We start from the raw sequence: 144,179 nt of genomic DNA on the forward strand, positions 1-144,179 counted from the left end.
AAGAGGCAAGTGAGAAAAGTACTTTAAAGGACTAGTTCAGGATATATTAAGTACTTATCCATAATCAGTGTATTACTAACAGTAGACGGTGGTCAGTGCACCCCTACTTTGGAGAAGCACAGAGGAGTCCCAGCAGGGGAGCAGAGCAATGCACTGCTGTGGAAAAATAATTTTGACTGCTTTACCTGGCCATCAGACAGCCCTTTTCCTTGGCACTAACCATAGAAGTCACATATTCCTGTGCATAACTGTGCCGCGCACAGTGTTACACAGCAGATTGACGTCTACTGTAGGTAGTAATACACTTCAAAATAACCAAACTACCCCTTTAACAGTGTCTTGCTATCTGATATATGGATAACTCTGTGTTTGCGCACAGTTGTACAGAGTTCAGTAAATATTATACATACACTTGTAGCAAATTTCACACAACATGAAGAGGTCACAGTAATTAATAATTCAAATTGGTTAATCCATGACGGACTGATATTTGTGAATAGTTTTTGGCTTGTGGGTAACTATAATCCTGTTAAATAAATTGCATAACCCATGTAAAAAAAAAACTTACACACTTTTAATGTCTCAAGCCAAATAAAACATAAATATGGGCCAAATCTGCTTCGGGAAAGCTTAGATGAACATTGATACTGACAAACCCAAGTTAGTCAAAATCCTCTTCAAGTTTTCAAAAAAGGGAAAATGTAATGTCATGTTGGATTGGCACTGTGGATGAAAGGCCCTATTTGGAGCGTGTCCTTGGTGAGATGAATTAGGATGCTTACTTTGCTGAATTTTAATTCGACAGCAGCAAGTGAATGGACCAAGTGAACCATCTAACGAGTAGTGTCTTGAGGGTGAGTATCTCTACACAGAATGAGTCAAAAGATATTTTTGAAATTTTTTAAGTCTTCAGTACGGCAAGAAAATTCAGCATTTAAAATAAATTTGAAAATCAGAGAATCTTTTTTTGTGTGTGCAAGGAACAAAAGTGTTTGTCAATACAACGCTGGCGATGCAACCCACTTCTCCTGTCACCAGCTGAAACATCGTCATCGGAAATCTAGGCTACCCTTACTTACAAAAAAGGATCTTGACTTGTCCTCCCCCCCAGTTAGCTTTATTGGGCATGAAGCATATAAGTGAATTGCTCTGGGAGACATCAGCAATGCACCACAACACTTTTTTTGCATTTCATGCAAGTTATAATGCTTTCTGAAACTGTGGTTACAAAAGAAGGACAAAAATACTAAATGAATCTCACTAAAACACAACTGCTTATCCAACTGCTCGCTGTTTTATACAACATGGACGGTTCTGTCACACCCAGTGGTGGGTAAGTACATGTACTCCAGTGCTGAACTCCACTGATTTTACACATAAAGATTTGTTTATTGGTCATGAGTAATTATAATTAATAAGTGATTATATAATGTTGTCTGTGGCTCTGGAGGAGCTTTTAGGAGTTTGAAAGTGAAGTGACATCACCTCGGTATCTTGCTTGGGCTTGGGGACTACACAATGTGAACCTGGGCTACAAACTGGGGGTGTGGGCTTTTAAAAATGTGGGAGGCATATATGGTCTAATGACAAGACACAGTTGCATTTTGAGAAAAACAGGATCCAAGGATTTTGGAACTTGATCCATAGAGGGACTTAAACACATCTCTAAATTTTATGTATAGGTTTTTTACTTGAGTTTTAAGCAAAATTAAGTTTGTAATAAAATATTTCTGTTATCAGCTGAAAATCTCCAAAATGCCAAATTTTATGTACATGTTAACATTTTAGACATTATCTAAACTATTTAAAGGTATAGTTTGACATTTTGGGAAATAAGCTTAATTACTTTTTTGACGACAGTAATAGAGAAGGTCAGTACCACTTTCACGTATAAGTTTAGTAAGGAGCCAGGAGGTGATCAGCTTAGCTTAGCATAAAGACTGGAAGCAGGAGGAAACAGCTGGTAGTAGATTTTTGAACTTCGGAAAGAACCAGGCTAGCTGTTTCCAACTGTCTGAAGCAGAGGGAATCAGCTAAGCTAGAGTTATGCTAAGCTAAGCTAATTGCCTGTTGACTCTAGGTCGATACTTAAAGGTGCCCTCAGTTTTTCTGACCTAAACTCATTTTGAATTTTTATTCTTTTGCGTTGTTTACACATTGGCATACAGGTGATCTTTCCAACAAAACATTGTGTGTAAAAAGGCCTCACCAATAACTGCTATATTCAGAGCTTAACAAAATATTTAGGGGGGATATGGCTATGTAATGACACTTCCCCACACTGGAGAGCGTCTCATGGTAGAACTGCTAGCCAGCTACAACACAAAAACCCAGATACCCGCACAGTGACTCTCTCAAGGGGCCATAAATGTGGCTGTCAAAGCTCTAACAGACACCCTGTCTTTCCAGCAAAGAAATGAAGAGTCTGACAGTAGCTTCTCATGGCTGGTTAGCTCTGACTACCAACTCTACATCACTGTCCATGCAAAGCTTAGTGGTTAGTCAGTCCCCCCCGTGTCCCCACACCCTCTACTCAGCCACAAGGCCTCGTCTCCTACAGCCGTTGGTACCACAGGTTTCTCTAATAATTGGTGATATGGTTTCCCTTTAAGGTCTAACAAATGTATTGAGTGCATTTTCATTCTCATAAAACATTTGGAACATTTAAATTTTTTTTATTTGATTTGATTACATCCGTTTTATTTCCTAGCAGTCTTCTTCTTCACTGCCTTTGTTGGTACATTTGTTGGCGTGTTACCAGACTGTAAAAAGAGGAGGCCAGGAACAGTGACTGCAGGGCTGTGTATCATGTTCATGCGAATACAAACACAGTGGGGATCCTCTTGTAAAAACACTGCTTCATAGCTGCTGTAGCTCTACTACAGGTCAGAAACTCCTCAGGGTACCTTTAACACATGAGACATGAGAGTGGTATTGAATTTTTTGTCGGTTAATTAAGAGATGTTCTCAAACAGAGAGAACTCTTCAAGTGATCTATAAGCAAAAAACCCTATGATTCAGTGTAGGGATTTTGTACACACAGTGTCACTCGTCTCTTAGCATAATGCGCATGAAGGCAATGACACAGACCTACAGTACAATAAGCCTGGACCAGGGGCTTTCCAGGTGAAATAACACTTTAGATTCATAACAGTGGTGTAATTCAGGTACAATCCTATTCCATCCTGAACTGACAGACTAAAAATCACAACTTGAGTACAACACCAGCAAGGGTCATTACTCCTTATCTTTAAACTGCTGGGGTACAAGTGGCTTAGGGGCCTGATGGGGTGCGGCCTCTATCAAGACGGTGCGAAGAGAACATGTCCTAACAGGGTCTTTTCATTATCCTTCCATCTCCTATCTCTCCTGTGTGATTTTAACCAAGGGCAGGTGAGTTTGGTATGTCTCCATGGTTACATCATCTGTCTCCCCAACCTCATTTTCCTCCCTTTGTGGCACCTCAAATCTCTCGCTCACTCTCACACTCACACAGACGGACGGGAGCACTCTGTGTAGTTTCAAGCACTCATACTGTGGTGCAAACTTAAACACTAACAGATGCTGGGAGAGTGAGTCACACTCTTTATACTGAGAGATTTCAATTGTTTAATTTAAAACTTTGAGATATAATTCTGTTGTTGAACTTTCAAAATTACACGTGATATTTACAGAAATGCACATAACGCAGTCATGACGCGAGGCAGCTTATTAAAGAGCACTCCCGGCCAGCAGAATGAAAGATTTCAGTCCTGTACCCGGTGGGGCAAGTGAAAAGGGCAGCCAAACAACTCCTGGTACTACTGCTGCTCACTGTGGAATAGAACCTACATTAAGTCTAGTTTTGAAGTGCTGTGGTTGAGAGCTGCCCTTTCTAGATGTCGTCTTATCAAAGCAGTCTGACGCAGAGCAGAAAGGAGCCTCTAGCTTGCCCCGGTGCCAGAGTTTGGAACACAAAGTAGTTGTTAGGCTCATCACAACAGGCGCTACCAAAATATCTGCATTTTTATGTGTGTATGCTGCCTGTCTCCCCCCATCACTGCCTGGCCAAGTACAAAAAGAGGCGTCCCCAGGCACAAGCAATAACCCCCCTGCTTTATTCTCCACATGGCATTTACAATGACACCTCCAGCGGGGATGGAGTGTAGAAGAGATATGAGGAAAGAAAGAGAAGGAAAAAAAAAAAGAAGAAAAGAAGCAGGAAACGGAATTAAGAATAAGGGCTAGGGAAGATAAAAGAGGACAGAAAGGGTTCTTTGCTCATTTTCAGAGTTTTGATTTCTCTCTGAGCCCTGGGGGTTGTCTTTGTGAAATAACCTTCTTTTAAAAATGGGAATTAGACTCGCTGTCTCTATCAAAGATTGCGGCCTAATGTGGGCCAGCCTGTAAAGGAGGCGGCTTGATAAATCATGATGATAAGAGTAATACTGGGAAACATTCTCACAACCATATTAATACATATTAAAATCAACCCGCTAAAAAGAGGGCCCTATGTCTCACTGCAACACACACACACATATGATAGGCCAAGCGGCATTAATAATGTACAGCGTAAATGAGAGAACACTGTGGAAAGGTCGAGGCTGGCTGAGAGGAGAACAACACTTATGAGTTATTAGGGCAGCGGTTACACTGGTTATCTTCTCTTTGACTGGGTGAACGTATCTAACCTTCTCCTGTTTTAATATCCGATGAGGCCTAGCGTCCAGGAGATCAAATTTCGAAGGGGAGCAGTAACATTTCCAGTCTAAATTCTTATTAAAAACAAGACTCATTGCATTTAATTTTAAAACAAGGACAAAAGCTGAACAAGCAGCGCGGGAGTACTGGAGATTGTTGACCCTGAAACTCTGCAGCTCCGCTGCTTTCATCAAGAGCGTCAGAGGAGTGTGTATGTGTGGAGAAACTTAGGGCCAGATGTAGAAAAACAGGGGACGGGATGTGAAGCATGAAGAAAATAATGCTTAGAAAGACAAATGAATTACTGGAGAAAGAGAAGTAGAGGATGGAAAAAGCTTTGAGCAAAATGACTATATTTTGCCATTTAGTCATCCTCAAACTATCTCACCTTTCTAAATTACCACACAAGGTGACACTGCACTAGCTCGAAATATACAAACACACACCACCTTGCATTCCTGCACACGCGCTCCCAGATTGAAGGAGGCTAAGACGAGAGATCAAGGCAGTGCAAATTAAAAGTGCTCTAATTAGCCAAACTGTCACTCTCCTGTTCTGGCAGCCATATTGGAGTCTGCCTGAAGACCTGCCTGCCTGCACATTTCCACTGGCCCTCTTAACAGCCATATATACTGTATGGGAGTGAGGATTAGAGGCTGCGGCTGTTAAGAATTACACTTGCCAGACGTTAAGCACTGCAACTGCTCCAAAATGTTATAATGAATGGCGAGAGATGTGCTAATGAAGCCGCTGTGTGGAGGTCCATCATCAGAGGTATAAACTTTGCCCTCTTACAACTGCTTCCAAATTTGTTCACTTGGTCTGGCACCAATTCTGAGTGCATCATTGCACCATCAGCCTTGGGTAATTGTTATGCCAGAGGATGATCATGGGGCAACCCCCTGGCAATGGCCACATTTTACCTGTATGTTTAAGAGTGCATTTTTAAAGGACATATCAGGGCTTTTGCATGTTTTGGCTCATAAACAAACCATCTCAGTATTAAGCTGAATGTGTGCTGCTTAATGCCACTGTGTGTACATTTGTTTGCCATTTAAACATGTTTCAATTTACTTTTGTATATATTTTTTTGTGAAAAATAAATAAGAATCCAATAGACTAGAGCAGTCTCTGTGTTGCTTGCTGCCCTTAGAGTACATGTTGCCACATTAAGGTTTTACCTCGCAGGTTCATCAGATGCTGATCCACTGAGTGAATTGAAAACCATCTACATTATAATTAACATTATTATGGTAGAGTTTGATTTTCCATAACAACCAACAGTTCCTTACTTTGACGTTTTGTCAAAATTATTGTCATGGGAAAGGGACCAGAAAGTGTTTTCAGTATTCTCCCGGTTGGTTCTTTCAAGCTCAAACTAACAATTGACATTTCAGAGTCAGAGATAGAAAAGCAACTTGCATTATGCTTTACACAGTGTGTTTGCTAGTTAGTAATCTTCTTTCAACATACTGTAGCTCTTCAACGTAATGCTTTTCGTGAGCCAACAATTAAATCTTAGATGTCAGAACTTCGTTGGTCACTTTTTTCAAAGAAGTCTTTGCTCAGAGCTGCACATAATGACAAAAGCATAAACAAACAAACAAAAGTGTTCAATGTAATGGATTACCAATTTCAAGTTTTATATCTCTGCACACTCACTGCAAACTGGCAAATGCTAGAACACAATGGATGCCTGGAAGGTAGGAAATCAATCTGGAAAACTCAAAAAGCTCAAAAAAGAAAAATGCTTTGGAAAATGTTCAGCATAAATGTTAAGTGAACACACAGTGTGTAGTCAGTGAATGAGCTATCCCAGAGGTTTCCATGATAAATCTGTGAAGTCAGAAGACATTTAAAGGTATGATTACACATACTTGTACGTTGTTTTGTGATTTCAGAGTGAAATAATGGATATTCTTACCTTTACAGGGCCCCATAGCCTGTGTCAAAGATTGAGGAATTTAAAGGATAATTCCAGTTACAAGGGAACTCCTCCCTTGACTTCAGTAGTATTATTGTATATGTTAAAAAAGATGTATAAAGGCCTTTGTGGATTCAGAGGGAGCTGTGTGAAATCTGATTAATAGCCTTAGGTGAACTTGGCAAGCAGCGTCAGTTGGGTTGAAACAACATGTTTGAAAATGAAAAATAAAATCTTGGGGTGTGGAGTTAGAAAGAAGTGAGCTTGCCAGACCTCTGTAGCCCATTCCTCGTCTCTGCTTGAAGCTCAAAGCTACATTATTCTTTGCTAGCATAACACACCCGAATCTCCGATATCCCTGGTTCTGCAACATCAATTATGACCTTTATTTATAAATTCTGCTTGACAAATCAGTGTTGTAGATCAGAATGGAGTACTCCTTTAGTTACAACTGAGATCTTTTATAGTTAACAGTTCACTCATCAACGTTTTTGCAGAGATCTAGGAACAATGAAACACGATGGGGCAAGAAATCAGCAGTCAGATGTTCAGACAGGTTGTAAAGAAGCCAACAGTTAGGTTGGACCAAGGAAACTGCTTGTTTTGGAGGTTGAGGTTATTAGCATTTCTAATAAGGTTTTGCCTTATTAGAAATGTTGGTAGCCAAAAAAACGAAACAGTGTGCACAAGACTATTAGAAGTAAGGTAGGTTTGTTTAAAACCGGTTTGATCATCTAAACTTGGCGCATACAACTTTATTGTTTTCCTTGCCGTTATCTTCCCAGATCCAAACAATTAACTTGGAGCATAAAATGTTATTACCAACAGGAATACACCTTAAATGTCGATAATAATGCTTCATTGCTTATGAAAACTGCATAAAAATCTATGGCACAGTAGGTCTGAGTTGAACCACTTCAGTTGGTGGGTGTAACCTTTATGATCATCTTAACTTGCCACATACAATTTTATTATTACAGTTAGAAATAATAGCCAAAACTATGAAAATAAGACCCAGGTTGCAATAAATAGGAATAACCCTTTAAAACATGAGGACAAGCTACAATCCCTAATGCAATTTCAAGTAAATGCTGGACTGAATATAGGTGTGAAAAAAGGTCTTATAGTGAAGCGTTTTACTGCTGTCCCATCCGTCCACCGTATGTACACACAAATGATTTGACACACTCTCTCTCACACACACCTTTCACTTTGAGTACAGTATCATGCTGCTTCTTCTCTAAGGGGATCCCAAGGAAAAGAAAGTCAGATCTGAACTAAAGCATGACAGTTGCTCTGTCTCTCTCTGTTGGGATTTCAGCGAGGGAGAAAGCGGGAGACTAGAGGAAGAGGTGGGAGAAAGACTCTTCAGAGAAAAAGATACTGAGCTTCCTGTGCGACTGGAAATAGATGGAGAGTTTAGCGAGGAAGGTACAGACAGGAAGAGGAGAGGGATGAGAGATGAAAGAAAGAAGTGACAGGTCCTCTCTCTCCTCTCTCTGTCCCATACGTTTCTCTGGTTTCCAGCTGAGACTCTTCTGTAGTGATGATGTCTCTTCTCAACAGGTCACACATATCAATATTTCTCTGTGGTTGAAAGAAAAAAATAAAAATAAAATGCTGAAAGAAGTTGAAATGCCATTTCTTTACTTTTTCATGAATTAAACATGCATGAGAATTGCTTTTACAGATTTAGTCCTGCCTTGAAATGATTTCTGGTGCATATTTTTGAAACACGGCTTTCAAAATTGATTTTTCACTGCTCAATGCGGATTGGTATGTGTTTGTGTGTTTGGCGCAGACTTATAAAGCTCAACGTTGGCATTTTCGACTTCAGTCTAACGCCTCATTAATAGCTAATGATATATCAGGGGGTGTACTAATTGTTTTCGACTGGGAGATGATGGGCTGATGAAATAAAGATAAAGGAATGAAAAAAGTTGTAAGAAGCGGGAAGAGCAGAGATCATGAAGGGAAGGAAGAAAATTAGGGTTTAATTCTAGACAAGTAATTTGAGATAATTGCAAAAAAGGTAAACTTGATTGTTAAAGCACAACCTTGAGGTCAATCAGTCTCATTTGTGCCTGAGTAAGTATTGGGTGTAATTTTACCCACCTGACAATTTTTCTGTTTCCAGGTCTTACCGAGAAAAATAATAAGAAACACAGAGGCAACCTTCCACTCAAAAAGACCTCATGAAAATGGACCACATGCATGAATTGCCACATTTTTGTCAAGTAGAACTTGGGCACCTAAGGATTTGAAAGCTGCACCCTTGTATCCCCAGAGAAGGTGACATACTGATTGAACTACCGAGAAGGGAGAGATTGGGGTATTATTGTCCATTTAAACTTAAACGCAACAGTCCAAATGTTGGTGATAAAATTCTGACAAAAATCACATCATTCTGTTGGTTTTGGCTGTATTCTCAAATACTTTGAGGAAGTTTGATGAAACTTGATTTGATTAAATAAAAAAAGTTGTGAATACAGTACTCAGGCATGTGATTGGCAAAGGGCAAAAATGCAGGAAAATATACTGAGATCCCCCCACATCCCAATAATACTGGCGGCAGCTCTATTATAATACGGATGGTAAAGCAGGACCCATGACAATAACTTGTCATGGGTTAATAACTTGTCAGTGGTAACTCCACTGCGCCATCGCAACCTCTCAAATAATTATTTTGTATTAATTTTTACTGAACTTCAACAGCTAAATGTGCAACATGAAATTATTGAGTCTATAACTAAACAATAATTTCTAACTTTCAAAATAGTTCAGTAAAAGTTAATAGGTTAACAGCAGCAAAGGTTGTCGCCTGTTGGTAAGACCTGTTGGCCTAACTGTTAAAGAAACAGTTATATTATTCAGTTGTTTTGGAAATAGTAATCCTTTACATTACTCCTTACTGGGAAAAGTAGGCCTAATATTGCAGTATTACTGCCCAACACCTGATACGCGAGAGCGAGTGTGGTGCACACTACACAGACACATACGCCAGCCTATAGATGTCCTCAATTCCTTTCCATTTCACTCAGCCAGCTCCTGTACCCCACCACCCCCTCTTGGGGTCAAGATGTAGAAGGTTTGTTGCCTAAAAAGTTTGGGAACTGCTGAGAATGTCTGTCATTACAAGAACTAAACTTTTCACATTTGAACAGATAAAGCGCAATGCGTTTTAATACGTAAGCTCAGTGAAAACTCCTGAATGGGTCAAATTTCAGGTTTACATCTCAACACGTTCATGAGATATTGCAAATGTTTGAAAATTACCTATTTTTATAGAAATGTATTGATTGTATAGACTGACATATTGAATCTTATTTAGCAACTTAAGAGAAGTTGTCCGTAGATGATCCTGCCTAAATTTTGACTGATTGGCCCCGCAGTTTCTGACGAGATATAAGATTTTGAGAAAATGTAGAAAAAGTCGCAAAATTTGACATTTTTAGAGCAGAAGACAAGTGGGGCAAAGATCAATTAAATTAAAACGATGTGACTTGTCAATTTGGTGACTTCTTATGCTTTTCGCAACATGAACACATTTATTGGAGAAAAATAAGAATGACAAAACAATAATGAGAACATAAACAACAGGCCTCCAGTAGTGAGCTTTGCTGTTTGGACTAAAAAGAAGCATTCCTTCCACCAACAAACAATATCTCTGTATGAGGTCAGCTAATCTCCTGATGAGAAAGGCCTAGGCAAAACAATGCCTCCTCAGTTTGTGTCGACTATCAGTTTATCAGATAAGCCCCATTTCTGGCCTCCTGATACCTGTCTACATACTACACCTGAGAACTCTTCTTCAGCTTGACAGCTTTCTAGTATTATTGTGTTGCCATCAAAACATACACCTACAATGTTCTGGCCACAACTTAATCCACCAGAAACTTTCCCCCTGGGCAACTCCAAAAAAAGAAAGTGTGCAGCCACTATCTGGGAGTTTGGTTCCACATCACGTGCTATGAGTAGAGGCGATGATAATGGTATGTAGTTGGTAATGCTCCACCTTCCATAAGCTCTGGTTAGTGGAAAAGAAGTGACATTTCACATCCAAGAGCCAGTTTTTGTCGCTAGGGGTCGGCATAAAATGGTACTTGCCATCCAACTGGCAATGCGCTAGACCTGTGGACTTCTTCAGGTTGAGGCTGATGGAAACAGGCTCAGCCACCAGACGCTCGCCTACAAGCTGGGACTCCCAGGGGGGGGCCCAGAATACTAGTCTGGGCATATAGTGATCTTAGTGGGCGTTCAGACAGAAAACAGCCTTGCATTTAAAAAAAGAAAAGAAAGGGCTTGCGTTGGGTGAGGTGTACTTCAGGTACTTGTGAGACTGGTGAAGTATGACCAATGAAGGTTGGAACAATAGAGCCATGACCTTAAAGGTTAATCAGATGCTAAAACACAGCACAGTAGTTTATATTATGAGCAAGGATTTTACAGCTCTGGATAGTTATTCCAGTGGCAATCGTTGTTACTAGGTAAACATTAGAAATATATTTTAGGGAGTACTAATGTAAGTATGAACAAGGCCCATGAGTACAGGCCCAGAACCTAGTGTTGATGTTACACCTGAAAACATGGCACCCAGAGTCTCAGGGGCATGCAGAATTAGCAACAAGGCGGTAAGAATTTTCACTACATCTTCCAGTTTCTTACAGCCTCTGGATATGGTCTTTAGGTGGTCAGAGGTGCAGTAGGTGAGTTACTATAGTTCCTGCAAAAATAATATTCATGTAGTCAAATTTTCAACAGTCACACACATGCTTTATTGATTACATTTGCATTTAAAATTTAAAATATACAGTCACAAGCCACATAACATCACACGTTGCTGAAGGACATTGTATGTTACAGTACTATTTGTTTTCCACAGCTTATATGAAAACTACTAAAACATCACCTCTAAATGAGAGCTGTGGGGTGTGCACAAGATGTTCTGTGTTGTGAAAATGAATGAGGGTGTGGAAAAAGATAAAAAACAAAACAAAGCAAGGACAGAGTGTGGCATGTACTGTACAGGAGAGTATGTTTTCTCACGAGACATATGGCTGCACCAGCTGGAGTTCTTATATCCTTGCTGTGATAAGTGGCTTTAGTCTCAGTTCACTTCCTTTTGTTTCTCAGTTTCATTGGATTGCTCCCATGCTTCCTCTTCACCCCATGTGCATTTCAGCCATTGCTCTTTTTTGCTGCCTAAAAATGTTCCTTGTCTTACACACACACACACACACACACACACACACACACACACACACACACCCCCTTCATAATTATTGTTCACCAAAATCTAATTCATACCCAAAGATGTATTTGTGTCACAAATGTTACACAGTAAGCAAGTACAGCAAGTACAGTAAGCAAAAATGCATTGTTTTGATATTACATACCAGTGTCTATTCATGTGTATGATCAGGTGAGAAAACAACTGATGTGTATGCTGTATAAAACCCTGGGGGGGGGGGGGGGGGGGACAAAACATGTTTTCTGTGATAGGGCTGACAATCAAAAAAAAAAAGAAAAAAACAATCAAAAGAAAAACAGTTAAATTAAATAAGAACTAAAATTGTCTAAATTAATTCAAATGCAACCCACACAATATAATGTTGTTCTGGTAATGTTAGTGTATGTCAATTGCATTTATAAAAGGCAGCAGATAGCCTTACCTTTATGCAGGAGCATTCCATCTATGTCCGATTTAATATCCAAAATGACTCCACACATGTACTTCTCAAATGGTTTCCTGGCATTTTTATTGGTTTTCTCCATTTTACGTTAATGAAGAAAACCACCATAGACTCGGTTACTGAGGGCATCAGGCCATGCAATAGATCCACACTTAAGGACAATGCCTGTTGCGCTTATACCCTGTGAATTTCAAATTTAGTGCGGCTATTACAGATCAAATATTGAATTTTTTCCTCAAGGTCAACCCGCAGTGCTAATTTTTAATGTATTGAGAGGGAGGCGAGTTTGGCTCTTAACCTCTCTTGCTTAATGCCTCTCCTAATGGAAAGGACCAGAGAAAGACAACTGTAGGAAACCTGAGTTTAAACTTTATCAAAAATTGAAGAAAATAATCATGAACTAAAATGATATTTAACTAAAAATGTATTTAAAAAAATGTCATAGCTATGGCATAACAAATCTGATGAAAACTAACTTCATATTTTGACACATCTCAGGAAAAAAGTAGAATCGACATATCTTGTGTTGAAAGGGATTTCTTTAACATTATCTTTGGACTGGCTGTGACCAACTATAACCACAAAACATCTCTGTGAAGCCTTTTATACAAGACCCCAAGAGAGAGGGGACAAAAGGCAGAATAGAAAGAGTCAACAAAGACTCAGCCTTGGTAAACAACGCAAAACACAACTACTGGAGTTCCAGAGGACCACACAAATCTTTCTTTTGTTCCACACACTGTGTATGAAACTCAGTGGGAAAGGTATTCCAAATCAGTGGCTTTTGAGTGTCATGACAACTTTGTTCTGTTGTGTTTCTCAAAGGTTCCTTGATGAAATATTCAGCGTACAAATAGCAATACCAAGTTGCTTTCTTAGCCTTTTGAATATAAGCTGGAGGTATTCCATCAAACAAGGTGTTCATCCTCCAAAACACAGCACTATTCATATGTCAGAGCTGTTGAGAAATGGTTTCAGAATTTGAACACACTGAATATCATATGAGACAGAAAAAAAGAAAAGGGAGAGAGCCAAAACTGGAAATTAAAAACAAAACTAATCCCATCCTGATTTTTACAGCCCTGTGTCTGAGATGGTGTCAAATTACTTCAGATAGTGGTTTGTCGGCTGAAGAGGTCGAGGGTCACTGCAGAAAGGAACGCTGGGATGCTCTTCTGGTGATGCAGATGAAGGGCCACCATCTCGTCAAGAGTTTTGGAGAACTCTGTCTCCATGAGCTGCATGCTTCCATTGGAGCCCTGCACACACACACACGCACACACAGGCATCAAGAGACAATACACAATAACAAACAATAAGATCTGGGTTTTCCGCTACATCCATCTCTAGAGAAAAACTTTCAAAGTGAAGCAAGATCACTTAAAGTGGCTGTCTACAGGGGATTGTCAAGTGTGTATGTGAGTGTGTGCTGTGTGTACGCATTCACAGCAGGGTGAAGGTGTCTAAATCTGTGTGGATTAATTAAAAGGAATGAGGAGCAGCTCGGGGCGATGGAGTGAAGGAGAAAGGGATGAGGAGAGAAACGAGGGATAAAGTAATTAAAGCATTGCAGGGAGGGAGGATGTCGAGAAGCAGAGTCCCATCACATGCTTGGAAGATATCGGGATGTTTGAGAATTGTGTCACTGTGTGTAAAAGACAAAGATTTTTATTTAAGCATAATGAGAAGGCCAACTCAGTAAATGTTCACCCACCGAGTGTGACTTGGAGCTAAATAACTTTTCTGAGATAAAAAAAAATGATCCTCTGTAAACTCAGCATCATTTTAAAATTGAACAGACGTTAGCAAAATGAAATTGGAAAGTAGTGTTGCTCAAAATAAAAAAAGGAAATCCTACTTGATAAACCAATTAGTGTGCTTCCTCACACACAAAAGGCTGAGGTGAACTCAGCTGTTCATTCTGTGTGAACAGTCACAAATCTCTAATGGGTGAGAGGAGAGGATAACTGAACTAATGACATTTGCTAGCTGACTGCACAGTGCTAAACCAAGGCTAAACGCAGTATGGAGAGTGCTTGACAGACAGATAGAATGACTTGCTTGTTTTGATGTTGTTCTTTAGCAGAATGTACACAAATTTGCTTATATTCAATACTGACTACAAGTTGCTAAGACATGTTTTAAGGTTCATTGCTTTTTAGCAGTAAGAGTAAATTTTTTGTAAATATTCACTTCAAAGACAATCTGGTTTATCTGGTCACATTTCCATTAATTAACAGCTTAGTACAGGGATTTTTAAAGTCCGAGACTGAGGGCCTCCCCTCAGACAAAGCTTGGGAAACGCTCCCCCTCATCCCCCTTAAATTACTTTCATAGTTTCCCCATAGAGTGTAGAAAAGAAATAGATGTAGCCAAAATGAACATCATGCTGTATTGACTTGAAACTAGGGCTGCAACGATTAGTCAACGTAATTAACGACGTCAAATTTCATTGTCGACGAAACGTTACATACAGTGGGGAGAACAAGTATTTGATACACTGCTGATTTTGCAGGTTTTCCTACTTACAAAGCATGTAGAGGTCTGTAATTTTTATCATAGGTACACTTCAACTGAGAGAGACTGAATCTAAAACAAAAATCCAGAAAATCACATTGTATGATTTTTAAATAATTAATTTGCATTTTAATGCATGATATAAATGACTGATACATCAGAAAAGCAGAACTTAATATTTGGTACAGAAACCTTTGTTTGCAATTACAGAGACCAGACATTTCCTGTAGTTCTTGACCAGGTTTGCACACTGCAGCACGGATTTTGGCCCACTCCTCCATGCAGACCTTCTCCAGATCCTTCAGGTTTCGGGGCTGTCGCTGGGCAATACGGACTCTCAGCTCCCTCCAAAGATTTTCTATTGGGTTCAGGTCTGGAGACTGGCTAGGCCACTCCAGGACCTTGAGATGCTTCTTACGGGTCGTTGTCATGCTGGAAGACCCAGCCACAACCCATATTCAATGCTCTTACTGAGGGAAGGAGGTTGTTACCAAGATCTCGCGACACATGGCCCCATCCATCCTCCCCTCAATACAGTGCAGTTGTCCTGTCCCCTTTGCAGAAAAGCATCCCCAAAGAATGATGTTTCCACCTCCAGGCTTCACAGTTGGGATGGTGTTCTTGGGGTTGTACTCATCCTTCTTCCTCCAAACACAGCAAGTGGAGTTTAGACCCTAAAGCTCTATTTTTGTCTCATCAGACCACCTGACCTTCTCCCATTCCTCCTCTGGATCATCCAGATGGTCATTGTCAAACTTCAGACCTGGACATGCGCTGGCTTCAGCAGGGGGCCCTTGCGTGCGCTGCAGGATTTTAATCCATGACGGCGTAGTGTGTTACTAATGGATTTCTTTATTATTATTCTTATTGAACTGTTGAAATTGTATTCATCCACCACATGATTACACACTCGTTCTGATGACAAAATGTGCTTAAATTGTTGCAGAGAATTATCCTGAAAAATTTAAACAGATATCATGGAATTTGGGAAAAAAGACGACGGAATCTGGAAAACATTTCCATAGACTTCATAGGGCCCTACATATGTGAGGGTGCTGTGTTCAAGCTATGTGAATGAAGGTATTAAGTTGTTCTTTAATAACATTACTTTTCTTCATACTCGCTAATAAATCTTATGACCCTACTGGAATTTTCTTTCTTTTTTCTTTTAGTATTTTTTGGTATTTGGCCTTTTTGAGAGTATACAGTCAAGAGGCTAGAAACAGGAAATTAGGGAGAGAGGGAGGATGACATGCAACAAAGGCCTCTAGCCGGATTTGTTGCGGTTACGTGGTAAGCGTCTTAGACTACTAGGCCACCGTGACACCCTGCCATAGAGGCATTTTCAAGATTAAATGTGTACTCCTGTCTATAATTGGGTCATTATCAAAAAGTTATTAAAAGAAGTTGCTTTCTTGTTAGCCGTGTGAATAGACGGTGAGTTGGTAAAAAAAAAAATCCTTCTCATCTGAGGCTAACTTTATGTTTTGGAAATTAAGTGAGTGTTTTTTGTGTAAAGGGGAATTGACTCCAAGTCAATAATCTCTTTAAGGTTTGAGTATGACTACTGTGACTTCAGTAGTGACTTTCTCAATACATCTCTTTACGTAACAGAGCAACTTTAACAGAGGCAAACAAAATGCATTCAGTACTGAGGACCATTTCACAGAGACCCATTAAGATGACTAATGCCATGGCGGCAGGAAACATTTGGTTCCTATTAGCAGACAGCTGTATGTAAAACATTTTATATAAGGACACCTCACATCAACATGACTTTGGTTACCTCTTCAAGTGTGACTCTTACCATGTGGCATTACTTTCATTCTAAACTGGATGAGTGCTAATCTCCGCCAGGTGTGTCTGGGGACATGTGGGTGGGGAACAGGGAGCGCAGGGCACACCGTGTGTCCAGTGTGTATGCATGAGAGTAGTGGAATGAAGGGGAGAAAGTACTTTTGTATAGTATAGTCTCAGTCTTGTTTAAGATGCATAGAATAGTTTCATGGTATTGAAACCAGGGATTCTCGGATCACCTCACTGTATAAACTCTTTTACCATGACAAAACAATAAACAGGATGATAAGTCCAAACTTCTGAATGTAAACGGTGTTATTATTTAAATGTTTTGTAGCAACACACCACACAAAATAAAACCCCTTCAAACAAAGCAGAGTTCAATCTTGCTCAATTGTCCCTCCCAGCTACCTTACAGTCAAGATGGCAGTTCTAGGTCAGACATGTTCTAGTTTCATGATGAGACCAAACTCTGCAGTGGAAGTCAGTTTTGAGCCATGACAAATACCAAAATGTGGCCTGCATCTGGCAGGTAAGTGTTGTTCCTAGTCTAGCCAATTGTATTGCATATTGTAAAATGGCGATTACAGCTGAGAAGAAAAAAAAGTTGGGTTTTTTTGTTTGTTTTTTTTACAGCCAAGTTTTATAATAATAGGTACAGTCAGTCCGTTTTTCAAAAAATGTCCTTGAGTATTCAATCATAAATATGCACAAAAAAATATTAGGCTCATGGGTCCAGTAGTATGTGAGATTATCTGTGGACAGATATACACACGCGCACTCACTCACTCTCTCTCTCTCTCTCACACACACACGATCCCCTCCAGGCTTATGCCCGGCGGAGATAATAATCTTGTGAGGCACTGTGAGTAAGGCAAACTAAAGGCTTTTCTAATCACACCAGATTTCTCATGACTACTGTCCATCGCTCTATTTAACTGCCTCACTCTGTGGCTTTATTTCCCTGACAGTCCCTGGTGTTTTCTTTCCCTGCGCGGCTGTCTGAAAACTATGCCATATCCTCAGGCTGCAACTGTCATCACAGGCATGCGTGCACACACACACACACACACACACACACACACACACACACACACAGAGCGGGGCTCTGCTGCTCTGGAAACATGGAGCACATACATCAAAAAATAAATAAATAAAATACTGCAAACAGTTACCATGGAGATCTTAGTGTCTGAAACACCTTCTGCTGAAGTTTATCCTCACAGCAGACTGTGTGTGAGAGTGGGTGGGTGTGTGTGAGACGTTGTGGACGACTTGATGGAGGCCTATGGGAGCCAAGGACATTGAGGACTTCCTCAGTCGGAAAGGGGAACTAAGACAACAGCCTCATTGTATGGAGAAACACTAGCACCCCCATTTAACATTTGGATTTCGAGTGGCAAAATGTGCGAGCACACACACCCATAAGCACATATACAGCCTATACAGATTTACACAGATTACAAAAAGTTATACACACAAAACTGAAGCGGCGGTGCTCTGTGTCTGAAATGGAAGGACCATTAATCAATATAAGGAATTTTGACACATTATTAGTAACAGTTATGATTAGGGATGGGTATCGAGTATACCTATTGAGTAGTATCGAATCATCTCCAGTCAAACGAGTACTTCATTCGATACTTCAGATCGCGGCAAAAAATTACTATATGTATGGTTTTGGTTGCAGCCAAACACGCAAACAACACACCGAAAGAAAGAGAAGTGCACAGCTCTTTTTTTCTCTGATGTGCCTGCACCATAAACTGTATAAAAAAAAAAAGAAAAAAGGCCTGCACCCGCTTGTAAGTCCATGCGACATTTTAACAGCCCCTTCACCTGACCTGGTCTCAGGCACGTTCGTCACTGTTGCAAGTTTATCACCACATGCTTGGCTTTCCGTTGGTTTCATCTTCTGGTATCATTTAACACTAGTCTGAACATTTTTATTTGCTATTCACATCACTTGTCACCAATCGCTCACTGTGTTCCACCATATCAATGACAGCTTTTACGGCGCAGCAGTGATCAGCTGATTTTACTCAGAGCCTCTGACTGCAGCTATGGCTGATGTCAAATGTGGTCTGTGTGATCAATTAGATGTGCAAACTCTCTGACTCTGTATGCTTCTTTAGACTCTTAAGTGTAGTTTAGTGACTTGTTTAAACAGACTCCTTACTCGTTTTCTATTTCTTACTGTCGTCTTTTTTCGAGGAGGTTTGCAACTCACCACCAAAGGAAATAGCACTTAGAGATCTTTCAATTCAGTTTATTAATCGGAAGTGGTGACTTTCAACAAATGTATGAAAAATGTAACTTCGGCTATGTTTAAACTGCAGGCCATATTTACCCAAATCTGATTTTTTCCATATGTGACTCATATTTGATCTTTTGTGTGAACAGGCCAAGTCACAAGGAATCTGATCTTTTCCCGTTCGGATTTGGGCCACTTTCATATGTGGTTCAAATCCGATACAGATCGGATCTTTTTAAAAGCCACACTCAGGTTGGAATTGATGCAACTTGGACGTCACTCCAGAGCAGCTGTTGTCACAGTTCTGCTGTAGACAGAGCGCTATGAACGAAAAAGCACAACAAAAACGTGTGTGTGTGAGAGTGAGTGAGTGAGAGTGTAGTGGACCAGAAACCATAATGAAAAGAACAGAAAATTGTGAACACGTCATAAAATGTGACCCGTGAAAGGACAATGGAAAAACGGGAGTCTCCCGTGAAAATTGGGAGGGTTTACAAGTAGGCGCTAAACGGAGCTAACATCTGTGGCTCTGTTTAGTTCTGTACAACAATGTGTTGCGTATTCTTCTATGCATGTGGGGCACTTTCAGGCTGTGGACAGTACACAATGTAGTCTGATATGGGCCACATTTAAGCAATAATGTGAACTGTCAAACAAAAAAAAAAACGGATCTGGGAAAAAAAAAAAATCTAAATTGAGCATTAAGGCCTGCACTCTGAACGTAGCCTAAAATTTGTTTTCCACAACTCATGTGGTCACTAAACTTTTTCACTCCCCCTCCCCCTCTCATTCAAATACAAAAAAACTCCCAAGCTGTCGCCCTTCCTCTGAGAATGACCTAATTAGGATGAGGAGCGATCTGATACAACTTCCCAATATCGGGTTTTTGAAAAAATTAAAAAAATCTCCTTTCTTGTCCTTAACAACAAAAGAAAAAAAGCAAAGTATCGAATTAAGTACTCTATTGGTATCACTTTAAAGGAACTGGTTTTGGCACTGGTATCATAAAATTAAACAATACTCAACCCTAGTTATGATATATTTATTTTAAAGATTTGATGCATGTGTCTCACAGTCAATAGACTGCGCACCAGACTAACCCCACATCATGTCAACATGTTGCAATTTCTGAATAAAAACCAGCTGACAAGCTGTTCACTATGCTGAGAACTGTTTGGCCTGTTTTGTCAATCTGTTGGCTTTTCGACCATTAATTAGCTGAGAGCATATGAGCTTTTGGTTCCAGTGATACGCTGAAGGATTCAATATGTGATTTCATTTAGTTAAACAGTTTTTCTACAGTAAGGCAACTATTTGCTATTTATTTTAAGAAGTTACACAATATTTTCCTACACGTCAGATCTAGGCTATTATGCTGATTACACAGCGCACCCGCTGCTAGAGGATTCAATGTGCTCACACGGACAATGCCATGACATTATTGTGGTGACTGTGATGCTACCTGTTAATTGGCACTAAACACAGAGGCTGGGAATGTTATTAGTTTAGCATTAAGTATTTGGTCACACTGAAACTTCAGCTATGTTCAAACTGTAGGCCAAAATGAGAGTTTCCTCTACCATTAAACGACCCCCACCTCCCCGTGAAAGAATGACCATTTTTTGTGTACCAAAAAATAAAATAAAAAAAGAACTGGTCGTGAGAGATCTAGCCCTTTTGAAACACACAGGGAATTCACTTCTACGTTCGTTTGCTCAAAAGTTCAATGAATTTGAACTTTAGTCACGCAACACTGTTCTGGTGTTTACCGGAGCTGCTTCTGTCCTCTCTGTTGGTGTTTCAGTGCGGCGGGGCTACTTAGCGGTTCCTCCACACAGACACAAATACGCACTAGCAAGAGCTAACTTAATAATAATAACAATAATAAAGTGAATTTGTATAGCGCTTTTCACAAACTCAAAGTCGCTTTACAGAGCAGATAAAGAAACATAACCAAATAAACCTGCTACGGATAGGCAGAGGTGAAGAGATGGGTCTGGAAAATGGTGAGGGACTCAGAGGTGCAGATTTCATGAGCCTGGGAGCTGCCCTGGAAAAGGCTCTGTCCCCAAAACTGCGGAGCTTGGACTTGGGGACGTAGAGGAGACCGGCTGAGGTGGATCTGAGGGACCGTGAGGGTCGGTAGGGTGAGAGAAGGACAGTGAGGTATGAAGGGGCCAGGTGGTGAATGGCTTTGTAAGTAAGGACCAGGATTTTTTATATTTTTTATGTGATCCGGTGAGAAATGGGAAGTCAGTGTAGTTGTTTTAGGACTGAAGTGATGTGCCAGGATTTGGAGCGGGTGATGAGTTCTGGACCAGTTGGAGTCTTTTTATGTAGGTTGAGCTGATACCAAGGAGTAGTGAGTTGCAATAGTCCAGCCGTGAGGAGATGAAGGCGTGAATGAGTCCTTTCAGCAGCAGAGGGTGTGAATGAGGGTCTGGATTTTGGCAATGTTGCGAAGGAAGGAAACTTGATGTAAAACCACATCGACCAAAAGTGTTGGAACGGTAAGGCAAATTCCTTTGTTTTTGTTGTTCCCTGAAGACATTTGGGTTTAAGATCAAAAGATGAGACAATAGTTCAGAATTTCAGCTTTTATTTCCTGGTATTCACATCTAGATGTGTTAAACAACTCAGGACATACCAACCTTTGTTTGAACCCACCCATTTTTGCAAAACTATTGGAACATGTGACTGACAGATGTTTCTTGCTGCCCAGGTGTTGCCTTTTAGGTTGATAGTCCAAACATTAAATAGCTCTGCATGACTAGTCTAAGTTTTCATCCTTGGTTCAAACCTATAAAGACTGCATTTCCTGTTAAGAGGATAAACCAACATGAAGACCAGAGAGCTGTCTATGGGAGAAAAGCAAGCCATTGTCAAGCTGAGAAAAGAACGAAGGACAAACATTGGACATAGCAAGCACAACAATTTGTAACGTCCTGAAAAAGAAAGAAACTACTGGTGTACTGAGCAACAGACGTCCAACAGGTCGGCCAAGGAAAACAACAGTAGTTGATGACAGAAATATGGTGAGAGCTGTGAAGAAAACCCCCGAAACATCAGTGAGTGACATCAGCAACGACCTCCACAGTGCAGGGGTGAAGGTATCACAATCCACTGTTGGAAGAAGAGTCAGAGCAGAAATATAGAGGCCGCACCACAAGATGCAGACTCAGCAGGAAGAATCGGAAGGCCAGATTGAAATTTTGCAAAGAAGTACAGAGACGAGCCACAAAACAATTGAACACAATCTTATGGACTGATGAGACCAAGATTAATCTCTAGCAAAGTGATGGAAAGGCCAAAGTGTGGAGAAAGAAAGGAACTGCTTATGATCCGAAGCACATAAGCTCATCTGTGAAGCATGGTGGAGGTGATGTCATGGCTTGGGCGTGCACGGCTGCTTCTGGAACATTAATATTTATTGATGATGTAACTGATGAAGGTAGCAGCAGAATGAATTCAGAAGTGGACAGAAACACTTTGTCTGCCAATTTATGGAGAAATGCATTGAAACTAATGGGGAGGAAGTTTATCATGCAGCAGGACAATGAGCCAAAGCACACTGCCAACAAAACAAAGGACTTCATCAGGGGAAAAAGTGGAAGGTTTCAGACTGGCCAAGTCAATCACCTGACCTGAACCCAACAGAGCTGCATTTCACCTCCTTAAGAGGAAACTGAAGGGAGAAACACCCTGAAACAAACAAGAACTGAAAGAAGCTGCCGTAAAAGCCTGGAATAGCATCACAAAGGAAGAATGCAGAAACAGCTTGGTGATGTCGATGGGTCGCAGGCTTGAGGCAGTTATTGCAAGCAAGAGTTATGCCACCAAATATTAAATGTTATTTACTTGAAGATTATTTGTTCCATTACTGTTGCTCACCTAAGAATGCTGTGGTCTAATACAAAGGGTGGTATGTCCTGAGTTGTTTAACACATCTCGATGAGAATACCAGGAAATAAAAGCTGATTCTGAACTATTGTCTCATACTTATCTTTTGATCTTAAACCCCAATGTCTTCAGTCAACAACAAAAACAAAGGAATTTGCCTTACCGTTCCAATACTTTTGGAGGGGACTGTATAAGATGCCAGTCCAGCTCGTTGTAGATTTTGTGGCTGTGGTGGCGGAGTCAGATTATCTTTTAAAAATTAAAAACATACATTTTGTCAAGCTTGGGCACTGCCAATGTGAGAGTAACGTCATCAGACCCACTTATTCCATGTGTTCAGCAGCATGGAGGCTGTCAAGTAACCTGTTTGATAGGGGACGACGTATTCATTTATGAATTTTCCTTATTAAATAGTATTATAATAGCCTGTTTTAACATCCAACTGTTGCAGTAGCCTAAATTTAGTGTGAACTGTCCCCATAAATAATTGCACATGCATTTGAATATATAGTATTTTCATGACACAATTTGTAATATTTTCCTATTTTATTCACTGCCACATGATTACACACTCTTTCTGATAATAAAAAGGTGCTTAAATTGTAAAATGTTTTTGAGACCTTTCAGGGCGGATGAAAGTGGTGGGCCAACTGACGGAGACAGTCATCCCTAGAGCGATGCCATTGGTGTGACATGTGTTAAAAATAGAGTAAAGGTAGTTGTTTGCAAAGATACCTGCACACTGGAATCAGAACTTGCTTTAAGACATTTCTACCAAGGCTAGGGAAGGGCAAAGTCAAGTGAAAGGGAGTGAGAGCAGTATATAGTATACCAGAATAAAAAAGGAAAACATAACTTAACAATTTGTGACCCCTGATGTGCACAGCCTTCACACAAACATCTCACATAGTGAAGGTTTTGACTCAGCTCGTAATGTTTTCAACCACCGCCCTTTTTTTCTTAAAATGTGTGTTTTTCTTCAGTCTACTTTTTGAAAACCATAATATAGATGTGAATGTTATAGATTTTTTTGGACAACAGGCAAATTTTGTGTCTTCTTTTCTCTTATAATGTAGAGGTACGTCAACATTATAGTGTCAACTGCTTCAGGCTAACCCTGGCAAGATTCTAGTGAAGGAAAAATATCCTTGCTGTACTTGGCACTAATATGTGATTCTGTTCACGTATGGTAAAACATCTTGCACTTCAGTACAGATGGAGTGGTTGAGTCATTTCTGGTTGTTACCACTGTTCATGCCAGACTTACTAACCCATTAACAGTTTCTGATTAAAATTAAACATGTATTATAAGAGGGTTCTTCTAATAGGTGCAATCGCATGGGAAAACATTTTTTATGATGGTTTAAACAGAAGCAGATTTTAAAACAAATGAGACCCAGAGGGCCACACAACACACTCTGCAACACTTGTTAGATTTATTCTCACGTTTTGCTTTCCTTATGCAGGGAAAAATTCAAAAGAAGTTAATAAAAGGTCAGGGGAAGTTTTTTGAAATCAGCTTAATTCAAATACTGACATTATCAATGCTTATTTGCATATTCACACTTCCCTAAAAAGTGTTTTAAACAATATCTGACCTTTATAAAAACAAGAAGGTTCTGTTTATATTTCAAAACAACTGGATTTCCCTCATTCAGCAGAGGGACAGAGGTGCATAAAACTGCAATGTGAGGTTGAGGAAAATACCAGTATCACAGGTTCCTCCTAAAGGGTGACACCAACCTCATCTAGGATAAAAACAGAAAGAGATGAAAGAAAACTCATTTCCCCAAGATCAGGAATAAGAATCTAACAAGACAAACTTGCCCACAAAATCTAAGAAGGACATACCTCAACAATGGAGAGGAGGAGCGCTATCCCATTTATCCCCTCTTTTCATTTGTCTATCCAATTAAAGGAAATCAATACTTCCTGGCTTGAGATGCAGGGCGGGGCTTTATAGTGACCTCCTCCAACCAAGGAGCTGCATGCTGCCTGAATTACAATCATGCTCCTCTCCCAAAGCAGACAGGGTCAGAGTAAAGGTTCAAACCCACGCCCTTAGACAGTTAGACACATGAAAGACAAGAAACTATAAAGCAATGACTGAGGCCTGTGTTTTCCTGCCAATGCAAAGATAAGAGGCAATGCTAGGTTTTGCCATTTTCCTGACCTTGAAATGAGAATTCCCTCTACATTTTGTATTTTCTTATTTATTCTTAATTTTATATAATTACTTTTTTTCCCCTCTGCACAGCACACGTGGCACAAAAGTAGGAAGTTTGTGCACATGACATGGCTCTTGGAGAACCGCTGGTAATAGGGCTACAACTAATGATTATTTTCATTAATCTGTGAAATGTATAAAAAATAGCATCATAGTTTGCTTAAGCCATAAGTGACCTCTTAAAATGTCTTGATTTATCTGACCAAAAGCAAAAAAATTCAATTACTGCCATACAGGACAAGGAAAAGCAGCAAATCCTTTTCACTTTAGAGAAGCTTGTACCAGCAACTGAAATGATCACTTGATTATCAACATAGATTATTTTCAATTTGATCAACTAATTCAATAATTGACCAATACTTTCAGCTTAGTGTTTTGTTGAAAATTGTGTATATGAACTGACACTGAGACAAGACGTCACCCGTCTGAGCATTTGGTGATTCTGACAAGCGCAAACTAAATACACGGTGGAGATGTGCAGCAATTACAGATTTATGACAGATACGCTTTAAAAATTAAGGCCTGCTGATATTCTAAATTTGTCATTGTCAACAAATCTTATGAAAACACCAAAAATAACAATAAACTTATCTTATTAATAACAGTTGGAAAGTCAGAAGTTTTGCTAAATGGACCATGCATTGTCAGTTTTGGTTTTTGAATAGGACTTGTTGACAAAAATATAGAATATCACCAGTCTCATCTTTTAAGATGTCTGCCGCTAGCAGATGCATTTACAGAGACAACAAAAATACTAACTTAATGCAACTATAGCAGTCTATATTGAGCTAAAGGTTAACAGCTGATTCTTACCAGTATCTGTCATGCTCACATGTATTTATACTGAAAGCAGGGCATATGTGTGTTAACGTATGTGGCATCGAATTTGAAAAAAACAAGGCCCACACAAAAGCCTAGTGCCATTATGCATATGATCCGCTGTGTTTACAGTGATTACATCATCACAAAAAATAACACCAGATTGTTGCAAAATAACCACACAAATCAGACCGCCTCAACAAATTCAACTTTCAATATCTTTTCTATTAATCCACTCGTCAGTCTTCTCCCACTCTTGCTGTCTCTCACCTCCGTCGGCCGCCCTCTGTGCATCCAAAAATGGGATCACAGAGTTACCAGGGGCAACAACCGCCTCTGTCATGGCCCTCTTTTCAATTTGTTTGGCTAAAGTAGTGTGTAATGTTTAATTCTCCCTTAAAATACATTTTAATTGTGTAATGATGTGATACGGCCAAATTGTGATTCTAAGTGTTTCAATTTAACATCTTTTTTTTCCGTCAGTATAATGTTGTCAACTGCAATTACACTATTGATTGACGCATGCAACTGCATAAATCATGTCAGTTTAACAAACTGTTATTGTATTTATTCGATCTAATTTATTTTATTTTAATTTGGACTGTGTCGCAAAAAAGAAAAACCTCATATCATCCACAGAAAACAAATAGTACGTTTTTTCTACTTGGAAAAGCGCTCTGCATTCTCATTTTCATTTGATGAGCGGTTGTGTGATTGACAAGACAAGTAATGCGATGGAAAACAATGATTAATCACCACTCCCCTACAATTTATATTACAATTCACCTAGCCATTTATGTTTATAAATGCTTAAAGACAGTTTCACTGTCCTTACTGACATGACATACTGCTTTGCTCTGGTGTTCGAGAATGCACTGTTAAAATGGAGGCCACAGACTGCGTGGATGTGACAGATGGCTCTATATTGAGGTGGTGACATGCAGTTCACAGATCAGTTGACCTCGGTCTTCGCTCGCCATCGCTAATGAGGGGACTTTTCTTCTGCCTTATCCTTCCTGCCTCTGCTGCATGTCTCTCCAATTCAAGTTGACTCAATTCTCACTTCCAACTTCACCCACCTCTGCTCAGCCATTCCACACACGCATATACCAGTACTCACACATTCACACACAAACCACTGTCCCACCAACAGGAGCTTCGTCAATGATAAACAATTCCACTGCATGGCATAGCAGCTGATTGGTGGGGGTGAAAAACAGAAGGCAAACTAATTGAATAATCAAAAATATGCAGATGAATAGCTTTCAATTTAAATGCAGATTTTGGCATTTTTCTGCAGTCAGGAAGAGGATGTCAGAGAAAGAGAGAGATGGAGTAGAGCTCCCAACAAAAATAATTAAATCAACAGCAATTTCATCCATATTTATATTTCAATCAGATTTTTATTTACTGTTTAAAGTGTTGCTCATGTGTCTGAGCATAAAATAACTAATGACTACATACATCTAAAACTTTGTGACAGTGGTATGATTACATACGAATGATCAACTTGAATCTCACTAGCATAAATACATAAAAGAATGAATTACATTACAGTTGTCAATTACAAGACACCTTAAAAATTAACATGAGCCTAGATGTTTTTGAACTCACAATTCTGAGTTGTTTTGTTTCTTTTGGATTTCTTTTCTCTTTGCTTTAATGTCATTTTCTCAGCACTGTAAAGCAAGAGGAAACTCAAAATGTGTGCATTTATAACTTAATACGTGTTAACTGTGACGATGGCGTATGCTCCCAGAAATGCCATCAATAACTTCCCTGTTTGTTTTTCTGAAATTTGCTCTGCCCTTAGTAGGTGGTACATGAAACTGCTCTGCACTGGGAGTCATCTTTGAAGTATGATGGACAGGTCATTAATCAGCAGATTAGAGCTGAGAGAATGACAGTGTGCTGACCTCTTGTAGTGTTAAACAAAGCCAGGGCTATTAGAAGAAACCCGGCCATTGGGATGGATTTTTTTATAATTAAAATTCCAAGCAATACTTTCCAAGGAAGGAAGAAAAGGCGTATTTCTATGCTGTGTGAATTTCAGCCAGATCTCAATAAAAAACATTATATGCAGTGTGCATTTCAGACAGGACTCATAACAAAACAAACTGGGCTGATAAACAAGATTTAGCCGTTGGAATATTGAGAAGCTCAGCAACAGGTGAGTTTTTCCAGATTAACTGTGAATTTGCAGTCACATTGTCTTTGTTACCTACACATATTTACTATTACAGATGCAGTTTTGGGCTGACTTGTAAAGCAATTTGTTAGAATTGCTATGCTAATGAATACTTCTCTTTGCCTCTCATACATAAACAGTGAAGTCCTGTCCAGACCTTGTTTGGCCATTTTGTTACTGATTTGGTTTATGTCACATAAACCTGTCTTATATCTCAGGTGTACAGGTAACATTTAGTTTAAAGGAACTTTCTATTTGTGTACTTCTTGGGTTTAACTCAGTGAGGTTACACTTGTGTTTTTCATTATTGCTCTGGCTCCATCGTGTAAATCATGATGCAGGTTAGGACTGAATTAATCATATGTTTATTGAAAAAGCAATTTGAAAGAGTGCAATTTACAAATTTAATTATAAGTTACATTATTAACAATATCTGACTACATTAGGGGGGCATACTAAGCGTTTTGTAGTAAGCCCAGGCCACATAATTAAAGTTAAACAGACCCAGCATTTATGAGGACAGTTTTTTATTATAGGTGGCAAAGCTGAAGATCACAGAGCAAACAATGTTTATAGCTTATTAAATATGGGATAAACTGGACATTGTTACTGCAGAAAAATACCCAAGTTTATTTGCAATTAAACTTTTCTCCAACTGTTAGTACAGAAAAATCCTGGAAGGACGAGAATAACTAACAGAACAGTTTGACATTAGTAAAATCATCGTTTAATGCCAGTTATAAGTCAGAAAAACTGCAATTAATAATTTTCCACAGTATTCTTGTCTGGGTTCTTGAAATTGTTTGCATGGATACATGACCTCCTGATTTAATTTGCATATAACAAAAAAACCCTGCTTATCTTGATTTTTTTTTTGAGAAAATTCTGGGGGAATAACAGTTCATCACTTGTCAGTATGTATTGCTACTTGACCAATAGTCTTCTATCAACCCTGTCTGTGTGTCAAAGTGATGTTTTTTGGGTGATGAGATCAGGTGGCTAATTACAAGCCTTGGTAGCACAAATACTCAGAGGAAGCTCATAAGACAGGTGACCTTTTACTGTGATCCAGCAGCACAGAGAATATTTACAGCATGAAACATTTTAGCTAATATGACAGTAAAGTGCACCCTAAGCGTTTATACCCATCAGCCATAACATTATGATAACCTGCCTAATATTGTGTAGATCCCCTTTTGCTGCCAAAACAGCCCTGACCTGTTGAGGCATGGGCTCCACTAGACCCCTGAAGGTGTGCAATGGTGGTATCTGGAACCAAGACATTAGCAGCAGATCTTTTAAGCCCTGTGTAAAATGCGAGGTGGGGCCCCCATGGATCAGACTTGTTTGTCCAGCACATCCCACAGATGTTCGATTGGATTGAGATCTGGGGAATTTGGAGGTCAAGTCAACCTTGAACTCGTTGAGTTCCTCCAACCATTCCTGATCGATTTTTGGTTTTGTGGCAGGGTGCATTATCTTGCTGAAAGAGGCTACTGCCAGGGAATACTGTTTCCATGCAAGGGTGCACATGGTCTGCATCAATGCTTAGGTAGGTGGTACATATACATGAATGGCAGGACCAAAGGTTTCCCAGCAGAACATTTCCCAAAGAATCAACACCGCCGGCTTGACTTAGTCCCATAGCGCATCTTGGTGCCATGTGTTCCCCAAGTAAGCGACAAGCACGTACCCGGCCAGCCACGGGATGCGAAAGGAAACGTGATTCATCAGACCAGGCCAACCTTTTTCCATTGCTCTGTGGTCCAGTTCTGAGGCTCACATGCCCATTGTAGGCACATTCAGCAGTGGACAGGAGTGAGCTGGTCTGTGTCTGCCCTATATACAACAAACTTCTTCCCTTGGCCTACTATCGATAAGTACTGACCACTGCAGACCAGGAACACGGCACAAGAGCATCGGTTTTGGAGATGCTCTGAACCAGTAGTCTAGCCATAAAAATGTGGCCCTTGTCAAAGTTGCTCAAGTCCTTATGCTTGCCTTGCGTTGCGCTTTTCTGCTTCTAACACATCAACTTTGAGGACACAATGTTTACTTGCTGCCTAATATATCCCACCCAATGACAGGTGCCAGAGTAATGAGATAATCAGTGTTATTCACTTCACCTGTCAGTGGCGATAATGTTATGGCTGATCGGTGTATCTTATCTGTACTTACGAAGGGGAAAGAGAAGAAAAAATATAATTGATCTATGCTAGTAGCGGCTAATGTAGCCTTGATCCACAAGCCTCAAGCAGAGATGAGGAGCGGGCTACAGTGGTCTAGTAAACTCACTTCTTTTTGACTCACTGACAGATTTTTTTTTTCATTTTCAAACTTGTAGTTTTTAGCCTCAAGTGGCATTACTTGCGCCAATTCATCATACTTCACACATCTCCCTATGGAGCCATTAAAGACTTTATGCAACTTTTCCCACATATGCAGTAGTACTCCTCAAAACCTGTAAACAGACTTTGATGTGGTGAGCTCCCCTTTAAACTCCTCAGTGCACAACCCAACCAAGTTCGTGACATCATGTGCAAGCATGAGCAGATCTTGATAAATGACAGTCAAAGTGATCAAAAAGACATCTTGTTTTCCCCTAAAATCTAAATGTGCCGATAAAACCATGTGACTGACTGGGTTAAGTGATAAACACAGAGTTATGAAATCAACATGTGTGAACCGCAGTGAGTCTGTACCGAGCTGGAGAGAACATCTCCCGCTCAGGAATATTCATGACCTCAGGTTGACTTGTGGACTTGCGTGTTGGGTTCTGATGTATCAGGTTACCATGGAGACAGCAGACATATGTTCCGAACACCGACCAGAGGAGCAAGTGACGCCGACAAGCGCACGCACACAAATGTGCGTGCACAGACACACAACCGCATATATTCACATACACCCTGAGGGCAAGCAGGACAGGAAACTGTCAGGAGAAATCAGAGTCAACATTCTCTTCCTTCTCTGGGATTTTAACTCCAAGATTTCTCTCTGAAGGTTTAAGTACATAAAGTCATACCCACTGAAAACACGGTTAATTTATTCACTCTTGTATTCCCATCAGCCTTTGTGTTTACTGTTTATTAGTGCTTTGCTCATGTTTATCTTCATAGCTATCAGCGATACATCAGTGAGTGTTTTGTTTCAGTCAGTGAACAAAGTGAAATTCAGTCCCAGCAAGCCTTCTTTCTTTTCCCAAACACCCCCACATTTATCCTTTTTAGTTTTATATTCGTTTTATTGCCCTCAGTTCTGTATTATATACAAGAACAAGAGCTCACGCATGTCCACGCACACAAAGAAATTTTCGAAGACTGCAACCAACGTATGATAGGAATACAAGACATAATGGATCTTAGTGTAATTTCGGTAATTATACAAGACCCATTTTGTTCAAGGAAAGACTTGAGATACACTTACAGTACACACAAACATTCACCCACAATCTCACAACTAATATCTTGACAGAATATCTTTTATAACAGAATTGGTCTTTAGTCTGCATCATGACCTTGTTTGATCAGATTCAGCTAAAAATAGGTGTACCACAGTGCCACAGCAAGAGTTGAATTTTCTTCTCAGAATGAGTAAAGTTGGAACAGTATTCATGGAAGAAACCTGAATACATAAATATGGTAAACAAAGTCAGCAATACGCTGGACATATCAAAAGAAAATTGAGGAGGGCATTCACTGATGTAGTACTGTACATTTCCTCATTCATCCAATGCAAGCCAATAGTTCTCTTAATGAAGGGGCTTTAGTTGAATATTTGTCAGTCCAAGTACATAGAAGGTTTCATATCTTTAAAGTTTAATTTTAAAGTTATGATTCAATTAGATTTTTAAATTGAATCATAACTTTAAATTTTGAATTATAAATGCTAAAATAGTGCCTTGTATTAAACTAACTCTTTAAAAAGGTTACTGTGAATGACTGCATAATCAATGTGCAAATACATTGTATCATAAACCAGTGTAATATGTTATCACATCACAACATCCGAAAATGCTTTCTGTCTGGCATCATTTGATCATCAAGTTAAGACTCTTCTTGTATGTTTGCCAGCATGTTTAGGGTGTAATTATCTGGTTTAGAAAAAATGCTCATTTGCTTACCCGTAAGAACTGTTATTGTACCTGTTACACAGAAGTAGTATAGTATAGTAGAATAGTTTTGATACAAACTTGTGTTACAGGCAGTACAGTTGTTTTGTGAATGAATTATTTTGAGAGTTACAAGAGATAGGAAAAGAAAAATATTGGCATAACTGTCCTTTTAAAATCAGCAGTATTGGTACTTTTTAACTACTTGCTTTAAAATGAGCTTGCTCATTCCACTTTACTGTCTAATCAATAAAAAATGGTTATAAAAGAAAAATTACAACACCTTTTGGGTCCTTATTTAAAGTAGCTGCCACAAATAACAATCTAACACTCCAGTGTCATCAACTCTGATTGGTCAGAAAGAGAGAGGCAAAGATAACAGGCACTGAGTCAGAAAAATAGAATGACTTGAATCAGAAACGTTTTTGGCCCCACTTCACCAGCTCCTGACTGCTCCCATGCTTGAGTCCTGTAGCCAGCAGCAACCCTGACAGTTTAGCTGTGCTTCAAAGTTATTTTGAATTAAGATCTTACAGAGGTCTTACACACACACACACAGGCAAACACACATTTGTGGGCGTTAATCATTCCCGAGTGGCTTATAAAACAGAGACAGGTCATTAAGACGAGACAGTGTTCATAAACTCTACTTTATTAACTGTCCTCTTCCGTCTGCCACTCTCACAGATTCAAATTATTTAGCTTTTTCAAAAGGCGCTATTTCATTCTTTCTGTCTACGCATCACCTACCTTCCACCATTCCTCCATACATTATTTTCTTTCCCTCCATCTCTCTGGTGAGAGCATTGACAGTTAATTGGGAGTGTGTTTTAATGAGCTGGCCCTGAGATTCTATCTTCTCCTTTCATTAGGAAGTGTCAAGGAAGTGAAGGAAGAGGGAGGGAGAAAGGAAGAGGGAGGGAGAAAGGGAGGGAGGGAGGGAGAAAGAAAGAAAGAAAGAAAGAAAGTCTGTTAGTTGATAGAGAACATCTAGAAGTTTCTAGCTTCAGTGTCACTGCTGTGGAGAGCACAGCTCTGTGCGTGTTTGTTTATTTGTTAATGAGCTAATCAATAGCGGAGGTTTGTAAGCTCAGCAGAGGGTCTGCTCTGGGAGATTACTTACAGAGAAGCAGAACTTGTAAGACTTGTTTGTCTACAATGTGCCTCTCGTTTTATTTTATTTCTTACTTACGTTTCTCAGGTACAAATAGGTCTACAAACATAAGAGATCTCTAAGATATCTAACGCACTGCTTTATTTGAGCTAATACATGTCTTTAGACAGCATGATCTTATGATGAAAATGAAGTACTATTTTTCTATTATTTTCTATTATCTAAAAGAAAAGAAATTAACAAAACTTGTTATTTCTTGGGTCTGCAGCAATCTAATCTTAAAAACACCTTCTGAACTATCTGAATCTTTAAATGAGCAAATGTTAATGTTGTAAAATGCAAGCTGTGTCTCCCTCTCCTTGAAACTTCTGGAAGAAAAAATGTTTAAATAACTCACCCGCTCGCACAGCTAAGGTGTTTATCGCGCTGATTAGCAGGGCCTCAAATACCTAATCACTGATGCTAATCAGCCCTCTCACCTAGGGGTGAGCTAAAAATATAAATTACACACATGCTCACACAAATATTTTCTGCACACTTTCCCTATCAAAATAATTCTGCCATCACACCCATTTGAACATAACATTGCATTAATCCATTATTAATTGACAAACAGCATTTCTCCACATAAACTAGCTATGAAATAGCTTCTGTACTGTACAGGTTCTTGTTTTCTCCACTATAAAAAGAACCACACAGTTAGTGTGGACTTTTGATCTCTCACCACTCACATACGGTCTGGCTGTTAAGAGAAACGCACTTTCTAACTTTATTCTGAAAATTTATCAGCATGCACCCGGCAACGTAATTACATTTCTGTTGACTTTGAAATCTACAACTCTGTAAAATTTAAAACTTATTAGGGTAAATGCTTTGGAGGTGAACATCTTGATTAAACAGAAGATAAAGTTGATGCAATGATAAAACAAACACTCTACGATGCCATATCATTGTGTTAACATGCATATAGTAGCATGCAAACGTTTAGCATGTCAGCTGGCTCAGTTGGCACTAAAGTACAGTAATCCATCATTAATTATGATTCATGAATTGAAGTACGTATTCAACGTATTCCTTTGGGACTACTGCGCCTGTGAAAATTATATCCACCAAAAGTGCTTCTTTTTGCCACCGACAGTCTCAGACTGTTACACCAGGTGTCTGACAATAACATGGAAAGCATCCCTATGAGTAACACCTGCTAACACCCCTTGATGTTAACCAGAAAAAGAAGTCTTGCTCATGGACAATTATTGCTCTGAAATCTCATGAGAGGCGAGCTGTTTAAGGAAGACGTCGGTGGAAATGTGAGTCAGAGCTGGAGAGGAATATTTTGTTTTGTCCAAAACTCAATAGAGTTTAGGACAAAACAAGAGTTTTAATCAATCTGATTTAATGACCTTTGGCTTTAGGAAATTGTGAGCAGCATTTAATTTATTTTTGTATTATGTATTTTTTTACATTGTATAAATTAAAGGGTAAATCTAGGTAATAATCAATTATACAAATCGTTAGTTTTAGCAGTACTTTGAATACACAGACTGTGTGCTGACAATTTTGATAGATGTAATGGGAAAACAGTTGTTTAAATTACAACATGTGAGCCAAGTTAGTGACAAAGACTGAACAAAACAAAACATTTCTTACAGTCATTATTACCACTATCACAGTGTCTCCTTACCATTACTGTTGAGACTCACATAGGACTGAATGAGTGAGAGAGACAGAAAAGCACTTCACAATTTAACTTGAAACGTTTCAATTACCAAATCATAGCAATGTTAAAAGCTGAAAAACAAGAATAAGGCTAAAGAAATAATTTAAATGAAAGTGTGACATAATGAATGTGTGAGAAGAGAGCGAGAGAGAGGTAATGTGACAGTTGCAGGTTAAACAGATTACACCATGGGTGGGGGGGATTTGGGAGCCTCTGCTAGAGGGGGATATTAGCAGGATTATCTGGCAACCCTGTTGCTGAGGTGAATAACATTAGAATCCTATTTCTAAAGACTTCTACGCTTCCTGTCCAAAATCCCCCCCTTTTCTTTTCACTTACTCCTGCCTCATCCTACAATTAGTCCACTTTATATTCTTATAACCCAGATTACACTCACACACACGTGCCAAGAACATGTTATGTATATTGTATTCATTTGTGTGTTTGTGCGTGTTCCTTTAGGTGTGTGTGCGGTGCTAGTGTCGCATTCCATTAGTGGTACAGGCCTCTCTGCTCCCATAGGCCACCAGGCGCGTGTGTCATACACACTCTGAGAACACCCTGAATACTAATACAAGAGGTGTTAGCATCTGTTTTGTGTGTGTATGTGTGTGTGTCTGTCTCTGTACATCTGTATGCAAGGTGGGGTGGAGACTGTTGAGATTGGAGCGAGTATGTGTGCATCTGAGTGTGACAGTGCACACTATGAGGGCATTACGATTGTGTGTGTGTGTGTGTGTGTGTGTGTGTGTTCGTTCTATGGACGCAGTCTGAGGTTAATAAATATTGACAGTGAATTATCTCTTCTGGCAGGGTCGCAGGTGGATTCGATGGAGCAGATTGGACACACCAGCAAGAAAAAAAAATACATGTACGCGCACATGTACATTCAAACCCTCCACCCCCCACTATCTTATTCTCATGATATCCTCTACTCAACAATCATTCGAGTGAGTCCTTGAGCAAGGCAGTACTGACTGGTGGCAATCGACTAGCACTTGAACACAATAATAACCCTGCCAAGATAATAAAGCTGACTTCTACCTTGCCAGTATGGATTCTCCACTTTTTCTGTTCTAGCTAGAGGCCCCACTTTCATAACGCAACACAGCAACAACACAGTGATTAGCTACTGCTACACACTCAAGATCAGAGAGCAACAGAGAGAGAGGAGAGATAAACAACAAGAGAGAGATAAAGAGAGAAACAGTGTAGCAGGACAGGATGGAGAGAGGAGAGAAGGGAAGGAAGGAGACAAAGAGGTAAGTGCGAAGGGAGCACAGCAGGATGTTTTCACTGTAAAGCTACTTAAGGAAAGGATTTGCTCAACAGCTAGGGGACAGACACACATGCAGTTTTTATTTAGCCCACTCAATGAGTGTATGGGGAGTGGAGATCGATTAATGCAGCCCAGCCCTGTGACACTGCCCAGTCATCACTCTCTCCCACTCACACACACAAACTCACAGGCTATCATTCCTCCACTCATGAGGTACACACAAATTCAATACACACAGCAGAGGAGAGTCTCTATATCGATGTAGTGTTCCTCTCCCTGCATGGCCGAGTCGGGCACAAAGCTATAATGTAGCCTAATGGTGCATAAACGTGAATATGGGGGGCACAGTTTTAAAAAATGGGGGGGGCACGACTTGCAAGGTCAAATTTGCACTTCCTGAAGCATTCTCACCGAGACAGGTATCAGCACATAAACAGATTCTACAGCCTGTAGGAATTTTGTTGTTGACAGTGTTTCCCTTTTAAATTCACACTTCTATGTTAATGATCATGGCGCATAAGCTTACAGAAATACACACTGCCTGTGGCTCATAGCTACCTGCAACCATATTTGATCTCACCAAGCGTGTAGGTACATTTACGTAAAGCTAAAGATATCTTGATAATAGTGATATCATTATATAAGACTGGAAATATGGGATTTTGATCATGTAATAATGTGATATAGTTTTACTGTGTGTTGTTCTGGTACTAAAAACACTGGTCTTAAAGTTCTGTCGTAACTTGTGTGTCTTTCTTGTGTATATGTTACCTTATATCAACATTCAACTACTCTGATTGTGTCCATGTTGCCCAGCCCTAAATGTCAAGTAAGTGTACCTTTTTGAAGAGCAGGGAGTCGTCCATGTGCTCTGCATAGACTGAGGTGAGCCTGTACTGGTTCTCAGTGGTGATATCTATCTGATAGCCGGTCAGGACATAGCAGACTGTGCGGAACTCTTGAATTTTCTTCTGAAACACCTCCTTCAGTCTCTGGTTCCTGAGCTCTGAGCTCTCCATCTGCTTACGTAAATCTGTAACACACAAAGAAGTTGAGACATCAGTTTGATATGCTGACACTGGTCTGGAATGTAAGTACATTTAGTTGTTAGCTATATTTTCATAACATCACTCTATATTTACATGAACAACACTGAGGCATTTCACTCTAAGACATAGCTATATGTACAGTGGATAGTTACCCCTGTTAAAATGCCAGGTTCTTATGATGTAAAATAATGAGATCATGTCACAAGTTTTTCCACCTTTAAAGTGACCTATAATGTGAATAATTAAATTGAAAAACAAACTGAAATCTTCGAGGGGCAAAAATGAAAAATAAACCTGGTTGCATAAGTGTGCATACCCTCTTAACTGGGGAGCCAATCACATTCAAACTCAGGTTAAATAGAAGTCATTACACACCTGCCATCATTTAAGGTGACTCTGATTAATCACAAATAAAGCTCAGCTGTTCTAGGAGGATTTTCCTGATATTTTCTTAGTTGCATCTCTGAGCAAAAGCCATGGTCCGCAGAGAGCTTTCAAAGCATCAGAGATCTCATTGTTGAAAGACAAGTCAGGAGATGGGTACAAAAGAATTTCCAAAGCATTAGATATACCATGGAACACAGTGAAGACAGTCATCATCAAGTGGAGAAAATATGGCACAACTGTGACTTTACCAAGAACTGGACTTCCATCCAAAATTGATGAAAAGACAAAAAGAAAACTGGTCAGGGAGGCTTCCAAGAGGCCTACAGCAACATTAAAGGAACTGCAGGAATTTCTGGCAAGTACTGGCTGTGTGGTACATGTGACAACTATCTCCCGTATTCTTCATATGAATGGGCTACAGGGTAGGGTGGCAAGACAGAAGCCTTTTCTTACAAAGAAAAACATCCAAGCCCGGCTGAAGTTTGCAAAAACAAACATCAAGTCCCCCAAAAGCATGTGGGAAGATGTGTTATGGTCTGATGAAACCAAGGTTGAACTTTTTGGCCATAATTCCAAAAGGTATGTTTGGCGCAAAAACAACACTGCACATCACCCAAGGAACAGCATACCCACAGTGAAGCATGGTGGTGGCAACATGATGCTTTGGGGCTGTTTTTCTTCAGCTGGAACCCGGGCCTTAGTCAGGGTGGAGGGAATTATGAACAGTTCCAAATACCAGGCAATTTTGGCACAAAACCTTCAGGCGTTGGTTAGAAAGATAAAGATGAAGAGGAAGTTCACCTTTCAGCATGGCAACAACCCAAAGCACACATCCAAATCCACAAAAGCATGACTTCACCAGAAGAAGATTAATGTTTTGGAATGGCCCAGCCAGAGCCCAGACCTGAATCCAATTGAACATCTGTGGGGTGATCTGAAGAGGGCTGTGCACAAGCCATATCCTCGCAATCTGACAGATTTGGAGCGCTTTTGCAAAGAAGAGTGGGCAAATATTGCCACGTCAAGATGTGCCATGCTAATAGACTCCTACCCAAAAAGACTGACTGCTGTAATAAAATCAAAAGGTGCTAGTATTAGTCTAAGGGTGTGCACACTTATGCAACCAGGTTATTTGAGGGTTTTTATTTTTCATTTTTCCCCCTCAAGGATTTCAATTTGTTATTCAATTGAATTGTTCACATTATAGGTCACATTTAAGGTGGAAAAAGTTCTGACATGATTTATCTTTGTCTCATTATTTTACATAAGAACCTGCCATTTTAACAGGGGTGTGCAGACTTTTTCTATCCACTGTATTAGACTTCTCCATGGAGCTCCACAAGTACATGCTCAACTCACTTAGATCATGCAGCTTAGACGAACGGCTTCATATCCAATATAAACTCCCTGAGGCCTTCCATCTGCTCACTTAGGGTCTACAAAACACTATAATGCACAGAGTGTAGCGGTGACTAAAGCAGTCAGCTGCGTCTCCTAGCTGTGAGCAGAGTGATTCACAGAGGGGAGAAGCAGGATGGGGCTTGACTTTAATTTGTTGAAAATCAATTTGTGATAATTACTTTAATTTGAAGACTTGATTTGAGAAGGCAGAGAAATTAGTTTGTCTGAGTGAAAATTAGTCGTTAAGGAGGGAATTATTTAGAATGTTAACACTGCGGAAAAAGTTAAAAGTGATACACATACATGTGGGTGTGTGGGATGTGCATGAATATAATGTAATGTTAGAAATGGTAAAGGAAACCAGAACAAGCACAAAGAGGCAAATGTTTCCATCATGTTACTGTTCACACACTGACAAATGCCTGTCTTTTGTCTTGTCATTGTTTCTCATTTCTGCCAAGTTAAACAAAAATAAATAAACACGGGGAATGAAAACAGGCAAGAGCACCAGAAAAAGAATTAAAAATGGAGACCAAGGCAGATACAATTCATATTTAACACCCCAGAAAAGCTTAGCTTAGCTTGTGCTGATTAATTTTTTCAAGGTCAAAAGGCATTTTTCAAATGTGCGTCTACTTTGATAACAGTAATATTTTACTTAACCAGCGCTATATACACACCTACTTATAGCCAACACCAACCAGTCACTATTATCTTAGCTTTCACACACACACATTTTTTTATATTCTTGCAAGAGTAGTTAATAGTAACAGTGGTGCACTTTTATAGTCAAGGCTTTTAACCCTGCTATGATTGAGAATTACTTCTACCCATCATTCTTCTCTTCATACAGCTTAGCCTATCACATTTTTATCTGTCATTATTAATCAAGTAAATGGCTAGAGAGTATAAACTTCTAAAAGAGTCTGGGAGTGTCTGTCTGTGTGCCTGTCTGTCTCCTGGGTGACTGGGCTCCTCTTGAGTGTCAGTCAGTGCTGATAAATACTGTTTCAAGACTTCAGCATTGTGACAAAGCTGTCACTATATGACAGCTTTCAAACTGCCCTGAAAATGGCTGTTAATTCTCAAGTGGCGCTTCATGAAGAAGCCGCCGCTTCAATACACTGTAACAGACAAATGGACATGTACACAGGTAAATGTATACAAGCGCACACAACAAATGAGCCAATGGGTAAGTATTCGGGGTTAGAAGATTGTGTCAAGTTTTGCAAAAGTTGGTGACTTCTGACTTTTGCCCTTAATTGGTCTCTCTGGATCTGGCCGCGCTGTCTATTAAAAGCTGTCAAGAAAATTTCACTGCTGAGGAAGCTTCTTATTTATATATTTTTGCCAAACTCATTTTTCACCCTGAACTAAAGTGTGCACTTGTATATGCTGAAGGTAACATGGAAAACTTCAAAAACAGGTAATGAAACAAATCATTCGTTGTTTTACCAACAAAGAACAGCAGAAGTTAAAATAGGAAAACCAGTGTAATAGTGTAGTATCGTCCTGACTAATTACTTCTGAAGAATACTCAAGTTGAAATGGAAAGAAGAAAGGAAGGTTAGCAGTAAAAGTTATGAAAAATATACTATTTGTGAAAATAAACAAAAACTTAAAAGTAAAAATAAAGCATTGTCACAGTTGAAAATTTTTTATTTTTTTTAAATCACCTGACAAGGAGATGATAAAATAGAGACAGGTTATAGCAGTAAAATGGCTGGCACAATTTTGTGGGATTTTTGTCATCATCAATCATTGCTATAATTAACTTCTTTTTTGAGAGACAACTTTCAAAAACTCATTTCAACTTATTTCATGGGGGTCTAAAACTAAAGATCAGTCATATAGCATATTAAGTAATACTTTTTTATATAAATCTTTGCCAATCTCAAAGACATGAAAATGATCTTGTTTCTTTGATACTTTTCCTGACATGCTATTGCGTTGACCCTGGTCTGAAGATAAGAACAGATATCACACATTAAGTTGGCATTATCTGTTACAGTTTAAATTGAGCACACCGGTGAGAAACTCAATTATCATAAAAGAAAAGGACAGGAGAAAAATGGGTCCGGAACAGACAGACCAAACTAAAGACAGTGGGAAATGACAGAGAAAAGACAAGAGTGAAAGGAAGCGTAAAAAGGAAAGAAAGAAGGGCAGAAGTTGGAAAATGAGAAGAGACAAGAGATGAGTTAGTGTTGGTGAGCGAGACAGTGGTCCCTCAGAAGACAAATTAGCCAACAGACTGCCAGCGATGAACTTCCCTGAACTCCAATTAAATATTTAACCCTATCATAACTACACTTTCTCCCTCTAACTGTATGTCATATAGTCACACCTACAAGGACGAAGCCTCAGTGGCCTCAAATTTAAATATCAATGAAGCAGTTCCCTTCTTATTTCGGTTTAGGACGCAGCCAGTAGAGGGTGTAGGTTAATGGTTTCTCTCATTTAATGCTTTTCATCAGTCTAAAGGGGGACAGGACCTGGGAAATGTGCTGTGTAGAAAGTAGTAAAATATCACATTGCTTCCTTAAAGTTACTTTTTACCTTTTACCTTTGTAACTAACAGTATAAATAACCAAATAAGTAATCATTCAAATATAACTCTGTTTCAGTTTTATTTAGCCAATCATACTGAATGTACTGAGTGGTTGCTATGCAATGTATTTGCAAAACACTCCAAGCATAGCACAATTCAACAACTTGCTATAACTAATTGCAGCTTAGGTTCATCCCTTTCTATGCATACACTAACTGTGTCCTACATTAACGTAGGATGTGTTGGTGAAGATTTATTTGTCGTAGAATGTTTGCTCTGGCACCATGTTCAGCTCCATAAAAATTTATGGTAATGGAAATGTGACAGACAATTAAAAAAAAGTCAATGCAACTCCCCAACCCCGTCTCTTTTCTAATGAGCCAAATCAGTACGCGTGAGTATGTAAATGTGAGTCTGTGGATCTTACCCAGCACCTCCTTCGATGGTGGTAAGCTGAGGCCGAGGCTGGAGGTGTGCATACTGGAGACGTCTTGAGAATGGACCAGAGCACCTCCATCCTGCAACGAGCGCACGAGTTCCCTGAGACGCGTCACTTCCTCCCGAAGAGACTCAACTTCCTGCTGGCGCTGTTGCTTGGCAACAGTGGTAGGGTTCAATTTGAAGTGGAGAACTCGGGTTTTGACTGGATCATAGTCGCCCTGACACAGAAAGTGGCATTAAGACAAAGATTAGACACCCCTCATATGTACAGTTTTTATTTTTAAATTAAATTAAATCCAGAGATGACATACTGTTCACAGTAACGTGATAAATAATGGCAGAGCCCAAAACTCTCTCATCTGCGAAAAATGTCTAAAATTAGATGCAGTACTAAAGCAGGTCAATACGTGTTTTTGGTTTCTTCCCATTGTTGAGAATTCACATTACAACACTACTACACTTGGAACACCAAGTGCACGCCTGCTGAACCAGCATGCTCACATTTAAATCTTTTCTTAAGCTTAGTTCCATTTTGCCAATGTTTCTTTTACTGCACTTAAGACACTCTGAAGCTACCGCTGGCAGACGACAAGACTCACTGTGACCAACAAAGATAATATTCAAGCACATAACCACGTAAAATCAGAAGTTATTTGTCCAGATTAAACAAATGACATAACAGGTTAATTAATGAGCTCTGGAGCTGCTGGTAGGCAGATTCTTTTACCTTTGGACAGAGGCAGGTTAGCTGTTTCATTTCAAGTTAAGCTAACTGGCTGCTGACTCTAGCTTCATAGTTAACAGACAGACATAACAGGTGTGACAGGCATCCAACACTTGGCGAGAAAAGAGAGATTTCCCAAAATGCCGAACCTTTAAATTGGCCTAGCATAGCCATGATCCACGTTTATGGTCATTGTCCTGCTAGAAAATTAATTCTATGTCACATTACTTCAGAGCAGAAGGTGTGTGACAGGCATCTGCAGTGAACAATGGTATATCCTTTTTGGTCAAAGTGTACCTGTTCAACTTCAAGTTACCAGCGCCATTCTACCCCTCACCTGAATATTTTCACCTAGCGCTGAACAATTAGTTGCATTTGCGATATGATGTGTACCACGACTTGTTGTACAATGGCCTTAAGCTTGACAGAAGCTGACACAACAGAAACTTAAGTGTCACAAAGGGAATGAAATTAGCACCCGCGGGTAACTTGTCGGTGGTGGTGAAATCGTTGGGCAATCCGCCACTTTGGCAGACAGGAAAAATGCACAACAGAAAGACACGTATAGTAAGGTAAGCGTATTGTGGTGATCACCGACTGTCACACACAGCCACTATTCATTTGGATCAGCTGTAAATGATTGCACAAGTCTTTGTTCAGCTGTCATTGTTCTCTGGTTTGAAATGCATCTTCTGTCACACTAAGATGACAACTTTATATAGTCATCTTCAGATCATGTAGTCAATTTAGGTTAGGGGGTTGGGGTTAGGTCTGGATGAAGAGAACACTGGCTAAAAAGTACTGGTATCCAGGAGAGAGTGACTCTATATGTCCTTCCCCACAGACTCCATGGATTTACGTATTTCTATGGAAAGTTTGTAGTAAAACACAGATGTTGGTAGAAAAGCTTGAACAGACTTTCTCAGTCAAAGCCAGAAAGAGTTTTATGGAAACCATCAGAGAGTGTGTGCAGACTGTGATTCAGAGAAATAAATAGGAAGGAGATAAGAGGTGAAGTGCATGTAAAAAAGTCCTTTCCAAGAAATTAATCCATGCTTTCAGTCACAATGACTCACGAAAACTTGTACATTTTAAATATTACACACACACACACACACACTTTGTTACCATTTACTGTTTAACTGCATTTTTTCATTTTGTCTACGCAATTGCTTCTAAAAAGAAATTGGATGTTATAAATAGCATGTTTTCATTCTCTTTGCTTGGCCTTGTTAGATTTTATCAAGTATAGTAGAAAAACAGATTGTTTATTTTCTGTGATGTCAAAGTTATAGAGCATCATTTCTAGCAACTGTGTGTTGTACTTTAGGTTACTTTATTGCAACAACAACTGTGCTGCAATGGTTTAGTTTATTGGTATCTATATGGTGTGGACAGTTGAAAACGTACGACCTGTTATGCAACAAAACAGTATCTAAAAAGGTAAATGTCCAAGAATATATATATCTTCCACAGAGCAGAAAAGGTATCTTCTTATTCATTTTAGCAGGGAAACACGCAACAACAGTCCAGTTATGATAATTAATACTTAATTAGAATACAAATTTCCAGCATTTTGGCACATTCAATTTTAAGAAATACACTCAAAATTTCTGGGGAGTAGATGTGTGGCATAAGTCAGGATTCTATCCAAATGTAACAAGTGTTAACCAAATTTTCACTACCATTATGTGAGACAATACACAACGAGACACACTGAGATAAACAGCCGCAGGCACTAATTCTCCAGTCGGGTTCCATTAAACCAACACAGAAGAAGAGAGCACGACGAGTTAAGAGAGCACCAGTCAAATCTCAAACATTGGAAAACAACGTAGCAAACATGATGTAAAATAGCATTTTACTTGTTTCATATTCATTCATATCTGCCCTTTTTTTTGGTCTCTTCAGAGGAGCAGAAGCTTGAGTGACAAATAAGTCACATGCTTCATGTACGTTAAGATTTAATCGCTATGTCTGTTTCCATTGCACTGTTGCACTTGGTTTTTATTGATACACTAACTTTTTCAACCTAATGACTTTATGATCTCAACCACAAGCTTCTGCACTGAATACATATAGCACAAGCTACAAAGCGATTAATTAAAATGCAGCAATATCCTATGAGAGTCTGGATGCATAGACCGTATAAGAAAGGGACGTAGCCAGCGTGGAAGTCACCTATCGGTTTGCTCTAAAGCATACCATGTTTTATGGCCTATTTTACTCTAAATGGGACCATAATTTATTAAATGAAGATCATGCTGTATTGAAGAAGACTAGAAAATGGAGATGCTATTCCCTGGATGAAACATGTCTACTACTAAACACTAGTGTAGGAGACAGAGTTTGGAATTCAATAAAGAAATTTTATTTCCCTTTTTCTGGGTCTAAAGTTATTTATTTTGTGTAACCTATGACTGCTCTGCTTTACCTAGCCTGCCAAAATCCTCACTAGAGAGGCCATACAGGAGCATACAGTGAAGTTATGAGCATCAGCCTTCCTACCTGCTTTATTTCCCAGTGTGTTAGTCTTTGCCCACAGCAGCAGAATACCCCTCACTGATTCCCTGTATGCAGCATAGCGCAACATAGCGCAGACTAACTCTTAGCTCACTAAAATTAGTTCACACTATTAATGTGCTGTTGTGCTTTAACCTCAGATCAAGTTAAAAAATATATATAAATTATATATACATACTACAATGCAACACTATAGGCAATACAATTGTTTTACTCAATGTTTCATAAACTCTGAAGTTTCTGAAACTAAAACACTGGCAACAGAACAGTTTTAGTACATTTTTCTTTATATCTTGATGCCATTATTATATTTTACTACAGTTCAACAAGATTTAACAGTAGCACTGGATCTTTCAAACTGACTAACAAAACATTATATATCATACACTGAGTGATAAATACAGATTGATGTTGGCAACAGGAGTAAACACAGAGAATGAGAAGCTAATACTAAACCAAAAATGGGAATGATGTCTCCTGAAAACGTGATTTCCTTCTTGTGTTACTTTGTTTTCTTCTGACTCTATGAGGTCTGGGTAAATGAGAAGAGTCTATCTTAGCTTAATGCCAATATAAGGAGACACACAAACAGGAAAACACACACAAAGCCTCCACACACACAACAATCTGAGCTCTTGATTACTGGCTAAATTAGATTCCATATGTCCCCAGGGCGAAGGTTGCCAAATAAACTACAGGCGTGGGGGAAAGCAAGAGGCAGACAAGGAGAAAGGGGATATGAAGATGGGAAACAGCAAAGGACATAGAAAAGAACACGGTGTAAACAAAGGCGGTTGGGCATCATTGCCTTCAGCATAGGAGAAAAGTAGCATGGATGGAGGGAAAAGGTCTCGCACGCTTATAAATAACGCTTTGTATAATTTAAAAGGAACAGAGGGTTTGAGCTTTCCAAAATGAGGAACAGAGAATGTGTGTATTTATATCAAAACAGTTTCAACTGGACTGGAAACACACGTCACAGCTAAATAAAGTCCTGGCTTAGTTTCTTCCAACATAAATGTTTTGAAGTTCTACATCTGTATATGGAGTTGCATCTGTATGTGTATTATGATGAATAGCGAGAGAAAATGGGAGGGAGAGCCAGATAGTGTGAGACAGATATGTAGATTACTATTGTTTCTGTGCTGGTTTTTAAGCTCTAAAGTGCTCAAAATGCATGCTGTCAAACAGTGAAAACTCTTTCAAACATACTTCCTTACAATTAGGTCAAGCTAAAGAAAATTTGAATGATTTGGCCGTGGAATTCATATTTTACTTTTTGGATGACTGGACTGAGCCGAGGGGCAAAGAATTAATTGACTGTTAAACAGCAAAAACAAAGGAAACGTATTTCTTTTTGGCATTAAAGCACATCACTTTCAGAGTAAGCCAAGAAATAGAATAATCAGTTTTTAATTGGTTGAACTCTCATCAAACTGAAGTGAGAAAATGGAAAAAGGCCATCTTCTTGTCTTCATCCATTTTATCTTCTGTGCAGAAAAAGGGTGTGACAGACAAAAAAGTAATCCAGTGAATAAGTATGATCCACTGCAATAAAAAGACATTTCAAACATTGATGATCATCTATGCAATGGAGAAAGGTATAATTAATTACCTTTCACTAAACATGCATGTCTGCATTTGAGAAAAGAAGGGGAATGTGGTGCACTACCTGTTTATAATTTCTAATTTAGTTCACTGCTGCAACAACAGAAAAATGCCAAATTGTCTACGTTTCAAAGTGGATGTTGGCAAACTGCTTAATATTACAGTATTTCAGTTGGCCTATTTTGTGTTTGTGTGTGTGTGTTTACATGCATATATACAGCCTACTCTTCCACACAGTATTTACAGTGCAGCAAGGTGGAGTGCCATTCTAAGTGCCCGAGGCTACATATATCTTATTCATAGAACAACAATAACAACACATCTAACATCAGGGAGCAGACTCTGTTTTAAAAAAGAGCAACAGAGCAGGAGATCAAGAGCGTGAGACAGAGAGAGAGACAGTATCAGAGGGAGGGGGCATCGAAGTCCAGGGAAGGATGTCTGTTTTAACACAGCTGAGCAGATTGCTCTGAAACATTCACTTATATACTAAAAACAGCATTGACCACAGGGGACACATGAGTCACTGATGGAACAGGTGACACACTAATGGTGAGTGAGCGTGCATGAGTGTGAGAGCAGAAGGGTACTATCAAAAAATAACTTCGAAGCACACATACACACACTCAAACCACGTGAAACTGATAAAGTGAGGTTGAATGCAGAGACAGTGAAAAAGGAAACCTCTTCCTTTGAGTCACATTGGGTGGTGTGTCTGTGGCTCAGGAGGTAGAGCGGGTTGGCTGTTTCCCCGGCTCCCCCAGCTGCATGTTGCTACAAGTGTCCTTGGCGGCTGTTCTGCCAGAATGTGCGTGAATGTAAGTTTCTGTTTGAGCACTTAGGCTCAGTGTATGAATGTGTTTGACTGGTGAATGCAGATGTAGTGTAAAAGCGCTTTGAGTGGTCAAAAAGACTAGAAAGACGCTATACAAATACGGAGCATTTACATTAACAAAAACAGATTGGCTATTTTTGAATAGCATTTCATGCCCTAAAGGCAATGATGGAACCATGGATGAATCTAGGTGGAGGTTACACTTCAGTGGGTTTTCCTGTATGGGTGAAGTCAGTATCTTTTACAAAGTATCTATACCTGTCCTGCAGAAATTATAGATGCATCAGCTCAGCCAAACTTACAAAAAAAAAACAATAGTCACTTAGCCCTACTGGCATCTGCAACACATGTTCAGAAATGTATCTCTGATATTTCTGATAGTACCCCAATAGAATGGTGGTGGTTGGAATTTCATTTGTGGAGCTCAAACCGCTGGAAATCCATGTAGAAAATGAGCAAATACAAAATCTAAGGAGTGTCCTGGTAGTTCTTGATAATGCAGACACTTAACTGTCAACTTCTCATTTAAACTGCTGGATTATCCAGAGTAACAATCCAGTATCCATGGACACAATTTCTGAAAGATATGTAGCTGATGAGTTACTAAATACAATTTTTGCCAATTTTTAATTACAACAATCAAAAGATCTGTTCAATCGGAAGAGCCAAGTAGAGTGTACATTTACTACTCTACTGTCTTAATGTCCACGGATATAATAAGATCTATATATGAAGGTTGTTTGCAGTGAACATGATCCATTTTCCCCATTTTTATGATAGTTTTTAGTTCTTTGTTGACTTTTTGAAGGAATGCAATAGAGCTACAGGTCATTTCTTATTCCTACAATACCTGTTATCAAACCTAGTTGCAATATATGGTTTTCCCTTCAGGATCCCATAACATAAATTTAAAAACATTTAATGTTGTTAGTGCTACAAAAGAAAACTGAATGATCTCTGAGCATTGTACCTCAAGAAGTAAGCTTCTGACAATTGCTACTTGATAACAGTGTGATGTCAATTAAAAAATAATCAAACAAGCAGAAATCCTAATGTGGCGTTCTGTGAAATGACTATGCTATGATGAATGCAGAGCGGTTGCTTACCTGCTCAGCAACCACTCATTCATCACAGCATGCTCATTTCATGCCCTAAAGGCAATGATGGAACCATGGATGAATCTAGGTGGAGGTTACACTTCAGTGGGTTTTCCTGTATGGGTAAAATTTGAGGATGACTAGCTAGCTAACTGCAGCAAAGATCTCCTGATAGAAAGTCTCTTAAATAACAACAGGGAGGTCACCAGGTTCCTGGTAGAAAGTAGTCATAAGCCAACTGGAGCCTGAAAGCTCAGGATAGAGGTAAGGAGTAGTAGTAAATGTGCAACAGCATCCACACTACAGTGTTTCCCCTACCATTGTTTTGGGGGGGCGGCTGCCCTTATAAACGACCCCCCTGCCGTCCCCCTGCGCATTTGGGTGTTTATGGATAAGCAAGAGTAAGCGGACGTTGTGCCTAGAAAACATGAAGGCAAAGGTCTGCAGAGCAGCAGCATCATACATGGAAGACTGAGCAGAATGGTCTCTCTCCTCTACCTTCTTAGCTAAACACCTTTTCAATATGGAAACAAGTACAATGAAGGAAATTCCCCCTGGAACAAATGGAACATGTAATAAGTCATCCTATTAATCAGACAGGTTGGTCAAGTTGAACCATCTCACCCTGAAGTGTTAGAGTGACCTTTCTTGTGTCTTTGGGCTGGTAATTGGACACCCAGTTGCATGTTGTAGTTGTTGCCAATGAACGGACGGGTTTTCTCTGTTTTATTACTTAAATATTTATCTGCATAACAAGTTAAAGATGTAATTCATAAGGTCAAGCAATTACTGATTACAGCTTTAAAAAGGTTGTAATGGGAAAACTTCCATGAGTATTCTAAAACTTTTCTAGCAGTTTTTCTCCTTTGGAAGTCTTGAAACAAAAGCAAAAAGTACTTTCATGTTCAATTAAATGTACTTCATCATAACTTTCACTTGCAACACCGTTTTTCACCACCAATATCATCATCATCAATCTGAGCTTAACTTTTGGGGGAAAAAACATTTACAGTATGCAACAAGCATTACTTATTTAAAGATTTGGCTATTTTCAACTTCAGCTTTACACTATTTGGAACAATACTGTGTGTTTCCCCCACATATAGACTTTATTTGGGCAGGCTGCCCAGGTATATTAACGGCCACCAATACGACAGCAACAGCACAGCTTAAGAAAACAAGGCAACAAGCATGCCATACTAAAGACAAAATATGATTAGCTTTTTCATCTAGTACTATGTCTTGGAAAATCTGAAAATGATGTCTAAACATTAATGTAGCTGACTATTATGAAATTGGGCATGCCCATGTAAAACAGAGACTACATTGATGCAATCTCTTGCAATGGCAACAATTATCTCTGTCTAGACACTAGCATGACAGCAAGAGCCAAACGTACAGCAGTGTTAAGTCTACCATTATTGCTGCTACGGTCTGCAATGCAAGAAATAAAATCTGATAAAAACAAGACGTTGTCATTGTCAGTTAAATTTACTGTACTTGTTGAAGCCATGATGGAGATGACATTTGCTTCCAAGTGCTAATAAACATAAATTCTCACTAGAAAGAAAACAGATAAGACCGAACAAACAAGGAGGAGAACAGAATAGCTCTTCTGCAAACCTGCCTGCAAATAACGTTAATATTCTTATTAAAACTTAATTGAATGCTTCAGGTTCTTGGTGATGGTCTTGTCAGACAAATTTGATGCAAATATCCTTAAAACCACCGTTAAAATTAAACTCAATGAAACAATCATCCAGCACACTTCTCGACTACATCTACAGTTGCAGTTTTAGCCTACTGATCTATCGTCATGGTTTTAGCCAACTAACCAATAATTTGTCAAGTTTATGTTTTGCTCCTCTCTGTCACCAAATGACAATTGGTAACACACAGAACCTATTCAAAAAGGCTCTACACTTAATATTCTGAACAACCAAGTAGGCGGTGGAGAAAAATCTGGTCCACAGGACGTAATAGGTTTACATGTCTGTCATCGTCAATAATGAATGTTTAGAATAAATAGAGAATCCACAGTTCTGAAAATAAAAGATCAAAGCTTTGCTGTTCTGCTCCTTCCTATACATAAGCCTTCTGCTTTCAAAGATGTACCCAAAAATACTTTTAATTTATGTTTTACGGCCCTTTAGTTTACTGGAAGTGCAATTTTGTTTGAGACCATGTTGCCTAAATCGTTGTAGTCAGAAATGGGAAACTGTGAGATAAATAAAGTAAATTTGTAATTAAAATGACTAATATATTTTACAAAATGATGAGATTAAGTTGCTGGCATTGAAATCATGATGGTAACAACACTGACATCTATTTATCCATCTAGCTATCCAACCATCCATCCATGCCATGACCACTGTCGTTTTCAGAGGGCACCATAAACACAGCAAGTGTGAGCTGTGTGAGTGTGAGATTCAATTTTACTTTCCCCCCAATTCTGTTTTCTATTTAAAATTTTCTGAATTCTGTGTTTTAAAATTTAAGCACATTTTGTCATCAGAAAGAGTGTACAATCATGTGGTAGATGAATAAAATGTATACAAAAACAAAATATTAGAAGTTGAATCAATATCAATGAATCTGATGTAAAATGCAAATAAGCATATATAAATATTCAAATGTATGTGCAATTATATATGGGGACAATTCACAATAAATGCATTGCTGCAATATATGTACTGTCCCTATCAAATACTGCTGGGAGTGATGACTTCCTGTTATTTCTCACAATATAAGAGCTGTTTATACTTGAAGCGTGCCGTTATTTAGTTACTTTTCGTGAACCGACCAATCACAGCCTGGAGTAGGCGGGACATTAAAAAAGGCACTACAACGCACTTTCGTAATGTTGAACTCATTGTTCTGTATGCATGGTTTTTATTATTGTCAAGTTAGTACTCTGCATAAACAAATGAGACTAACCACCTTGTAGAGCATTTTTTTTGTAACAACAACAACCCACAAAATGTAACTGTTTTGTCCAACTGGAATTAATATTAGGCTACTAATAGTAAGCTATAGTAGCCTATACCGTTATCTGAAATTATAATAAATACACAAACATTAGCACTAATAAAACCTTAACCACAGTGGTGTAGGCTAACAGAGATAGGTTTTATTTGTGAAAAAAGGTGAATCTCAACTAAAAAACTATCTGTAGGCAGATAATCCAAATCAAGTATAACCTGTAAATATATTATTATACTAACATATTACTTTACTATTATACCTTTACTCCTCCAAGTTGTGGATATATATTGTTTATCAAATGTCAGAAATAACAAGAAAATGTATAGATTTCGGTCATAAGGTAACTCATTGCCTTTACTGTACGCATACTGATCATGTTTACTCTCGCGCCAAGTCACCCCTCAGTCCCATTCCAAGTATACCCGCCAAGTCCCATTCTGAGCCAGGAAAAACCCTGGGTAATGAGCCTTTAAACTATAGTTTCTGATGTATTCTAAATATATCCACGAGCCGCCTGTCTGCAGTTAGTCAGCGTGTCTGAAATGATTAAACCAGAGCGGACATGTAAATAAACGTGAGCTGAACAAGAATCTAACACGGCTTCCTGTAGCTCCTCTTTTTGTGATGTTGTAGATGTGAAACGCTGTAGTCAGAGCTGTAACGTGCTGGTTATAGTTACAGTTAAATGAAAGTTGCAAGTCCTTGTTGTAGACATTCAACAGCAGCTCACTGTATCATAGACCGCATGAATTATACCGATGATGAGAAATGGTTTCTTGTAGATTTGGTTAGAATTAAAGAGTGCTGGTAAAGGGATGAACTAGGTGTGCTACAGATTTTGTGTAAAGTGAAATACACATGCTTATTCTCTCTCACTCTCTCTGTTTACAGATGGCTGAAAAAGTTACACCTTCCAGCAGCAAATATTTATTGATGTGAAATTGTTTACATGTTCACTTTTTGAGACTGTATTCTATTTTATTAACATAATCCATTTAGGAAAAGGTTTTATAGACCACAGACATACCAGCTTTCAATATCGGCCTGTTCTAAGTGTAGTTTATACAGTAAAGAGGCTTACTATTCAAATCATTCTCAAAATCTAAATATCGGCTCATAAATTGGCTCTTTTTCACTATAATATCGGCATCGGCCCCCAAAAACCCATATCGGTCAGGCTCTACCTAAAATACAGCTATATGAAAATCTAACTTTCTCAGGAGTGCCTCCTGACAGATTACTGGTGGGAATGATTGAGCTTGAGTCTATGAAAAGGCAGTCTCACTGGTAATCTGATCTGGTTGACAGTCACACTAGTCAGACAGGGTAGAAATGATGGGTTAGGCCACAAAAATCTGACATGCAAGTTGATATAATGAAAAATCCCATTGTCAATTTATTGAAGCATTCAATTCTGTAAGTCATTCACGCCTACTCATTTAGCCATTCATTTCTCCTTTCAAGTGCTTTTCCATTCAGTCACTCGTCTCTTCACTCGGTCTGATGTAGAGGTCTCTTGCTGTGCATTAGACCATGGAGGAGTCATAAGAATTAACGCCTAAGAACTGATCCATAGACTGCACAACCTTGAAACCTGTGCAGACACACACACACACACACACACACACACACACACCTACGCACACTCGGTTGTCAATTGCCTTAAAAGTGGTGGTCATGCTTGAAAACACATGGATTTCATTCACCCCACGGCTAAATGGAACCAACACGCTTGCCCACACACGTTTCATTAAAGTGCCCTGGTAGGCTTAGTTTGGCACGGTATGACTCAGGGGAGTTAGAGGACCTGACTGAAATGAGACACACACACACACACACACACACACACACACACACACGCGCCAATCTAAAAGGTTAAGGGATCAGGTATAACAGAGGGAGTTAGTTAAGTAACTTTGCAAGATCAAAGATGGATGCACACAGTCATGCATGTGTGTTTGTGTGAGTGAGTAATGCTACAGTGGCCACCAACCAGGATTTATTTAATTTCAGCCAGTTTCAGCCATTCCCAGCACTCGGGAAGGTCTACATTTCTTTTAATGATATCTACCCTCCCCACACTGCTCTGTCAATTTTAATCCCTTCAACCAATAAAGGAGGACTTTCAATCAGCCAGAGGTTCTACAACTTCCATTGAACAGTGCAGGAATCACACCTGGGTCCAATTGTGCTTGAAAAACTGTCAGAGATGGGAAGCGTTTGTATAAATCAATCTGAAATGTCATACAGGCAAGGCTGCTGCCATTGGGGTTATTAAATTGGTTCCTTTGTGCCAGACGAGTAAATTCATCACAGAAAACAGTTGGAGGGAAGTCTCGGTGCCTACCTGTAGGTTGTGTCTCTCCAGTCTCATCTCCAGAATGTTGTTCTGCTCCTCCAGACGCTGCCGCTCTGCCTCTAAATCTTCAATTTTCTGTCTGAAAAATGTATGCACACACCAACTTACTTGTTTATCAATATCTACCAAGAATAATAACAACTGTGCACATTGTAACTCAATAGTTTAATCCTAGAGATACCGCTCTGCTCACAGATAAGGCATGTGAGGTCTGGCTGAGTTAATCCACCCTCTGTATATGCATAAATCTTTCATGTCCCTGGTTTTGAATTGGTCTTTGCAACAGGGTGTGTGTGCTAACTACCTGAGTATGCTGACCTCTTCTTTGCTTAGTACAGAATCGCTGTCAGTAGCAGAGGCCTGCTGCTTCTTCAGAGACTCCAACTCCAGCTCCACCTGGGACGGACAGAGAAATAAATGGGCCTGGTGCACTAACATCAGACCACCTTTGGTGTGTGTCTGGCAGAAACCTTTTGGCTACAGATAAATCCTGAGGACTCTATTCCAGTGTGCTGCTATCTTTTCGAGACAGACATCAGATTTATCCTTTATACACCATTAGTCCACAGACTCATTTTTCTTTCTACAATGTCCCAATCTTTTTCTCCTTAATACTTGTGTTTAGTCTGTCTGTGTCTTAGTTAGTTTCTCTCTGATATCGTTCCCCTCTCTGCAATTATCCCTCATTTCCATTTACACACCCATTTTTCTCTTTTTTTGACAGCATCTGTCTGTGTCTCAGCTCATCCTCACTTCCAGCCTTTCCAAGACGGATTAGTAATTACTGCTATACCAGACAGGTGGATTTCACGCGTCAATACTCATTGCCATGGCTATGTTGATGTTTCCTCAGCAACAAGGAGCCATGAAAGAAGATAGATATTATAGAACAAGTTAAGACATAAAAGACAGAGCCACAGAGACTATAAGAGAGTTCAGATCACACCTGCCAACTCTAACCTTTATTCCAATTTAAACCGTAGGGCCGAACGATTAATCATTTTCAAATCGAAACTGCAATTTGAAAGAACACAATTAGCTAATCGTGAAGACGGCTATTAACATGTAGGTTAATTATACAACGCATCTGACAGTCATGCAGAATTCATTCCGTTGTCATCCTTGTGTGACAGACTTGTTAACCAATCACAAGCGCCATCTGTTTCAGTCCTACTCACCAATCAGAGCACAGGGTGTGTACATTTTACAACAACAAACGAAACTGGAGGAAAACGTGAGATGATGGCGTCAGGTGAGCAGATACAGGCAGGCGTTGTTGTCCGGTGTCACCTCACACTAAAGTGTTTCAGCAGCGGAGCGTTTAGCCCTCTGTTGTTAATTTCTCATTTTGTGTGCTTCAACTACAGATAATAGCTCTCTGTGAGCTGGTTTTGTGCTGCTCTCCACAGGATACATATCCCACATGGAGCATTTCAGAATAAGAGTGTTTTGCCTGCCTGATTTTGCTGACTTGTTCAGATTTTGTTGATTTGTTCAGTTGCCCTTGCTTTCTGCGATTGCATGGCTAGGTAGGCTACATAGTTGAATTGTTTCTTTTTTTGTCTGTCTTAACTGTATTTATTGTTGATATACGATAGGGAGTCTGCACAGGGTATTTTATTTTGAAAACAGACCGGATTCTCTCTGACTTCCTGCCCAGTTCTCTGTGCTGCTTGATGCGGCTTCCATCAAAAATAGAGTGGCAGTGAATATAACTTTATAAATATAACTTTAGCTAAACTAAAAAAATAAATTAAAAATCGAATCGAGATTGCAATATCCGGCAGAAAAATTGCAATTAGATGTTTTTCTCCAAATCGTTCAGCCCTACTTTTCTGTAAGTTCCAAACACCCCAAATACAAATTGACAAATACATACAGCAAATTAAACAGATGAAATGGCCCATTTAATCTGGCAAAATTCATAGATTACATAGATACCTTTTTAGTGCTACCTAACAACAAATTACTTCAAGTAATAAAGCAAAAAAGAGGTTCCTATATAGGGCTGCACCTACATTATTTATTATAACAATGATTTTTTTATTATTATTGTCACTGTTCCTAGTCACAGCTGTGTTATGATATTATTAATTATAATAACAATATTATTAAAAAGTATATTATTATTATAATTACTACTACTACTACTACTACTCCACCACTGTTCGTCTGCAGTAAAATAGTCAGTGGCAAATATATTTTTGCATCAGTGTGAGGCAAGAGAAATAACTAAAACGACATCTATAACAATAGTTTAAGCCATTTTCTCACTAATGCATGGCCATTAAAGTAAATAGAAAATATTTGAAACTGCAAAACATTAGTTTGACACATGGTATAAAGTTACGTTACCATAACAGCAGTTGTGCAGAAATTACTTTGAACATGGGGGCAATGAAGAAATATTTAGAAAATCAATGTTAAGAGACTTCTAACAGAAACATGTTATAGTATCCTGATATATCATGCTTGTCTTGACAAAGCACTCCTGGATGATTTCGCTTTAAGCCTACATGACTTCAGCTTTCGTTTAAAAGACTCCCAAACTTTAGACTAGCTGTAGTTGTAGGTGAGTTTTTTCAGCTGCAGCTTGTTCTCTGGGGGAATCCCTGCTTGGACCGGGTGCACTTGCTACGCATGTTATACAAATCCACGTATTTCCGTAACCGATTTCGTCGATGAGATGCCCCAGCACAATTCCTATATTAGTAGTACCTGTCAATTAGTGCCACTTCAGTCAGGATATAAAAAGGTGGGAGACGTTACTCAACACAAGAAAACCACTGTACCTGAACCGTAAACATAAATCCGGCTGCTAAATATGAGTGTTGCTTTAAGAAGGACTACAGAACCAACTTCATTGTTTGGCACACTGGAAAAAAAATGGTGTTAGTCACCACGTCAGTTACAGAGGCATTAGGGCAAAGTGTTTTCCATTTCAACTCTGCATCCTTGTCTCTTGTTTTTCTGTTTTGGTGGGGTACAAATACAAATTATTTAGACAGCCATGTTCAACAATGTAAAAAACAATGTGTTTCGACTGTATGTCACATAAAAAATAAACGATACCAATAACATGCATGTGTGTACATGTATACTTACTGTTTGCAGCTGCAGTTTCAGAGTCCCGGTCTCTTCCTGTGCTTTGGTTAGCTGAGCCTGAATTGAAGGACAGAACAAAGAAAAAAGTTACAGATAAAAAATACAAAAACTGAAAAATGACTTTCTGTTCTTATCCTACAGATATGCAGTATTAACAGAAACAGAGCACGTGAGCGGAGCAGAAGAAGGAGCAGTCATATATTATGCAAAGTGTGCAGTTCACTCGGTTTTGTTACAGTGAGCCATCTCCATTTTGTTGCCAGTTCAGTTCAGTGCAGATATCTGTCAATTTATCCACTAAGCACAAACAATAAACTTGGCTAGCTAAAGCAGGATACTATAAGTGCAAGTATGGTACTTCTGTATGTGCGCACACACACACACACACACACACACACACACACCTCTATCTCTACATTATGGTTCTGTGTCTTCTGCAGCACGTCCTCTGCCTCCCTGAGTCGTTTGCTGAGTTGAGGAGAGTACTCAGTGGGCGCCAGCTCGCTATCATAGGACTCTAGAATGGCACGCATTCCATCACGTTCCTGTAACACACATATAACAATATAACATCATCCTGCTGTATACTTAACACATTTCCATGTAGCCAACGAAGAAGAAAGGCATAACATTACATATTTTTGTGCTATCGGATATGTAATGTGTGTGTGCATGAGGCTGAATAAATTGAGAATATCAAAGCTCCTTGATTGTTTTCTGATTTGCGCATGATTGGTGTATTAATATGACAAGCAAATGCCTTTGTAAATGAGGAACAAAGTATGAGGCAAATGCACCTTTCTCATCCAAGCTGTGACAAGAGAAGCTTAGGGTTATGGTCGTGCTCATTTGCATTTTCCCTCATAGAATAATCAAATCAAAGACAAATGTCGACAAAAGGATAAAGAACAAACCAGAGTCATGACAGAGAAATGTCTATGCAAATGAAGCATATAATTTTATGCTCCCTCATCTCTCTTATCTGAGAATTTAAAAATTCAAATTATTTTTTCCCTCTATAATTCTGCAATGAAAGACATATCCTCACTGTACTCTGTCCAGTAAATCAAAACACCAAGGAGTTGCTTCTCTTAAAGAAGGGAGGATAAAAAACATCCTTAAGTCAACGTCTTCTCAAATGTCACTCAGACTGACACGCTGTCTCCAAATAGCTTACAAGTCTCTGTCAGAGCGTGTCTGTATGCTTGATGTTTTGAGTGCGCATGTTTATACTCACACATAAAAACATGCATATTTTTGGTATGGTTCCCCAGAAACACAAACAAAAATTTATAGAAAGAGAAGTAAGCAATTTATAGGACCTATTAGAAATTCAAGATATGCAGCATGAGCCCTTTAATTGCCTCTAAATCATTACACTTTCCAACCCAATGGTCCATTTCTGTCTAGTCATGTAGACATTTACTGTGTATGTGTCAAAAAATGTATTTCATGCCAGAACAGTCATCCTCTACTTTTCAATATATGTTCAATTGACCCAGGATGTTTGAAGAGAAAGGAAAAGTACATTCTGCAGTCTGCTAAACTGCTGCCAGTGGACAAAACTGATCAATTTGAAATAATTATTAGTAATAAGTAAGAAGAATATTAGTATTATTTATCAATGCTGTTAATGAGTCAATGTAACATATCTTACGAATCAGCAATGTTATCAGCCACTGCTTAAGTATTTGTGACACTAGAAACCATTACCATTTAGTAATAAATGTTAATTATCAAAAAACTGAAACATCTGAAAATATTACCTGCTACAACATTTTAGCTTGCAACAGTAATGAATGATTACTACATTCTATTTATGTCTTACATAGTAAATATGTACTGGTTGCCAAGCAACATGATGAGTGAGAACAATGTCATCTGTTTAAAAACTGGCAAACAGCCTGTTTATCAATGCAAATTCACTGTCAGTCAAGACTATTAAAATTATGCGTCTCCTCCCCTCCCTTCACTGCGATGGTCCGCTCCGCATTATAAAGCAAAGCAGGCGGCATTTTGTGGCAATCAGGCTTTTAATGAACATCTCACGAAGAGCCAGGCTGCTTAAGACCTTCCTTGAATTTTGAGGGTCACTGAAAGCTCAAGTCTATTATTACCGAGGCTAATTTAGAGAAGCATAGGCTATTCAGGTTGAAGTCAGGTAATAAATACCAGCAGTAAATACCATGTTGATTAGTAGGCAGTGCTGTCTTTCTTGCATGTAAAATTCTATGAATATTGGGCTACAATTGCCCTGTCAGATTAGCTCATAGGCTAGTATTTGAAAACAAACCATGATTACCCTAATCAGATTCAGCCTGTGATTAGCCAGATCAAAACCAACATAATCCATTTAAAGATGACTGTGTATGGTTCATTTAAAAACACTATGATATCATCCTTAATTCAACTTTATTTGTTTTGGCACCGAAGCGGCATCATTTGTCATGCAACATTACACAACTGCCTAATGCATCCTGTAAGAAAACTTGAAAAGGAAGGAAGAAGAAGACGACGACGACAGAAGGAAAGACTGAACAGAAGTAAATACAAAAAGGTACAAACACATTTAGAGGTCAGTGTGTATGTGTTTGCTGCCAATCCTAACCAGCAGGCCCTTTGGCTATTTATGGTCCATTAACGTGTAATGAAATTCACTCAATCTTAATCAAAAATCTGTCGGCTCTTCTCTGATAAAAACTCATTTTAAGAAACACACAAACAAACAGGGAGCAGGAGGACAGAGTGATAAAACTATCATTACTGTTTTCATCATCTATTTTTTTTTTTAAATTGCTTTTATGTCAACTGTTTTATCTAGTGCGTGAAAATGTGACTGCGCCTCTAATGGGTCAGCGAGTCTGTCCCCAAAAAGTATATGAGAAACAAAACATCAGATTGTCGTCCTCTCCACTTCCTTAACAACTGCTGTCAAGGTACAGCTGAGTAAGGCACTTAATGATCATTGACTTGTAAGCCAGTATGGGTACAGTCCTTCCCACAGGTGGAAGGGGGAAATTGAGATCTGTAGATCTTCAAGCTCAATGATTAGCTTTAAGGGCCCGTGTCCACCAAAGCATTTTTTACCAGCTGAAAACGCCAGCTGCTGTTCTGAAAACGCCTAGCAGGGAGCGCTAGGGTGCGCTCTGGAGGCGCAGCAGGGGGTGTTTCGAGTCGCTGTGGTTGCTATGATACATTTACCTGTAGGTGAGGTGCTGTAGTAGTAGGCTACCTAATTTCACTGAATGTAAAAATGTCAACACAAAGTACGTAGGCCTACTTGCTCTGGCCCTTGCTCTGCATGAAGAGAAGGCTGAAACATGTAGAGCGAGGGAAGGGACTCGCCATTCGTGGGTTCATGAGATTTTGCGGGCGAGGAAATGTGTTTCGATCAAAAGCTGAGATGGCTCGGTGTGGTGTTTGTCCTACCCCCCCTGTACTGTGACAGGACAGCTGTGTAAAAAGTGACAGTGACGAGCGCTGCATTATCCCCAATGTTTAACATTTTTCAACTCTCGGCAACTTGAAAAAAAAAAAAAAAAAAAAAAAAAACTTCAGTGCGGAAAAGACGCTCAGCGCCTCATCGCACTGCTGCCGTTTTCAGCATGTTGTAAAAACGCGGCGCTCCCATTGCAATTAATTGGGAAAAAAATAGACACTGGCCTCAGTAAAAAACACTTTGGTGGACACAGGCCTTAAGATTACATTACATTAATTCATTTAGCTGACGCTTTTATCTAAAGCGACTTTACAATTGCTATACATGTCGGAGGTTGCACACACCAAAGGCAATCAATCTTATCTATGCGCCATCACCACCCAGATGGATATATAGAAGATATATAGATCTTTTCCAGATATATAGATCTTTTCCAGAAGATATATAGATCTTTTGTTGATCTTACATTATGATAATAAAAATACTGATTTGTTGCAGCTCTACAATACCAAACCATCCATTACATTCATGTTGTTTTCTTTTTGGAATTATACAGATTAAGAAAACAGATAAAAAGAAAGAACTGAAGAACAGAAAGCTATTAATATACTCATTAAGCTTAATATAACTTTATGAATATTAGACTTATTAATATAGTCTGACCGATAAGCTGGCGTGCTAATATGAGCTAACTGCAGTGTGATGGATCACCGTCACTACGGTTGAGTATGCGCTGTGACTGCTCTGGCTCTTTGGTGTTGCGGTCAAGTTGCATGTTTGGTGCCCTGTAGACCTGGGTTCAAATCCAGGTGGGGTGACTGCTCTTGCCCCTCCGTCACATATGGTGGCAGTGCTAGGATGGCTTGCCGTGAGATTGTCGGAGGCGTGTCCAGTGTGTAAACCGTATGAGGGACCCTTAGGGTTGGTGGACCCCTGTTTCTGTGAGTGACCCCAGAGAAGGCTGAAGCACTAGTGGGTGGGTGAAATATAATATCATCAGATTTTAAAATCCTCAAAGATTAAAATTGGTATTGGTCTTAAAAATCCTGTTTCAGTCTGGATTTATTGGATAGAACCAAATTGTTCAGCAAACCATCCCTAAATAAATAAAAGGATCTACGTTTTTAAAAAAGCCAAGTATTCAACAACAACTGCAATGGATCATTTGTAAATACATTGTGACTGGATGATAAACAACAATTATTCACAACCTCTGACTGCTTGGTAGACTGCAAATGGTTGAACACGGTCAAGCCTTATCTTCAGCATGTCTGTAGCCCTGCTTAGTTATGGTGGTGTGTGTGTGTGTGTGATTTATGTACTAAGAGACTAAGCATGTTGACCTAGGGAATTACACACACGGAGAAATCGATATCACAGGGAGGTCTAGTCAGGAACTGCAGAGCAGGGGGGAAGCAAGACAAACAGGAGAGGAGACACATGACATTCACGGGCCAATCAGAGAGAGAGAGGGGCAGAAGGGGAGATAAAGAATTCTGTGCAGGCTGTAAGATTCAAGTGCCTACTTTGTTGTTTAAAGTTAAATTATGGCATTTGTGATACTGGAAACGTTGTTGTGTCATGAGTGGCTGAATGGTTGCTAATGTGTCTGTATTTATGGACTTGTTTTTGTGTGTCATTGATTGTCCTGGCACCTTGGTTAATAACAGTACTCTCTTCTGAAGTCGACGGACAAGAGAGTCCTGTGTCTCCCTCTTCTTCTGCTCCTCCAGGGTCTTGCTGCGCTGCTGAGACATCTCCGCACGGAGCTCGGCCATTGAACGCTCCACACTCCTTAAACTGACGGACCAGGATAAATGAATAGGTGGAAAGCAAAAGTGTGTGTGTTAATAATAGAGAGGAGAGGAGGGGTCGGGGGAAGAGAGAAACAGGTTGATTAGCACTGACTGTTCAGACAGTGTGAGAAAAGCAATTCATAGCCAATTTAGAATAATTCTCCTTAGCTTACCTGACTGACACCAACTAATTCCTAGACTACTGTCCAGAAATTATTTGCAGCAGTGATTTGAGCCAGGTCAATAGGACAATAATTATACCAGAGGACAATAATTACACCAACACGCTCCCTTCACCATTTCAATATTTCATAATGAGCCCAACACACTCGGCAGAAGAGAAGTTTGTTAGCTAATAAAAGCTTTCTTAGCTGGCCTAAGCTGCAGCATGAATATACCAGAGCATGCATGCAGCCCTCCCTACAGACATCACCTCTGCCTAAACAGGACAACTTTAATTAGTGAATTCCCTCTCTCTCTCAATCACGATCTCTCACACATACACACACACACACACCAGTGGTTACTGTCAGGAGTGCTATCAGAATCAGGACCAGTTTAATTAACTTTGTGACAATTAAGGACTTCTCAGAGATATGCTCTAATAGATACATGGAGAGAGAGGCATGCAGGCAGACTGAATGAGAGAAAGGGGTCTGAAGGTAGAGAGAGGGATTTTGTGTATGTGTGAAGAAGTGTGTGTTACCGGCTGTTGAGTGTGTAGTTCTGCTCTTTCAGAGCAATTTCTCTCTGCTGGATCTGAATCACCTCCCTGGACAGATCCTCTGGTTTCCTACAGACAGAAACACACAGAACAGTTAGCATGCACATGTGTACACAGACACACACACCCAGTCATTCACAGACACACACAATGAAAAATCAATGACTGAGAGAACATAAAGGACAGGGAATGGATGAAAACGACGGCTTTTCCATATTCTTTTGTTAGTCGGCCAGTGGGGAGCTGGGAAATAAAATGACACGAGCAGCAGAGGGAGAGATGAGAGAAGGATAGTGGGCTAAATACTGGTCACAGTTCTACTAAACAAACTCACTCCGTGGGAGCGATTGACAGATTACAGAACACACATGGACACACAAACACACAATAGGAAGGCAACAATGCAGAAGGTCACATACTCTGACAAAGATGCACCATATGCTGTCCAAACTCAAAATCCTGTGTGTAATGTGTGGACGTTCAAAAAATGAATGCCGTTATCTCTTTATCCCTTGTGAAATCGGCATACATTTTGAGTTTAGCTCCAAATCTTTGCTGCCACCTAGCAGTTCAAAATGACGACATACAAAGATTGCTCTATAGTGCAACTTGACATCATGAGGTTAGGCGTTGTCATAAGTGCAAAAGACTTCTAACACACAGAAGATCATAACGTTGCTTTTCTTCCATAACAACAATCAAGCAGGTCATCCAACTTGAGGTTTCACTAGAGACTATCAGTGGCAGCAGAAGATCTGGTATTGCAATGACCCATATGAGAAATCAGGCAAACGGAAGGAAAAGACTGAGCAATATCGAGGTGAACATCAAGGCTGAAAAACCAGAGTATGCCACGTGAAAGTTGGACGGCACAGATTTATCAACACTTCCACTTCAGCTAGGTATAGCCTTAGGTATGGAAGTAATCTCATGACTAAAATATGAGTTCATGAATCATTTGATGAAATAACTATGGTGCCCAAAGTAGGTAATTCCACATTGCCCTGAGTGCAGAGGGAATTATCCTCCTCCAGAGCTCATATGAGACTCTTTTTCTGTGTGTGTGTGTGTGTGTGTGTGTGTGTGTGGGGGGGGGGGGGTTCATGTGCTCTTAAGTCTGAATGTGGAATTAACATGGACGCTACTACAAAGATGTGTTGAATTAGCATTATCAGATCACATAAACAACATGCAGACATGTAGTTCACTTTACATGGACAGCAAACTAACAGCAAAATATGCTGTGTTTCCCATACGTTCATTTACTTGTGGCGGCCCACCACAATATCAACGCTCACCGTCACAGATTCATTTTCAATTTTTTTTCTAGGCCTATTTAAAATTGTATTTGATTGAAGAGCGCCGTAGCGTGTTCGCGCAGCACATCCCCTTGCTTGTCCCTCTCACTCTCTCCCTCATGAACAGTGAGGGACCCAGCTTAAAAAAAGTTATTAGCAAGCATGTAAGGAGCCTAGCTAATAAGGACAGCTAAGTTAATGTTAGAAAACACCTGGGTTTTTCGACGCTAGCACGCTGTATATAGCTGACAGTCAATATCGGCTGCACGAGACCCCCCCCCCGCTACAGTTAAACTGTCATTCTATGAGAAGCACTGATGTATATGCAAATACGTGATTTTGCACAAATCAAAGCTCTGTATCCTTCTTTATGTCCCATGTACACACTATTTCTGTTTTTGCAATAAACATTTAAGGAGGAAAAAAATTTGGATTAATCCGACACCACACGAATGCACCATCATGAACGCCCTCCCATTCCAAGCCTGCAGGAGAAGCTACGGTTGCCAACACCCTCTGTTGGCTCCCATGCTAAATAATACGTGTGGGCTGCCATTCTTCCAAAATTTCTCTTCTTTTCTTACTTATTATAAACCAGTAGTAGTAGTAGTACGTATTCGACTCAGTGACAAATCGCGCTCTCTAGAGTAGTTTGTCCATTTGGGCAAACTGGCGACTTCTATGTAAAGGGACCCGCGGTGTATTTAGATCATACTGTTCCAGGAAACGATCCATTGAGCTCAGTCAGAAACTTTAACACACTGCATTTTACAATCATTTTGTAGCATTGCAAATTGTGCAAAATCTCAGACAAAACTACAATTTCTTTACACACAAATACACACATGAACACCTCAAACTGTTTTTCTAACTTCTCTCTCCTTGAGACACACGTGCACCAAACTGTCTCAACCTCCCCGTATATTTTCATTATTTCATCAACACTGTCCCGTGTAGAAGATTAATTTTAAGAAAATATTTTCATTCCATTTCTGTCAATTTTGTTTTCAGCTGTCAACCACATGGGTACACACATACACAAGCACAATGTTATCAGACTGTGTAACAGAAGGAAAGGAAATGAACACCAGCAACCAGCCAACTGCTGGCAAATTCAAGCTGTGGCTGTGAGGATTGTCTACTCCACCAGGCAGCCACATTGATTGCTGTTGGGGAGGGTTAACTTCTGTCCAGAAGTTATTTTCATCTGGCAAAACAGCAGACAGAGCTGGTAAGAAACCAAATCCTTGATTGCAAGAGACAGACTCCTCAACTACAGCACCAATGTGTTTACTCCTCATTAACAACTGCTCCACAACATATTGTTTTCACACCACTAATGACCATCCTGAAATGTCTAGTGACAGAAAGAGTTACAATATGTAAACCAAAGCAAAACAATGTATAAAGTATCAGTAGCTTGCAGTTAAGAAAATGTGTTGTCCAGCAAAATTAACAAATCAATAATACAAATACACATAGTGTGTCAAACCAGTAAAGCTCTTATGAGCCATTTCATATTTAATGACCGAACAAGAAGAAGCCTAAACATGGGCTCTACGAGGAAGCTTTGTTTTGACGTCAGTATTAATTCAGAGAATGTCATTATACAACATTATTGATAGCACTGTCATATTCTGTCACTCAAGTGTCAATTTTTTTTTCCTAATGAAACTTGCTGATCATTTTTACCTACAAAAAGAAAGTGACATAAATTCATATTAACTTATTTCGTCACTATTTACCTTTCTGATAAAACAAATACCTGAAAAGAGTCAGCACAACACAAATTATGAAATAACAACCGATTCACCTGGATATAAAGGAAATCACAATAAGCTACTAATACACAAATCCGAGTCAATACAGATTTTAATGCGACACTGCTGGCATAGAGTGAAATAAAGGTGAACAGATTGCTGAATTAAACACTCTTGCTTACCATTTGCCTCTACATCACAGGACTGTCGCGAAAACAACATCCTGACAATTAAGTTGGCCATTTAGTGAACAGTAAAACAGCTTGAAGGAGTTTCCAAATGTTGATTTGCAAGCTGGATTAACCTTTACTTTTGATCAGTATAAGTCTCACACATATGGCTGCCCTTTAGAAGTTTGTGCAATGCAGTGTGGGTTGTTTTTTTTCCAGCAACAGCACTCAGGCAGCCAATGACATGGCAGTCTGAACAGCTGAATTTTGAGGAGGGTTTCAAATTTTCAACTCAATTTACTCAGGATGACAGCCTAGTCTGACTTAAATTTTCAGGAAAATGATGGACAGCCCAACCAAATTATTGTGTATATTAAACTGAGGTTGGTATTACATTTCTGTGATCCTCCCAGGTCTTTTAATAACAGTAAATTTAACAAACGCAATCACATCCCATAACACATTACATAAATTATAAAACTTCATTTTATAATTTTTACAGTATGTCTACCTTTATCTTATTGCCCTAGAGGAAGACAAACACACACAATATAAGACAAACTGCGCTGTGTCGATGTGTTCCATTTAACATTCTCTTTACATCATAACCAGAGTTAATCATAGTGAAAATGGTGTGTATGGGTGCGTGTATGCATGCATGCGATGGACAAGGCTATGGTGTTTATAATCTTTCAGATCTGCTCCAGTGCTCACAAGGAAACCTGCAATCATTCTCTCATTACCAGTTTTGACTAGATGCACTGAGACACACTCAGCACGCACACACAAGCAGGTATAAAATAACCACACACACACACACACACACACACACCCCCCCCCCTATACACAGCTGGTGGAATCAACACACAGTGATGAGGCACATTTATTTGAAGTGACCACAGCTCCCCCTAGTGGTACTCAGTCATATTTCAAAGATATGATTCAACTTTTGAAAGCTTAACACTTGTCTACCTCTCTGTCTCATAATCACACACAGGCACACTTTGACAAAGAGTCTGACCTTATGTTGAGTCCAGTAGATTGCCCCAGGTTTTCCCATGCTTGTAGCTTTTCTGCAAACCTCTATGCATTCAAGACAACAAGTTTTTACTTGTATGTGATATTGCCACGGTAAAAAATATCAGTAAATTGTAGAGTACACGTCATTGGAAACCACAACAAAAACATTTGTAACTTGAATTTAAATCAGTCAAATATACCCAAGCATGCATCTTCTCCTAATTGATGATACAACAGGAGTATTCAACCAATACTATCCAAAAATTGTAGCTCTAATATAAGCACACTTTTAATCTGGTCATTTCATGTTTACAGACACACAGATGGATGCCCAGTTTACCTCCTTCTCCAGTTCCATATTAACCAGATCTTCTTTGGTTTTCTGCATCCTCTCCAGCTTCCTCCTCAGACCCTCCACCTCCTCTTTCAACAGGCTGCAATTCTCTCTGCTCTCCCTGGAAAGTGAACAGACAAAGCATACTGTTAATCCCTGGCTACATTCACACACAGACTTGATTTTTAAATCTGATTTCAGATGTAGTGAGATCATAGTTACAATATCTACACACACACGCACACAGAGACAGAGATTACTGTGAATGAGGAGGATTAGCAGGAAATTAAGTAACAATTACCTGTATTGCATTAATCTTATTATTCTTAAAAAATAAAAAGAATGATACCCCAGATGAGGGCAGAAGAAATTACTGTTTTTTTATAACACTCTTTCAGCTGCAAATTACAACCCTTGCAGAGCACAGGCAATAGATGTTATCAATAATGATAGATGTTATCAGAGACATTACTTTACAACGTGATATTACTTTTCCCCATTGTGCTTCATGTACATTTTCCTAGTAAATAAAGACTCAGAATTCTGGTAATGTTGATAACAATATTCTTAATCCATTTTCTTGAGAAAGGACATTATGTTTCATGCTTTAAAATTATGCTTCTGAAATCAAAATACTGCCCACAGTCAGGAATAATCATGTGCATGAAAACAGACTGAATTTCTGCACTGGGTCTATGATGACTGTAAGTCAAGGTTTCTTATGTGGCACTACATTTCACCCATTTTCCCTTCTTGTCTTTTCACTGTGATTATATGCACAATCTGGCTTGATAGCATCTGAACTATGTAGATTAAGACACATGTCATCTAATGCTTCCTAGTGTGGTATGATGAGCCAAAATGTCAATAGGTTTTTGAGCACTATGGGGTTGCACTGCAGTGCCTGTCTGTTCTGTTGAAAGGTGAAACGTTTTGGAAGGCATTAAAAAATGTATCTGACCTGAGAAAGGCATTATCATCTCTGAGGCACTTCATCTCCTTTTCCAGGTCCGGAACCCTGGCCACCTCTGACTTAACAGTCTTCACAATGGCAATGTCTTGCTCCTGGAGGGCAAGACGCCTCTCCAACTCCTGCCAAGACGTGAAGAGAGAAATCAGCTAAATGAAATCCCAACAGTTTGCGCGTATTCAGTACAATGCAAAAGCATTCAGTGCTCCTGCCTTTTTAGAGATACGGACATCTCTTAAGAATGAAATATTTAAAATATTTTATGAGCATGAATATTTATAATGTAAAAATGACCTAGACATGAGAAACAATGAAGGAAACCTATGCGAGTATGTTTATAAGGGCAAGTCTGTCTTGGTTATAAGTCCAAACACAGGCATTTAATTACATTTGGGATTTGTTTCCATGCAACGATATATACTATATCCTCACATTATCCGAAATGTCTGCTTTGGTGCAGGTTTGTCTTTGACTTCTCCTCATCCAACAACTCATTTTTTGTACAAACAGTGTTAGTAGATGGGTACTCGGGATTTTGCTTCTCCAACCACTCCTCAATAATGGGGGAGGAAAGCCATAAGAATAGCATAAATAAAACTTTACTACATTACTAGTTTGTGCATGTGTAATCTACATGCTGTAGTAGGAACTCAGTCTATCATAATGCCAGACGATCCACCATGCACAAACTGAGATCACAGAGTTGTCCACTGTGTGTAACATACCTTAATCTTGATGATGTGCTCTGAGCAGGAAGACTGAGCAGCTTGGAGACTTTGGCAAAGCTGAGAGGCTTCCTGATTCTTCCTGATTATGATACCATTCAGACAGAAGTGGGTGGTCAGTATTTATCTTGTGCAGTAAAGCTCATAAATAGTAGTAGTAGACTGTGTTTATGTCTGTACCTGCGTTGTAAATCTAACTGTTCCTGTAGTTCCTGGTTTTCTAGGGTTTGAGTAGAAATTGTTGAGTCTTGGTTTTGAATGCTCTGCTTTAGTTCTCTGATCTCGTCCTTCAAAGAACTGATAGTCTGGGAAGAGATTATAGAAGTGAGCCAACATAAGATAAGAGACATGACCAGAGTGCAAATGCAGTGAGTGAGTGAGCGTGTGTGTGTTTAATACTAGTTACAAAATCCACAGAAGTTGAGCCTTTATGTTTTGTTACTAAAAACATAATACAAGGTAAATTTATTCTTCATATTACAACAGGGTTGTAAAATGAGATGCATTTTATAGTTCACTTTATGTTATAAAGCAAACAATATATCCAAAAATTAGAAAGCGATACAAAAATAAACTATTTTGCATGGCGGATTGCTGAGGATGAATTTTGGAGTCTCACAGCCTGGGGGAAGAGGCTGCTCTGTAGTCTTTTGGTGCAACGGCAGATATTTCTGTATCTCTTGCCAGATGGCAACAGGGTGAACAAGCTGTGGCTGGGGTGGGTACCGTCTTTTAATATCCTTTGGGCTCTGTGCATGCCCACACCCCCCCCCCCGGAAGAACAATTCGTACATTTTAATGTTAAGTTAATTAATTTGGTGAACTTTGCACTCATTAACAATTTTGTGCCCTAGTAAACAATTTCATTGACACACTGCATAGATATAAATGGTGATGAAACAGCAAAAAATGTATTTAATGTTTTTCCAGCAACCCTAAATCAAAAGAATAATTTGTAAGTAATTTCCCCCCCAACATTTTATTTTGCTTTTAATGGACACATGTAAAATGTTTAATACTTCCTTATTTCCATCCTGTATACGTTGTGTTAATACCTTATTTTGAAAACCGGACTTTGTGACGTGTCTCCTCCATCCTTGCGCTACATTCACCAAGCCATACACAATTTGATAAATGTATGTTTTTCTCATATTGCGTATAATAAAGATTTAATAGCCTCTCTTTGGGTAATACTCTCATACTCTCACACTTTGTAAAGTGAGAAAATGACAGAATAACCCTTGACCCTGACTGTCAGCTCGCCCTGCTCCTTTTAACTGCATTTACCATAACGGCTCCAATTCCTGTGCACTCCAAATTTAACAGCTAGCTTGATCACGTTTCCAAAAATGAGTGACAGTGGAGACAGTCAACGCTGTTCAAACCCTTAGTTAACGTTACCGTAATTACCTCAATAGAAAAGTGGTTGTCTCGAGACGGATGCCGAAGTGTCTGAGCGTGCGTGCGGAACAAATTAGACTGTGGCGGGCCGCCGTAGTCTCGATAATTAAAGGGAAACAATAGAGGTGCTCCAATCAGGATTTTTTAGGCTGATCACCGATCGCTGAAAGCAGTATCGGCTGATACCAATCACCGGGTCTATTTGAAGCCTTTTATTTATCATGTAGCATTATACAGTATAATGTATATTTATTTAATTAGTCCTAAAAACAATGTATTAAAGTAAACAGATACGGTATCATGAAATGACAACTGTTTATCTTATTGCCAGGAAACATGGGCAACAAATTCCCCTCCCTCTGTCTTACTTAAAGACTTAAACCATTGAAGCCTTTGCCTGGTTACTGCGAACATCTTATAGCTTAACAAATATAGCTTTCCTGTGGAATAAACTACAAAAACAGAACAACCAGTATCTTTATAAATTTACTTCAACTATAAAAACTGTAACAAAAAAGGCTATAGCCAAAATATTTTGGAGATAAAGGAGCACAGGCATCATAAGTCAATGATAAACTCTAAAGTAGCTGCTTTTTGTTCTGAAAATCTCAGGCAGTTCCTGTGGGCTTTAGGGGGTAGAGAGACGAGTAGAGAGAGGGAGAGTGGGCTACAGAGGAGTCATAACTGTCATCATTGAGATTTGAAAATAAGGAAATTTTATATAAATAAAAGTTGGCATACAATGTTATTAGGCCTATATGTTGTATATAATAAGCACAATTCCATATCATATTGTTAATATATTGTTAATATTACTTATAGTTACTATATTCATTAGCCTATAATTTCATATGTATAGGCCTAATATTATTGCAGTGGGTTGTTTTCATCCATTAAATCCTTGTGCAGGAAGCACAGTCTACAATTTTAACACAGGCCACCGGCTTTACCAGAGCAGAGAATAGCAAACACTTTTTATTTGATTTTGTAAAGGTTTAAAATACAGGAGATGGTGTTGCATACAGGAGATTTAAGTGGGAGGATACCGGGTGAGAATGGAAAAATACGGGAGAATCCCGTAAAATGGGAGGGTTGACATGAGAGGAGTGGGGTAGTGTTAGGCTACATCCACAGTACAAAATATTTTACTAAAAATACTGAAACAAAAACTCTGTCAGTAGCATTGTGTTTTTGCTGTGCATGACTAATAAGACCGAATCAGAAAGCCAAATATGAGTGTATGTGTCATCATTTTATAAAGCCCAGTTTTTTCCCATGGGGTCAGGACTGTTTTCAAACAAACATCTTCGGATTCGCCACTTTAATCTGGACGGGAGGCGGAAACGTAGCAAAAGGTCTCCGTTTTAAAACGAAAAAGATAGGCAGTCAGCTAATTGAGTGGCACCTCTCTTTACATGAGGAAACTCACACTGAAGGATCAGTTTCTCTCTGCCTGATACGCTGTGGGTCAAGACAATTAAAGCGGGCAGGGTGGGTGTGAGATGAGCACAACCGCAACAGTTTCACTTGATAGCTCCTGCTTGTTGCTCCGTTTGTCTGATTGCTGCTCAACTCTTATTGTAAATGATTAACTGAGCGCATCAATCGCTTCCTGTATGAAAAGGACTTTGGTTCTATCTAGCTTTGAAAACTGCTCAGACCGCGTAGTGAAACCACTTTAGCTGCCGTTGAAAATTAGTCTGGCAAGTATTGCATCATCTGATTAGCTTTCTGATCGGCCTTTTTAGAGACCACCGATCAAACTAGTTAAAACCATTAATAGGCCAAGCAACCCTTCGCTAAGCCCTGCCCCCCTTAGTTACTGTTGCTATGTCCGACAAACTGTCGGCGCTGCCACTGTCTATTACTGCACTTCCCGGGGAAATATTGTCAAATTTGCTGGAAAAAGCGATCTCAGAAAGAAGCACGCAGTTTTGCAGTTGCATTATACATTTGAAGGTTGTATTCAGGCTGTCAAACAGACTCAAACGAACGTGAAAACAATTAAAGACAGAAGCTAAAGCCTACAATCACACAGTACAAGTGAACCACCGCATCCCCCGACAATTGAGACAAAAGACAACGATTAAGGATCAACACTGTTCCTGTACAGCTGGGTAGGCCTCTATTCACTGTTACAATCATTAAAAAGCAGAACAGCAGGGCTTTACGTTACATTCAGCAGGAAGTAAACTCTTAGCTAGCGTTAGCTAACTAACATTACATTAGGAACAATCCACAGACGACATTTTTCTGGATTTATTTTAGGTTTTGGAAAGAGAATAAATCGTACTTCTCTTATCAGCCTCTCTGGGTAGCGACTGCAACTATTACAAGTGCCCCAGGAACAGCGTTTTACCATATCTTAGAAAGCAGCCAAAAAAAGGTAGAAAATACTCTTTTTGCATTACAGTCAATGGAGCGCATCCATGAAAGTGTCGGACCTCAGTTAGAGCGAGACCTATACTGCGCTGTGATTGGCCAGCTGTGTATTTGGGGCGTGGCTTAGCGAAGGGTCAATTACGATCGGTGAACGATAGATCCGAGCAACCTTAGGAAACACTGGGTACCTCACCACACGGATATCACCAATGCTCGGAAGATGGGTACCAATGATCTTCTGAGCAGTTTTAATAACCCGCTGCAGAGCCCTCCCAAAACATGTTGCGAGAGACTATTCAGTTGATATTATTGATTTCGCTTATTTTTTCTTTTCATACATGTTGGAGTTTGAATGTCAAATTTTCCTTATTACAAAACAAATCATTATCTTCTAGCTGACCTCACTATATTCATGAAATAAAATTTAAAAATGAATGCCCTGAAGATGTCCAAACAGCCACAACAAAGTGTGGTAGATGCATGATTCAAAACCTGCATAAGCTTGGGCAATGTTTTTTCTCCTGACTCCAATTAATTTATTAAGCGCAAATACAAAACAAGATATAATCAGCAGTATGAAGGGAGCCCTGTTTAAATGCATACTTCACCATTCCACACAGATCATAAAAATGACCAACCAACACAAAAAAATATGAATTTCGCTAGGAGAAAATGGAAGTTTATACAATTGCAACCTACATAAAGTAAATTTTGTTGCTAATGCTGCAGTCCTCAATATTAGTGTATGTAGCCAAGATACTTCTGAATTGCTGGTAAAACATATTTTATTCTCACTTAAAGTGGCCATGATTATTTTTTGTATATAGTATATGGAGATACCCTCTTTGAGCAAAACATTCTCACTCCCAGATCTTCACATTTGGACCCATTGGAGTTACATTTTAATCACACAGTACACTTTCAGCATCATTTGTGGATGCTAAACAATAAATGCGCTACGTCCAGTCAAGTTACCAATATTAAATCTGCAATGTTTGGTTTGACTTTCAACCTTAAACATGTGGTTAACATTGTGAAATGCTAGCAATCTGGCCAAGTTTAGGCACCAAAATTACTTGGTAAGGTTTAGGAAAAGATCATGGTTTGGATTAATGTTACGACCGTTAAAAGAAGTCAACATTGACAATAGGTATCACAAAGGACACGAAGGTCCCCTGGATGAAAGTTCAGTGGTTGTTTGACCCACCCATCATCTCCCACCACCTCCCTTTGTCACTCTTTATACGTTACCTGACATTGGCCAGATGTATAATGCTTACAGTGTTGAAAAATTATGCTAAAGGGGTACCCAGTGCGTTAAAAAGTGATGTGAAGTGAAAGGGTCTTGACAAAGCATCCATATGTGATCACTTCTGAGTGAGAACGAGTTGCTTTGATAGGTAGACGTCATTCAAGGATGCAAGTCCCCTCTTGTCAATTTTTTTAAAGTCAGACATTTGCGTTACTATTATGGGGAAACATCTATTTTTTTAAATGACCAGAAACAAAAAGGTCCTCACCTGGTCGGTGTAGAATTATAGTACAATGAATTTATTTGTGTGTGTGTGTGTGTGTGTGTGTGTGTGTGTGTGTGTGTCTGTGTGTGTGTGTGTGTCTGTGTACCTGGTTAGCAGTGTCAAGTCTAGTATCTCGCTCCTCCAGTTTCTTGTTCATGGCCTCCAAGTTCTTACGGAGAGAATGATTTACATCCACTTGCTCTGATAGGTTCTTAGCTGCCTCAGTCTCTCTCTCCTCCAACTTTTTTATTCGCCCCAAGAGGTCCTGGTTCCGGTCAACCGCATGCTATGACATAAAAGGTTGTTGAGAAACAGCTTTTATCAAATGTCTTCTCTGACACTTAGTTCATGACAGAGTCTAAGTAAGAGTGGTGAGCAAGCGTGAAATACCTCCAAACTGCTGAGCCCTTGTTTTTAGCTCCCTCCATGCTATGTTAGCTCTCCAAACAAAATGATAATGAAAATAGACTGACCACCTTGTCACCAATATCCAATATAGCTATCTGAGTCAAGAGTAGGCCAATATCCGATATCAGTATCGATTCGGTGCATCCCAGAGCTAGTTACTGTGAGTTATGTAAGTCTATAGGCCTATCCATTTTTTAGCCAATACTTGGTCTATGGTGTAGGTGTATGCTCATGTTAACCTTTAAGGAAAGCTGTCATTGTCTGTTTTTTCACAGTGCATTGCAATAGTCTGTTTAAAGTGATCATATACCAAACAACTAATCAACGCTGATATTGTATGTAATACTGTACACACTTTGAATTCTTTAGATATAGCTATGCAGTGTTCTAAGCAGACCGGGTGGCATGCAGCAGATGATAGAAGAGTTATTACAACCAAAAGAGACTTATGACAGGACTTCTCTGTATGACTGTTTAAGTTTGTATTGACCTGTACGTTACCTCCAAGTCTCGTGCGTTGTCAGAAGCAACCTTCTCTAGTTCAAATCGAGCTCTCTTGTGACTCAGCTCCATCTGCTTCTTCTCCTGGTCCAACTGAAGGTAGCAATTCTTAGAGTGAACCCTCTCTGCAGCTTCCAGCAACTAAAAGGAAAAAGACAAGTCAGTCAGTGCAGAGGTTGCATGTTAATACCACCTTCACATAGCTTGTGTTGATTCTGTCAGTTTCTTTATACCTCCATGCTGCGTTTGTACTGACTCTGCAGGTTTCCACTCCCTGCAGAGTGCTCTGACAGCCGTTGTGGACGTTCAGTGTGGCTGATGAAGGAATTGAAGGACTTCAAGGTTGTTAACACAGTGGTGTCATCTTCTAAATCCATTGTGAGAGTCACTGGTGTTACAGTGCACTTAATGGAAGGTTCAGAGTAAGAGCAAGAGTCAGTAAAGTTATACTGCAGTATTGGAAACAGCTCAACATAGCTATTGAAGTGGCTAATATTTAGTCAGAGAGGTAACTCACAAAGACGAGGTACTGATGGGTAAAAGCATACTGCATTATGTTAACGCTCTGTAACTCTTCCCAGGTCAGGTTCACCGGCTCAACATTATAAAACGCCAACGGCAAACGTTAGCAGTTAACCTCAACGTTCAATAAAACATAACGTTAGAACAGTATCGTTAACTGACATTAGCGTCCTCGCACACTAACTTAACACACAAACAGCAAACGATGTTATCCAAGCTAACCTAGCTAAGTTAAGTTACTAAAAATAAAAGGAACTAACGTTATTTAGTCACTAACGTTACATAAGTTAAGTTATATTCTGGCCCATTTTCGTTCCTCCCTTTGTGTTTAACTGTTTAAACTGTTGTTCTCGCAGAATAGGAATAATGTTAAGTTAACGCTAAATTCAAATTGTGGGTGTTCGTTTCTTCAGCTATTCAAAAGGCGCTAGGAAACTAAAAATCTTAAAAATAAGCCGCTAGCATTTACGTTACTACAGTCGCTTGGAAGCATAAGTTATTAAGTTATGTCCTCACCTCAGAGCTGACTTGTTTGTAAAGAGGAGCAGGTTGTAACTTAGTTAGATAAGTTATCTTTGCTCTGCTAACGCTAGCTCAACACACTGGACACTCAGAAATCCCTCCAGTTCAGCTCGAATGTGATGCGTGTAGTATCGCGAGACCCCTTGACGTATCGCGAGCATCAGTTGCAGACTATGTTATGAAGTTATCTTTACCATGAACAGTCTATGATCTTCACAACAGCACTACACAGTTGTTTTTACACAAGCTAAACACAGTGGATCGTCAGTGGATGAGTAAATTTTATTCAGGTAAAAGTATGTAAGCTTTTTAGACCTCAGACCTTAAACCTTAGATGAGCAACAGGCAGGCAGCCTTTAATGAGGAGGCAAAATTAAATAGCGTCCACATAAATCTGGAGTCTGGAGAATCTGGAGTTTCAGATGGAGTCTGAAAGAACTATTAGGAAGCAATAAAGCAGGGGTTTTCAGAGTCTGAGACTGTCAGACAAAGCTTGGGCAAATGCGCCCCCAGCACCCCTTAGTGAAGGGTACCTGCTTTAGTGTAGGCAACCTGCTTAGTTTTGCTTAATCCTGGATGTCTGGGATCATGATTAAGTTATTTGAAAACATAGAAACTCAACATTTGAGTCATCATATGCTAATAGTGCTGCATGACATACTATAACTTCAGACTTCAACAAATATACAACAGTACAATGTATACAAAAACACATAGAAAAGGTTCCTGACTCTGGGAAGGTGGGAAAAACTACTGTTTCTGAACTATCTCTTGAACCAAATCATATGCATTTAGGCTATTCTATGTCATCTCATTTTGATAAATAATGTAATAATGTTTTTACTTTACTACTTTGAGCCTTCCCTCAAGGAGCCCGCCTCCCACTTTGAAACCCTCTGCACTAAAGCAATGAAGATCACCAACAAATATCACCATCACAACATTCATCTTATCAGGTAACGTGGGTCTAATACAAATAAGAAAAAAAAACAGAATGTAGAAAAATGTAGTATATTATTCTATTTTCATTGGGGTTTCCATTACTCTGGCACCTACATATGTACATGAAAAATAAATGTAGTTACATAGTTTGTCCCACAGAGAGCAGCACTGCTATATTCATGAATCTGCATTTTACGCAGCATGGCGAGGCAACTGAGCAACAGCAAGCTGTAATTGGCTCTTCATTATTAAAATGCACATGCTATTCTTTAGTGTGGATGTACCCACATAGCAGACTGATCTGGCACTGAAGACATTTATTTGGCACTGGCATAAGGCATATGAGCCCATGTGTTGCACTGATGGCAAAAAAGGCATGGGCTGATTGTTGATGGTAGTATTGCCATGAATGACATGTAATAAGACCATTTGGGCCACAATGTTTTGGAAAGAAGTATTAAAAGCCATGTTAAATGGAATCACTACAAACTACCACAAAAGATGCTCCTGATCTGAACTTAATTTAGCTACAAACTAACAAACAACAACTTGTAACCAACAATGCCTCTAATACTTATGCATCCAGTTTGCTTCTACATAAATACTTAATTGATTCCCTCTAGGAAATTTGTCCCCTGTATTTGACAGCTACAGAAGTGAGACAATGAGCCAAGTATTCCTTATACCTAGCATGCATTCATGTCATTTGATGTTTGTAAGAATCTGGATTAATGTAAACATAAAGTACATAGAAGTACATAAAGAAGACATTAAAACAGGAAGTGGTCACGCAACCAAATCAGCTTCCAGCTCAGCAGTTGTGAAGAGCTGGGAGAAGGTTAGAAGCAGGGAGAAAGGAAAACTTTCACATCTTTGTCATTAGCTGAGGGTCTAATCTAGAGCAGTTTGTCGCAACAGTAGAATAACTATCAACTACTAAATTACCACACCAAAGTCTCAGTAGGGAGCAGCAGCTGAAGAGGTCAGAGCCGTTCCCTTCATTCACTAATATTTATACAAGAAAAGAACTAGAGAGCAAAAAATAGAAGCTAGGAGGAGCAACAGAGGCAGTTTATTTAGAGGTTGGGTGAGATCCAAGAGGGTGTAGGAGTGTGAATTTGTCTGAAAAGGTCAGACAGAAGACATGTCCTCTTCAGAGTGACACAAGAGCTTCCGTTCTCTCTGTCACTGTCTCTTTCTTTCTCATCCTTTCACTCCCAAGAGTATTCTGTCTGTTTCGGTCCATTGTCCTCACACCCCTTGTCCATCCTGCCTCTCTTGTCTCCTTTTCTAAGACCCCCTATCTCCCTCGCTTACTGGCTACTAACACTTTTTTCCTCACTGTCTTTTTTTTTTTATCTGTCAGTCTGACTCGCTCCCCATCTCTCTCGGGGATTCTGTCGCCCTTTTTACCGTCTCAACCTGCCCTCGCCCTCCTTAGGTCAGCCTGAATGCAGCGATCTCTGTAAGATGACGTAAATGCACAAAAACACACACACACACACACACACACACACACACACACACACAAACCATAAGAAGTAAATCAGCAGAAGTGCCTGCAGATGTGCCCTTCATTGCCATCTGTTTGTGAAAAATATGAAAGCAGCTCACAAAAAGCCTTCTTACACTCAGTGGCTTTTCTCCCACAGCATGTAAACATCAACACAAACATAAATATTCCAGTTTTGTGTGAACTGTAAAGGATTAGGCAGCTGACATCGATTATATTTTGTAACATTGCCTTGCCTGGCAGCAATGTTGATTTTCACATCTTATTAATTTACTGCAAAATGGTGAGAAGTAATAATCACTTGATTGATTCAAATAACCATAAAAAGGCCTTTACCAGGCATCTGAGGCGCTATAGTTAAGCCATTAAACTTTATATAAATTACTCTTGATGTTTGAGTCAAGACGTCTACATGATGCAGAAAATACCCCTCGTGGGAACTGCTGGGTCAGGGGCTAAAATAGAAATGAAGTCAGTCAAATTATATTTCACTCACAGTAGAGAGAGGTCCCTCTCAAGGTCACCCAGACACAATGTGTTGCTTCAGCAATTATTGTAACTGTAAATCTACAAGGGGAAAATGAACATTTAGGAGAAAGGATATTAAAGGTGAGGACAGAGCAATAAGAATGATGGGTTTATTAAGTGGAAGGTATATAAATAGAAATTAAATAGAATAGAAAAAACAAAGAAATAAATGGGAGACAAGGACACTGGAGAAAAAAGCAGAGAGAGGGATAGAAAACAATGTTAGAGATGAGGCAAAGGTTAAAGAGAAGAATCAATAAAGTAGTGATTTTATATTCTTCTAACGAAGGAGGACAGAGTCAATGATTCAGGCTTCCTGTGTTCTCGAGCCCCAGGGATTAACAATATTAGTTTATAGGTGACGTGCATGCTCATGCGCTCATGCACACATACATACACACAGACAGACAGTAAGAGGGGAGCAAAGGCACCACATGATGCGCAAGGAAACCATGATAAGAGCAGAAATTAAAAATAATCGCACTTACTAATTAATAAAATAAGTAAACTCATTGAAGCAGGAACGATGGGGTGGAAATTTTATGAATTCTTTACCCTGGGGTTTTCCAACATCCACAAAATTTCTACAGTCCCGAGGGCAGCACACCAGAGAGCAGCAATATCATCAGCGCAGAACACATCACAAAACTATAGGCATTTCTCTTCTGCATGACCCTAGTCATTCCATCCATACATCCATCCATCCATTGTCAACAGCTTATCCTGCGTACAGGGTCGCAGGAGTCGTTCCATAAAAGTATATATTATAATCTGTATGACTGACTGAAATGCTGTCCTTACACTTACTGTGTTTTGGAAGATAGGAATTGGGATTGTTTTTTTGTTGGTGTGTAATTGTGTGTGTTGGCTTTCGTGAGCTATCAGCTAGAATACGACCATTTGCACGTGTTTTATCCGGCGCATGGCTTGATTGAAAAATAGGAAGCATCAAGGCGTTGCTGTAGGTGAATCAGTTGAATGGAAGGGGAAAAACAATTTAAAAAAACACACACATAGAAGGGAGCAGGGGAGGGGAAGGAGGAGGCAGGATGGTGGTACCAAGAACGTGTTGTAGAGGGAGAGAAGGGGAAGAAATGGAGGAGATAGGGAAGGGCACAAGAGGTGAAGGAGCAGCTGTAGATGTAAAGAGAAGTGGCGCAGAATGAGAGCAAGATGTAGAAAAAGAGCTGCAACCAACAGTCAAACAAGCTGCATACAAGAAAGCATTCCATATGGAGTCATGTGTGTTGTGAATGCAGGATAATTGATTATATCGTCATTGCTAACCATGGGATAACAAAATTCTTTAAGGTTAGCAGCTGCTTATAGTGTTGTGATCCCTTTCACTTATGTTTCCCTGCTTAATCAGCAGGAAAATACATTAACGGGGTATTTATGACAAATTAGTAAGCTGTTGATGAAGCATTTTTTTAACGCCCCCCTCTACTGAAATAATAATAATAATCTTTATTTGTAGATTAATAGGCTGTTTGGGTTCGTTAAGATAATCTTAACATTAATCATAAATCATTTCTGCTCATTGAAAACATACCATAACTAAAGCCATAGTAGTGTAACGGTAAAACACACCTCAAGACATTTTACCCGTAATACCCTTTATTTAAATTATAAAACCAAATAAATGTACAACACAGACATTCTGACAAGCCAATATCCAATATCTGAAGCCCCTAAATTCAACTCATCATACTCTCATTTTGATAATATAAAGCCTGCACAAAAATGAGGCATATATTATTTAATATATGTGTTGCTCTGTGTGTTTATATTGTCCGTCTCTTCATATCAAATAAAACAGGAAGGTGAATTGTTACTAGAGACTGTAGACAAAAAGTGCCTAAAAATAAATAGTTTGCAGGGTTTGCAAGTTCTGCAGGGAGCATCTGCCGTGCTCCGTCCCTGATGCAGAATGATTTTGGGGTCCAACTTGCCTGTTACATGAACAAACTGTGTTGACATAACACAGTCAGCAAATCAGCATCAGCAGGGTCATCTCCAAAAAAATATTTTTTCGGCCAATTTCAAACACATTTGAAGTAGATGCAGAATGTACAAGGTTAGCAGCTGTTTGCTGTTTGGTAGCCCTTACTGGACAGCTGTTGAGTAGAGACACATAGGAAATGAGGATTATCACATGCAACAAAGAGCCCCACCAAGGATTGATCAATGGACATTGCAGTTTTAATGGAAAACTGCTTAACCTTTTGTGTAATTGTTTTTGGGGTAAAGAAAGCCATGTTGGAGCCTTGGCTGAGGGGGAAACATGAACCCAAGAAACATGAACCCAAGCATAAACTCCTCAAGATTCAGTGTCTCATTGCTGAAACAATCATTTTCACTATTATGTATAGAGGGTCTGCACAATTTAGCATTATGCCTGTGATGTCATCCTTCTGTATGTCTGCACCATGGTTAACACCACCACACTTCGGAAGAAAACATAATAAAATAAAGATATTTTTGCAAACCTGTCCACAGACAACCAGATGCCCTCCTGATTTTGATCAGGCTGACAAATCCTGCTTTAAAACTCCATGATTCTTTAGGGCTTAAGGCTTTGTTTGGTCTAATGTTATTTCCCAGATGTCGAGCTTTGTATATGTACACTTTTCAGGAAACTCAATTTCTGGCGCCATTCAAATATTTAGAGACGGCTGACTGTATGTTGTCTGGATCATTGTCAATATATGACCTTCACTTTTTCAAGATATTGCTGTGTTTTTCTCCTGGTATCACAGGTTTACCTAATTACAGCAACAACCTGGTGGTATGTTTTGTCGCACTGTGGGCATGTCTGTTCTGTTTTGGTCAGTTGGTTGTTTTCAGTCAGTCATGTTATTTATAATCTGTTTAGTATCTGTCTTATTGTTTTGGGTTCTGTCCTGTGTCCAGTATCAGTTATAAAGTCTGTTGTGTTTTGAGTTTCTCTGAGTTATTGTTTTGTCAGTTCAGTATCTGTTATTTAGTCGGTTTTGGTTCCATGTCTTTGTTCCTAGTCCTGTGCCTTAGTTCATGTCGTAGTATTTGCTTCTAGTTCTTTCTCTGCATCATTTTGGTTTAGTCTGCTCGGTACTCTGCTCTAGTTCTGTGTTCTCGTTTAGGTTTTGTCTGTTATGATCCCTGGGTTATAATTGGTTGGTGTTTGTCTGTTTACATGGGTTTCTGTTATTGTCTGAGTTAGTTTCTTGTCTGGTATGTTGTTACATGTGTTCTGTCTGTGTTGGTTATTTGCCTCATGTCAAGTGTTCTGTCTGTTCCCTCCAGTATTCCTCTGCCTGCTTGTCGGTTCTGTGTTTTGAGTTCCTGTTGGATTCATGTCTTATGTCCTTGGTCTTTTGTACCCTGTATGTCTGTTTATATATTCATATTTCTGTTGGTATTTGTCTGTGGGCTTGTTGGTAGTTCTGTTAGTGTGGGCCTGTTTGCTATCTGTTTGTGTCTGTCTGCTGTCATTATTAGTATCACCTGTTTGGGCTCCCACCCTCCTCGTTAGCCAGTGTTTAAATGTGTGTGACTTCTGTTCAGCTGTTGCTGGTTTGTTGTATGTTCATCCACTGCCGTGTGTCTTGCTTGCCTGCCTGCCTCTGCTACCTCGTCTGTTGGATTATCCTTTTGTTCCCTCTTCCCCTGGATCATTTGTTATGGACTGTTTTTGCTGCTCTGTGGACAACCTTGGTTTGGACTCTGCTGTAAGTTCTGTGGGCTTAAATAAATACCCAGAAACTGTACTTGCTCTGCCTCTGTGTCCTGCGTTTGGGTCCTAAAACCTGTTCTTGCCAGCACACACGACAAACTGTGACATGTTTGTTCAAACAGTTGTGATAATGAGGGGTTTGTCAATGCTTAACCTCAACTGTGGAGCAGCAACTGCTTCTGAAAGCACTTCTATATGATCGTCAACATTCATCTGTGGTGATTGCTGTACCACTTATATTATGTTCATACACTGATTTCAGTCTAACCATAGCAGTGGGTTGACCACATGCAATTTTACTGCAAGATGGAATATACTGATACATGATGAACACACTGTACATGTTTTCTTCCCCCTAATTTACATTATTATCCTATTTTTCAGCTGCTTTACGCTAAATAATGTTACTGCACTTCAAACACAGACTTGCAAGGACTATCACTAGTAATCAGTGAAGTCTCATTGTTTCTGCTGAGACCTACGTAGAAAATGACTCTTTCTTCAATGACCTCTGCAGATCTGATAGTTTGGGTGAAAGTCAGAGGCTGACATGTCTCAGTCTCACAACAGGGAAGAGGAGTGCATTAATGTGGGAGAGACCAATGTGTAGTAAAAGGGAGCACCTTCAGTCAGTTCATTAATCAACACTTTTGCCCTATTGATTTTCTTTCTTTTCATTTACAACAAAGACTGTCAGCACAGCAGTTGCCCATCTAGTGAAACTTCACATAAGGGTGAGCACATATTTACTTCTATGCAAAAGAGACAACTGCCAGGATCACACTCTTTACAAAAGCAATGAAAAAGCCTTAATGAAAGAAATGATGCCACTGATTCATAGCACATCTGAACATATATTAAAGCACAAGGATCCAGCAGCTCTTTCAACAATTTATTTGAAATAAATCAATGTGGTGTGTTTTTTTTTTTTTGTCTGTACAAGACAAATTACAAATCATAGCAGACAGAGCAATACACCAAAAAGAGAAATTTAAAATCTTTATTATTCTTCCTACTTAATCAATATTGTTTCCGGGTTTGTCACATGTCAGACAGCAGGGTACAAGACATTAACCAAATATCGTAATGCAAATGAAAAATCCATCTCCCCACTTACATTTTGTATCTCCTGGGTAGGTAATTAAACACTTTTAGAGTGAGTGCAAAAAAGGGGCTTTCTTGTTTTAAGCGGTGGGGATTAACAAGAGCAAAAATGGAGAGGTGAAGCTTAGTAAGAAATTCATTATTCCATGTGTCCTCTTAAGAACCAAAATCAGTGAAATCCTTTAAGCCCTTTTTGTCACATTACATCCTTGTCAAGTATTCACTTGGGCCATTAAATTTTCAGAAAGCAGTGCACCATGAAAGTAACTCCATTTTCACATACGTGATCTTCCCCTAATATCCAAATACTAAAATTAACAACAAATGTCAAACAGAAAAAAGTGGAAGAATGAAAATTTGATTGTGAGAGGAAGTTATCTTTTAGATTATTTTATCAAGAGTGTACAGGAGTGAAGAGTCTTATTACAGTAGAATTAATTCATTTTTGGCCACAGTGGAACAAGCTGTAAACAAAATACTTCATATATTATCCCCCTGTGAATTTGATATGGTGAACCTGTTGGCAAACAGGTGCCTGTTTACAAATCTAGTAGAGCAATATTAGCACTCATTTAGAGGCGTGTGTCGGACCACCTGACAAATGTGAGTCCAATAGTCATTCTCCTTTTAGCTATATTTTTGCAGTTTCCACTGTATCCTAAGGAAATGGCTCTTGCTGCTAAATGCCCCACTATATTCAGCCGTTTGGTGCTGGGCAGGTAGGATATAATTAGAGCTTTATTGCTACTGCAACAAAACTAATTGCCCCTTGGGGAATAAATAAAGGTCTAGAATTGAAACTGAATTGAAAAAAGGCTGCCTGTTGTTAGAAACAGTGTTGATAATTAGTGTTGTAGTACTCAAGACCACTTTTTGATGGTCTTGGTCTCGTCTTGGACTCGACCGCATTTGCACTCGGTCGTGTCTTGGACATTGAGGACTCGGGATTTTATTTCAAGACCAGTCAAGACCATAACTTTGGGAATATCAATAAATTGCTTTTGCATTGTCTGATTTGTTAACATCCTAACTTTGATTGGAAGTAAAACATTGCTTCAAATGCAACCAGTAACCCTAATTAATGACTGTCGCCCCTCCCTGCAATGCTCACGTTGATTTCAGCTCTTAGTGTTTGTATGTAGGTGTTTTAATGGGAATGTGGATGTTTCAGATCAATTTGTGAAGTACCTATGATCTTGTTCCACATTTTATTGCGTGCCATGCAATGCAGGGAACTGGTCTTGGTCTTGACTTGGTCTCGGTTTGGGTGGTCTTGACTACAACACTATTGATAATAGCAAGGAGACCAAACCAAAGAGCAAAGTTGCTGGCAGTAAAACCAAAACAATGAGATGAAAGATGCTTAAACTCTGGCACAGAGGGGAACTGCAAAGTTGGATTATAATTCACTGAGTTCTATGAGCAACCCCTTTCACATTACATAGTCATTTGTTAATTAAAAATACTGAAATTATTGAAGCTTTTAATTTTTTTCCATGGTTTATCTAACAATTGCTAAAAATTGGTGTGTGTGTGGTTTTATTTCTGAGTAATGTACTACTTGTACTGGCCAACAGTGGGTTCATTTATCATCAGCCCACTTCAGCACAGAGGAGTGTTGAGAGCTTCGGTGGACAACAGTTTTTCTTCAGGCTCACTCACACACACCAAAGTGGAACAAACAGCAGGAGAGATTATTTGAAACCTTAAATTAAATTTGTCCTTTCTGTATCCCAAGATTCTCCTCCCCCTCCTGTCAGACTTTCCTCATTACCTTCCTTGTCAGAAAAGAGCAAGAGACTGTCCAGTGCTTTGATTGTTGATGCCTGTGAAACTCCAATAACATTTACATTTATTCATTTAGCTGACGCTTTTTATCCAAAGTGACTTACAATTGCTATTTATGTCAGAGGTCGTTCACTTTATCTTTGGAGTGAAGTCATTAACTAGCTAATTCCCACAAGCCCAACATCAAATTATTGGCAGAGATTCTTTAGCTGATGTTTCAGAACAATGTACAGCACAGAGAGAGAGAGAGAGAGATATTTTAATATTTATATTTTCTTTTAAAACACACACACACACACACACATACTGTTATTTATTTTAATTTTTAATTTTTTTTTTTTTTTTTAACACAAACACACATACGCTTTGATTACTTTACACTTTAATTACTTGTTGATGTTAATGAAATGTATGGGGTTGATTGTTATGTAGTATGTATGATGCTTTGGCAATATTGTTATTACACATTCATGCCGTAAAGCTAAATTGAATATGAGAGAGAGAGAGAGAGAGATGCAAGCCGCAAACATCTGTTTCTATCAACATGTGTTCATTCCTACAAGACAGAATAGGTTGATTCCTAACCGTTCCCCCCCAAAAAGCAACAGATGTGACTTTAAACACATGGTTAATGTGGTTGCAATTTGGTTAGGTTTAGAAAAGATCATGGTTTGGGTTAAAATACGTAAATCACATACTTTTTGTTTCACACCCATTCTCCTAGGTGAAAGTCCAGTGTCTCTTTGACCCATCCACCCACCTCCATATGCTCTTGTCATAATTATTACAGCCACCAGAGGATGCTGCCTAAGAATAAACGTAAATATGGGTCGTTATAAGCTGCTTGCAGACAACCTGTACCACAGTTTATCTGTTGAGGATGAGCTGGTTTCTATGCACCTCCCACCTGCTAATTTTGACAGAGAATTGTTCATAAACTCAAAACATATTCAGAGCTCTGCTACTGCTACATTTGTATGTGAGTGCTCTGATTAATAAATATATTCGGGCTTGTGTCCATCCATATAGCATTTTGTGTTTCTCTCCACGCACAAGTGCTCCCCAGCACCCTGACAGAAACACACTAAAAATTCCCCTCTCGCAATTTTACACACTACCCTACGCCCTTGTCTTCTCAATCCACCTCCAGTACTATGAACCCACACAGAGCAGTCATGCCTGACAATCAATTATTCTCTATCAGGACATCACAATGTGACTACACATTATGGAAGCCAATGAACAATGCTTTTTGCTTCACAGTTTCTAATGAGGTGATATACTAGACGAGAATCATAAGGTCAAAAGCAAAACAAACAATCCACGCAAGCAGATACTTGATAGATTGCAGTGTAGGAGGTGTTCAAGTTTATCAGCCAATAAATAGTGCAACATTGTCACAAGATGATAGGTAAAAATTTCTCAAACTAATCCAGAAAACAATTCTGGATGATGATAAATGTATTTGCTTTTATTTACAGCTATATTTATAAGAAGCATCAGTATCAGTCCAGCGTCAAAAACATTTGCTGGTTTTGTTGCTTTAAATACGCCACCCTTTCTTTGAGTATGAAAGGGAAAAATAAATCAGAGAAATATAAAAAGCCATCTCTGATAGATCGACCTATCTCACATAAAAGGCCTCTAACATTAGCAGAGGGCTGTGTGAAAGAATTTCATGATTCCCGTGTCTAAATGTGGATTTTATTGCTTGCAAATGTCTCTCGTAAAATGTTTTGACAGTTTTCCTTTTTTTGGTCATTAGTGTTCATTCTATTTTGATTATTCTCTCATTATCAAACACGCAGTGATTCACACATGAACCCACATACAGTTTCTGTTCTCTTTAGCCAAAAGGTTCGGCTCATCATTTCCTCATTGATTATTTCTAGCAGCCAGCTTTTGAAATCTGTTCTCTATGGTCCTGTCAGCAGTCGCCTTATACTTCAAACAAGAAATTCTCAAAGGGGGTTCATCAAACAACAAAGATAGGTGATGAACATGTGAAAGATGGTTAAAAATGATTAACATTAAAACTATTTCCCCTGTACAGGGAATCATTTTTGATATATCTTATTCTATGCCTGTTTTCCAAGAGGTAATAGAGTAAAGACAGAATACTATTTAATACAATATAAAACACTGTTGCACAGGTTACTTTACAAATAAAGACACAGATTACATTGTATTTACTCATTTAGCTGACAAAGCGACTTTCAATTGCCGTATATTTCAGAGTTCCCAATTAGCATTCATTTGTAATCATGTGTCTTGACACCGACAAATTTTACCCCTGTTTTTGTCCTTCTTTAGTTCCTGGAGGAAATATCTGGTGCTCCTAAATGCTCAACTATTGTTACCAGCTATTTGCTAAATTCTGCAGGTAGTTTGTTGCAGGTCATAAAACCAAAACAACTAAGTGAAAGACATTAAATGGCTCTGTTAAACTGAGGAGAACTGTAGAGTTGGATAATAATTGTATGTTGGTTCATCACTACGAGCAAACTTCTCAAATCACACAGACTTTCCACTGTCTCTCTGTCGGAAAAATGGACATTGACGGCACGGCCGCTAATGATTCAGCCTGCCATGTGTTCACATTAAAGGTTCTGTAGGTGACTTTTAGAAAAATAACTTTTTGGCATATTTGCTGAAACTATATCCCCACTATATAGTAGTACATGAGACAAATAATCTGAGACAAAAACAGGTTCCTTTGGCATCTCCTAGTGCTCATAATGGTATGAGTTCACCACAAACAAAATAAAACAACAAATCAGAGCCAGGAGCAGTCTCTAACGCAGTGTCAATCAATACTCCTACAATGCTGCGCAACCCCACTCATTCAAGCTCAATATGGAGCTTGCAAACACAGTGGCTGAGGAAAAAAAAAACACACGGCACGAAAGAACTTCCCATCTCTGCTTTGCCAACAACAACAACATAGCACAAAACATGTACTTGTAGCGACATGTGGTAAAGAGGCATGTGGGGAATAACTTTTCAGGGGGGACAGTGGTGTATTAGCCTCTCATCCTGCTGTTAAGACATTGTTGCAGCTGCCTCTGAAGCCTAGGGTGCTCTGCCCTGGGGCACAAAGTGTTGGAGGGGCATCTTTGAAAAGAGGAGTCAATGCGAGAGGTGCCAGGGTTTTGCTGAGACTCTCGCTGTGGAAACCGAGCCCAACAAGGTATGAGGTTTCGCAGGGCAACCAGCTCCTTCTGCTGCCATACCAACTTGTAGGTTTGGTGGGAGGAGCTTAGAGGAAGGGCGCAGAAGGTTTTGCATGCTATGTTAAATTGTTGCCAAGTGCAGCTTTAAGAACAGCACAGCTTTAATATCTGCACAGAAACCAACCAGTGCTCCTGTGATGGACAACTACAAGGTCCCAGGTTTGCTGTGTGTCTGTTCGTAGTAATTTCAATAAGCACTTTAATTTAGGAATAAACACCATGTGAGCACAAAATCAACTAAAATAACTGTGTTTTGTATGAACAAAACGATCTTATCACTACTATACTACACTAGTGTGCTGCTTATCTACCGCCGCATCTTATTCTCTGTCTGTGCTGCCTGCCTATACTCCTGTATTGTGGCATAATCTTTCAAAACTTAAAAATGTATTGGATTAGTAGTAGAGAATAAGAGCTGTTAACCATTTGATAACTAAATACACTGGACGCTGACATACAACAGTGGTTATACTACATGTCGGGGCTACAGCATAGATGTGGATACCATGGGAGGACTGGAAGAACGGTGATTGGCTGCTTGCGTTTTCCCCTACATGTTTGTAATGGCAGTGGAGTTTGAGAGTGAAAACAACATCAAAGTAATTTAAGTAAGAGTCTTCTTGTAGCACCTTAGTTTCCCTTGAGTATTGCATTAAGAGTAATAGTAGACTCAATCAATATTGGAGTATAACTAATTGTCACTTTTCCGGTGTGCAAGCAGTACATACACAAAACCTGGATTGTATGTAAAATTAGGAAAAGATCAGATCAAAATAAGAAATCAGAATTGACATTAACAAATTTTTATCCAAAGTAACAGTCAGATGTTACTCAATATCTCAGTTTTATACTCTTATACAATGTACTACATAAAGTCAGGTCTTCACAAGTCAATAAAACAAATCTGATTTAGGTACAGCTGTAGAGAGAAGCTGTATGATTATGACAGTTTAGTGTCAAATTTGGGGATTTATAAATTAGCCCACTAGATCAAGCCTGTGGCAAGGAACATAGTTTTATTTACCGAACAGTAAGTAAGTGGTCACAGCAGGCTCAAGCCTGGTAAGGCAGATGGGTCTCTGCTGGTGAAATGTTCAAGCAGAGAGTTTGCTTAATTCATATATATGCAGACAGAAAAGCGGGCAACTAAAACAAAGTGATCTTTATCATCTTCATTGTCCCTCTGTACATTTTTGAAAGACCATTATTTATGCTTTTCCTGGACAATGGACCAGCCATAAAAAGCTATCATTGTTGTATAAATTGGCCAGGATTTATGTCTTTGTTTAGTAATCAGGGATAACAAAGTCAGCATGAACTATCATCAGACTCTGCAGTTCCCTTCAGCTCTACAGAGTGTTTTAGTGCCTTTTGCCTCTTTATTTCTTTGTTAGTTAGCAACAAAATGCAATGAATGCTAATATTGCTCCATGCCTTCCTGTTTGCTAGCACATTAACCATGTAAACTTCATTAGGTGATAGTATGTCAATGTTGTGTTTACATATATATAAAGGTATATATAAACACTTGATAATGATATTGGTTAGAGTTCATTGATTTATTAGCCTCTGGTTAATGATGAGCTAATAAGTTACTTTAATTTACAATAAATGTATGTATATAGATGTATATGTAAGCTAATAATTTTAATCCTTTATAACAATCATTATTATAATTATTATTTGTAGTATATTGATGTTTTACACTATGATTTGTGATCTCAGAAAAAATATTTCAACATTAGCAAATGATTTAATAAACTTAATAAAACTGTTGCTGACCATTTTGAACAACTACTGAACTAAACTAACCCAGTTTTTCTAACATAAAGGCTCTTCTTTCTAAACACAGAATAAAGGGATGACGAAGCTACAGGCACGTTGCCAACTGTGAAAAGCTTTAGAAGATTGGTTTGAATGAGAGTCAATTCAGGCCAAACCAACCTCTTAGAAAATTCCTGTTCAAGGTGGCCATTGTCTAAATTATTTGATTTTACAATGTGATTTGTTCTGCTTATTGCCAACAGCTCCAACTCGAACTACTACCCTTCCTACTCACATTAATTATTGTGTACTCCTCACTTTAAAGACTGCTAAATATTCACATGCCGATTACAAGAAATCACAGTTGCTCATATATCAAACACATGGAACAATCAATGCAGAGGCCCATCGAGGTGTGAAATTACCTCAATGTTATTAGCTAAAAATGTAAAAGAGGCCTGATTATTTTCACCTTACCAATCATGAATCAAATGATAATTATTTCATTCTATTGTGTGAATCTTCCATAAGATCCCATTATAACTCCATAATAACTCACCATTGTTGGTACATCTTGTTGAATCAGTGGTCAAATCACGTGCTCCTGATTTATAGGGTTTAAATCTGGTGCATCCTTCTCTTACACTTTCTTATCTGGCCTCAGATACCTACAATACAGAATATTACTACCAGGAGCTTTAAAGCTCTGTGTAACAAGCCAAACTGACACAGGGCTCTTTAATTAAAACTTCAGAAGAGCCATCATCAAATTCACAAAACGATGAGTTTGAGTGTTCTCTTATTTTATGGAATACTTTGACCCCCCCCCCCATCTCACACCAAGGGTCTTTACACCTCAAGATGTGCACAGACAAATACCTTACATGCCCAGCGGCAGTAGAAAAGAGCTAAATAAATAGGGAGATGATCAAGCAGTTTAGTAAGATCTTATAAGATGTAATGATTTTTGTAATGAAATATTTTTATAATGAAAGCAAGGCAAATTGCAGTAAGGCATGAGACAAAGTACTAGAAGAAGACAAGGACAATGAAAAAGGTGAGAGGTGCAGCAGCAAAAACGCTCTGATAAACCATTTGTGTGATACTTGCTACAGCAGAAACAGCTGGCAACTAGCTGGCGAGTATGGTGACGCATTTTGGAGCATGAGCTGGTGGAGACTAAATGTAGTAATTATAATGAGGTTCAGGAACACATCCCCCTGTTTGCGTGGGTAATTCCACTAAAATTCTTTTCTACCACAGGAACCACAGGGGGGATCATAAAGCAAGACACTGATACCTTCCCCCACCCTGAGCAACAGAGGTAAACAGAGCTAAAAGAAGAGTGAATATTACAATTGTCAGGTAGGAAAAAAAAAACACAACTCCAAATGAATGCTATTGTTGCCCCATGCCTTCTGGTTGTGTAAATAGGCAAGTGTTTACTTACACGTTAGCCATATCAACCTTATACGGTGATGATATGTCAGTGTTGTGTTTACATGTAAACACTACATAAAAATATTGGTCATAAGTCATCAGTTTATTAACCCCTGGTTAATGAATAACTAATTAGTTACTGTGATAGATAGAGAGACTTTAAAAAAAAAGTTGTTTCTAAATAAAGAATCAAGAGATTACAAAGCTACAGGCATGTTGCCAACTGTAAAAAGCTTTAGAAGATTGGTTTGAATGAAAGCCAATTCAGTCCAAACCAACCACTTAGAAAATTCCTGTTCAAGATGGTCATTGTATAAATTAGTTAATTTTACCTTAAGATTTGTTCTGCTTATTGCCAACTGTTTGGAATGGAATGATTAATGCAGAGGCCCATTGAAGTGTGAAATTACTTCAATGTTATTAACTAAAAATGTAAAAGAGGCCTGGTTATTTTTTACCTTAAAAAATACAATTTAATTCTTTTGTGTGAGTCTTTCATAACATCCCATTGTAACTCACTATTTTTGGTGCATATTGGAGAATCAGTGGTCAAAGATATCATGTGCTTCTGATTTCTAGGGTTTAAATCTGGCCTGTCCTTGTCACGGTGGGCCGAGTGCAAAGGCAGGTTAGGACCCAAACCAGAGAGCATGATCCAGTTTGTGATATTTATTTAACACTCACAGGTCAAGGTAAGTCCAAGCAGTGCAACACATAAATCCACAACAGGAAGAAACTCCAAAAATCCATAGAAGAAAACTCACAGGGGTACAGGACACTTGACATACAATGATGACACTGCCAAGGCTGAACAGAACTGACAAACATTTATACTCAGGTAAACGAGCTGGGCGGGAGAGCAAACAGGTGACAGGGATCAGAACTAACGAGACAGGCAGGCAGAGAGACAGCAAGGGAGAACAGAGAGACTGGCAGGCAGGCAGATTACTGGGAGAACAGACATAACACAGGCAGAGAACAAGAACTAACAATTAACAGACAGGCAGACAGAAACAGCACACAGAGAACTCAGGACAGGATCGTGAAAGTCCTTCTCTTAAGCTGGTGTTACACAGAGCAACTTTTAGAGCAATCGTGCAGGGCAACGTTGCCGTCAGTGGTAATGAGTAAAGATTACTACCGTAATCCCCTTCCCCCATCACTCCGCCACCCACCCCGTACCGCCGCTATCCGTTCAAAACATAGTCGGACTTGCCACTAGCAAGACTGCCCAGCAACATTGCTCAAAAAGTTGCCCCGTGTATCATCAGCTTTACACTTATTATATACATATAATACAGAATATTAAAAGTAAGTAAGTAAATTTTATTTAAAATAGCACCTTTCACAGAGCAAGTCACAAAGTGCTTTCCAATGATAAAAATAGCAACAATAAAAACTATGGAGCAATCAGACAATCATACATAATACATAAGCATCAAACATTATTAAACCATAAAAGCTATCAATCAATATAATCAATGTATTTGTGTATATTAAAAGGTGCATGAACCAGGAAAGCTCAGTGGAACAAGGTAAACTGACACTGTGCTCTTGAAGTAAAACTTCAGAAGAGCCATCAGCAGATTCACAAAACCTTTTGACTGCAAAGAAAATCTGAGTACTTTCTTATTTTACGGAATACATCTCCAAACACAACTTAACCAAAATATTTCTTTCAGGGTTGTTGTTTTTCAATTTAATGCTCACAACATAGAAGTCAAGATATGCTTAAAGGGTTATATGGATTATTTTTAATGAAATGAATCCCTTTTTTATTGCTTGTGTGTGAAGAGGTTGTAACGTCACATAAAACAATCCACTTGCTGTTTTTTTCTGTTACCTCTGACAGCCAGTCTGCCTAATCCTATGTGAAGACTCCAGGTAAGATTTTCCGGGAAATCCACTGGCTGTTGTGCACGCTACCGAGCTGCTCGCCTGCTGAATCTGTTAAACAGCAACAACACACTTACAACATGGAGTACGCTAAGGCCATAAAACAACAAGCTCCCAGCACAACACAGTCTTTAACAAAAACTCCATGTCAGGGCCATGCAGAGACCTTTGGAAGGGCTGTGCTCAAAGGGCACATGGAACAAAGATTTAAATAGGGCTGTTCTCAAAATATCGATACAGATATATATTGTTATGTATTCCTTGCTGATACGCCTATACAGATGCTTCTGTATCGATACATCAGCAAATGCTGTGACGCAGTTTTGAAAAAGAAACACAGGGAATACGTGTGTTGCTTGCTTATTGTGTGATGCAATATTGTGATAATGATTTTATGTATTGCATTGTGAATTGTGAGATATATTTGAGATATTTATTTTATTGACTATATGTCTAATCATAAATCTAAATAAATAAGCTAGCATTAATCTTTCACATTAACAACAAAGAGAAGATGTCATAATACTGTGAGAGTTATAACGTTATGGGATTTGAAAAGGGAACACATAAGGTAGCATTTTTCGATAGGGCAGCATATATCGTCAGAACACCGGCAGCGAACGTTACTTCTACAGGCGACACACGGCAATACACACAACCATTGTGCATGCTCTCTTTGCATCTTTCTTGTAAAATACATCCAACAACCCACAACAAGCACATTGCGGCAAACCCCTCTTACTGACGGTATCAAAGGTGTTGTGTAGGCAGTGCAGCTGAACGGGAGGGCTCGTCACGGGTGAGGTCATCAGTTCATCATGTGGGTCATTTTATTTACTGCGAAATTATTATTCATTCATTTTGTTAATACTTTGATTGGTCAGGCCTTCACAAAAGGGCCTTTACAAATGTGCTCAAGCACCCAGCACACCCTCCTCTGCACGTGTCTGCTCCACATAAGGATAAAAACCAACAACAAAGTTTTATGTGCTGGAGCCCTTCAGGCCAAAAAAGAATCAGATTGATTCTGGGTGAAAACACAGTCAACATCAGAAAGTCTTGAGTCACGGTTTTGGAACCAACAAAACTAACACAGAGTTGGCTTTCATCCTATTGGACAGGTAAACTAACATTTCTGCAAAGCATGTGAAAGATTTTGTGATTTTAGCTTGCCAGCTATTGTTAGCATGGATCTGCTGCTGTTTGCTTCTTAAGTTTCAATACAGATTTATTGTCATTTAATTTGTTTTATTAAAGCTTTATTTATTCAGGCAGGACACTTAAGAACAACTTCTTATTTACAAGGACGGCCTAGCACAAGGACGGCCTGGCTTTGGTTTTTACCAATATTCAGGTACACAGCTTCTCCGCCAGTCTCAGTTATAATGCAACATTACGGCGCAGGACAACACCAAAGAGGAAGACCCCTCCCCTACAGTAATGCTACTTACTGTGGTCAAACTATTAAGAAGTGTGGCAACAATTTAATTTATAATATTAAGTCCGATTGTCTAAAGTTTAAAAATCTGCCAATCAGAAACATTTTGAGGTGGAGTTTCTTGCTTTAATTCTTTATTAAAAACAGTTGAAGCCAAACTGGTGTAAGTAACTGACCAAATCCATTTTCACCTAATGTAATGGAAGCAATGAAACCCCATGATTATATTGATCGAGGTAAACTTAAGGTGTATTAAAATGTCTGTTTTTTAAGATTTGACTTGTAAAAATTTGTGTTTTAAATATTACACAAATGCTCCAGTGAAACACAATGCAGCAACACTTCAATGTACTTTGCTATTTTGTATGGAGTGCCCAGACAGCAGGAGTTCACCACTTCATATCATCAAATCTCTTTTTTATAACATGCATCAAGAGTGCACAGGAAGCTGTGGCTTAAGGGGAAATCCTTGAAAAGAGCTTGAACCTAAACAAAATACAATAATGCCAAATACATCCTGTTGATATTGATCTGTGTGTATTATATGTACATATTTGTGTGTATATGCTTTGTTTATTGTGTTGAGAGCCTATTTTTTTGTTGAAATATGGTCCAGTATCTCTCATGCCAAGGGTGTTTACACCTCCAGATATGCACAGACAAATACCTTACATGCCCATAGCTAGTCAGAAAGAACTGAATACTGATACTTGAGCAGTTATGTAAGAGATTATAATAAGAAAGATAGATAATAATAAGATTTTTGTAATGAAAATTTTTTACAATAAAAGGAAGGTAAATTGCAACAAGGGATGAAACAAATTATAAGGAGAAGACAAGACTGAATAAGGTGTGTGGTGCAGACAGCATGATGAAGGGAATAAAATGTATTTGGGATCCTGGAACACTTAGTTCAGGTTAAGATGATACAGTCTAAATCTACCAGACAAGGGAATGTACTGCTTTGAATACACAATGGCTAAGTTATACCAGGAAAATAGTACTGATACACTGGCCACCCAAACATCCTGGCTCCCTCCATCTGTTGGCAAAGCTGGCTGAATTGCAAGCTCTCTTTCCAGGCTTGTGTCAGTGTGCATATGAAACAAGAAGGATGACAGGAATTAAGGCTGCGTTCAGACAAACATTAGCACTGCTTAAAAAAACACAGCCAACAAAACCCGCTGTTCCGACACAGCAGGAGTGCTGACGCAGAGGGCTCAGACAAAACAATGCAGATTTGTCTTGCGAAACAGTTGATCTTGCCTCGGCTTTCACAAAACAAATTTCATCTACATTTCCGTTTGACTACATTATTGTGTGCACCATATACTGTAGCATTGTACTTCTGTTGTTTGTCTCACAAGCAACATGATAAAGGAGCAAATCATTGCTGATATAATTACTCTCCGGAATTGCAAAATTCTGACACAAAGGTTATTATTGTGTCAGATGTGTTATATATTATTATTATCTCGGCCTCTGATAAACCTTCAAACTGGACTTCCTAGTTTGTATTTCATTTTCTCACCCATAACGACACACCCACACCTGCACAGACTGTTCTGAATAGTGCTATTTTTGGTATGAAGACAGCCTTTGGGATAAGGCGTGGAGGACAAGATGGGGAGAGACAGAACCAGGCAGCTGTCATTGGTTTTTCTACACAGCAGTGGATTGTTGAGATGGATAACTTTCTGCTTGTGTCACTGCTGCAGCCTAGTCTGGTAGCCCTTTACCCAGGCCAGGATAATTCTAAGCCACCTTTTTAAAGATCTGCTTACCATTTTAACAAAATGGCTCATGCTATAGTTTAAAGGAATTAAGAGTTGCTTATAGAGGCTGCTGCCAGCTTCCTCATACTGTTCCTTTCAAGGTGTCATGTCAAGTCTGTTAAGGCTCACCTTCTTCTATTAATAATGGCAGCAAGTATGAAGGATGTAAGTAAACTGTGGACTGCAAGCTGTGCTTTCCCAATGATCACTTTGGCTTTTTCCAATAGTATAATTTTCTGTGGAAGTAGTACCGGAGACAAAAGGTTAATCAATACATCTGTAAGTGCAGGATCTTTCTTCAGGAGACATTCATTGTCTGCATCCCGTTACTGCATGTTCATGATACTTTGGGTCTCTCGCATATGAGCAAGGACAGGGGTGAATTAACCAAGCAGAGATACAGTAGCCTTCTATTCTTTCAGACACTCGGGCAGATAGTTACATGTGGACTCTGACTATTGAAAGAGACAAACTTAAGCTCAAATAGGCTTATTTAAACCACCATCCCAGTCCTTGAATCACATACTGGGGGCTTTTTCCAATATAGCCAATTTTAACTGAATTGCTGCTGCAGGAAACTATTCCTCATTTGCTTTTTAGCTGAAAAACAGGAAACAGCTATTTCAGGAGCTCATTAGTCTCCAATACTGTATTATGAGGATTGACTACAGCTCTTTGGCTGAGCCAATCTCACCAGATTGTCTCTTTCTTTTGGCGCCAAGTCAGAAAATGTTGTGTTTTCCACTTCACTTAATATTGGAAATCGCTGATGGAAGCGACACACAACAGTGTTCTGATAGAGCCTCTGCCATCTGGGGAGCACTACCATTCACCTCAGGCTCAGGTGGGTCCATCAACCAGGAAAAACTGTGAATGTTAGAAAAAAGAAAACGCCTGATTTTTAACATTCATAGTAGCCCCTGGATCCTCGGATGCAGACACAAACACACAGTTTCCATCTCGGTTGTTGCATTTGGGAAAATAAGAAAACCTTAGCAGATACTCTCAGAATAACACTCTCAGTGCCCTGCCAGAAGTACATTTTAAGGTTCATTTCTGATTGTGTGTGTGCTGGTGCATGGATTGGCAGGGTTTGCTTTGCTTACCACCTATGTCCTCTTTGTACAAGCTTGTTCAGCACACTGTAATCATTTCACACTCAGGGCTCGTGTGTTTTTTGTGCGCACCATAATTATAGGGCAACAAAACAGAAAGCTTAAAGATTTGTTGGCTCTTTTATGGTCAATTGCACAGATCAGCTTGAAGTGAGTTGCAGTGAATGAAGGCCTGATAGTATGTGGAAGAGAAGGGACAAAGCAATTTGTACACCTCTGAGGACAAAATGATGATAATTTTGGTGCAGACTAACAAGTTGCACGCAAACACCCCTGATTGATTGTAATGACTTCCTGTTTGTTTGTCTGTAAAGCTCAGGGTAATCCAATACACTTGTATTTTTCACTGCTGAGGTCCTGGCTCCATTCAATTAGTTTAACAGTAGAAAAAAACAAAACACAACTCTCATTTAAAGTGTATTTTTTTGCCCTTAGGGTGTGGGATATTCATAAGCATAGCAGTGTCAGCCAGTCAGGACAATAGTACAAAATGCTCCAAGTTGGGATTTCGACACTTTGACTTGACTTGACTTTGATTTGCCTACAGTCTAATCAAATTTTCCAGCACTTCTTACCCAAACAGAATGTAATTTCATAGGTCTGACATAGATAATCAGGAAACACTGAACAGAGCGATGCTGCAGTTAATAGGGTGATGGAACATTGTTTTTATTGGCAAACAATGTGATTTAGCAGGTGAACATTGATCTTTCAGTGAAAACAAAAGACAAAAGAGTGAATATTTGCAGAGCAACCCTGTAGCCATAAAATCAATTTACTAGTAATTTGCAACAGCAAATACATTTGGGAAGAAATCTAATGCCACTGGGATTACAGTTTATTATTAAACAGCATAAAAAGAAAAGTATTCATGAGTGAATGAATAAGTGATCAGTGACCCTCACTAAGAACATATTTCACTTGTTTTGAAATTTTAGGGAAAGATCGTCATCTTGGTTAAATGCTGAAAAAATCAATAGTGAAATGTGAGAAGATGTGTTTATTTTTTCAATATTTAACCAGAACCATAATTTTACCCCAACCAAAATGTTTTGGTAGTGTAAACCTAACCACACCTCTTTGTGACTTCTGCGCGATACAAGAACATATAGCTTTCAAGGCATTAAACTAATAATTTTCATTGTAGCAGTGGTTAACTGTGGTCAGTAAAATATGTTCCACTGAGTTGCTGTAAGGAGTACGAGATGACAGACATCCTATTTTATGTCATCAGGTGGAAGAAGAGAATGAGACTTTTGGTGATACAAATAGTAGTTGAGTCTATGTGCTTATGTAAGTTTATTAAAGTATATACAGCCTTTCAGCTCTAAAGCCAGACTAACCGATAAAATGTTTAGATGACATCAATCCAGGACACCTGGTAATTCCTGTCTAATGGATTTCCTGTTATCCTGTTTCCTCAGGGATTTAAAGTAAAACATCTTAACTAGAAACACCAGGTGGGGTGACTGTCAAAAGGAGCGATCTGATACAGTAAGCTCAAAGAGGTCTGATGGTATTTTAACCTTGCGACCAGCTGGCTTTAGGGATTGGCAATGTCGGCCTGCTGGTTTATCTGTCCATGACACCTGATTGCCATGACATCTGATGCATAAATTCATGGTGCCCAGAAGACGAATCCTAATGTTTTTTGTGATCCCCTGACTTTTCCTCTAACGCCACCATGAGGTAGACGTTTGGGTTTTAGTGAAATATAACTACTGGAATGCTTGCCATGAAATTTTACAATATCACTAAGTACCTGCAAACCTAATGATATCCCCATCATCCTCAGCTGTACTTTCTATTTAGTGCTAATTAGCAAATGCTAGCATGCTAAAATAAGCTGATAAACATGGTTAATAAACATAAGCACATAGGCATTATGATTATCATATCAGTAAGTTATGCAAAAGAGGGATTTACTTTGCTGTTTTTTCACTGGATTAGTATCGACTACTGCTGACCTTGTGGTGCCAATCACTGACTCCACAACAGTTCAGAACTGTCTGTCAAGGGTATTCACTTTAATTCTAGCTCTGTAGCTCCAATACTTTTTAAATTTGGCAAATTATGTTTGTTTACAGACAGTATGGGGAACTAACAAGGGTGTTTTGGCTCAGCTTTTTCTTACTACAGCCAGTTGCCAGCTTGGTAGCACTTTATAATGACTACACACTATAAAGCATTAGTTAAAAATTAGTAAATAAGGAATTCATCATTTATAAAGCATTATTCATACATTAATACTCATTAGTAAGTCATTCATAAACACAGTTATAAATGTTTTATTCTTTGTTATCTACACACTATGAAGCAGTTGTTAAGTATTAGTACATTTTTAATTCATCATTTATAAACCATTGTTCTTACGTTAATACACATTAGTAAGTCATTTATAAACATAGTTATATGTTGTAATCTTTATTAATAAGATCATCTATAATATGTTTAATAATTGTATTTTCTTACTTCATATTCACTATTTATAAATGAAGTATTATTTTATGACACTTAATACTGTAATTCATGATTCATTCTGGTAGTTGCAAAGTATTTACTAGTTGTTAATAAGTACTTTGTGTGAGCTCATCTAAAGTGAGGACTATCTATGCCTTTCAAAGCATTTACAAATGATATTGTAACACACAAGAATCAGTTATCTTCTGAACAGAAAAAGGAAACAGACACAACACCATGGTTTGAAAGAGGTGTCAAGGAAGCCATCTACACCAGGGTTGAGAAGCCGTCATTGAACAGAGGAGGGGGTCTACGCCACCACTTATCCCTCACTTACAATGCTGTCCTTTCATCACTTCCCAGGAAACTCAACAAACGTAACCTATTGACCTCAGGTGAAGATACCAACGATGGTCGTTCAGTCTTGGCCACAGGTAGTCTTAACGACTGTAACGACTGTCGTCACAGCAACAAGGAAAACTAATGAACCAGCGGTATCGATGACCCGGGCCAACGACCCCACTGAGGTTAAATAGCTGAGTTTCCCTGCCAGTCAGTCAGAACTGAAGAAGTCCTTTGGATGAGGGACGAAACGTCTTCCAGTATCTTCAACCAAGTCCAGTTGCCCTTGATTTTAACCTTCGTTGGATAACTATGACCTGGATGACTGAGAATCTTCATAGACATCTTAATTAATAATTAAATAATTTCCTTAAATATTCTACATGATCGTATGAACCATAGGCGATAGGAATAACACTTTTTACCAAATACAATCATTAAGTACATCATTGATGAGCTGGTAGTGATAGATGATCTATCTCAGAGAAACGGTACCAGGCCTGTAACGGTGAGGCTTTTACCCAGTAAAGTTAGCTGGGGCATCTTTCGGGTAGTCTTAGTAGAATCCTTTGGGCTTTGCCACTGGTAGATTTAGGCGTTATGCTGGGATTTTTTATTTTTTAAAGTTTTAAAACTTTCCAAATGATCTTATGAACCATTAAGACCTCATACATAAATGGTTTGTCATTAAAATAAGACTTATAAATAGTGAACCGATCATGTATAAAATATGAAAATACAATTATTAAACACATTATAGATGAGCTTATCGTTAAAGAATACAACATGTATAACTATGTTTATAAATGACTTACTAATGTGTATTAACATAAGAACAATGGTTTATAAATGATGAATTAAAAATGTACTAATACTTAACTACTTCATAGTGTGTAGATAATAAAAATAAAACATTTATAACTGTGTTTATGAATGACTTTCTAACGTGTATTAATGTATGAACAATGCTTTATAAGTGATGAATTCTGTATTTACTAATACTTAACTAATGCTTTATATTGTGTAGTTATTACAAAGTACTACCGCTACAGCTTTAGTAAGCAACAGACTAATTAGCTATTTGATTAACTTGTCAATGATAACATGACAGCACCTAAGAGTATGTGACTGTTGATTATCTGTTTGACTTAGAAAATAAAGATAAAAAAATGAAAGGAGCAGCTAGGAAGTACAGTTGATGCTGACGGGTCACCAACACAGCTAACATGTATACTTCTATAATTTCAAGATCCTCAGTTTACTATTGCTTAAACTACAACAATCCCATTTTTAAGTCTGATAGATTACATGCAAAGCTGCCAACTGACTGAAGTCATTATCACAAACTGCAACAGAGCCAAGCATTTGAAGAGCTGGCTGCACAGCTGACATCCTGCCAAAGTTGACAGAATGCTTTCCATATTTTAATTGTTTGTAATTATAGTGATAATAGCCCTGTGTAATTACAGCCCATTTCTCAGTAATGAAAAAGTGATATCAATATGTTAAACACATTTCACACTTTTTGGCTTTCCTTACTCTGCACACAAGAGGGATTTCACAAGTGTCTCAAATTCAACATCAGGCAAAAAAAAAAAATTGTTACATAACAATTTCAAGATTAAATTGTACCAGACTTAGTTTAATATCCTAAAATTTAGCAGGTTAATGGCATCTGTTTATTTGGCTAAATTACATTTGGTAGAACAGTGACCTCCTGCTTGTCTGGTCAGCTCTCTAGTGTCTCAGCCGTGGCTGATTAAATCTGTCTTTTTTGGAGATGATGTGATTGAGGAAAGACAGAACAGGAATATTTTTTTTGTTTTGAAAAAGTATTAAAGCATCTTCCCAGTCATTGCATGGATGTAGATACCTCCTGAAACTTCTTCACAGTCCTGCCAGGTGTATCAGCCCGGTGAGCCTCTTGGATTAAGTGCGGCTACCAGCAGAGTTTCAGGAGCGGGACCACACATCAATGACGTCACTTTCCATAAATACCCACACAACGCACTTCCTCTTCTTCGCTCTCGCATTCCACACACGAACTGAGACCTAGCAACATCATGACGAGCACACTAAGCTAACATCCTATAACGCAAATTATCACAAGCTACTTCCATCCACTTACCTCTTTGAGAAGTGTCAGCACATCGCTATCCCCATCGGAAGATTAATTATTCAGACGGATTAACGACATCTTCTACGTTCACGTCAGCAGACCCAGCACCAGAAGCCGAATTATTTCCTCCGTCTTCATGCTTGAGGCCCTGCTTTCTACAATCCTAAAGTCAGCCAGGGAGCGGGTGAGTCCAGCCTTAATGCCATCCGCCTTCCACGGTCCACTGTCCTCAACAATCAGAAACATTGCACCCAAAGAATCCTCCGCCTGTCATCAAACAGCTGATCACAACGTTACCCCACGCCAGCAAGGTCCCGGGTTAAACAGTCTTCACGACCAATCCTAGACACAAACTATCGCCGCACTTCAGAAAACGGTTAACACAGACAATACAGCAAACTTTTCAATCTATCGTCTATGAAGATTCTCAGTCATCCAGGTCATAGTAATCCAACGAAGGTTAAAATCAAGGGCAACTGGACTTGGTTGAAGATACTGGAAGACGTTTCGTCCCTTATCCAAAGGACTTCTTCAGTTCTGACTGACTGGCAGGGAAACTCAGCTATTTAACCTCAGTGGGGTCGTTATCCCGGGTCATCGATACCGCTGGTTCGTTAGTGTTCCTTGTTGCTGTGACGACAGTCGTTACAGTCGTTAAGACTACCGGTGGCCAAGACTGAACAACCATCGTTGGTATCTTCACCTGAGGCCAGTAGGTTACGTTTGTTGAGTTTCCTGGGAAGTGATGAAAGGACAGCATTGTAAGTGGGGGATAAGTGGTGGCGTAGACCCCCTCCCCTGTTCAATGACGGCTTCTCTACCCTGGTGTAGATGGCTTCCTTGACACCTCTTTCAAACCATCCATCTTCTCTGTCTAAAATGTGCACCTGGTGGTCCTCAAACGAGTGTCCTCTGTCCTTCAGATGTAAGTAGACTGCAGAGTCTTGACCTGAGGAGTTGGCCCTTCTGTGTTGAGCCATGCGTTTGTGTAGTGGTTGTTTAGTCTCCCCAATATACAGGTCTGTGCATTCCTCACTGCATTGGACCGCATACACTAGATTGCTTTTCTTCTGTTTGGGTGTGCGGTCTTTGGGGTGTACCAGCATCTGTCTTAGTGTGTTCTTGGGTTTAAAAAACACAGGGATGTTATGTATGTTGAAAATCCTCCTCATCATCTATCATGTCAGCGTGCCATGCTTTCAATTCCGTCAACACCAGCCCCTTTCCGGATGGCGCATTACGCACGCTGTGATGTCAGTGCCACTGTTAAAGGGACAGTTCACATATTACCTCCATCTCAAGATAGCAGAAAAGTCAGTACCAAAGTATCCAACGAAGGTTAAAATGAAGGGCAACTGGACTTGGTTGAAGATACTGGAAGACGTTTCGTCCCTTATCCAAAGGACTTCTTCAGTTCTGACTGACTGGCAGGGAAACTCAGCTATTTAACCTCAGTGGGGTCGTTATCCCGGGTCATCGATACCGCTGGTTCGTTAGTGTTCCTTGTTGCTGTGACGACAGTCGTTACAGTCGTTAAGACTACCGGTGGCCAAGACTGAACAACCATCGTTGGTATCTTCACCTGAGGCCAGTAGGTTACGTTTGTTGAGTTTCCTGGGAAGTGATGAAAGGACAGCATTGTAAGTGGGGGATAAGTGGTGGCGTAGACCCCCTCCCCTGTTCAATGACGGCTTCTCTACCCTGGTGTAGATGGCTTCCTTGACACCTCTTTCAAACCATCCATCTTCTCTGTCTAAAATGTGCACCTGGTGGTCCTCAAACGAGTGTCCTCTGTCCTTCAGATGTAAGTAGACTGCAGAGTCTTGACCTGAGGAGTTGGCCCTTCTGTGTTGAGCCATGCGTTTGTGTAGTGGTTGTTTAGTCTCCCCAATATACAGGTCTGTGCATTCCTCACTGCATTGGACCGCATACACTAGATTGCTTTTCTTCTGTTTGGGTGTGCGGTCTTTGGGGTGTACCAGCATCTGTCTTAGTGTGTTCTTGGGTTTAAAAAACACAGGGATGTTATGTATGTTGAAAATCCTCCTCATCATCTATCATGTCAGCGTGCCATGCTTTCAATTCCGTCAACACCAGCCCCTTTCCGGATGGCGCATTACGCACGCTGTGATGTCAGTGCCACTGTTAAAGGGACAGTTCACATATTACCTCCATCTCAAGATAGCAGAAAAGTCAGTACCAAAGTATCCAACGAAGGTTAAAATGAAGGGCAACTGGACTTGGTTGAAGCTACTGGAAGACGTTTCGTCCCTTATCCAAAGGACTTCTTCAGTTCTGACTGACTGGCAGGGAAACTCAGCTATTTAACCTCAGTGGGGTCGTTATCTCGGGTCATCGATACCGCTGGTTCGTTAGTGTTCCTTGTTACAACAAGGAACACTAACGAACCAGCAGTAGCTTCAACCAAGTCCAGTTGCCCTTCATTTTAACCTTCGTTGGATAACTATGACCTGGATGACTGAGAATCTTCATAGACGTCAGTACCAAAGCAAAACAGGACGTAGCGCCCCAAGTCGAAAACCTTGAGCAACATCAGCAGCCGATTTCAGTAGGGGCATTAGCCGTCTGCTCTCATCAACTTCTAACCTGATCGCACAAGATGGTCCATTACATAGAACCATCCGATAAGTCATTGTCGCTAACTTTGAGCTAACAGTCGTTTCGAGCTAACTTTGCTATCTCTGAGCTAACAGCTGTTTCTAGCTACGTCAGTTTTGAACAAACAGTTATTTTTAAGCTAAGTTGTTTCCAGAGTCATTACCTAGCTAAGTTGTTATCCAACCTCGTCGTTTCAATCAAACAGTCGTTATGTAGCTAAGTAGTTATCTCACTAAGTCGCTTCAAGCAAACGGTCGCTATCTCGCTAAGTCACTTCAAGCAAATGGTCGTCATCTCGTTTTCAAGTGAACATTTGTTTCTACTTAAGTCATTCAAGCTAACAGTCGTTTCCTAGCTAAGTCTTTCAAGCAAAACTAGTTTCGAGCTAACATTCGTTTTGAGCTATCATCGTGCTAACATTCGTTTTGCGCTATCATCGAGCTAACAGTAGTTTTGAGCTAACCTCCAGCTAACAGTAGTTTTGAGCGAAAAGCGTTTCGAGTGAACAATCGTTTCAAGCTAACATCCAGCTAACTGTCGTTTCCATTAATTTTAAACCATGCCGTTCCGAGCTAATGCTATCTCAAGGGATAGTCATTTCGACTGAACAGTTGTTTCAAGCAAACAGTTGTTTCAAAGCAAGTCATTCCAAACAAACGGCAATTTAAACAGCTTTCGTTTCAAAATTTAGGGGCTTTGGATGCCGCTCACTCCCAGTCATCACTAACTTGACTGCGTCAGTCAGTTCGTTACATAGAACCATCCAATTTGTTGTTGGAAACCGTTTCGGGTTAGCTTTAGTCGGGTCATTAGGCACCGGGATGCCAAAACCCCTTGCAGCCATCAATCTCTGCAGGTTGCTCTAGCACTGGCACCCAGCTTTCCACAGCCCTAGCAGCACCAAGTCATTTCCTTTTCTAATTTCGGTCTTTCCTCTTAACCCATAACGCCGCCATCAGCTAATCCTCTTACTCATCATCCTAACTCGTTCATCTCCCATTCTTCAGCTCACTAGTCTACTCAAACACATCGTAGACTACATGAGATCTTCTTCTTACCATGCCCTTTCCTCATTAACCGCCCACTAAAAGATCCCTCGAAGGGCACCTCTACCAGAAAGGGAGAACATCCACTCGGTTGAGAGAACTCACTCCTGAAAAGTTTGCGTACACTTTCTCCATACACTAAGACGATTACATGGCCATTATTCTAGATCGGGTCCCCAAGTCAGAGGCACGGTTTTACCAAAAATCCACATCCACACTGCACTTCAGTGGTGTAATCAGGGCCCACTTGACCACGCAACCCTAACATGTCCCCCAAGTGGTACCCGGTCTCATCCTGCTTTCCGGCCCCATTGCCACCGTGCCAAGCTCTCCAGCTTTCTCCAACCTCCGGGTTCCAAGCTCTGCAGAGAAACAGCAGGTTTTCCCATGACCGTAGATTCTAAGATTCACTCTCGACACAATCCGTTTCACACTGTAATTTGGGTTGAAAGTTTATGCAATCAGAATTGGATCCCAAATTCCTCCTCGCCTTTAGCTCAGTCTTCGCCAACGGGATTGGGTTCAACTCTTTCTATCATGAACAATTGTGATACCCCAAGATAGCAATCACACACCGCCGCCACATATTCTGCAAGTTTTTGGGGGTTCTACAAGAAAGACTAATCGCAGCAGAATGGTCCCTGAACCCCCAACTGCTCGGGGCGCCGCACTGAGTGGCAGCCCCCTCACTCTGACATCTCTCCGTGTGTTGCTATGGATCCTGTTTGTGCATGTGTGTGTCTTTCGGACCTGTGTGTAAAATACTACATAATAATAAAAGTGTGAAAACATTGAGTTTCCCCTCGGGGATTAATAAAGTATAAATAAAGTATATATTTTCCAAACTTCCAAAGGCATTTTCAGATAACCCAACTTCTTAGAGGTCTTCAACGTCAAGAGACCTTTCAAGACCCCTGCAGCCTTCCTCTTACAGCAGACTCACTGTCTATCTGCATCCACACCATCTGCGCTAGTTGCAGCATCCCTCACTTGACTTGAGCCTTAGACGTTACGTCCACACACGCAATTCAGTCATTCCTAAAACAACACTGCTTTCTACCAAAGCAATCCAAAGTCTAGTCAATCAGGCCAGCTTATGTTCATCTTTTTCTTCGAAGTCCAGTTATCTCTGAACCCTTGAACCCCTTGAAGTGACTTAGCAAGATGGCGACCGTTTGCTAGAAGCGATTTAGCGAGATAACTACTTGGGGAATCCCGGCGCACAACCATGTCAGATCGTCCGAGACCGGTCTAGTAGCTACTCGATTCCGGTTCTACCAGCAGTTCTGCCAAAGTACTCTTTCGCAGGCATTTCTCCCACCCATTACTTTGGTCACTCCTCCAGGATCTGAGCTACCATTCAGCCTACCGCTGCGTCATTCCCGAGCATACAGATCACGCGCTGCTGGTCTTACCAAGCGTACCATCACTACACTTCAGAGCTCAAGATCTTAGATCACCCAATGTTCTCTCAAATAACTGGAAGCCTTTTAGGCGTCCGTCGTGCCCGGTGCTATGGCAGATTTCCCTATCGTAGCTTCCCCACAACGCTTTCGAATTGCTATTCAGCTACTGCAAGCATCATACATCTTCTGTTTGTTTATAAATAAATCATTCAATCGTATCTGTTGATTGTGGACCTCGCTAGTGAAATGCTCTTTTAATCTGGTGCCTTGACTATTTCACTCAGTATCAGCACTGCTGTTTTCATTTTGTTTTATCCAGTGGGGTAAATCAATATCACAGCAACATTTTGCACATTGTTTGCATGCTTTGGCATACCAAATTGCTTTTGAATGAATTACATAGTGAAAGTTTCTGGCGACCTGTCCAGGGTGTACCCCACCTTTCTCCCGATGTAAGCTGGGATTGGCTCCAGCCCCCCGCGTTAAGTGTCTTGCTCAGGGACACATTGGTGGATGTGTTGCAGTGGGATTCCATCCCCAGTCCCTCATTGCCATTATACCAACTGCAGAACATAGTTTCTGTACAAAAAAACTGTTTCTGTAATCAACCTTGTCAATAAAAAAAGGGATGATTTTGGCTTTGCAACAGAGACCTCATCATTTTGTGTAATATTTCACAGCATTTTTTGTTCACTGTGTCTGCGCCTTTAGTGTGCATTGCTCCCCTATGGCTATGCTCTCTAGTGTTAAATGGCCCTTATCTTGTTGCAAAAAAAACAGGAACAGGAAAAAAATAACAGCCTATTGTTAGCACAAGTTTCTGACACTGGTATAGCAATGATGCAAGGAGATGACAAAAACGGAAAGAACAGACAGGTGGTGAGAGAAGAATAAGGGAGAGAGAGTACAAATATGATGAGGAAAAATATCTAAGAGAATCAAAAAATACTGGATGTCCAAAGAAATGAAAGCAATGATGAGTTGAAGTGCCTCATCATGAGTCCTGGGGATGTCTGAAACTGTGTGTGAGTGAAATCGTGTGTGTGTGTGTGTGTGTGTGTGTGTGTGTGTGTGTGTGTGTGTGTGTGTGTGTGTGTGTATGTACACGCTCATCACATCCCTGTGAGTGCTTCAAGAACCAGATGGCAATTTACAAACACTATATACATTACATGCAGTTGGAAACTGGCATCCTGAAATTTCATCAAACAAGCATTTTGTTTCATAGTAAAATTATTATTATTTTGTGGATGATATGATAAATATGAAGAGGAAGACTTTGCACATGGAGGCACAAACAGAACCAGGTACTTTGATACTGACATAGTGTGCTTAAGCAAGATGTTGAAGAAAATGGTTGAAGAAAATGAGTGTCTGCGCCATCTAGAGCTAAGTGATATTACAAAAGCATGTATTTCAGTGCTCCATGTAATAGATTCCTTAGGTCTGTAAAATTCTACTGGAGGGGTGAACACCACTCCTCCAAAACATAGTCCATCATTTGGTGTTTTGATGATGGTGGTGGTGGAGAACACTAACATGTTGCTCCAAAATATTCCCATAATTGAGGTCTGGTGAATGTGAATGCCATCGCATATGATTCACATCATTTTTATATTCATCAAACCACTTAATAGCCCTAATGCCCTGTGGGTGAAAATATTGTGATCCTTGAAGAAACCATTTTCATGAGCATAGAAATGTTTAATCAAATAATATAAATGATCTGTCAGATAAACGTATTGATTTGCAGCGACCCTTCCTCCTGATGACACACAAAGACTGTCCTCCCAAGAAAGCAACATCACTCATTTTTGTAAATGCCCAATAACAAGGGTGGAGGTTGTGGTGGTTGGATGGGTTAAATAATGTCTTTGATATGGAAGTCAACTGTTCCCGTCCTGTTTCCTGCCAACAGTCAATCTTGGTTTCTTTTTACCATGACCACAATTGTTCCCCAGTCTCAACCAAATGGTTAATGTAACGATGGAGATGAAGCAGTGGCAGTGGGGTGTAGTGGATAGTACTTCAAGTAAAGCTATACGCTATGAAATAAACAGCAAAAATGTGCCTACTTTGTATTCTCTTTCCTTATGGAGCCTTCCCAGCCATGCAACACACACAAATTCAAAACTAGTTTCATGTGATCCTTCCACCATCTAAAACACTTCAATTGGTTTTAAATGGGATGAGATTTATGAGTGATTGGATATTAGACATAACCTAAGAACAGCACTGTGAGAATTGCTTTTTTTGCAGCTGTGATTTGTAACAGTTTTTAAAGCTACTGACAAATCATGTCACCCTGCCGAAACCGATGTCCAATCAGAAAACCCTTTCATTCTGGAGTTCTGATGCAATTGTAATCTGTCATTTACTGTAATTTGGAGGACTTGTTGGCCAAACTTGTACTCGCCCAATGTCAAGATTATGGTGAAAGATGGCTCAGCTGATGATTTGACTTTTTTATTTGTGACTGAAACTCCTGCCATCTGTGTGTTTCTAGGTGACTTTTTTAGATATTTTCCTCCTGTTATCTGGATCCAAAATCAAATTTAACTGGATCTGCTCAGCATTTCCATGCATGTCCAAAGCATAATAATTGTATCATGCAGCACAGCTGTACAGAAGCATTTTGTTGGTCCTCCAATCATTTATTCAAGTTTTTTATTTACTTTACTTTGTAACCCATCTGTAATAATTACAATTTTGTGTGTGAACACAGCTGCTTTCTGCAATGCTCAGACGTGTGTTGGCCTATGAGAAAAAAAACAGGTTTGTTTATAATAATTGAAGAAGCATTCACCGTTAGATCATTTTAGAAAATTGTATCATTATCAAGTAAGTAGTAGTAGTTAGAAGTAAACTCCACAGGGTACCAGGGTACCTTTGACCTGTGAAAACTCAAAACTGTACCTGAAACTTGTAGAAATATATTAATAATTTATAATATAATATGATGATAATATAAATAGAATAGTAGTAGTTGCAGACCCTTGACCAAATTGCCTTCAAAGTAAGCCTGAACTTAACACAAACCTTCAGCAAAGTGGTTTCAGTTTCTGAAATATGTTAATGTTCTACATGATGAACAAGTAAATTTAGCATGCCCAACTTGCTCTACAATCACTAATCAAATTTGTGGTGGAGCAATCCAATTTCACAAGTTTGATGAGACTGACTTTGAGTCTCTCCCTCCTTCAACTTCTTTGTAACTCATTTGAATGATTAAAGGAATGAGAGCTACTCATAACTAAATTCAGATCCCATTAACATTTAATCAAGTCTAAAGGAACAAGAGAATATTGGACAAAGGATCCAAGAGCTGTGCAGAAAACTTTTTTGTGTCTTATTTCAGACCTCCCACCATTTATTATATCTCTATTAGCTAAAGACAATTTCAACAAGTTCTTTTAAGAACAGCTGTGTTGCAGGTCTTTAAAAATCTGTGCAAATCCTGGAACGTTTCAGTCGCAGTTACAGGTGACCACAAACAAACTCTTTGCTTTTTAATGAAACACCAAATGCACATTACTTTGTACACATGCCCTCCATTAACACAGTGCAAAACTGAGAAAGAGAGAGAGGTAGATGAAAGTAAAGAGAAAAGGAGACATAAGAGACAGTCACAGCATAATGGCATTGAGATTTCTAAGGTACAAAGCAACCTTATCCAATGACATAAATAGAACAGTTTCAGCACAGTTTGATGCCTTGAGTGTTGCACCACTTCACTTTTTGCTGCGAGGACAAGAGTGTGATTAGCAGCTTGATGTCACAGCAGTTCATGCTATTCACCACCTCTGTCTTGCACACAACTGAAAGCAGCCTGAGGGTAGATTACATTATGTTGTCTGTGTGCATGCATGTGTGTATGTTTGTGTCTTATTTCTTTAACCTTTAAAACTATTTCAGTACCCTTTTTCAGTCCTTTATACAACAAGGCATGTGCTGGTTTAACAGGCAGTGTCTCTGATTGGGCCAAAACTCTGATGTCAAATATTAAAACAGTCATACTTCTTTTTTCTGTAACTAATCACAGAACAGTCCATGTGATATAATCAATAAACAACATTTTTCAAGGTTCAGCTCACCCAAATGTCACCCTGTGGAGTTTTTTACCACTGGCAGCACTATGGAGCAATGTTTTTATGAATGGGCAGCCCGGTGTCATTCCCAGGTTGTCAAATACAAACGTGTTGTCACGCCCCTCAGCGTCTCACAGCGACACACACGGTACCCTTTAGGGGGGGTTGGAATGGGTCAGCATCTTTTTTTGTGTCTCATGCATGCATAAGTGCACTCACCCGAGCATGCGAGAGACAATATATTCCTGCCAAAGGTATCACAGGATTCAACTGATGTACAGGTGGCAGTAACACACCTAGAAATGCAGCAATATGTGCCAGCTAAAAACTGCTAGCAAGTAAACAAGGATGTAAACAATGCATGATTAAGAGCAACACTGAATGTAAACATGACATTGGCCAAACAGAAAACGGCAAACATGAGCACAGTGTCAGACAAAATAATGATGGCTAAATGAGTGTGAATTCAGTCTGATCATCAGGCTTGGACATTGATTCTAAAAAGACACACATGTAGTAGATTTTTTAAATGTAATTTTTAATCCTGTCAGCAACAAACTTACATTCAGCAAAATTTCATATCAGGTGGCATTAGAAAAGTCCGGTGGTTATCTCAACGTGAATGCAAATGATTTCATTCGATGATGAAACATGTTTGTTATTTGGGTGAACTGACCTTTTAAATTTCTTCTGAATGAAGAAGCCTTACTTGTTTTGAGCTTATTTCAAACAAGCTGGTCTAGCTATTATCAGGTGAACCTGAAAAGCTATTTCATACCTCATAGCAATATCACACGGTTATTATGTGCAAAACGTAACCATTCACTGTATTCTGAGTTTTTGATTTTCTGCTTCATATACAGTGTATCTCATGCTCCCTATAAATCACCTGTATGACTGCACACATGAACAACTGCTGCGACCGCACTTATCTTTCACAGACTGCAGACACTGATGCTGACATTGACCTGTAAAGACAGAAACTCTATGCATAATGCATCTGAGTGGGATACACTATGTTCCAACATTGCACTGTAACACAGGGTTTGACCTTTTCTGTGAGCAACAAATACAATTAAAACCATTAGCAAAGCAATACGAAAGAAAGAGAAGAATCTAAACTAAAATATTTATCACACAATTACATCCTGCTAAGTTACTGTCTTGAGCAGATGTTAGACACAACTCTGACTAGCAGCTGAATCACTTATGATATGACTTGCATGTGATGGCACTGCTGCAATAGATCCTTCTTACTGATAACTGGCTTTCTAGCCTGGGGCTACATAACACTCCAACTCTTCCTCTTCAGGGTTCACTCCATCACTGCTCCCTCTGCATGGCTTCAAAAACCTGATCTCGTCTGTGCAGATATTGGTCCTGAATCCCCTGTGCTTTAGATGATACACAGAAAAAGAAGGAGAGTGTAGACCAGGTCAGTTTAGCCTTAAAACAAACAATGGCTTTGGCAAGGATTAACCCACACCGTCACCTGTAAACTGTCAATCAGCTCTGTGTGACAAAAAGAAAGAATTCCTCCCTGCTGATGTATCAGATAATCTGCAGCTTTCACAGACTGGTCATATCGGTTGTTTCAACCTCCCCATCTCCTACCAGACAGTAGGCTTGTGATGTTTTGCTTCTGTGCTGCCCAGTGTAACAGAGAGTGTCTCTGCCCATAGTAATGATGTCTCTCTTATCAGCTGACAGACCATATATTCTGTCTCCTGAATGCCTCCTTAAAGGCAACATGTCTATTTCCACAGACTCAATTTTTAAAGGTGATGGTGCAGCATTCTCATTTACAGAGTGCCTTCTTGTTAGGAGGAAGTCTGCTCTTTGTGTGGAGTGCTGAAGTGTGTGGAGCTGGCAGGGGAACAAGGAGCTGTCACACACACTGGGACTGGACCGACACCAGTCTGAGATACTGTGGTCGGATCCTGCTCGGCTGTCTGAACTGTCTCTGACCTTCTGCCCCAGTCCCTGGCCTCTAGCCAAGCTCAACAGCCTGGGGATTGTGACGATGGATGCAGATGCTGCCACAGCAGCAGCAGCACCAATATGGTGGCGCTCGCCAACAGTCACTCTGGTGTCTGTAATCATTGTGACAGGAGATGCCACTGCAGCTGAGCTAGAGAATGAGGAGGAGCTGAAGAGAGCGGCGACTTTTTGGTAGTATCGCATCCGTATCACCTTTGCTGAGCGGTACAGATCCCCTATGAAACAGTAACAGATGGGGTTAAGGCTGGAGTTTGTCAGGCCCAGCCACTGGGCAAATGGCCGCGTCTGCAGGAGCCAAGATGGTGGCCTTTGCTCACAGTCGATCCAAAGGTCAGCCAAGTAGAGTGGTAGCCAGGACACAGCAAACAGCAGCACCAGACACACCACCATCTTGGCTATCTTCTGGCGCATCTTGAGGCGTGAAGCATGCAGAGCTTGGCTGCGAGGATCAAGATCAGCAAATGTACATTTCTTCCCTCCCCAAAGCCGTCTGCCAGTTAGGAAGCCTATGGTGAGGTTAAAGGTCACTGGCAGGCAGTAGAGCATCACAAACAGCAGCACATTGTATCTGTGGAAGAAAAGTAAAAAATAACTAAAAATGAGATACTGATTTGATAGAATGCAGTATGATCGTTACATTCATTGCTGTAAGCTGAATGCTTAAGCTAAGTTTTTAATTAAAATATATATTATATCCATTTGTGTATGTTGTGAAACACTAAAAGTGATATTTTACATCGCTGGAGATCTTTACAAATGGTGAGCCAAGAATATTTTTATTACAACATGCTCTTGCTGAAGTATAGTTATCAGGAACACAATGGGCTCTTCCTCAGACTTTCTGATTTCCTCCTGATTTCATCAACAAGGAATAATATGACAACATTATTAGAACCAACAGCTTAGAACGAGAAAGACAATTAGATTCGAGAGCTTCTCTGGATAATCAACATGATTCCTTTCACTTTGCAGCACACAGTCGTAAAGTGATTGAACAGACAATGAAAACATAATACCATATCACCAGAAAGATAAAAGTACAGAGTATATAATAGAAATCCTTTAGAAGCTTGTGACAACTCATGAAACAAAAGTCTTAAGACCAAAATAATACACAACAGTGCTGAACTTGACAATCTGAGCTCCTCAAGCGCAGCATTTAAGAACCTCACAGGTTTGAATGTATGAGAATCTAAAGGCCTCTGACACACCAAACCAAACTTTAAAGAACAAGCACAGGCAAACACCAAGTGATTACATGTTTACTTCTTCTCACATTGCCTCATGTTGCTTCATGTTGCTCATGAACACACTGCAAAAACTAAAAACAACCAGACATGCCGATTTTCACGTAAGTTCTGCACCTGTTTGTGATCCAAAAACACAACACAGAGAGACAGCTTGCGTCTTTATGCCAATGCAAAAGGTAATTAAAGAGTCTTATTTTATCCTCAAAACAGCAATTGCATATATTTCTGGCAAAAAGCTGCATCTATCACAGTTAAACTTTTCTTTTCCCTACTGTTGTCAGTCTGTGGTTGTCCCAAAGTTGTTCCCAAAGTTGTTGTTCAAAGTTTGGTTTGGTATGTCAGAGGTTTAACAGTTTAAACGGCTGAGATCACTGATTCACTGGGCTGAACATCCAAGAGAGAGCTCTCTCTCTCTCATTGACCGCCTCCTCTGATTCTACATGCTGAGTTTGCCCTTAAGAGTCAGAGCCGGACACCACAATGACCACTGGTAATAGGTGACATTATGGTTTGTAAGTCGACAAAAGAACTGAAATTAGTTATCATTATTATTATTAATTAGTTGGAGAGCGGAGAACCTGTATAGATTAGACCATAGACCATAGATCAGACAACGCTGGTATATTCTGTAGTCCGTCTGAGTACCTACCCCTGTTTAAGACGATGCTGTGGCCACTCTTCCTGACAGACCAAGATGGCAAATGTCCCAAAGCTGATCTCTCGTCGCCGGTTCATCACTGCAATAGGAGCGCACATAATGGATGAAACTGTCCACACCACGGCCACCGTCGCCAAGATTCGACGTCTGGTAAACATGGAGCGAGCTCGCAGTGGTGATCGAACACTGTAGTAGCGATTCACACTGATCACTGTCAGCGTTAAAACACTGGCTGAGACTGAAACAGCCTGCGTGAAGGGCACGGCTCGACACAGGAGGTCACCGTAGACCCAGGCAGTGTAGATCTGGCTGCCAAGGGTGATGGGCATGCACACACACACCACGGCCAGGTCACACACCGCCAAGTTCACCAGGAGGCTGCGCGTGGCGCTGACGCCAGCCAACTGCCGGCTCCGCCTGTTGGTGAGGACGCGCAGGGACATTAAATTCCCAACAAATCCCAAAATGAAAGACAGACAGTACATGATGCTCAGAGCGATTGTGCTGGGCTCATGGAGAGTCCAGAGCAGCATGCTCTCCAGATCTGCCAAGTCGTTAGAAGAAAAGGTGGGCAGAGACAGAGGAAACGAGGAGGCTTGGAAGACAAAAGTGGATGTTTGTTGTAAGGATGAGCTCGAAGTGGTAGAGAATAAAGGGGAAGAGATTATAGATGAATAAGGAATGAGGGAGGAGGGCAGCAGAGAGGGCAGAGGTTGATGGAGAGGGGCAGTGGGTGAGCTGAAAGTGGAGGGCAGCATTATAGAGCTGTGAAAGCTGTAGGTGCGGTTGAGTCTTTCCTGAGAGCCGTCGTGCTGCAGCAGTGGAGAGAAGCTGGGCTGGACTGAGCTCCATTCCGATGACTGGTCCTGGGACAGATCCATGCTGCTTTCCCGGTTGGAACAAAACCACAGCAGGACAGGCAGCAGAGAAGTATGAAAATCTCTGGACTGTAAGGCTTACTGTACTGGTTTCCCTTGGTCCTCATTAGAATCCACTCACAGACACAGCTGAGGAAAATCAAAACACTAGTCAACACAAGTCAGAATCCAAACAGGAAGGAAATCCTTTTCAAAAACATCACATCAGGTTCCATGTTCCAGTCTTGTTGTCTGCAGCTCCTTCTGTTCTGTGTGGATACAAATCTTTGTAGACAATGTAAATCACGGTCCCCCATCCATCTTATGCCACATCCTATGAGTCAGCTCGAGTCATGATGCTGTTCAACACTGGCCCCAGTGCAGTCTTTATGTAACATATGTACATTCCTCCAGGGAGTGGCTGTCTGAACTTGATAATCTCCACCACCAGCTGTTAATAGACTTTCTCACCTTCAAGGCAGGCAAACCTTATGTAGACACCCCCATCACCCACTCCCACTCTTTCTTCCTCCTCACACCTTTAGTCCATCACAGGGATGCAATCACATCTGTTTAAAGAAATATCACAGATATCAGAGATGGTGTCTACCTGCGGCTGTATCAACAGTTCTGTAGCAGACCAAACAACAGCAAATAACACATTCCTGGATAGAAAAACACTGAAATGCTTTTAACATCTCCTTGTGGTTTGGATCGCTGCTTCTCCACGTTACCTCGTAGAAACTTTCATTAACAAATAAAGTGAGGAGACTCAGGAGACTATTTAATATTAACTGTAATTTTAAGAATATATTCATTGTAAAGAAAACATATTAGCAGAATAGATTTAATAGTTATTCATTTATTAAGTACAGATAGCAAGATGGCACTCTGGACGTGTAATTCTCATTTTGCAGATGGATTTTTCCATTTATGAACAAAGAGAACAAATTGCACCACCAACATCAAATTATGGCCATTAGAAAAGGTGGCAGAAGTCATAGAAACTTAGTAATGTCCAGCATAATAACATCCTACAAAATATATTTTTATCAAAAATATTTAAATCCTAATTGGATACATGGAAAAGAAGATAGCTGTTAGTAAAAAATAATGATCTTACCGTCGGAGAAAAGCAAATCCAGCCAAATTTCTATTACTGTTGACTGACCGTGTGCGGATGCTCTTAGATGCTAAAAGCCTGAAAATGTTGAAGAGGTGACCAGGTGCCGCTGAAGATCTGAACCAAAAAAACAAAACAAAAAAAGAACAGACAGCGGCAAAGTTGCTCCTGAATTGCTTACAGTAGGCCTACACGCGCTTTATAATCCGTGTTTGAGTCCCAAAGCCACAGAGGGATTTGTTTTGGGGAGATGCTCTTTGTGCTTCAGCTTTTCTTTGACACTAACAGCCTCCTCAGATGCGCGGCTCCTGCCGGCGGGAGCTCCGAGCACCATGCGCCACTGCAGGACTGGATATGGGAGAGGAAAAAAGTCAGGGAGGGAGCTGCAGCTGCCACACAAACACACACACACACACACACACCGCCACGCACTCAACCGTGCAGTACCTATGGCACTATTTAATCCCTGTTATTGATCAAAAAGTGAGTCACTTCATTCTGTATGCCTCATGTTTTTCCTACAAACGGAAAAACTGCCGCTTTTCTTCACGATCAATAATCGGGATGTCGGGATTATTTAGTCCTTTTCTATCTGGCCACATCCCTGACCCACAACACTGATTGCAACATAGGCTAAATATTGTAAGAAAGACAAACATAAATGTGTCTCTTCGGCCTGTGTTGTACTTTGACAGTGATGGAAAGAACGTGAATGTACATAGCCTACTGTATGTGCTTCTGTACAATTTTAAAATACTGTAGCATTATTTACTTGAGTAGCCTATGCTTTTTTTTCTTCTTTATACCTACTTCCTTTCAGCATGGCCGGATTAACCTGCCAGGAGAACTTACTTTTTAATTTCATTTGAATTTTACTTTCATTAGACCCTCCCTAAACTGTGTACTGTGTGTTTTGTATATAGTTTGAGATAGGGTTATATATATAAATAATGCATAATGCAGGAAAATTGATATCTGTAATAACAACTCTGTAGGCAAAACATTATTTATATAAAATCATGCAAACATTGGTAAATCATTGTTACAGATGTTTCTTATGACTTGTTACTGAGTAGCTACCAATTCAGACATGTGAAACCAGTTTCATGTGTTTAACTGCTTTTGATAAAAAAATAAATAAATTGACTAATCAAATGGGATTGAATCATTGGATCAGGCAGTCAGTACTGGTTACTGACTATCTAGCACACCTTCTTTCTGTTTATATAACTAGTGAGCTCAGAGCGCTCCCTCATGATTGCAGCACCAGATGCACAGACAATGAAACAAAACCTTTCCCCTGCTAAATGTGAGAATGTATCATATAGAGAAAATACATTTTCACCTAATTAACTTGGAGGTCAAAACTGGCTGAATCCCTGAGCCTCTTCTTTTCAGCTCAGTATCAGTGAATTAATAATTTCCTGTCATGTGGAGTTTTGATCAAATCGACTGAGTTCCAATTCATGCATGCCCTGCTGTCATTCATGCCACAGTGGACTAACGTATTGTGTTCCAGGTTGACAGGTTGTGTCTTGTCCATTTATAAACAGTGAGTTCATGGCTGATGGCAAAATAACCAGTTCTCACATTTTTAATGTGAGTGAAACCAAGCAGCACATTTTCTTTGGCCTGTCTGGGCAACAAAGGTGAATTTAACTTTACATGCAACATGCTAAAACATTTGTTTACCATAAATATGAATACCACAGGTCTGAAATCAGATCCATCATGAAATATTTTTAAAATACCAAGTAGGTGAGTCTAATATAGCTTATATTTTATGTTTTCATTTCCACCTTTCACAGTAAAAAAAAAAAAAAGTCTCATTCGATATAATAAAGCAATGAAGCAGACTCTAGCTCTCGAGACAGTCACTCTGCAATATTGCGAAAGTTGGTGTTGAAGTTATGAGTCAGCTCAAAATATTTATTATTTAGTTCCATTTTCAAGACTGAATGATTTATGTTTCCCCCCTTATTCCTCTGGTGAATCTCAGATCTGTATGCAACACAGACAGGCTCATATAGCATTTTGTAATTAAACCTTTTGTCTTAAGTTTTTTTTCACATGGTTTGAATAATTTTGTTAGTCTCCACATTTATCCACAAGATCAGGCTGGAAACTGCCAGTAACAGTTAAATCATCTGATGAGAAAAACCAAAAATAATGTAAACGTATAGTTAATGATATTGTGGGTCTGTCTCCACCTCCAAGAGCAGGATCATCGAGTATTAACAGGATGAAAAACATTTGTGTGACCTTGAATTGCTGACTAATGTAAATTGTGAAGATGAGGAGTGTGCTAGGTTTAAATATGCTTCAGACAGAGTGCTATAATCTAAATGCCATTTGGTCCCTTTGAAGCTCCTCTGGTGATGACTGTTAGCAGCAACTTATTTAGAAACTCTGTGTTTCAGTCTGAAAAGGGCAGCAAAACAAAAGGGCAGCAGCATTCACCCGCCTCCTCATGTGCACCTGTGAGTTCAGTTTTAGTTTGTCATCATGACACACACCTTCGCACATCAGAATGATTCTGAACCAAATTCACAACATGAGCTGGGTCTCATGGATATGTTTGTGTTACTCATTTTAATTGTAATAAAACTTTTCTTAAAGTCACTATGTCTAGAATTTGTATGTAAGCTTTTAAATTATTTTGATGCCGTATCAAAATCAAAAACATGATCCAGGTGAAAGTTGGTGCAGTCCATGTGTTATTTTCAACCCATTCTTTCATATCTCCAGGTGGGATTTTCTGAAGTCTACACATACTGGCTTTAAATGGTCAGTTCAATCAAATTACAAACACAGTATGTTTATTGTGCTCATAAAATTAGAAAAAACATTTTTTTAAAACTCAGCAGCAACCACCTCTCAATACACATTGTCCCCAATGAACAGTTTTCATTGATGAAAAATAAAAACTAAAATTTTGCAATAAATTTTCTCACAACATGACTTTTTACATCCATTAACTGCTTTCCCACAGATTCAAAACTTACCATTGTCTTCATTGTGCACAGTGATGCACTAAGTATGCCTTGTTGAACTGAATTGTGTTACTATGATTTATTTACCATCATGCTCATTGTGTAAATCATCACATGTAAAATATTTCAGCAAATCCTTTAGAAATTTAATAATCATTATAATGCCAAAAGAATAAATGACAGGTGGATTTGAGATGATCTTAGTAAGAAATTGATTCTCAAATTGTAGTGCACCCTATCAAGTACTGAGTAAGTAAGCTTATTAGCTTTACTAAACTCAAAATGCAGGACAGACAGGACAACATCAAACACACTATAGTGATAAAACCATGATATACTGCAAATAAAATATTAAGATACACAAATGATCATCAATATCAAAGATAAGCTAAAAACTAAATATACCTTGATGTGCCAACGGTTTACTGTTCAATAGCTTAATAGTCTCAGGGAACGTCTTAAGCCCCTTTTCCACTGCACAGTACCAGCTCAACTCGGCTCGACTCGCCTTTGTAATTGTTCTACCTGTACCTGCTGCCAGGTACTTTTTTTCGTATCACCTCCGTCGAGGTACCAAGCGAGCTGAGGGATACTAAAATGTGACGTGAAAACACAGCAGACTGCTGATTGGTCAGAGAGAATATTCACTATTCACTGCATCATCATTGCGGGCACCAGACAGAGGCCAGCAACAGAAAGTGTTATATTTTACATTTTTTTGTATGGAATTTCATCACTAAATCCACTTCTGAGAAGTTTTGAGGTGAGAAATCAGCTGTGTAGATTTTGAATATTGACAGTTTTACGAAAAGTGATGGCGGAACAAAAATGTGCTTGAAAGTTTTTGGAGTTGAGGATCTCCGCAAGTGACAGCGGGGGAAGCCTGTGGCAACCCACAACAGGAGCTCCCGAGTCCGGCCAGCTCACAGAGCCCTCTGCTCCCACGTCACACAGACCGATAGATTAGATTTAAAACAGAGTGCAATTCCTCAAAGAGGGGGACCTGCTGGGTGAGAATCCTCCCTAACAATGGTCACAGCCTTTTGATGAAGCCAAACATTGTAAATTAAAGAGAGAAAGTGAACTAATTTAAAATAATTAATAGCACCACAGTAACACTAGAGGAATGTATCGTATGTGAATTGGCCTCATTGTGTTTTTTTCCATTGTGATCCAGAATACCAACAATGCTAACACATACTTATAACTACATCCAGGTAACTTTTATTTCATCTGATCTCATTCCTGAAAAGGAGACACATGCAGCGTTTATGTTCTTTCATTCACTGTGGAGAGAAAATTATTGAGAGCAGAAGGTTTGCCGTAAACATAACTTTGTTGCAATGGCGTCAATGAAAAGGTATGAGTGGATTCAAATGTGCCAGGGGCTGCATAAATCTAGCGTTGAAAATACAAAGACAAAAGACAACTTCCTTGTCTTACTCTAGACTGTCTCTTGTCTGTAGCGGCATGAGAAAGTGTTTAAAAAAAAACACAAAGAAGCCACTCACAGTTCTTGGAGTCACCACGTGGTAGTTCCACTATAAACCCTCAACTATAAATACACATTAACTGTACATGTGAAATTTAGGAACTGTCACATCTCTACCACATTAATATCACAGAGGTGAAACTGGGTTTCAGTGGACAGGCATGGTCATAAAAGAGATCCACAGATGAGACAGGCCTGAGACAGACGTGAACCACTACCATGTACTAAGAAAATTCAAGGTTTTGAAATTGCACAGTATAATCTTTTTTTTATTTAAGGTGATTGATTTACTGTAAGTAAAACCGGATGTGACAACTGTGCAAAAACATGGAGCCTTGTAGGAAAACGATTTCTTAACAGCAATTAACACAGATAAATCTCCACGTACTTTGAAAGTCAAGTGCAGACAGAACTCCTCATTTAATCTGAATCCATAAGAGTTTCTACAAAGTGGTAAATGGGGTTTTGAGAGCTGTAGATTCACTCATGAAGAAAGTAAAACACTGGCGTTGTCCTCTAAATGGCACATTTTAATTCCAAGTGGACTTTTATTTTCTCCAGCAGCCACTTAAAACATAGTGGCTTATTGTGTGTGCGTAAATCCTTTTGTTACAGTAATGATACCCCATTAACAGGAATACATGCTTTTGAAGATACCATGGTGAAGGATGTAGATGTTCAACTCACACACACACACATATGCACAGACAGAAAATGTTTAGTTAGCCTGGCCAGTGTGAGAGTCTAGTTTGTATTTAAGATAAGAGTCTGTTTTCCATCAGCAGTTTGTCTGGTTTGCAGAATGTAAAATGATGGTAACATTTGATTATCAGTGTATATCTTTGTGTATCAACTGTTGTGTTAAAGGTTGCACATATCCCTGTATGCATCATGCAAATCAATGAAACCTGCAGGGATTCACAGGTATGCATCATGCACAATAACGAAACCTGCGGAGTTTGGGGGAAAAACAAAATTGGTTGGATTCAATGAGGAAATGAGGAAACAAATGTTTTTTTTCTCCTGCTGGTTGATGCATCCAGTCCTTTATTGCAGTGAATCTATAAACCATTGTCACACAACACAACCTAAGCATCACTTCATGGAATGTGGACAAAATAATGATTCATTTTCTTCTGCAAACAGTGAACATGCTAGCAGAAATTTCACACACAGAGACAAAAACACTGTGTCCTCTGATGCAAAACGTACAGTGAACCCTCCACTGCACACCATCACTCTAAGGCAGCACAACAAAATCTTGGTGACTGGGGTCAACATTTTAAACAAAACAACTGAAATAACACCTGAAAGCCCTTTTTTTACTTTTCCTTTTCTCACCAAAACCAAAAATGTTTGTAGCAAGGCGTTAAACACACATACACATTTGACACTCTTACCTCAAGGGCCACTTAGAAGCTGTTCTGCAACTGTCAGTGTTTGTATTTATGTGGTTGTTGTTAATTTTGTGTTTCTGCATGTCCATATTTTATGTTGTCTTTTTTTCTTTTTTCTTGGTGAATAAGTAAAAAAGTAACTAAAAACCACCTAGGCAGAGTTGTTTTTTAGTTTTCGTGTGGGTAAAAACATAAATCAGTGATACAAAATATAAATACCAGTTTTCTTTTTGGTGATGGGTGAGATAAACAATGTAAATGTAGGGATTACATTGTCCTCACTCAGTAAGAGAGACTGGGAGTCACTCTATTGTAATTATAAAGATTGACCTGGACCAGTAACACACCCTGAGTTCAGTACTCTCTCTCTCCCTCTGTTGTCTCTTTTTGTCTTTCTGACATCATCATATTTTATGTTGTTCTTACAGTGGGGACAGGAAGTGATTATCATAAATCATTAGCACTTCTCTCTGTGGTAATACTGGGAAGCCACATGAATCATGTTCTGCACACACACACAAACATACACATATATGTACATGCACACAGTATGATCTAATTTTAATTGAATCTCTGGAAGCGTTTAACAAACAATCTCAGCCATCAGGATGTGTGTGTGGGTACAATCAATTTCCCAAGGCACTGCTAACCCTCCCTCTACATACACACATACATAAAGTGCATGTCACCCAACTGTGTCTCTCTCTGTGCATGCACTTTTTTTTGATGATCTGCCTGCCTCATTATGACCTTTCACAACTGCCTACAAACCCTTTTACTCATCTCATGAACTTTTCCAGCACTATTAACATTACAGTGAGCTTAAATTCTAAATCATCAAGCTGACAGGCAACATTAGACTGACTATTCTTATAACAGCATATTCCTTATCTGTTTCCCTTCTCCCCAGCCACCACCTCAACTTAATTTAAGTAATTTACTTTTTTTGTGGCAGGTTTTATTTGTAAAGCCTGGGACCGAAGACAAATGTTTCACCACTACAACAGTTTTTTTTGGTGCCTTGTCTATGTGGGCTGGACACATGTATGTGCATGACACAATGAATAAATAACATAACTATTGTCAAGGACAATAATGTACTTGTGATTTACACTATTTTGTTTGGACTGTACTGTTCCCATATCTCATATAGGGGACTTTTGTTTCAATTATCCACTGCCCTCTTGTTTGCTGTATTTTCTCTGTTTTTTACTGTTTTTATCACAAGATCTTAATAAGGGACATGAACTGTGTTCACTGTAAAGTGGTGCACATGAGCAAAGTATGGAGGCAAAGTGTAGTATAGGTTTACATCACCAATGAGTGGCAGGTGGCAGGAAGGCACCCAGAAATTCGAAAAACATAAAGTGTCTAGCAAAGAAGGACCTCCACCCATATAAATTCATTGAATAAGACATCCAATGCCGTTTTTGTAGTTAGAGAAGGTTAGCTCTAGAGAATGTACTGAAACATTTTATACAATCTTAAAACCATTTATTACCCATGTTGTGAACTGCAAAATGGCTAAACACACTTTGAGTATGATCTGGTCTGTTTTATTTTCATTTTAGAGAATCAGTTCAGTTTAAAGGACCATAATCACTGACTTTTTGTCTCAAGCTAAGTGGTTACATCAGAGTTCAAATGCACTTCAATATGTAAGTTAGTAGGTGAAAGCATCACTGTTCAAAGGCACATTAATATGTACATCGGTCAGTGAATGCATCACTTTTCACACGCCTGACGTCCAGCGCTGACTGGTAATTGCAGCTTCTCCATTGGTTGTTGATGGTTGTTGCCAGTGGGGTGACAATTTGAATGACAGGTTGAGGTTTGCATTGTTTGCTATGCATGGGGCGGATTGGCCATCGGGGCATTCGGGAACATTCCCTCAAAGGCGCTGATCAAAGGAGTTAACTTTCCATCTGAGACGGGTTCAATCCCAAAACGTTTGTCGGGGCTGAACTCCCAGGGTGGAGCCCAGGGTGGAGTGACAATTGCAACAGAGATGGTGTGTCGAAAAGAAAGAGAGGAAAAAGAAGCGTGCGGTGCCCAAAAAATGTTGTGACAAGAGGCACCTAAATGTGCCAAATTAGCCGACCTCTTTCTTGGTGGAAAGGTGATGTGGCAGGTGCAGGTGAGGCAGGACCCAGCACAGAGACGGGTGCATGATAGTAATGCATTTATTATATGCCTAAATGATTTATATATGCATTTATGTATAGGCATATAGGCTATATTATATATATTCTAAACAACAATGTGTCATCACACAAAGACAACATTGTTCTATGAGTGAGGAATCTCTTTGTATGTATATTAGCTGTTAAGGTCAGTGGAGGTGATGCAGAGAGACAGGGTGATAATGACACCAGTCATGTTGATGAGGAGGGAAAGGAGGAACAGGAGGAATGGGGAAAGCTGCGAGAGCTGAGAAGAGAAGGAGGAGCAGCAGGAGGAGGATGGGGAGGTCACTGGAACCAGACAAAACAGTAACGGGTACAGAGGCAGTTTGCAGGGCTGGGCAGGCAATCATATTATTCATAGACAGAATTAGAAAATAGATTATTGTTATTCATATTAATTACTGATGTTCTTCTCCAGCATATGTAGCTGTACAATCAATCTAAGCCGAGGGCCCAGCACAGGGGAAGTTGAGCCAGGGAGAGGCCCACAGAGCTGAAGATGAGGGATTTGATTTTTATGCACACACACACACACACACACACACACACACACACACACACACACAAAATGCTCTATTTTATGGGACTGTGTTGTTTTGATTGTATTTAAGTATTTTAGCATTCTGCCTGAATCAGGCTTACCTGACTTGGTCTTGTTCAGTGCAGAGCTGCCTTTCTTATACGAACTGAGGAGGCAGGTGTCATCCTGATGTTTCTTGAAAGTCTTCAGCATAATGTGAATGACTGTACACAACAAAAACACTAATATGTGTTAAAATAACTGCAAAAAATATTTCAGTCTTAGTACACCCCTGTTGGTATGTGACACCTATCCAGTTTGTCTAGGTGTATATTCCTTTGGATCAGGTAGGTCAGATGGCTTAGTGGGTTGTGTGAGGTCACAAAAAGGGGTTTCCTCAACTCTGTGGTTATCTCTTTGGCAGGATAGAAGGTGAAGAAACGCAGGACCTCTGTGCCATCAATGTGTGGATTGTAGATCTTTCAGTGGCTTACCTCTGGTGATATCGTCTGCACTGGCTGAGGTTAGTTCAACTATCTTTCATTCTGTTGTCTACAAAGGACTTACACCTGCAGAACAGAAATATTCTGTCAATGTGGACTGTCAGTTCAATTTGATCGGTTTACCTATCTGGGCTCCAGTCAATGCAGCAGATAACTCTAAATAGTATAGTCAGCAGCTTTAGAGCAGCTACACTTGATCTGATTAATCTCCCCCATCTGTTTTGATGTTTTCATGTATGCCACTGAACCATATGCTTTTTCTGAAGAATCACAGAAAATTTGTAATGCAGGTGCAGGTCTTTGGCTCTAGTTGTAAATTGGATGATGTGTCCTATCACATTGTGAACTTTAATACTGATTATAATTTTAATTAATTTAATTTAATACTGAAAATACTGATTATCCAGTTCAGGGTAGGGGTTGAAATATAGTGTTGCAATTAATCTATAGCTGTTTTTGCACTAGAGGAACTATTTCATACTTCTAGGTTGAAACAGTTGGAGGAACCACTCCCTATTTGTTATGTCTGCGCTGCAAGAACTGGAAATGATTGTACTTCTCAGAACGTTTTAAGGCACTTTTGATACATACGTTTTTGTCGGCCAGCAGCTAAGTTTACAAGAATTAGCCAAATTTTAAGATATGTGGCAAATTACACTGAACAGTTAGACTACATAGAGGCAGCTTTTGTTTAAGCTTGTTTGTTTTAGCTTGCAAGAAATTACTGTTAGCCCTTGCAAATTTACGGTGCAGTGGGGAGGTGTAAGCCACCTCCAGTATTACATAGTAATTAGGGTCGTTATGGATAAAAAAAATCAGAAATGAGGGTCCCTCTACTAGTGATGGATACCTTGAACTGCTGTGGGAGCCACAGGTTAGGAGAAACACAGTAAGCTGAACTTCAATGTATGTAAGAGGCAAATGCTGCATTTGATGGCACATGAGTCGATGAGGCTGAAGGTGATGAACTTGACCGAGTTTAAGCTCCATATATATGTTGTAAAGAAAAATAAAACAAGTCTTTTAGATCACGTTCCAAAATGGTAAAGGGCTTGTGGACATGAGAAAAACATGTAAAGCTGATACTGATTCAGATAGGTTAGGTTCAGATTGGGCTTCCTCATACTGAGCCTTTGTGTCAGTCAGTAGTATCTGGTTACAATTGTATTGTGCTTGTTGAGCTTCCTGGGACTGCATATCACACTATTCCTCTGAATCTCCCTCTGAGTAGCTCTGGTCATGCTGTTCAACTGAACCGAACTGTATCGAACAGATAATAATAATAAATTGGGATGTTGTTTTAACTAACATCCTTAATGCATCTACAATCTGTCTTTTCACTTTTACACTCTTGGGCGAGTGGACTAGTAAGGAGTAGCAGTCGCAATGATGCAGGGGGGTGGAGACTTGTGATTTAACAAGATTATGATTGTTTCTGTGGCTTCTGCCATCTTTTGATAGGCAGAGCTGACACCGGCACCAATAGGTGGCGCTCCACTACTGAAAGTTACTGATTCAGTCAGTAACAGTTCAGATTAAAGTCTGGTTGGTACATGTACAGAATATCCCTACAGATTCAAAACAAACATAAAAGCTGATGATGTACCCTTTTGTAGGCCTATTTGTTCATTTCAGACTGCTAAATAACATCCTTAGTGTTTCACTGTATGAGAATTCATTAAACATCCTACCTGCAAGGCTATCATTGTAGCTCTGAAACAAGACAGAAGAGATTCTGCCACTGATCATGTGTAGAAGGCCTTATATGAATGCTTTATGTTTGAAGTGCTTGTAAATCACATAAGATTAAATATTTATAGAATAACATAAATACAAGCTATACAGTATGCCCTGATGTGCTAAATTTTTCATTTCGTAGCTGGTTCACCCCCACCCCTACCCCCATCGACGTGTGCTCTGCAATCTGTAATTTTACATTCGCTCAGTCTCATTTTCTGCCTCATGAACAAGCAAAGTTAACTTGTCCTCCTCGTCATGAATCCAATTTCCTGCAGAGACACCTTGTAAGTCGTCTTCATCATTGACTGGTGGATGTGTTAGTCCAAGTATGTCCACCTGGCCACGAGTGTGTGCACCTGTGTGCAATGTGCATGTGTGTTTTTTTGTGTGGGTTACAGAGGAAATGTATGCTTCTGAAGTGAAGATCAGCTACTCATTGGCCGGGGCAAGTCCTCGCTCCTAACCTTCTGCTTTGAATCATAAATATTTAATTTCTCCTTATGTCACCTTTGCTCTCTGCTTGTGGATGGGTGAGTTTCTGGGAGTGAGTGTGTTAGAGAGCATGACCTTAATTACCTTTAATTACCTTTTGCTTTTCCTAATTGGACTACAGTGAAGAAATAGTCATGTGTAAATAATTTTTCCTCTGGAATTGATATGGACTACTGAACTGACAGCTTGTGCACACGGCACTACAAGAAAAGGACAGATGACAAACGTGAGATGACAGAGCCTCTCATATCAGATTCAAAAGCCGGGGGCTGGAGTACATGGCTATGAAGTGACTCTCATACATCCAGTCCGTAGTCCAGTGTTGTATGCCAGACATGCACACTTTGTTGTGCCTTCCCAGTGACAACCTGGTCATCCCTCAGTTTGGCCTTTTTCCTTCTCCCTCCAGCAGAGTCACTCACTATATATCTGCAGCTATAAACTCATCTCCTCAAGCAACCTTTCACATCCTCCTCTCACTGTGATTTATATTCCTCTTTCTCCTTCCTTGAACTTTCCCCACTTGCGGTCACATTTCAGATCAGTTTAAGCCACGGAAACAGGATGTGGTCTGAAGTTTGTGATGCAGGTATTCAGGAAATATTGAGCGAAGGCCAACAATGGTGTTATTGAGGAAAAGCAGACACTGAGCAGAGAGCAGTGATGGTGTGAATGTGGAATTTCTGCCTCCCAAGTGACTATGAGCCGGGATGCTTTATGGTGCAGTTTATTATCTGCTAACGCAATGTAATATAACATAAGACAATAACTGTTCTTTTTTTAACAAGATAATAATGTTTCAGTTAGTCAGTTATGGTGGCTCACTGGTTAGATATGGTGTCTCACAGGAATCCATCAGCAGTGGAGTGTGTTCCCTTGTCCGTTGCACAGATGTACAAGAGAAATTAATGTATGGTGCCCCATTCATTGTAGTGATTGCTCACTGGGTGCATACGCTGAAAACGTTCTTCAGGCGCCTGCATTATGGGGCCCATGAATCAAGGATAGAGGCTGTCATATGTTGCACAGATTGTAATGCCCATACCTGTAGGGTGCAATCACACAGACAAGTATGGGATCTGGGGTTATATAAATTACCCAGAGCACATGGGCTGTATTGCTCCTCTATAGCAGAACTGGACACCCCCCACCGCACCCTGGAATGGCACAAACGTTATTGCAACTTTGCATAATATATGGTCAAATGTATATTTTATTTGTAAGAGAATGAGAAATACTTCATATTGTCTGAAATTGTTAAAACACAAATTATTGTTTCTGACTATGTGTTAATCTCAATAAATTTCATTCAATCTTCATTGTTTTACAGCTGTTTCTTTTGCAATGCTTGCAAACAGGAAAAAGCGCATCATTTGAACCGCAATTCTGACTGTGGCCACCACGCCAAAGTTGCTGCACAACCTATTTCTGTTGTTCCTTGGTGCTCGGTCTAGGTGGATTTTCTCCTCATTCTCCAGTTTCCTCCACAGTTAAAAGACAAGCAGGTTAGGTGAACTGGAAACTACTGTGGGTGAAAACGTGGTTGTCTGCCATGTCAAGTCAACTTTGGTTTCAGGTCAAAATCACAAATGTGCCTTAAAGGGCTTTCCAGAGCTCTACATCATACCAACACCCTCTATCCTCAGGCCACTTTCAGACGAACAGTAGCCCTGCGTTGAAAAGATGCAGCCTCCATCCATGTCCATCCAACAAGACACTGAAGTGGCTAATGTGTCAGTGTGCTTCTAGAAACTGCCTGGTGAAATCAGGATAGGAAAACCTATAGTCCGAAGCCAACCAATAAAAGAGGACAGTGCTTTTCCTGTGACATCGTTGGTGTCCTGGATGAGGTGTAGTGTTCTAAGATGAGTAAGAGCAGAACATGATCCTCCTTGTATTTCCACGTTACCCTCATTATTGCACAGCATGAAAAAGGATGCACATAGGCGAATAATCTTGTAAAATGAGAAGTGATCCTTGGTTAAGTGCATCCTTTTTCAAACTGTGCAATAATGAGGGTAACATGGAAATACAAGGAGCCTCGTCTTCTGGTCTTCTCATCGTTGAACTCTAGACCTCATCCAAGTTACCAACAACGTCACAGGAAAAGCAATGGCCTCTTTTATCTGTTGGCTACAGGCTATAGGTTTTTTCACCCCGATTTCACCAGGCAGTTTCTGGAAGAAAACTGACACAAACAGCCAGGGGGCGTAGTTACAAGACAAAGGATGGAGGGAGGATGGAGAGAGCAAGGGAGGGGAATATAGATGTGCATGCATGTCTGTGGAAGAGGACGAGGGGAGGCAGAATAGACAAACTGTGCTAGTGTAATCCCCCATGGCACCAAAAGATGAATTTTTCACTTGAGAGTTTCTGTTACACACTGACACGTCGATGAGTTCGTGTCCATTTCAAGGGGAAGATGTATGAGCTGTATGATGAGTAAATCACATGAGCTGCATCGCCCCCTCCCAGCCTGTATAAACCATCGCCTGTCTTTCTTTTGGATTTCAGAGTAATAATAATGGATCCACAAAAGCCCTTCCGTACATACATTTGTCTGTGCATGAGTGTGTGTTTGTATAATGTGTGGGAACATAAAACAACTAAACATGCTCTTAAGGGTTTGTGTACATGAATGTGATGTCCTTCAGAAAGAAGACACAGCACCATCTAGTGGAGTGAAATAGTCATATTCAAACTTGTGACATTATATGAGCATAAGCAATCATTGTGTCATTTCCTAAATACAGTGTCTGGTAGTCTTGGCATGCTAAATCAAGTGTATTATTATGTGATGGATCATTTTGGAACCGAAAAAAGTGTTTGTACCTATTCGGAGTGGGCATGCTCCTAGGCAGTGTGAAAAGCCTGCTGTCATAGAGACGGACGAGACACGATATATCATACAAATCTGGGGTATTAAATTAAGTATTGATGAAGAATGAAATGACGAATGAAAAAAGAGAAGTTACAAAAATCTAGATAGCTGTGCCAGCTGGCTGGAAGGAGATCGCCCCTAAGAAACTAGATACTACTTGATAATAACATAATAGAAACTGCTTGCTGTTGGCTATATTGTATGTCATTTCCAGTAAATAAGCATCTGACTATCACAATTTAAAAAGGTAGAAAGACAGCAAGTACTCACCCATCTATTACTTGAGTGGTTACTTCTCCAGGCTGATCACGAGCACACAGCTGATGAATGACAAAAAAGTGACAAAAGTGTACATTCAATGAATTCAGTGTGGACAGAGAGCGCCCAGTGTTACGCGATGTGACGTGGTAGTCGGACGCTCACTTGCTGCGTTAGACTACCTTTGTTTGAAGAATACTGAGGCCTTTAGGGCCCGGTCTAACATGCATTTAGAATTCTATGAAATGATGTGGACTGCAAAGTGAAGTAAATTTGCGCCGCTCGGCTTTCGCAGTTCAACTTTGGGGAACTTTTGACACGTACATTTGCGTCACCCACCTTGATAGTGCTGACCTTTGAGAGAGCAGAGAAGCACAGAGTGCAACATGGAGGGAGCTATTAGCTGTGTGCACCATCCACTTAAAATACCCCATGCTCTGTTTGAAAATTGCAGTTTTTTCCCAACTGCTTACACACATTTTCAAAACTATGTTTCCTTTTGTCAAAACTCTACACACAATTCTCCCAGCTGCTCACACAAAATGCAAAATGCCTCATATGTCCTTCAAAATTAAACACTGCATTCAAAATGCCATAAACACATTGACATCAGATCAGAAACACTTTTTTCAAAATAGTAAATTACTGGATAGACCATGCACACACTGTTGTTCTAAATTTAAAGCTCTTTTGTCTTTCACAGGCGTATGTGTACATTTCCATACAATGTTGTAGAGTGAAACTAATCTGCTAAGATGTGCTGAAAAGTAAACTGTAAACACCAAATGCAATGTTGAAACAGCAAAAACAGTTATTTTTACAGTAACAGTAGCACAGTGTTGTATACTGTAGCATCCAAGAAATGAAATCCATAAACATTATTTCCAAAAATTACAGTAATACTTATTTTACAATACTGTACTGCTGAAAAAAACAATAAATTGTTGCAACCTGTTCTAATTTCTGAAGGTTCAAATTATGGACGCCATTGCGTCTCAACTTGGGCTGAACACTTAGTCCAGCTTCTCTCATGGTCAACCTGTGGTCACATGATCAGTAAGTGTGGTCCTGATCTCATCAGTGATGGCTCTCCTTCCTTCTCTTCTTCCCCTCGTCCTCTTCCTCCTCATCATTGTCGTCCTCGTCCTCCGCTTCCTCCTCCTCTTCTACCAACTCTTCCTCCTGAACTTTTCCTCTCTCTACATTGTTGGCATCCATTGTTCAAAACAGGTATGTATAGGTCTACTGTTTACTAAAGCAGTGATTGGTTAGTGATCAGTTAAGCAGTTAGTGTTTGCACATGTGAGCAGTGGCTGTGTGACCTGGTGAATAAGCGCAGCATTTTGATTGGTTGTGTTTGAAAAAGGAAAGCAAGTCACTTCCTGTTACATATTTGTGTCTTAGGTAGAGAATTGTGTGTAGTGTTTTATGCAATTGAAAACTGAGTGAAAGGCTGAGAAATAGCTAATGGTTTTGGAGATTTGAGATGAGGTTTTGCTCTTTGAGTGAGAGGTTTCAAAAATTGTGTGACATGTAAAGATTTTGTGTTTAATCAGTTGGAAAAACTGCTTCCCAAAAGAGATACAAATATTTTTGCAGTCACTTATGACAGGAGAGGCCGTGCTAGTACATTCCTATGATGACTTACTCTATGATTAGCAACCAAGAGCTCTAGTTGTCACTATATAGTATGTCACCAAGCTTCCTGCACCAATGTGCAAATAAATTACACTGTGCCACTTATTGAAGTGACAACATTAGCTGACAACCAACTAAAAAGTGAGTACTTCACTATCAGCTTAGAGGTTAGCTAATACTTAATAGCAATTTATGATCAGTTGAGACACCAAAACTGGGTCATTTTAACAGAGAAGCTATACAAAAACATTGCTTGTCTTGTACTGTAGATCGATAAGCTGAACTTCATTTTCAGCTACAACTTGAAGAAGCCAGCTGGGAAAACCATGTCTCTAAGGCCAGCTCAAATAAAAAGACAGTATTTCAGAGGATTAGAGCAGCTTTTGTCTGGAGGGCTGTAAAGTGCCTGGAAAAAACTCCAGATATGGTCTCAGGGTCAGCGTGGATTAGTTTAATCTGACCAGAGGTTTGCCTGTAGATCTGGTCTGAAGCTCAAAGTCGTCCTTTGAATAGTTTCCACTGATTCTTCTTGTCATGTTTGAGTCCTGAGGAGAATTAAATCCATAGAGGGTAACATTTAGTGGTCTTTAGGTCTCAGACAAGCGTTTTTAAACTCTGCTTTCTTACTATAAAAAAATTTAGATATTAATATGCATGCATGTGCAAACCCACATGCAAACATGCACAGAATGCTAAAACAGTGCTAAAAATGATTCTACGTGTCCCTGGGGCTGTTCGCTTATCAGTGTCAGTGGAAAGTGCTGCACTGTAAGGGCAGCTGATTTTGTGTGTGTGTGTGTGTGTGAGAGAAAGAGCTGTTCTTCTCACACAATGATGACTCACAGAGACAGTGACAACAGATGCTGTTCTGATTTATTTTGGTATTATTTATCCTTATCCTGATTATATTTGGGCTTTAGGAGATCTCTCTCACTCACACACACACGTACACGTACTATGGAGCTAGTAATTTTCGAACCTTTCAAATGAGTGATCCGCCCTTAAAGTCTAACTTGTCAGGGACACTCACTCACCCTCTGTACTGTTTGTAAGGTGGCTATAAATTCCTGAAGTGGATTCCAATGGTGCCACATGTTCATTGCAAACAAGAAACTAAGATTAAGATTAAGATCAACTTTATTGTCCCCGAAGGGAAATTTGTCTTGGGCATCAGGGCTGCAGTAAGCAACAGTAACACATTTGGACTTAACATTCACATACATCATACATTTACGTTACATTGCACAAGTATCAGAGACCTTACCCCTGTCAATAATTAATTACAAGGTAAGTAGAACCAGAGTGATATAGATCAATGAATTATTATATTCAGTTGCACTTGAGCACATAAAGCAGAAACAATATATCAACACTAAAAGCACATCCACCACAATTCTATATTAATAAAAAGGAAGAACTCATTTAAGACCTGGCTGATAAAAATACTAGTGCAAGCGATTAATCAATATTAAATTATGCTTAAAGATAAATAAAGTGCCGGAAGGGCTTCAAGCTGTCATGTTCTGAACAGATTGTTTGTTTAGAAGCGCTATGGAAGATGGGATGAAGGACAGCTTATAGCGGTTACTTTTAAATCTGCTAGCTCTATAGTGTTTTTACCTGAAGGTAAAACATCGTATTCAGAGTGCAGAATATGTCAAGGGTCCTTTAGAATTTTCCGTGCCTGGGAGACTACCATTTTTTCGAATATGGTCTAAAGGGAAGTGTAGTCTTTCTTTCCCATTACCTTCATCGCAGCTTTTATTAATCTTTCAATTTTTGTTTTGCACTGGATGGTAATGGTGCCAAACCAGGATGCCATTCCATATCTGATCAGACTTTCCAGCACAGCGCTGTAAAATAAAGTCATGATCTTAGTATTCCCCCCTACCAATCTCAATCTGCGGAGAAAATGCAGTCTTTGGGCCAATTTGGCACACAAATAGTCGACATGCACATTTCCTTTTAGTCGGTTGTCAAATTGTATACCCAAGTACTTATATGAAGTAACTTGCTCGATTTCTCTGTCCCCAATGACAACATTGTCGCGGGCTCTCACTTACATAGGGTCAAATATCATCTCTTTTGTTTTCAAATTATTCAGGATGAGATGATTCCTCACACACCAATCTTTAAAGAAGTCAATCTCCCTGTAATAAGTAGGAGGGCAGTCACCAGCATGCAATAAACTTAAAATGATTGTGTCATCAGAGAATTTTATGACATAGTTGTTGGACACACTACTTCTACACTCATTAGTATAAAGTGTGAACAAGAGTGGAGAGCTAACAGCTCCTTGAGGAACGCGTGTACTACAATATTATGCCTTGGAGAGTGCAGCATTTACCTTCACCTGTTGTGACCTGTTTGTTAAAAGAGGATAAAACCACTGATAATTAAAGGATTAACTTTCATGTCACCGAGCCTCCGAACGAGCAAATGAGGACGGACAGTATCAAAAGCAGAACTAAAATCAGCAAATAAAACGTGTGCATGGGCGTTGGAGTCTTCTAGGTGCTTCCTTACACTGTAATGACTGCGTCCACAGTACTACACCCCTCCCTGTTTAGTTCCTTTTGTGCTGCAGCCACCCCCAGCCGATCCTTGTTTTTGAAGGCCAGGCTTTCACCTCCTTTGTGATATATGGCTTATTGTTAGGGAAATGCAAAACATCCTTTTTGGGGACAACATTATCAACACAGAATGCAATATTGTCAGTAATTGTTTCAGTTGCCTCATTTAACTCCAAAGTGTGGAAAATGCTCCAGTCAGTACTGGAGAAACAGCCTCTCAAGGTCTCTACACTGTCTTCAGTCCACTGCAACACTGTCTGATGTTGAGGCTTGCTGGACTTAATAGCAGATCTAGATGTGGGTATAAGATGGACAGTCAAGTGGTCAGAGTTGGCGAGAGGAGAAAGTGCTTTAGCTTTATATGCACTTTTGATGTTGTCAAAACTTTGTCATTACATGTGCCACATTTGGCATATTGATGAAAAAAAGCAGACTCAAGCCGACAGTGGTTGAAATCCCCAAATATAAAGATAGGTGCCCCTGGAGTGCGCTGGAGTTGATTATGCACACATTCAGCTAAAATATTTGCAGCTCTACTAGCATTTCTACTGGGGGGGACATAGGCAGTGCAAATTACAATATTCCCAAACTCTCTTGGTAAATAAAATGGTCTCATAGAAAGACAGAGCACTTCCAGATCCGGGTCACGTGACATTTCCCTAATTGTCAGTTGTTTGTACCAGGAATCTCTCACATAGACACAGATGCCTCCTCCTCTGATCTTCCCTGAGGCAGTGTCCCTGTCTGCTGCATAGCAGAAGCCCTCTAACTGAAGCATATTGTCAGGTATATCATTACGGAGCCATGACTCAGTTAAGACCATAATGCACGACTCCCTGAATTCATAGCAATAACGTGTATTGAGTCTCAGCTCCTCCATTTTGCTGAACAGTGATCGTACATTGCTCAAAATAATAGAAGGAAGTGGTGGCTTACTACCCCTGCGCCGGAGCCGTTGTCTGACCCCTCCACAAATCAATAGAACCTTCTTCATGTAGGTTTTTACAGAACATTCATATTTTCATGAATAACTACACAACTTCAGGTGGAGCTTCAGGACACATACTGATGTGTATGCATATGAATATACAGTGGAGAATTATGGACTGTGTTGCGGCAGTGGGTTTTTGGTTATTTACTTGCCAAGCATTAGAGTAGAAGATTATTATCACACTGAATTCTGTGTATTAAATATAATGATAGAGCCAACACCTGGTTATCTTAGATTAGCACAAAGACAAGGGAAAACAGCTTTGATAAAGCATATCTTGCCTTCAGGCACCTGGTTTTCAAAATCACTCCTTATTTACTATATAGTGCACTACATTTACCCTCAACCATTTTATTTGATTGGCCAAAATTGTTTCTGCTTACCAGAAATCAAGAAATCTAAATTACATGTTTATTATATGTAGAAAGAGTACAAGAAAGTGATTTAAGACATGGCGCTGGAGCCTCAGCTGATTGTCTGGTAACCTAATGGTGACAACAAAACACCAGAAAGTCACTGGTATCACATTTAGATTAACATTTAGCAGATACATTTGTCCAAAGTGACTTACAGTCAGTACATTTGTTAGAAAAAAGTGAAAAAGCAATAGATTGCTGTCTGTAGAGTAAGGATGTCAATAGAACAAGTTTCAAGCACTCATTATTGCTAGGTTAGCCATTGCTGCTAGAATCTTTACATGTCACACGATTTTTGAAACCTCTCACTCAAAGAGCAAAACTACACACCAAATCTCCAAAACCATAAGCTATTTCTGTTAGGGCAGCTGGGAGGATCCAAGAGCGGACACAAGGCAGGTTAATTCACACTTACAACAGTTTATTGACAAGCTAAATGTGCAAAGGTGGATTCAGTGGGCTGAGGTGGAGAGCGGGTAGGCTGAGGGAAACCAAACTCAGAGCTGGACTGGCAAGCAGCGTCTTCACAACCGGAGTGGGGATCTGGGTTGGAGTTACAGTTTTTTACAACTGCTTACAGACATTTTCCAAACTATGTCTCCTTTTGTCAAAACTCTACACACAATTCTCCCAGCTGCTCACACAAAATGCAAAATGCCTCATATGTCCTTCAAAATTAAACACTACATTCAAAATGCCATAAACACATTGACATCAGATCAGAAACACTTTTTTCAAAATAGTAAATTATTGGATAGACCATGCACACACTGTTGTTCTAAATTTAAAGCTCTTTTGTCTTTCACAGGCGTATGTGTACATTTCCATACAATGTTGTAGAGTGAAACTAATCTGCTAAGATGTGCTGAAAAGTAAACTGTAAACACCAAAAACAGTTATTTTTACAGTAACAGTGTTGTATACAGTAGCATCCAAGAAATGAAACCCATAAACCAAAAGTATAATTTTTACTTTTATTGCCAAAAATTACAGTTTTTCCTCGATTGTTTACACACATTTTCTGAAAGAATGCCTCATATTCTCAGAACTCTACACACAAATCAAAAAACACACACACACGGCAAAACTTTCTTCTCAAAATGGTATTTTGTTTTCAAATGACACACAAACCCTCATGAATAGACTGATTCATAAGAACCAGTTGAACACTGATGTGCTCAATGTAAAACACTATGATGAATGGAAAACACTTCTCTATTCATCATAATGACTTAGGCCTTTTTTTTGTTCAGTGTTACACTTACTACAGACAGTACATACATAAGTGTGTTGTAAAATATTTGAGAATATTGTTTTTATACTCAGAACACACAAATACACGGTAACAAATATATTTTATTTGTCCCACAAAAACAATGTACACAGTGTACATCCCATTCCCAACCAACACAAAGTTGCACATACACTACATACAACACAACAGAAGAATTTACTGTACACTTTTACAGTTAAAAAAAAAAAAAAAAAAAAAACACTAAAAACAAACTATGCTGCATCCTCTCTTCTGTTGCGGTCTGGCCACAGCACCTCATCCACATCACAAGCAATGTTTTCCCTGGCCAAGCAGCGGGGGAAATATCACCTAGCATGGCGATTCCAGCCATGAAAAGCATCAGCTGCTATATCTCCACATGCATCCTCCATAGTTTGGAGAAGAGGTATACGCGTTTGTGGATTTCGGTCATACACTTTCCATCTCCAGGCAGAAAGAAATTCCTCAATAGGATTGAGGAATGGAGAATATGGAGGAAGATAAACAACTAAAAAGCGTGTTTGGGCAGTGAACCAGTTACGAACCAGAGCAGCCCTGTGGAAACTTACTTTGTCCCAGATGACAACGTAGCTGAGCTGCTCTGGGCCGTCTACCTGATCTGGTGGAATGTGATCAGATGGGCGGTGTTGTAGGGGCCAAGGGTAGCATGGTGATGGACGACGCCGTGGTGGGTAATCGCTGCACACATTGTGATGTTCCCTCCGCGCTGGCCAGGGACTTCAACAATGGCACGCTGGCCGATGACATTCCTTCCCCTCTTTCGTCTTTTTGTGAGGTTGAACAACCTCATCAATGAAGATGAACTGGTGCTCCACTGCAGCCACCTCTAGCTCAAGGACTCTCTGAAACAAACATGATAATATCAGAAATAGACATGGAGTGGTCACTATTGTGAAGCACAATCATTATGATTACAATATTGAAATATGTATAATTTACTGTATACAGTGTTGAGTGTATGCATCAACTGTGGGACTCACTTGCACATAGTTATATTGCAATTCTTTGACTCTGAATTGCGTTCAAATGGCACCCTGTAGACCTGCTTCATCCTGAGATGATTTCTGCGCAAGACACGGTCCAGTGTTGATAAGCTTACCCTATCAATATTTTGAAATATGTAATTGTTTTCTATTATTTTTCTTTGTATTTGCTGTAATGTTATGGCATTGTTTTCTAGGACCATGTTTATGATTTCAGTTTCCTGTTCAGGAGACAGAAGACGTTCCCGACCACCTTGTGTTGGTAATCTTTCAGTTCTGCCAAACAAATAGTAAAATACTGTAAATACAAAGTAGGTATACATTTCCTAAATACTTGAAACATACTTTACAGTATTTTTACAGTCCTACAGAACAGTCCACAGGCAATACTGTACTACTGTACTCATTGAGGACTGTATTGATATGCAGTACTGCAATTTGCTAGTGAGAGTAGATTTCTTAACTATTCTCATTTCGGAAAGTCCGGATGACGGATTCTACAGTGTACCTGCTCAGATTTGGCTGTACTCTTTGCCCAGCCTCCCTCATTGTTAGACCATGGTTGACCACATGATCAACCAAAGTGGCTCGGATCTCATCAGAGATTACGGCCCTTGGTCTTCCTTGGCCTTCCTCGTCCCCGTTCTGGTCCTGGTCCTGGTCCTCGTCCCCTTCCTCACTCCTCTGGCTCTGGCTCTGTTTCCAATGTTGGCATCCATTGCTCCATTGAAGAGCTCACCTGTTGCCCTTTTATGCTAAAGCTCTGATTGCTAATTGGAAAACTGTGTGACGGGTGTTTGCCCTTGTGATGAGTCAGTGTGCATATTTGAATGGCAGTGTGTTCCTTGTGAAAACAAGATATTTTCTGCATGAAACTTGTGCCAAAAGCAGAGAATTGTGTGTAGTGTTTTGAAAAAAAGTGTGTTTTAGAACTGCAATTTGAGTATAAAGCAGGAATTGTGCTTGTAGTTTAGCAGAATTGGTTCAGGGGATTGGTGAATGAGTTACATGTTGTGATCATTGTGTCTCAAGTACCAGAATTTATGTATAAACAATTGAGAAAAACTGTAATACTTATTTTACAATACTGTACTGCTGAAATAACCAATATATTGTTGCAACCTGTTCTAATTTCTGAAGGTTCAACTTATGGACGCCATTGTAAAGCAACTCAGCTTGGGCTGGACACTTAGTCCAGCTTCTTTCATGGTCAACCTGTGGTCAAGTGCAGCATTTTGATTGGTTGTGTTTGAAAAAGGAAAGCAAGTCACTTCCTGTTAGATTGTTGTGTCTTAGGTAGAGAATTGTGTGTAGTGTTTTGAAAAAAGTGTTTTATGCAATTGAAAACTGAGTGAAAGGCTGAGAAATAGCTAATGGTTTTGGAGATTTGAAATGAGGTTTTCCTCTTTGAGTGAGAAGATTTTCTGTGTAAGCAGGTGTAAAAAACAGAGGACTGAAGAGGTGGCACAGCCAGATCATGACAATTTCTCAGCCTTTCACTCAGTTTTCAATTGCATAAAACACTTTTTCCAAACACAACGAATGAAAATGCTACACTTATTCACGAGGTCACACACCCACTCCTCACATGTGAAAACACTAATTGCTTAACTGATCATTAACCAATCACTGCTTTAGTATAGGCCTATAAATAGGTCATAGGTCAGATTACCTAACACTGGATGGCAACAATGGACAGAGAGCAAGTGGAGTAGGAGGGAGATGCAGGGGACGATAACGAGGACAAGTTCAAGGAGGAAGAGTTGGAAGAAGCAGAGGAAGAGGAGGAGCAGGAGAAGAAGGAGAAAGCAGTAGAGGACATGTTGGAGAGGGAAAAATGAGAGCCATATCTGATTAGATCAGGGCCAAACTTATTGATCGTGTGATCAACCACTGCTTGACTGGTTGACCATGAGAGAAGCTGGACTGTGAGTTTAGTGGTGTCCATATTTCAAACCTCCAGAAATGAGAACAGGTATGCAACAGTGAATTTTCTCTTGCGGGATTACAGTTTTTCTCAATTGCTTAAGTTCTGAAATTATGCCTTTTTTTTCTCAAAACTCTAAACACAAAGCCATAACATCTCACTTCCTATTTTCAGGTCAGAATAAAGCTCTCCACTCAAAACCATTTAATCTTGCTGAAAAAACAATGTAGGCCCTCAGACAGGATACACAAGCCCTCAAAAACACACAAACTACAACACAGTCTTACACAAAGTGAGATATATTCAAAACAATACTGCACTTGCATTAAATCGCAAACACTTTTTCACAATAGAAAGTTTTATAGTCATTAGATAGAAGAAGACGATATTACAGTTTTTCTCGATTGCTTGAGCACTATAACCAGGCTTTTGAACTAAAATTTCAAAACCGTAACACCATGTATCAAAAAACACACCCATTTCCCTGAACTATATAACTATTCCCCTGTTTTCACACATGATTCAGATTTATTATTTATTCATTTCTCATTGCCTACACCATTTTGAAAGCACCAACATTCAATATTGTTCACTCAAGTCAGCACAGCTTGAGCTCAATTAGCAGACAGCTACCCAGGTGGAAACACAAGGAGCCATAATTGATAACACACCAATCAGAAGCTTCAGTAGATAGATAAAAGGACCAGTCATTCAGTTTTGGAACAATGGATCCAGAGAAACGTGAAGGAAAAGGTTGAAGACACCGGCGACATGAAGGAGGAATAGCAGTAGGGAGAGAAGGAAGGGGTGAAGGAAGAGGAAGAGTAGGAGTTGGAGGTGAAGGTGAAGGTGGATTAGGGAGAGGAGGAAGACCCAAACCAAAGACGGGATGCTGCAGAAT

The 144,179-nt window shown here is 39.6% G+C and overlaps 2 protein-coding genes across 3 annotated transcripts; both read right to left on the reverse strand.

Annotated features, from left to right (window-relative positions):
- Window positions 1–11,355: 11,355 nt before the first annotated feature.
- Window positions 11,356–76,901, reverse strand: mad1l1 (mitotic arrest deficient 1 like 1). 2 transcript variants are annotated; one of them, XM_038712883.1, is made up of 19 exons: window positions 76,769–76,901; window positions 75,964–76,134; window positions 75,731–75,871; window positions 74,928–75,107; window positions 69,702–69,826; window positions 69,522–69,603; window positions 68,788–68,918; window positions 67,833–67,947; window positions 67,494–67,555; window positions 63,227–63,313; window positions 62,380–62,524; window positions 57,690–57,830; window positions 57,286–57,342; window positions 54,485–54,576; window positions 54,169–54,259; window positions 42,036–42,267; window positions 37,060–37,253; window positions 13,406–13,556; window positions 11,356–11,823 (listed from the first exon to the last, which is right to left on the reverse strand). In XM_038712883.1, the coding sequence occupies exons 2-18, from the start codon at window positions 76,105–76,107 to the stop codon at window positions 13,407–13,409; spliced, it is 2,169 nt and encodes a 722-aa protein (XP_038568811.1). In that variant the 5' UTR covers window positions 76,108–76,134; window positions 76,769–76,901; the 3' UTR covers window positions 11,356–11,823; window position 13,406. The 2 variants fall into 2 exon arrangements, with proteins under 2 accessions (XP_038568811.1, XP_038568813.1); XM_038712885.1 differs by lacking the exons at window positions 11,356–11,823; window positions 13,406–13,556 and adding an exon at window positions 28,510–32,972.
- A 36,753-nt stretch (window positions 76,902–113,654) lies between these two features.
- On the reverse strand, window positions 113,655–118,430 carry LOC119899993 (neuropeptide Y receptor type 2-like). Its single transcript, XM_038714815.1, has 2 exons — window positions 117,006–118,430; window positions 113,655–115,674 (listed from the first exon to the last, which is right to left on the reverse strand). Exons 1-2 carry the CDS (start codon window positions 117,893–117,895, stop codon window positions 114,675–114,677), a joined length of 1,890 nt encoding a protein of 629 aa, XP_038570743.1. The 5' UTR covers window positions 117,896–118,430; the 3' UTR covers window positions 113,655–114,674.
- Between the last annotated feature and the right edge of the window lie 25,749 nt (window positions 118,431–144,179).

Source organism: Micropterus salmoides, unplaced genomic scaffold (assembly GCF_014851395.1).
Source record: "Micropterus salmoides isolate LMB-PRFRI ecotype aquatic unplaced genomic scaffold, ASM1485139v1 Ms_hic_scaffold_12, whole genome shotgun sequence".
Lineage (NCBI taxonomy): Eukaryota > Metazoa > Chordata > Actinopteri > Centrarchiformes > Centrarchidae > Micropterus > Micropterus salmoides.

Coding starts and splice junctions, on each gene's coding strand:
- mad1l1 (XM_038712883.1), bottom strand. CDS start 76,107: ATGGATTTAGAAGATGACACCACTGTGTTAACAACCTTGAAGTCCTTC. Junction 75,108..75,730: donor ACAACGCACGAGACTTGGAG/GTAACGTACAGG, acceptor TTTATGTCATAG/CATGCGGTTGACCGGAACCA. Junction 57,831..62,379: donor GAGTACTGTTATTAACCAAG/GTGCCAGGACAA, acceptor TGTGTGTTACAG/GAACGTGATGGAATGCGTGC.
- LOC119899993 (XM_038714815.1), bottom strand. CDS start 117,895: ATGGATCTGTCCCAGGACCAGTCATCGGAATGGAGCTCAGTCCAGCCC. Junction 115,675..117,005: donor CAGCATCGTCTTAAACAGGG/GTAGGTACTCAG, acceptor TTTCTTCCACAG/ATACAATGTGCTGCTGTTTG.